This window comes from Ostrea edulis, chromosome 1, assembly GCF_947568905.1.
Source record: "Ostrea edulis chromosome 1, xbOstEdul1.1, whole genome shotgun sequence".
In the NCBI taxonomy this organism is placed as follows: Eukaryota; Metazoa; Mollusca; class Bivalvia; order Ostreida; family Ostreidae; genus Ostrea; species Ostrea edulis.
In genome coordinates, this window is record NC_079164.1 from 41544923 (window position 1) to 41689101 (window position 144179).

Genomic DNA, 144179 nt, shown 5'->3' on the forward strand with positions numbered 1-144179 from the left:
TTTAGTAAGTGGTAATTCTCTTAAAATTATATTTTTAAAATTAAAACCAATCCTTTTTGAAGTAGTCCTGTAAATATGCAAACTTAAAGCTCTCCAAAGATCCAATACCTCATTACAGCTCACAAACATATGTTGAATAGTTTCTGTTTCTTTTTTACACAAGTTACAAACATCTGATGTTTTGATTTGAATTTTTTTGAGATAGTAGCCGACAGGAAGAATTCTGTGAAGAAGTCAATACTGTAGCCACTGTACAGAGGAATCTGATGTAGTTTTAAAACAAACTTTGAAAACATCCTTTATGCATATATCATTGACACCATGGGGAGATAACTCTACATTCCACTTTGGTATTGAAGTAGGAGTTACCTCATTTGTGTTTATACAATTATAAATAATATTTGTACATCTGACATTTGGCAGAATATTTTCAAAATAAAATGGTAAATAAGGAAGACAAATTTTCCACATACAAGTCCTCTCAATTTTCAAAATCTTGAAGCATTTTGACAGAGCACAAATAACACTATTATATTGCATCATGCACATCTATCAGGGATATGAAACTTCTGTTCAAACATAGATTTTGATAAGAAAGTATAATCATCAGACAAAAAATCTCTAACAATTTTAACACCTTGTTGGTACCAATTCTTCATAAAAATACATTTACCACCAATGTTTATGTTTGAATTATACCATACTGGAATAGTGATGAATGTTTTATTTTTCATATTCTTATCTTGATCTATTTTCTTCATAACATAACATTTTCTGTATTGGGAGTGGGAAGAGAAATGAATATATGGTTAAACTTAGGTAAAATAAGAGTTTTTACAACAGTGACTCGACCAATTGGTTTGCATCAGTCACTCTGTAATGTCATTCAGTATCTCAAGAACTCTTTGCTCAATGACAAACATCCAACTTGGAACACTGGTCTACGCAAGGATTAGATTTTGATGTCACATGGTCAAAGATCAATGGTCAAGCTACTCTGGACACAGGTATAGATTGTCCTCTCAATATCTTGAGGACCTTTCCATGACGGACATCAAACTTGGTACACCAGTTTCCCCTTAGATGTAGATGCCCCTGTAGATTTTGGAAGTCACAAAGGGTCGAAGTGGACATAGTAAGATATTGTTTGCTCAATATCTTGAGACCCTATGCTTAATGGACATCAAACTTGGTAAACTGGTTTAACCTAAGAAGTACATATTCCCTTATTGATTTTGAGGTCAAAGGTCAAGGTTTAGACTGGACATAATAAGATGTTGTGTGCTCAATATCTTGAGAACTCTAATTGCTTGACAGTCATAAACTTGGTACACAGGTTAACCCTAAAAAGTAGATATCCCCTATTGATTTTAGGTCACATAGTCAATAGTGAAACTAGGCATAGTAAGATCTTGTCTGTTAAATATCTTGAGAAACCTTGACAATAAACACCAAACTTGAAACACTGCTTCTTCCTAGGATTTGAGATCAATGATCAAATTCTTTGCATAGTGTAACACAAATGCAACAGAGTACCAGACCGGGATTCGAACTACCAACTGAGCTTAAACTGGCCAAAGGTTATGATAATGAAATCCGGCTGACCGCTACACTCCTCCTTCCTTAAATGTCTTCACATATACAACCCAGGATTTTATCCCCTGGCAGACATTTTTACCTGTCAGTTCCAGGGGCTGTTCTATGGCACCATATGTAACAAGAAGGGAGAAAATGCAACAGACTAGACCAGGATTCAAATCCAGGCCCCCTGAATCTCGATCTAGTCAGGCCGTGCTATACTAACGGAGTTATCTGGCCACCTGTCCTGAGCCCTGCTGACCGCTACACATAGCAAGATAAATCTGCTAAACATTTTGAGTACCCCTTACTGGACAGATATCTTTGATACACCATATGGTCCCTCATAAGAAGTATTATACCTGTTGATTATTAGTTCATAAGGTCAGACTGGACATAGCAAGATATTGTGATATAGGACTATACGGACCATGGATATCGACCTGGGTTACATAGCTCAGTGGTTAGAGCACCTGACTAATAATGCAGGGGTCCCGGGTTCGATTCTCGGTCAAGCCACAAATTTTCTTCTCTCTCCTATATGTTACATTTGGTGCTGTTGATCACCCCTGGACATGCAGGTGAAAATCCTGCCAGGGACAAAAGAATCTGAGTCAGGTGTGTCTTCGAGGGTAAAGACAATTTAAGGATTGAGGGAGGAATGTAGTGGTCAGCAGATTTTGAGAGCCGGTGGCCAGATAGCTCAGTTGGTAGAGTACCTGACTTAAGAGATTCATGGTTGTCGGTTTGAATCTTGGTCTGGACCGTTAACCCTTCCTGTTACAATATCATAAGAACCCTTTGCTTGACAAACATAATGCAAGCTCTTCTATTGAGAATTCTTTGCTTGCCAGACATCAAATACGGTTTAGATTTGCACTAATGGGCTACCGTAGTACAAGAATAAATATGACGGGGAAAAAAAATCGAAACATTTTACGTACAACTTATATAGAATTAATGCGCATGTGCCACCACAGAAAATGTGTACACATCCGGCATGTGAATGTCCACTGCTGTAATTTTCACAAAAGTTAAGGATTCCTGTATATTTAAAAAAGGACAAGATTCACAGAGCACGGACAGCAATCCACATAGCAGCATGGAGACGGTACCAACTGATTTTATTGACGGTGATTTCAGCGAAGAGGACGATGCAGATGAAACACCATGGGCACGACTTATGCCGCTTGGAGAAGGATTTGTTACAGTTGGTATGCATGGTTTGTTGTCTTTGCATCATCAGATGTCTCGAGTGTTATCTACTGCGTAAAAAAACTAAAATATTTTAAATAATTTTAATCATAGGGACCAGTTTACGCCGTGGCTTAAGGACGCGCATGATTAATCCGAATTTTCTCTGCCGCGCACCCCCCCCCCCCTTTTATATATTATGATGTGTGCGGGGGAGAGTCAGAGAGGAAGCCGTGTTGAAAGGTGGGAATTCGTCGACACTATCTGGTGTCATTACTTTGCCTACTTTAAAGGATTTTTTTACTTTATTTCACGGATCTAGCCCTTGGAACGTAAGAATTCAGTATTAATTAATTGTGTGATTACTCTTCAGTTCATCTAATACTAGTGATGGGAATCGGTGAGAATTTCATAATCAATGATTGGTTTAATGTAACTAACTAATTATTGATTATAATTGGACATAGAGAAATTCTATAATGCTTGAACTAATTCAACTACTGAAAAAGGGGTGCATAGAATCACCGAAATTACTGCTAATCACAGAAATTACCAAAGAAATGACCGAAATTACCAATGAAGGGGCCGAAATTACTTCAATATATGTTCATCTATATACCATCTAGTCACACATCCAATTTCATGAAGATTGGTAACGATTTGAAGGAATTGTTTCCATAAAACCGATTATTGTGACGTGTGAATCTGAGTTACTTCCCTTTACCGATAGGTACTCAGTAAGCGAACTATGAATAGCCAGTAAGTTCCAAATGGCAATATAAAATTCAGGACAAATATTTTATCTATTTATCACACATTGTATAAATCAATACCATGAATACGATATATATAACATGGGAAATAACTCGTATAAATTTACGCTTCACATTAATCGGTTTAATGACCATAACTCCTTTAAATTGTTACCAATCTTCATGAAATTTGATGTGTGACTAGATAGTATATAGATAAACATACACTGACAGAGGTAATTTCGGCCCCTTTATTGGTAATTTCGGTCATTGCTTTGGTAATTTTGGTGATTAGTGGTAATTTCGGTGATTCTATGTACCGCTGAAAAAGTGTAAATAAATATTTTCTATGTTTATTTTTGCTGTTTTTGGAGCTGAGAGTGAATATTTTCTGTGTGTATTTGTTACTATTTTAATTACATATATATAAAAGTGGATATGGATATCGTTTGCTTCAGTTATATCCCTGTATTTCAAAGTTACATGTCATTAACTGATGATGATCCGGCTTAATTAAAATATAATTAATGTTCATCAAAGCAAAATAAAGAAAGAAATTCAGTTTATTAAAAACAAAAATAAAGCAGATCTATTGTCACCAATTGAAAACATGATACGCACGTGCAGAGTAACAGTGGTCCTTAAAAGCGGTTTTTAACTGCGTAATTCACACATGGCTTTGCTAGTATCAAGATTCTCTTTGATCAATGGTCTTTCGTTTATATGCCTTAATCAAAGTATGTCTATCTCAGTATCTGACCAAGCGAACATGCTTTATTCCCCGTGTATGGATACTTTCGCTTTCGTGTGTGCCGCCATTACGATAAACAAAACTTTTAGGTTACTAGATAGGTCACGGCAGGAATATTCTTCAAAAACTACAGTCGCTGAGAAAACAAAATCTAAAAACCGATTAATTGGAATAAAAATTTCATAATCGAGCGCTTAGAATTTGTCAACAATCGACTAATTTTTTATTATAATCGATGATTGGAACACCACTAACTAATACGATATATATCTCTGTTTAAACGTGATACTCAGACCCCAATTGGAATTTGTTATATTTGTATACTCACAATATGCGCAAAGAATAGGATGGCGAGGTGACCTAATTGTAAGTGATACTTCATTTGTCGGGGATAGGATCATTTAAACAATAATAGCATTGTAATAATCATGAGTAACTTGTAAAATAATCCTCTGATTACTGAATGATCCTGTCTTGGATGCTATATTCACAAAATAAAGTTGTGAAAGGTAGTCAAAGAAGAGACTCGAGCTGGTGTTGTTAAATTCCCTCTTTTCAATATGGTCTCCATGCGCTCTGACTCTCCCCTGCACACATCATGATATAAATGTGGGGGGTAAGAGTTGGAGGATTTCAGATTAATAATGATGTAACAGGAAGGAAGAAAGTGAAACAGATCAGACCACATTCAAATCTGGGCCATCTACTAATTGAGCTATCTGGCTACTGGCGATCAAACCTGCCTGACCTGATTTACTACATTCCTCCTACTATGACCCAGATTCTTTTTGCCCCTGGCAGGACCTTTACCTGCAAATCCAGGGGTGGTCTATAGCACCAAATGCAACAGGAAGGGAGAAAATGCAATAGACCAGACTAGGATTTGAACCCGGGCCCCCTGAATCTCGTGTCAGGTGCTCTACCTCTTGCAATCAAACCCATCTGACTGCTTCATTGATAAGAAGCAGAGCCTTGAGAAAAATTATGAATCAATGGTGCTCCAGGGATGCAAATAAATGCTCGTCCATTCACCAATGCAGCTAAAAAATCTCTGTAGACTCTTAAAAGTCTAATTCTGATCACTCACTTAACGACCATAAAATTCCGATAATGATTCAATTTGTAATTTTTTCCAATTTATTTCTAAGTTATTATTTCCGTTTTAGTTCTGAGTCTTATTTAGTCAAAGTAAATCAGATACTGCTGTTAACAAATCTGATTATTAGCAATTTTAGGAGTAGGCTAGTACACAATCACATGCACTAATTATGACCTTCACCTTTTGTATCCATTGTGACGCTAAGAAATCAGTTCTTATCATGAAAATGAATGTGTTAAAAGTGTCCGCGGTCCAGAATTTAGCTTGAATTGGTGGTATTCAGGGGATATGAATTACAGAGAAAATTAATTTACATATTTTTTCATTGATTAATGTAATGTACAAAATAAAGAAATGTCAATTTGTATGGGTGCTTATTATTTCCAATTTGGGCACCTAAAATTTTAGACTTGGGACCCACTTGGTCCCTATATATTTCGGGGAATTTTCATCCCTGCTGTTTAGGTCAAGGTCTGATACCAAGGTGAGTCTCTTTGGCCTTTATGGGTAAAATGTGTTATTTCTTCAAACATCTTCTTTACTCCTAGATCTCAAACAACCAAAACTGAACACATAGTATTGATGCTGGAAGAAGTCTCTATGTAAATTCATAGCCACATGGTTAGAGATTATGAGTGTTGTGCAGGGCTGTTATAATTTTTCATTTAGTGAAAATGGTTTTTTTCTTTTGAAATTCTCTTGTTAACTCTTGGACATTAAGCATGTCTCATAATGATAATGAGGAGATATGTCTCGACCTTTCATGTCCTAAGTTAGGGTCAGGGACTTTGATGTTAGGGCAAGGTTACGTGGTTCATACTGTGAATGTGTAATATCATTATGTCTTTAGAATTCTTCTTCAAGAGCTGTGGTTAAACTCTGTACATCTAGCACAAGACTGACTGCATAGTTATAATGGATTGAGGCATCTATAAAATCTGAATTTCTGGTCTTGGGGTCAAAAGTTCAGGCCCCAGCATAGAGCTGTAAGGTTTATTCAGTGGGGAGAGAGAAAAAAAAAACTAATTGATTTTTAAAGAATTTTATTCATTATTCCTCATCATTTAGCAAACATATAACTCCTGCAAACAAGCTTTAGTTATTGAAGTAATCTGACACTATGTGTCTCTACATGTTCATATTATGTTCATCCCTTCCACTTTGCATTTAAACTAAAACATTCTAAAAAGAGACATTTTGAAGCTCATACTTGGCACAAAGATGGCTTATCATTAACCAAATGATGTGTAATGACTGACCACGAAATATGGAGCCCATTCCGTTTTCCTGGTTTGAACCATTTCATAGCACCATCAACACACACCGCTTTTTATATAGTACATGCATGTGTGTGGTACTCAGGCGATCATTAAAGCCTATGGATCTCTTGTATTTCTTCTGAGGAAAAAGAAATTGCAAATAAAGAGTAGTACTAAAAATCCATGCTTTTATAAATCATCTGCTGTAGAATATTGTATGTAAAGCAATAAACATGCACAAGTTGTTGTGCAAACTTTAAGATCTTTAATAAGTGGAAACAAAAAAGCTTTCATTTTTAGACTATTTTTTGTATAGTAGATCATATTTTCTGTTTCATGAATGATAATGATTGACCACACGTAAATAAGAATAAGGTATCTGGTATTTGCCCAGTTTTACCATTATTAGATTATTATTACATTTACTACTATAGCATGCAACGTTTTATAGTTAATGATTCTGTCTAACAACAATGGACAGCTCAAGTATGAATATACACTTGATTTATGTTTATGTTGAATTTAGATTTAAAGAATGATGACTATTCCTTCGGTCGCGGAGAGAACTGTGATGTTTCATTCAGTATCCAGATGGCGAGAACCAAACAGTGCTTTCAGGCTTACAGCAAAGTTCATTTTAAATTGATCAAGGTATTTCATTTTGATAAGTACAAAACTGTTTACTACATGAAGGTTTGCCAATGATGTGTCATCTTATAAAGAGTTAGACTATGTGAAAAATTACGCTTGTATGATGTAGAAGATGCAAATATATGTATTGAATCAATTCATTGACATTTCATGATTACCAGTCTTTTTATATATATATATATATATATATTTTTATCTGTCTGTCCATTAGTCTGTAAAAACTTTGACGTTGGCCATAACTTTTGAATGGATGGTGATATGGCTATTTTTTTTTGTTATAAAATGTTTTAACCTCGTGATGTTGACCTTGGCATTTGACCTACTTCTGAAAAGGTTTAATCTTGGCCTTAACTTTTGAATGGTTTGTGATAGAGGTTTCATATATTACATGTGTTTGACAAGACCTTTCTTTGGGTATCAAAGTTTTTGATCTCATGACCTTGAACTGGGGTTAGATCTACTTTTGAAAAACTTTACCTTGGCTGTTCTTAACTTTGTTGTGATACGGGGTATCAGTGTTCCACAAATACATCTTGTTTCTTCTTATTAGAGATGTAGGATGTTCATGTTATTTTATTTTTCATAAAGCAACAGACAAGTTCTGGGGTGTTTGTGTTCTTAGAAGATACAAGCAGCAATGGAACCTTCATCAACGGGGAGAAAGTCGGTGAGTCAGTGGACAGAATCCGCTTACAATTACTTCCTGTCATGATTAAGTCACAAAAGGTAAAAAGTCCCAAGAGACTTGTGGGAACAATATCCATTAATCTACATGGACTATGATATGTAATGATATAGTGAAGTCAATCAAGCACAACTTTCTTCATTGTATAAAATTCTACTACAGTGGAGCCTCGATAATCCGGACACCATTAATCCGGATGCTTCACCTTCCTGACTATTTTTCTAGGGAACGGAATTTTTATACGTTATTTTACATCATTAATCCGGAAATTCATGTTTCGGATCCGGAGGGTCATTATTTACTACAAAACGTTAAGATGCATTGAAAATTGTACCGTTAATCCGGACGGTAATTTTTTGAGGGAAGGTCTGTGTTGGACAATTTTAGCAAGGCGTAAATTATAAAGAAAACAAGCCAAACTGTCTAATTGAAGTGATTACCTGTACCCTGTCAACATCTCCCTTTAATTAGGTGGTGTGTGATGATATGTAAGTTAGATAGCACGTGCCGATCGAGATGTTGTATTGCCAATTTTTGCACATAAGATCTGTATTGCGTGTAGTGTTGAATTTTGTAAATAAATCTGTAGCATATTATAAGTATCTTATAGTCTTGATCAATAGCCTAATAGTATTGATAAATTAAACATCATGCCGTAATGATATTTTTTTTTTGAACTGCTACACCTATCAGTTGTACTGATTCATAAATTAATATTGGCTTATTCAAATCTAAAGAGTGTAGATTATACTTCTAGATTCTGGATTTTATACTGTTGATTGGCGTGAAATATATATGTATGGTCATGCACATGTTTATATAGTAAGTTTTTAACGTTTAGAATGTCACACATGTAGAATGCACATGTACATGTGTATGATTGATTCTTGTTACGATGTTGTAGAGCTTTATTCCTTTCAAATTTTTAACTCTGGATGGAACTAAGAAAATTACCATTTTAAGGAAAATGACAATTAAATTTTGTATGTACCCGTAATGTTGGTTTCATCCGAGTTTTGTACCGTTATTATCGCATCATGAAAATAATAGGTGCGCGTGGCTAGATCAAAGCAGTAGTAGGTCTTAATATTACGAGCTTAAATGATTTTGTTTTCCCGATATTGGCTTGGATAATTATAGAATAAGAAATATAAACTCTGGCAGATGGAATTTTGGTTAAAGAATGTTGTCAACTGACATGATAAACATGAAATTCTTAAATCAACTTTTGACGATGAAGATTGGTTTAACAGACAGACAACCCGTTAATCGTGACAGATGGAAATGACCGTCCTCTTTAAGAAGTAAAAGTGTGATGAAATGTTTGAAGTGTAAATGATTTTGTTAGTTACTTATGATTTATTAGCTCTTCTGAGCCAAAGGCTCAAAGAGCTAATGCTATGGCCATTTGTGCGGTGTGCGTAAACTTTTTAGAAAAAGGGCTATAACTCAAGAACCCCTTGGCCAATTTCTTTCAAATTTGGTACAGGGTATCATTGGCCCAAGGGCTTTCATACATACTAAATAGAGGGATGTGACCCTTTAACAAGGGGAGATAATCAGGAAAATACAAACAAAAGTAGTGGTTGCTAAAAAATCTTCTTCTCAAGAACCACAGGGCAGATTATCACCAAACTTACACATAAGGATGAGGATATGTTGTAGATTAAAATTTGTTCAAGGCATTACCCTGGGGCAAAGGGCGTGGTCTCAAGGTCACTTCAAAGTTGACCTAAATTTAAATTTTTTTTAAATTCCTCAAATCTTAGATATTTTAGTCATTATAAGGACTAGGATCATGAAATTTTGACAGTTGATGCATCTTAGGACCTTGTGTCAAGTTGTCTCAAAAGTAGGTCACGGTGACCTACTTTTTGAATTTTGCAGGTATTTATTTTAAAATTAATTTTGATGCATATCTTGGACACTTTGAAGCCTATGATCATCAAAACTTGTCAGTTGGTGGATCATGGGACCTTGAAATGCGTCAACTGAAAAATAGGTCACCATGACCTACTTTCTGAATTTTATGGCTTATCATTTATAGATATATTTTAAGTTGTTATTTCAAATACCGAAAGGTTTAGAATCATCAAATCTTGTAAGTTGATGCATCTTGAGGCCTTGAAACATATTTATAAAAAAGTAGGTCACAGTGACCTACTTTTTGAATTTTGCAGATATTCAAATTTCACATTTTCAATTTTAGATGCATATTTTGGGCACTGTAAAACCTAGGATCATCAAACTGTCAGTTGATGCGTCTTTGTCTTCGGTTTGTGTCGACCAAAAAGTAGATCACCGTGACCTACTTTTGGTATTTGACAGCTAAATTACTATATTTCAGACACTATTTGACCTACAATCATCAAACTTTGACAGTTGATGCATCTTGAGTCAACGGAGTGTGTCGACCAAAAAGTAGGTCACCTTGACCTACTTTTGGAATTTGACGGCTATATTTATATATTCAGATACTATTTGACCTACAGTCATCAAACTTTGTCAGTTGATGGGTCTTACATGTTCGAAGGGTTTCGACCAAAAAGTAGGTCAACTTGACCTACTTTTGGAATTGGACACCTATATTTATATATTTCAGATACTATTTGACCTACAGTCATCAAACTTTGTCAGTTGATGCGTCTTGCATGTTCAAAGGGTGTTGACCAAAAAGTAGGTCACCTTGACCTACTTTTGGAATTGGACGGCTATATTTATATAATTCAGATACTATTTGACCTACAGTCATCAAAACTTTGTCAGTTGATGCGTCTTGCATGTTCAAAGGGTGTTGACCAAAAAGTAGGTCACCTTGACCTACTTTTGGAATTTGACGGCTATATTTATATATTTCAGATACTATTTGACCTACAGTCATCAAACTTCGTCAGTTGATGGGTCTTGCATGTTCGGAGTTCGCTGACCAAAAAGTAGGTCACCATGACCTACGATTAGAATTTGACAGCTATATTTCAATATTCAGATACTAATTGGCTTAAAATCATCAAACTTTGTCAGTTGATATTTCTTGGGTTCTCAAAATGTGTAAACCAAAAAGTAGGTCACATTGACCTACTTTTTTTGAATTCTTAGGATTTAACTAAAGATTTAGAATACTAAGAGGCTAAGAATAGAAATGGTGGGGTTGTACAATTTATCAGAAGAGCGATTCTAGGCCCTTTGGGCCTCTTGTTTATCTATAGTTACATATAGTGCTTCATTATTTGTTTTAGTGCATACGGTACACAGTTTTGTATATTTATTTGTAGTGCTAATATACATGTACAATGTAAGCATAGGCAAATACACTACTCATGTATATTTCAATTTTAGTGCTTTGAAATGCATGTAAATGTTAACATTATTATAATTCATTTACTAATGCAAATGGTTAATCCAGTGACAGAATGTGTTTAATTCACTACGCATCAATAAAGTAAGCATGTTGGTTACTTATGTAAAGATAAAAAATATGCGATTCAGTTGTCCAGACGCTTCATTTATCTGAACGATTTTGCTGGGAACCAAAGTGTCTGGATTAACGAAGCTCCACTGTAGTTTATAAACAATAAATTCATTGCATTATGCAATTTATTTATGCAAAGATAGGGTATACATAGAATGATTTTACTTAATGTTCCTATATTGTAGGCAAAGGAAACAAGCAAGCTTTAAAAAATAATGACGAAATAGCACTTGCTTTGAAGAAAAATAAAGGTAGGATTTTTAATTTAGATTTATAATGTTCTGTTCAGGTTATCGGTTAGTGAGCATACAAAAGTTTCAAATAAATCTTGCATGTTGTTTGAAACATTTCCCATAATTTTGATTATGCTGAATACAATAATTACACTGTAAACACTGAAAAGACTAAATACATCAAATGTGCAAAATATGCTGATTGCACTTAATATACTGTAAGCACTGCAAAGACTAAATGCAATAAATGTGCAAAATACACTGACTACACTAAATACACAAAATACACTCAATGCAATACGTACATTAGATTTACTGAATGCACCAAATATACAAATTGCCCTGAAAACACTGAATGCACCGAATAAATGAAATACACTGTCAACACAAAATACAGGAAATACACTGTAAACATCAAACCCAGGAAATACACTGTAAACACTGAACTCAGGAAATACACTGTCAACACTGAACACAGGAAATACACTGTCAACACTGAACACAGGAAATACACTGTAAATACTGAACACAGGATATACACTCTAAACACCAAATACAGGAAATACACTGTAAACACTAAACACAGGAAATACACTGTAAACACCAAACACATACTGTAAACACCAAACACATACTGTAAACACCAAACACAGGAAATACACTGTTAACACTAAACACAGGAAATACACTGTAAACACCAAACACATACTGTAAACACCAAACACATACTGTAAACACTAAACACATGAAATACACTGTAAACACTAAACACAGGAAATACACTGTAAGCACTGAACACAGGAAATACACTGTAAACATCAAACACAGGAAATACACTGTTAACACTAAACACAGGAAATACACTGTAAACACCAAACACATACTGTAAACACCAAACACAGGAAATACACTGTTAACACTAAACACAGGAAATACACTGTAAACACTAAACACATACTGTAAACACTAAACACATGAAATACACTGTAAACACTGAACTCAGGAAATATACTGTAAATACTGAACACAGGAAATACACTGTAAGCACTGAACACAGGATATACACTCTAAACACCAAACACAGAAAATACACTGTTAACACTAAACACAGGAAATACACTGTAAACATCAAACACAGGAAATACCCTGTAAACACCAAACACAGGAAATACACTGTTAACACTAAACACAGGAAATACACTGTAAACACTAAACACATACTGTAAACACTGAACTCAGGAAATACACTGTAAATACTGAACACAGGAAATACACTGTAAACACTAAACACAGGAAATACACTGTAAATACTGAACACAGGATATACACTCTAAACACCAAATACAGGAAATACACTGTAAACACTAAACACAGGAAATACACTGTAAACACTAAACACAGGAAATACACTGTAACGACCAAACACAGAAAACACAATGTAAACATGAAACTCAGGAAAGACACTGTAAACACTAAACACGGGAAATACACTGTAAACACTAAACACAGGAAATACACTGTAAACACCAAACACAGGAAATACACTGTATATTAAATCTGAGTGATTTATTGTGACATTCCTTGTTCGTTTTGTATTGCTTAATAAGAAAATAATGATCATTATACATGCACAGTATAAGATGATTTCATCTGACATATAGTATTTCATCTCTGTATACGCATATGAATAATGTAATTTCAGCTTACATGTACCTGTTTATTTTAATTATAGTTTACATATGTTACCCGTATTTTGTGATTTCAGCTTACATGTACCTGGACCTCAGTATGGATGAGGACGGTACCTTACCCCAGCTGATCCGAGATAAATACACCCTGGGCAGGACTCTTGGAAAGTAATATAGCATGACAAATACATATTTTTATATATTTTTGTACTGTCACAGAAATGGATGGTCTGATGTGCAGGCCATTTTATAAATAGTTTTTGTTAGCAAATCAACTCATCATATTGTCTTGTTAAGAAGTTCCAAGTATCACTGATACTCTGTGAAATATTTTAAGGAGAAGTCTAAGCGGAGAAAGATGGAGAGCTTAGTGTTCTGTGTCTGTAGTTGTTTTCATATCTCATGAGAGTGAACAACTGCACTTATTGTTTATTGCTTAAGGCAATAACATTTCTGCATTTGTCAGTGAAGCATTTGCATATTGGTTACAAAAACTGAAGAAAATGTACTTTCAATTTTCTAACTAAAGCATGTGTAAAGATTGTCATGGCTGCTCCTGCACTAGCTACATCTGACTATTATTTAACAGAGGTGCGTGTGGGGAGGTGAAAATAGCATTCTCCAAAGGTGCCTGTGAAAGATTTGCTGTCAAAATTATATCAAAGAAGAAGTTTACAGTGGGTGGCAATAACCAAGTGGTGAGTACACGTGGAAGAGGGGTTAGGTGATTTCTCAGCACTTGTCTTCTGTCGATAAATGTATCACTGATTCATTTCTACTGCATTTCAGAATCTAAGTCAACAAGTTATGAATGAAGTTAATTTATTGAAAGCATTAAAGCATGTAAGTATGAAGCATTGGAACATGTAAGCATTGTATCTTTCATTCTCTTTTATGTATACAGTATACATGGTATATGGATTAAACCTCTTGTGACAATGTTGCAAAAGGGATAAAGTATTCCACCACATGTTTGTAAAGTTGCATCTGACAGATTTTACTGATTGTTTGCACCATTTGAAAATGTCTATTTGACTTTTCGATTGAATGTTTACAACTGCTTTGAGTATACGAAATGGCCACAGAAATACAGTTATGTCATCTTTGGGGTCAAAGTTCAAGGTGTAATTAAGCTATATTTAGTAAAAAAAAATTGACTTGATATAAAGAGTGGCATTTGCCATTTAACCTGCACTTGGCATTTAAATATATAAAAAATGGTTAAATGAATGATGTAAGGGTCAAAGATCAGTTAGTGATGAGTGTGGAAATGGTGTCAACATTTTACAATGCATATGGTGTGTGACTGTTTGGACTATTTCATGCACATGGGTACTATGGAGTCTATGGTGATAGCAGCAGGCCTTGATCAATCCAACATGGTAGGGTGGTCTCCCTACAAATGACTAAGTAAACTGTAAATAATTCAAACATTTTGTTTGGTGAAACATTAGAGACAATTCTAACTCAGGAAATCATTTATATATAGAATGTGTATTAGCAATATTTTCACTGGAATATAGATTCCATTTGTCTATGGTGGTCAGATATTGTAAGCAGACATTTCAATTTTTGTACATGTACATGTATGTGCCGTCTGAGAGATTTCTGTGATGTTTTCCTTCAAACAAAACACTAGGGTTTGTTTGAAATTATTTCTTTATTATATTTAGCATCCACCAGTTTACAACTTTTCCGGTGGTTGTCAGAAAGCTTACATATAACATATTAAAGTGATAGGCCACCACATGGTGCTTGATCTGTTGATTTTAATGTGAGTAGATACAGTGGTGTTGTTTACCTGTGATGTATTCTGTTTAAGTTAATGTTTAAAACATGTATGCAAATTGTTAACATTTTCTTGAAATTAGTCAGGTCTAATGAAATATTCATTATAAAATTACATTAGGCATCAATTTTGGTAATTTTAAAAGCAATATTAAAAACTCATGTTAAAGTGCTGATTCTAGTAGCCATACAAAATACCTCCCAAAATTTATATAAATCCCATGTGTTTGCTGCAGAATTGAATCAACGTTATTACACCATAAAATGATTTGATGATTATATGAAAAAAACGTTCAGTTGGCATGATTCTATCCCAACATGTCACTCAACGCAAGATTTCCCTGCCATGTTGTACATATCTGAACACAGCTGCCGTTGTAGATTCTGTTGAGTGCTTAACATACTCTGAAAGTTTTGAGGTGGACAGGGAAATAATATCTAAGGATGGTCATGGCTTGCTTTTACCTGTATAGTGTACATGTATATGTGTGCTTAAGAACCATTTCCCTGTGGAATTTTAAACTATCAGATTTTCTGTTGTATTTACAGCCATGTATAATAAAGATAGAAGATGTGGTAGACACGCCCGATGTACTGTACATAATTCTAGAACTGTAAGTAATGATACAAAGGCAAGGTCTACTATAAACACTGTAAGTCAAGAACCAATATCAAAGTATAGTAAATGTGATAAAAAATATGTTTCAATATTCTTATTCTGGTGCATGTTTTAAAGTCTGTTAACAAAACAATTTAATGATGCTTCAGACTTTCATGTCAAATTTGTCAATATATGTTTTCAATTTAAGGGGAAATATGTACAAATATTAGATTTATGTTCGATTAAACTTTTCAGAGTAGATGGTGGAGAATTGTTTGACAAAGTTGTCAGTATTGGTCAATATGATGAACCTACAGCTAAACTCATCTTCTACCAGATGGTGTGCGCTGTAAAGGTAAAAGTTCAGTCTTTGATTTTTTGTTGTTGTATTTATAGAAGCCATGGTATTGTGGAGGCTATCGAGGTCCAGCACATTTTAATTTTCTATCTCTCTCTTTCAGTATCTCCATGATGAAGGAATCACTCACAGAGATTTAAAGGTACGAAACAGAATCTGGGGAGAAGAAAGCGTGTGTGAGAAATTTCATATACCTGGAATTTAGATTAACTCAACCTAGTTTTAATTCAGGGCGCTATTGATTGTTATAATGGTTTTCTTTTTATCAGCCAGAGAACATTTTATTGGCAACAGAGGAGAATGAATCATTGATCAAGGTTCGTATGACATTGATACATACAGCTGTTGTACCCCACAGCAACAAAGTTTTTCAGGGTCTACTGGTTTCACTTTCTCTTTCTCTCTATCCAGACAAGTGTGACTTCCTTGCTGAAGGTCAAGCAAAGGTCATACGTACTGTGATACTTGCATGTAAATTTCACTTTATGTAGAATGGTACTAAATTTGACATAAGTGATGATCAGTTTGAAAGAAACGTCATATGACTAATGGTCAAGGTCATATTGTAGTCACTGTGATGTTTGAAAAGATGGTTTTTGGATTGTAAAACATAGATTTTTATCATAATTTGTAATACTTCCCACATGTAATACATCGTTGGAAACCCACGGTTGGTCGCTCTATTTGTTTACCTACCGTGAGTCATAAGGCCGATATTTTCGCATAACTCATTAAAATGCGTGATCTTACATGACCTATCGAGGACCAATGGGAATCGCCGTAAATATTCCCGGTACTCAAAGTGTCAGCTGTAATGGCGGCGCCCATGAAAGTGTGTGTGTTTTGTTGTGCCACTATCAAAGATATAAAGATGAAAACTCCAGATTTGGCACCCAAAATGGCTGATTATTTTAACTAATACTTCTCTTTCACATGTGGCCCCCCCCCTTCGGAAATCCTGGATCCGCCTCTGGTATGTTTATTATCATCACTGCTTCGTGGCACGTGTTATTAAAAAACCACATTGCTCCCGTATAATGGAACTACGAACTCGTGCTAATCATGTAGACCTGTACATAGACTTGTACGATAGTAAACGCTTGTTAACACGTGCTTTTTCCTCCCCTGTCTTTATAGACACAAATACACCCTCCGCTTCAATAATGCAGATAAAGCATCTCGCTGAAAGTTTTGTAACATGTTCAACTTAAACGTCAAAATCTTGGCTTCGAAAGCATGTTTTTCTATGCTACTGAGGACTGGAAATAAGGGGCTTTTTCATTAGTTGAATATCGCAATAAGGAATGGTAAAGCGACCAATTGCATATAGAAGCCGAGACACCTTTCAGCGAAAATACTGGCCTTGTGACCCACGGTAGGTAAACGAATAGAGCGACCAACCGTGGGTTTCCGACGATGCATGTAATAATGATTGAAGATAGATTGATATTGGACTTGGGTCAGTAGATTAAAGGTTATTCATATAGGAATAATCGTAGATAAATAGAATCCAGCATGTGAAACTGTGTCTTTGGATTACTGAATAAGTTGTATTTTTAGCAAGACACAAATTTGATTTTTCCATAAATTATGGGTATATACAGTACATGTATATTTAGCGAGAGCTAATTTCAGTGACTTGATAATTCGAAGAAAGATAGCTATTACATGTATCTCCGATATGGAATAAATACATGTGATATTTTATTTTAGTGATCTCAATGCTAATAATGCCAAAATAAAATCCTCGCTAAAAATTCTGTTTATACGGTTCCTTGTTGGGAGTTATGCAAAATTTTGTAGTAGTAAAAAAGATAGGGTACAGGAATGGGAACTGAAAGGTAGAAGTGTAAGAGTACCAGGGTATACCTACATGTAGTTTTGATGTGCCTGTAGACGTATTTGTCTTGTTAGGATAGCTCTAGGAACCTGGCGGCCGTTTCACTAACCGATCGTAGATCGTAAACGTAGACTTAAATGTGAACGTATCACGTACGACCGTTTCACTAAAAGTTACGATTTGCGATTTACGATCAGTATTGATCGTAACCCTAAGAGTGGTCTAGGGTTATCGTAAGTGTTCCTACATGCATGTAAATGAGCAATATGACCGCCATGCTGGCCCCGCCTGAGATCATTTTGTGGTAATATTTACCTGACCGAGTTTGTTTATACTTTGTAGGAAGAAAACAACCACAATGACTTGCAGTCTGCTTTTACACAAAAAGTATTGTACAGTCCGAGCCCGAATCTTAAATCAATTAGAGTTGTCCTTCTTTGTTACGCACAACCACAGAAATGTCAGTCTCACAGGGGTCAAGTCCGTTTTGGGCATGGGCTCTGTGATACCACAAACAGAGTAAATTCATTGTATCACAAAGTTCGGGTCCAAAACGGGCCTAGCCCTTGTTACCAGTTTGCTGATTTAAATATAAAGACAATGCAAGAATTCATATTTGAAAAAGTGAGGAGGGGGGGGGGGTTAGTCAATATATCAAACTTTGCATGTAATAATAACGAGAACAGATATGGGGGGGGGGGGGGGGGGGGGTATAGGCCTTTCCGAAAACATGAGTTATCTCTCTTTGTATTCTTACATTTAGTGTGAATATGACAACTTCCGGGTAGTAACACACTCAGGCTGCGCATATATTACATAAGAGTTATATTAGTATGGGTGTTGTTCAAAATCGTAAACAGTTGAAATCATTTATACGAGAGAGTAAGAAAATGTTAATGGAAACAAAAACGAATTTCTTGATCGAGTCGGCTGTGATTTTTCGGGGGTGGGGGTTGGTTGGTTAAAAACTGAATTGGAAATCACGCAGACTTTCATTTGTTTACATATGTCTCCAATAACGACTGACATAATTATTTTGTATGAAATCAGAACAGAACTTCTGATTCTCAAGAGATGATGGTATCTCATCAACTCAAAGCTCGGGTTTTTATGAGGATCGACACGTGCAAAGATCTTGCATAACATGCCCCCCTCCCTCTCAAAAAAAAAAAAAAAAAAATCAATTACATTAGGAAATCAACGCTCTCATTGTTTTATCAGCGCAAAAATTATTCCACCACTACCAATCGATTCTTTCAAAAATAAACCAGATAGCAATGTTTGGGTAACTTTCTCCAAAGTACCTGGACGTGTTCATTCTGTGTGCAAATCATTTGTACACTGCAGCATGAGGCTGGAATTGTTTTAAAATATCAACTGATATGTTTAAAATGCAGAAAAATAGGTAATTAAATAAAAAAAATTAATTAATTTTATTCAATATTGCTCGATTGAAATAAATTATTTTTCATAGACCTGTGTGGTCCGCCGGGGGGGGGGGGGGGGGGGGGGGTATATTCTCAAATGTACTTTCTGGGGGAAGGTAAGTTTAACCCCCAATAGAATGGTTTTGACGTCTCTGTATCTTCCCTCTTTTATTCGTTTTAGCCCCCTTGAAATGTAAGTGATTATATATAGGCACGTATCGTGTCATAACAGAAATTGCAATGACAGATTTAGATCCCCCTTTTCGCCACAAATTTACAAAATAATTTGAGTAAAACTCCAAATATTTTACCCCAAATGGCTGTATTTACAGGTACACACTCTTGCCGACTATAAATTCAGGGCGTTCAATTATAAGTTATTTTATTTTCAAAACAATTGTATGTGTAAATGTCAGTTTAAAGATGGTTTGTGACGATGAATTTCTTTATGGTTATACTTGTATTTGAAACTGTATAAAATTTGTGAGTAGTCAGCTGGAAATCTGTCAGTGGACTCTCACTTACAAGTACAGGCTGGGATAAATTTTACTCGCCAATCAAAGAGATGGACATTTTCAAAATCCAGAGGTGTCAGTCCGACATACCAAGACGTTCATCGTGGCAGAACTGTTATCGCTGAATGTACTACTTTGATATTGAACAAGTAACTTCTGATATTTTATTATAAATCTGACTGTATTGAAACACGGGCTAAAGATCCTGATGAAATGTATGCAATATATAATATATACTAATTTCAGTCATAAAACACGTAAAATCCTGGAAAGTGGGAGGGGGAAGGGTAGTTAGAATAATCTAACTGCGTCTCATGACAGGCCCGCCGTAGGAAATTACATCACTTTAACGATAGAACATTCTATCGGGGAGGGGGGGGGTCCTCTACTTACAACATTAATTTTCTATTATTTTTACATGCAAAGTTGGTTATTTTCACGTGTATGAAGTAAACTTATGCATTGAGATTTTTTATTAACGTTAACATATTTGTTGGCATGATTACTGTTAAATTATACAGCAATATCTTTGCGGTCTTCTGCACTGTTGATAATGACGCTTCTCGAATATACTACCCGGAAGTCTTAAACTACTGTTACGCAAGGGCACTACGTTCCGGATCAAGGAAAGATAACTCATGTTTTCGGATTGGCCTATAGCTACATATGCCTGCATCACCGTTAGAGCACATGTATATTTAACATTAGAGAGGATCCAAGACATTATTATTCTCATGTTCAGAAATTAAATTTCTTTAGAAACAGTTGATTTCATGATCCGAGACGTTGCGATTCGACGTACTCAGCTTTTTCCCCCCGTCAGATCAATACCTTTGATGCAACTGACTAACTGAATAATACATGCACATTTTAAGGAAAATATGATAATAAAATGATTTGGTAATGGGAGAGGGGTTAAAATGCCAATTCTGCAAGTGGGTCGTTTCTGTAGTTTTATGAAGGTCGTTAGAAATTAAACATACAGACTAGGGAAGGGTCATTATCGGACCCTTGGGGTTCCGACCCCTTTTTATAAAGTGCACTCCCGTGGGGATCCGGGTTAGAATAGGTCCTCAGTACCTCTTGCTTATCGAAGGAGGCGACTAAATGGGGCGGTCCTTCGGATGAGACTGCAAACACTGAGGTCCCATGTCACAGCAGGTGTACCATGAAAAAGATCCCTCCCTGCCCAATGGCCGTAAGCGCCAAGTATAGGCCTAAATTTTATAGCCCTTCACCAGCAATGGTGACGTCTCCATATTAGTGAAAATTTACGAGAGGGACGTTAAACAATATAAAAATCAATCATCATAAAGTGTAATATCAATAATAATTTTTAATAAATGATCTAGATTACACATCATCACGTAAAGACGAAAGTTAGCATATGCTTACATGCCTAAACGGAAAAAAATATATATATAAAAGACAAACGCATGTGGAAAATAAATTTCAAGTCATTTTAGGGACACATTGAGCCCATGATTTGTTTGAAATTTATACAAATAAGTGAATAGATATGTCATTAGTGTTACAGCTTATTTTACAACTATGATTAAACGCCGGAGTACGTACATATCCATGGTTTGATGCAGGATAAAATTTCCTATTCTTGTGTGCAATTTTATTTTCATTTTATTATTTCCTTTTATCAATATAATTTCATTTTCTTATTCATTTTTTAAAATCCGTTGAACATAGTTTACTTATTGATGGAAATTTGGCTCACGTGAGCAGATCGATACATGGCATTTAAAATTCTAAAATGTAAATCTTTTATGTTATTTCTTATATCACCCCCCACCCCCATTTTAGTTACATGAAAGTCAATAAAAATTATTCTATCAATTGTTTAAACATTCTAGGAATTTTCTTTACGTTACACTAGAGATCGGGCTCAAAATTTCCATTATTTTTGTTGACAACTTACTGCAGACGATAAGGATATGTTTAAAACCATGAGGAAATAATGAATGAATATTTCTTTCCATGGTAGGATTAATTTTAAATCTACCTCCATAGAGAAAAGAGTTCTAAAAAGTCAGACGTAAATCGCAATCGTAAGTGTTACGACTACGTTAGGTTTCGTGAAACGCTCGTATACGTGCGAGTCAAATGATCTTAAACGTAATCGTACGTTTACGATCTACGATCGCTTAGTGAAATGGCCGCCTGTACATGAATTCAAACTCTTGTTCTAAAAATTCAACATTAAATACTGTAAATTCAGAAAATGCTTATACATGTTTTGAATTGATTGTTGTGCAGGTTACAGACTTTGGACTGTCCAAGTTTGTGGATGCTGGGAGCATGATGAAGACTTTCTGTGGGACTCCCTCTTACCTAGCCCCCGAGATTTTGCTGACAGTGGGGATGGGGGCATACACGAAGGCCATTGACTGCTGGAGCCTAGGGGTCATCCTTTATATATGGTAGTATATTCTACATGAAATGATGCTTGCATCATCTCAATATTTAGGGGGAAAATGGACAACTTTTTTAAGTCTTTATCGTCAACACATTATACAAGGATATACTTGGAGGTGTATGTAAGGTAGAACATGATTATATCTTCATGGAGAACTATACAAAACCAATTCTTATAGAATTAGTTTGAACATTAGACATTATTACCCCGACTGAAAACAATAGAATAGAAAATTCCATTGTATTGTATACTAAGCAGTATATTTTCTCGTGTTCATTTTTGGAAGGGTACAAGATGATATACCTTAAGTCTCTTTATGCTGCTTTATTGAATAAAGGTCGCTAAATATGCTGGTGTGAGGAGGCTTAAGGTATATCATATATGCTTTCACACACTGAAAGACATTTCTTATGTTTACATTTTAATCTCTTTTCTCTTTTTTGATAATGATTTAAAAAATGTTAAAAGTGTATTAATATACAGTGATTAGTGTAGCGCTTTATGAGATATTACCGGTATGCCCCAGTTTACATTACAGTAGTTAGAATTTTAAGGAAAAAACAGTGAATGTAAATATTTCTAGTAAAATGCCAAACCATATGGATTGTTATGCCATATCAAATTGAAATATGATATTGAATGAAGTAAATCAATTCATAATTTGAAATTGGATATATCTTTCTAAATCATTTCTCATTTCAAAAGGTTTGAGTGGTTGTATGGTTGGTGTAAATATCGTACAGTAAACAAAATTCATTACCTATAGAATCTGAATGTTAATATTGTGTATTATATAGAACAGAAGTAAAAAGAGAAAAGCTACGAGTATAGTTTTGTTTCAGTTTGGCAGGTTATCCCCCCTTCTCTGACGAGAGAGAGGATATGTCTTTGGACAAACAAATCAAGGAGGGGCACTATACATTCCCCACGGAATACTGGAAGGGCATATCAGAACCAGGTACTTTAATCTATAGAGGTTTAGAGCAAGTAACCTTACAAATAGGTCGACATAAAACAAGTTTTGTATTTCATACATGTATTTGGATTCATTTGATACCAAATGACTGATCATGAAAAAAATATTTACATTTGGCAGTGTTGTACCAAAGACTTTGTGACCTCAAACTTGTAATTAATCTTTCATTTTAACATTTGAAAAAGAAGGAAATTGCCCAATATTCTATAGTCTATAATACAAATTACTCCTTTCTTCCATTTTTTTTTCATACTCGCATAATACAAAGGCACTAGACATTTAAGTCTTAAAGTACATGAACAAAAGCAAGACATCCTGTAAAAGTGAAAATCATCAAATTGATACAGTAATTTTTACAGATTCCTGGAAAATACATAATTATGTTTACCTGTTCAAAATCAATGATAAAGAGTAAACAGTTTAAAACAAATTTTGATTCTTCAGCAATAGACCTCATTAAAAAGCTACTGACGGTAGACCCAAAGAAGAGAATAACTTTAGCTGAAGTCGTCAACCACCCCTGGTTCAAGGTATGTGATGAAAAGGGTAGAGAATTGTGTAAGATAGCATTGTCATTCACTGAACATGTTTTAACAACGTCTTGAGAACAGAATTTTTTTGGTCTCTTCCAGTTAAATGCACATGATACCTAGGGTAGTTGTTTAAGAAGAATATGTATATATTGGCCCTCAGGCTGAGATGGGGTCACTTGGGTTGATATGACATATGCTCTGGATTTTAGCATGTAATATTCTTTAGATATTTGCTGACTTCGCACTTGCTACATACACAGCTTTAATATTTTTTTAACATTTTATAATGATGTTTTTTTGTTTTGTCTGACTGATGTCGGACAAAACACATGGGACACATGGGGTATCTATCAATACTTAATTATATTAACTTATGTGTTACCCTATCATGAAAACGTGTTATATGATTCATCATATGTGACATTTTTTTTTAAATTTTAAGCACGGTATACTGTGTATAACCACACAGATTTATAATATCACAAAAATGTAAAGGTCAAATTGTTTTGAACTCCAACAGAAACTACACTGTGTGTAAATAAATATGTCCATAGTATGAATATACAAAAAAATATTGTGTAGGATATACTATGTCAAAATTAACATGTTTATAATATCATGAATTCAATGTGCAAAAATCATTTTTGAGATAAACCTTACAGAGAGTATACTGTGTTGAAAATAAAATGTTTATGATATCATGAATATGCAATGAATATTTTGTCTAAAAACCCTGCATAGAGTGTACTGTGTCTAAAGTAAAACATGCATGAAAATATTGCATTTAATTCATTTTACAAATATCGAATAAAAAAGATCAGATATAGATCTTTAATTTAAAAGAATTATTTACAAATAGAGTAAAAAAATATATGATTTTTAAAAAAATTCAAATAACTCCTTTTTAAAAAAAATGGTTTAAAGTAGGGCTTAATATTCGAGCTGGCTTATTTGCAGGTATTTTTTCACTGCAAGAAAAAAGGGGCTTATTTTCAAAACAGGATGATTATCAAAGGTGTTTAATTTTCAAGGTTTTAGGGTACACATTTATACAATGGTTACTGATATCCTTGCATTTAATATATACATTGTACATTTATACAGTGATCACAGATGCCCTCACAGTGATATATTTGTACATGTTCCCTGGAACACACCCGTTTTGATAAATTACATTTTCAGAATTTACCTACTCTGTGTTTTATGTATAATGTGTTTAGGAATGTTTCAGTACTATGAAATCTGTTTTACAGGACGATGCGATGAAGAAGAAGGCCAATAATTTAATGTTCCCGGAATCAGGTGGCATGGCACCACCGTTATCCAAGGTCAGCATTATTCTTTATAATTACTCAAAGCTGTGTTTAGTTTTATTTCATATAACCTATCTACTACAGCTATACACAGACTCTGGATTCCTTATCGTAATTCACACATTGTTATTTTATCACTGGAGTCACTCGGACAGGTGATCTTATGCAGTTGGTGGTTGTCCATCGCGGTCCGCTGTGTCTCAGCTATTGAATACATTTGTCTTTTTCTCTGATAGTACATGACAATTTCTCTATAAGTTTGGTATGGAACATCTATGGAGGAAATGAAACAAAAAATGTGAATTTCATGGTCACTGAACTTGAAGCTGAGGGTTGGGGTTAAAACCTATAAAATGATGCACTCTTTAAAACTCTTTATTCAGGGACATCTAGCAGACTGTATAATCATGGTGAGAAAAGATACCAATACTAAAATGCTAGGGTTCATATACAGGCAAAAATGTATCATTTCTTTCAAGATCTTTTCCTTAACCCCAGGACATCAATCAAACCAGTTACATAAAAAGCCTTCTTCTTGTCTCATAGTCATCAAACAACCAAACTGAGCACCCAGTATTGATCAGGAAAGCCATTTCCAAAATTGTGAAATATGATCTCTAGGTCAGTGGGATTGGGGTGGAGCTCTTTTGATCATATAATTACATGTAGTGAAAATGTGTAGTTTTTTTTATCTTTGTAACTACTGGACATCAATCTGAGTACATAGTCTTGATAAGGAGCAAAGTATCTACCCAAACTGAAATTCAGGGGTCATGGGCTGTTTATTACCAGGGTGAGGCTCTGTGACCCATATAGTGAAATTGTGTTATCTCTTTAAAAATCTTGACTCAAACTAAGTACATAAAATAATAGTGAGGAGAGAAGCCTTTATGTCAATTGTGCAATTCATGGCCCCATGGGTTAAGAATTCAGGTGGCAGGGACTCTTATAATGAAAATGTACCACTGTATACAGGGGAATTTTCATCCTGCGCTATTTGTGCTCATATACGGTTCATAGGAAAGTGAGTTTTTTCAGATTCAAATTTTCCTAAAGTTGCTTTTACTACTTCAATGAAAAAATTTATAATTACCCAGCTTTTAAATTTGCCCATTTCTGATAAAGAGGAAATGGGAGAAAGTAAAATGGGTGGAGGAAGGGAGAGAATTTGCCCTGTATAAGACCAATATAATACATGTACATTGTGTACTATAAAAAAGGAACAGCAAAATTATCTCTACAAGATTTGTGAACTCTTGCTTTTTCTCATGATAGCCTGGAAGAAAGCGGTCTTTAGAATCTACAGATGAATGCTCTGCTGCCAAACGACAAATTTCCGTAGAAAGTGCTGAAACCAACTCAACTTCTTCACTCCCAAGTACACCATAACAGTAAAAGAAACAGGTACATCACCCCTGTCAGGAGACTTATTGTGTTGCATACATCACCCCTGGGAGAAGACATACATGTTTTGTGTTTGTGTATCTGTGAGAGTAGATATACATGTACTGTGTTCATGTATATGTGTTTACAAAGGGACTACAAGTGTACCAGACCAGCTTAGTGAGGACCAATCAAATCTACTGTTACAGAATCTTTGATACATTTGTGACATTGAATGTTACACCATGCATTGTTGGAATTAACATAAGCAGTGTGCCCCGGTGGAAACAGATATTTACATTACACCTATACATTTTTGTGGATCTAAAATTAAATTTTTGTATAGTCAAACTTGCCATAGTGGTCACATATCCCATGTGGTAATTTATTTCCTCCCAATGATATTTCCTGTGGTAGCGTAACTATGTAACAGTCACCTGCTTAATGTGGTCAACAGTCCCCAAATTTCATACCAAACTGCCTTTAATAACTATTTTTGTCACCTGACTCACTTATGGGTTCATGTTACCATGGTCACTGCTCAGGTTGTATGGACATCATGAAAACTTTTTGTCCAATGCAGTTTTTAAAAGTACAGCCATTCAAACAAAATTAGAATGATTTCAAGCTTTATATCAATTATTGATGTGAATTTATTTATGGTAAAATTTTGATGTAATTCTGTCTTCTATGTAAATTAAAATTCTTAAACTTGATTGCAAAACACATAACCACCAAAAACTGGAATATATTTGCGTGGGAAAAGTGAACCTTTGTTAACAGTTCTATAAAGATAACTCGTTTTTGTTTCCACAGGTGACTGGTATATACAAGTTTGACTGTATTTGATGGGTTGATTATATTATTTTTTTTATCATGCAGTTTGTTTAGATGATTGCTATATTCATGTGTACAGTTAATGAATCAAATGAAAATGGAAATAATTGGTAAAATTTTAAATGTACCATATAAACCCAAAACACTGTTTTTCTGTGTTCAAGTGCATTAGATTTAGATGTTCCTTACTGTAGATCACTTCTATTTAGCAAGACCTTACTTTCACATGGATGCAATCATACTGTTGTATTTATTCATGAGAAATGTAACTTTCGCAAATGATTACTTATTGCTGAAATGTTCTGTGTAAGAGTTTATTCATGAGAACTAAATTATTTAGTATGGCTAATCTCGTGAAATTACTCATAAATAATATTCTTTTGAACAAAATGTGATTTACAGTACGTTTCTGGATCATTGCATCATCTGGATCATCTTAAATCCTAGGCATCAAAATTTATATCGTTGTGAGAAAAGTGATCTGAATCTAAATGTTGATATCTATCATTATAGTGTGAATGTTTCCACGTTTAATTTGTGTTTATACTTCTTGTTACCATGGTCACTGCTCAGGTTGTATGGACGTCATCAAAACCTTTTGTCCAATGCATTTTTTAAAAGCTCTATTATGAATGTATTTGGAGATTATGAATTTCCTTGTGTTTTGAAATTTTTAACCATTTATGCACATTGTTTTCTTTTTCATAGAGGCATTTAGTTTTAGATTTGTAAATATTGTACATTTAGATAAATAAAACGCAGTTACACTGCATACAACTTTGTTTGCTTTTTAACTTCTTGAAGCTGTTCATGTGTTTCACCAAAAATATGAAAACTTGTGATATACAAAACAGGAATGCATTGCATTATCACATTTTCAAAACTGTCATTACCGCCACATACCCATTACTGAGTTGAAAAGGATACGTTACCACACTATTTACATGTATATATATTTACAATGTTTTTTCTTTGATATCTGTACAAATTGTAAAGGTAGTCATTCATCTTGAATGTATTGCAGTGGTGAACAATGCATCTATGAATACAGATAAATATAGTATGTCTATTTTACATCTGTAAATTCTAACAGAAATGAAAGTAGGATATAAATAAATATATGAGGGTATGAACTGCAATGCTTCACTCCTGACGTACTTTTCAGGAAGTGCTAGTACACTTCATGAAGTGTGCAGGTGTAAAGTGTTGCAGTTCATAACCTCATGCATTTTCAGAAACGGAATTTTATTTCTTAGTACAGTGCTCCCTTAATATATTGCCAACTTTTGTTCAAGATGAATTTGAGCAATAAAGCGGGGGTGGCAATATATTGAATTCACCATTACTGACAATTCACCGAGTAGTGAAAAGAAATTCAATTCCATAAATTTATTTGGATTCCATTCGGTATAAACATTTAGATTATCGTGAGTTTAATTCAGCAATTATTAGTAATTAACCTGACCAGTCTGTCGCACTTCACTGTACTGCTCTCACAGTACAGCGGTGATTACGGATGGTGCATTATTATTGAGGGTAAACCCTATAAAATTTGACCATTTGATTGGGAAAATCCGTGGCATATGGCATTATGCAGGGTTGGCATTATAACAGGTGTTAACATGGGGAGAAATCTGTTGTTTTGGATTTTCAGGCAATAAGAGGGGGTGGCATTATAACGAGGGGCAATATATCGAGGGGGCACTGTATATGTTACTGTGACAAAGCCTCGTCTGTTAACCAGTGTCTTGTGTACAGTGTACATACATGTACATGTATAAAGTACAACATATACATGTATAAGACCCGTTTCCCCTGCTCACCGTGGCCGAGTGGTTACAGCATCGCACTCAAAATCACACAGCCTCTCACATTTGGTTGGCGCGGGTTCGAATCCCGCTCGTGCCGGTGAGAAAGTTTCCCAGTTTACTTTCAGAAGGTCAGTGGTCTCTTCCCAAGTACATTGTATCTGGGTTCATTCTTTCACCAATAAAAACTGGGCGCCACCATATAACTGAAAAATTGTTCAGTGTGGCGAAAAACAGCAAAACAATCAATCAATCCCCTGCTCAGCAGAGACAGCAAAACAATCAATCAATCCCCTGCTCAGCAGAAACAGCAAAACAATCAATCCCCTGCTCAGCAGAGACAGCAAAACGATCAATCTCAGCACAGTAGGTGGAAGTACAATGTAAACCTGATGGACTAATGTAATATCCTGTGACTTGAAAGTTATTTACACCAGTCTATTCATACTCGGCCTTTCTTGTACAGGCCTATCTGATTTTCTGTTTTCCAATATCTCTCCTGTCTGGCTCTGCATGGCTGTATTCTAATCTCCCATCTAATACCATTCATTTATCCAGGTCCATTTTGCAATGGCTTTTTTCTACACATTAATCCTTCTGGAGATTTGAAAGTCTTATTTTCATGAACTTTGTAACCATTTAATGACTACCCTGCAATTTGTAACCCCCTTCTCAAAGGAAGCCATGTCAGTCAACAGACTCTATATAATTGCCCTTTGACTAAAGGCTGAAAGAATTATATTGAATAGAACTTGTACATAATTGTACTTTGATTACACGGCAAGTGAATTGTAATACGCAACTTCCGAGATATCAGCTCTTCTGTGATGGAGGAACGTTAAGTGTTCTGTTGAACGCTTGGGTGGGTACAAGATTTATACATATATTATAGATTAGAGCAATGTAAATAAGGATAAAGTTATGAAAGCGTAAATTTTGTTTATATCAGTCGTTGGTATACATTAAACTGACCATATGATGAAGAATATGTTTAATTTAGGTCATTAAATCATTTTTTTATTTCCTCTTCTGCACGGGTGATACTTTAATCAAAGAGAGATGGTGATTATCGATTTTTGTTTGAGCTATTTTATTATCATTTACTCATAAACTTACTAAAATTGTGTGTCCCAGCAATTTGGGTGGTTGCATGTCTGATAATCATGCTTTAGGCAAAATATGAAAGCAGCGATTAGAATTTGTACCCACCGCATGTGAACGAATGTATGTTTTGCGTCTCGCTAAGCGTAAGAGTTCCACAAAGGGAAAGAACTTTTGGGCAACTCGGATATTGCGTATTAATATACTTGTGTTCTGTTCCATGTGTACTTACGATGTACCTCACAGGCAAGTGTTTCACAGTAATTAGTTGTACATGTAATTGCCAATATTTTAATTGATAAAATGTAGTAGTAATGCACATCTGAAATCGCTGTGAAAAGTAGCAGTAATGAGATGCAATTCTTGCTAGGTAGTGGTAATGTTTTCCTCCCCAAAACAAAGCAGCCTCCTAAATTTTTTAAACACATGTATGTATACATTGTGTGTTTTTATGCAAAATCCACACATTTCTCAAGGAGGGAGATAAAAAAGTAAGACTAGTGATTTCCAGAATTTACTTACTTGTACATTCATATATCACTGAACTCCAACATTAACTTATATGTACAACATGATGTGCTGATGAGCACAGCAACAATAAATATGTATCAAAATGAATATTGCCTGCTGTGAAATTATGCAACTTTCATCCCCATCAATCAATAGTCAGACTGCATACAATGTCACATACACTGAACCATTAATACCAAAAACGAGCGGGTGTTAACATAGCAACATCACTTTCTTCCCTTCTTCCTGAGAGACTGACCAGCACCAGAAAATGCTTCAAAAGATTTCTCCTCCTGAAAATCAAACAAGAAAAGAAATATAGTAAATTAATCCACAGCCTGCTTATACTGTCCATATAATACTGAATTCACTGTAGTGGTGGTCAGTGTTTATACATATAATATTGAATACATTATAATTGTGGTCAACCTATACCTTGACGAGAAAATCTGATTTATTATACATGTACTTACTTTAGATTATCTAAAATTTAGCCAGTCAGATGCTGTGTTTGATATAAGCTTTTATTTACAATAATGGATAAATAATGATATTCATATTTTAGCACAACTACAAATTATTGCTCTTGCTTTACTGTCAAAGCAGCTAAAATTTTAATCCCACTAAAATAAGTCTACATACAGTACCTCCAATCTTTTATTGTTGACCTGACTTACCTCCGATGTTTCATTATTGACCTGACTTACCTCGACTTACCTCCAATGTTTCATTGTTGACCTGACTTACCTCCAGTGTTTCATTGTTGACCTTTCTTACCTCCAATGTTTCATTATTGACCTACTTACCTCCAATGTTTCATTGTTGACCTGTCGCTGGGTTCTGATGAATTTGATTGTGCCCTTCGTATACCCATAGTCTGGTATTCCCCTGCAATTGTCCAGATATATCCAACTTTCATAAATCAGTTTCAATTTTCCAAAACATGAAAAATTTGAAAAGTACTACATTCCTCTTATTTCACTGATGAAAAGACAGAAATCATGATAGTTCCATGGGAAAGTAAAATAACCATTTCTTTGGTAATCTTACTCCTATTGCTGTCTTCCTGTGGATATCCGGGTTAGAATATGTCCTAAGTACCCCTTGCTTGTCGTAAGAGGCAACTAAATGGGGTGGTCCTTCCAATGAGACAAAAAAAAAACCCCGAGGTCCATGTCACAGCAGGTGTGGCACGATAAAGATCCCTCCCTGCTCAAAGGCCATAAGTGCCGAGCACAGGTCTAAATTTTACAGCCCTTCACCGGCAATGGTGAAGTTTTCATATGAGTGAAATATTCTCAAGAGGGACTTTAGATAATATACAACCAATCCATCAATCCTATTGCTGTCTGCTTTAAATATGCTATTGATTAATGATATGGGCACCTACTCTGAAAATTTGACAAATTTTTATGCTGATTTAGTTGTCTTTAAGGTATCACACCTTTAATTGTCCAATCAAAATGAGCTTATGTAATATGAAGTTCCATATATTCAAAAGAATAATTTTTTCTGTGTGAGATGTTTTTTATCTTTTTGATTTTTAGGCCTCTCATTAGGAAATTTTGTGTAATTTGTAGAAATAATCAATTGTTTACAAAGGAACTATATGCTGTTGATAGATGAAACTACTTCCTGAGGTGCACTGAGGCTGTTTTATATGTGGCAAACAAATGTGAGATAACTCTCTGTGATTGTAGTGTGTACAATATATGCCTCTGTATAAGAGTGATAAAGGGAGATGACTCTTTGTGACAGTCGTGTGTATAATAAATACAGGGATATAACTCTTTGTGACAGTCGTGTGTATAATAAATACAGTGAGATAACTCTTTGTGATTGTAGTCTGCAGGGCTCGAAATTAGTGAGAAATACTCGCAAAATGCAAGTACATTTGAAAAATAGCGAGTAAAAATAGTGGACACTTGAAAATCTTAGAGAGTGGTGATTTACAAACTATGATCGTATCGTATCCATTTTATACGATGATGCACTATTCGCTTTTCTTAAATTTGCACTCTGAATCATACAAACGCTTACATGAACGATCAATTTCAACAACTGTTTCTATCCGGATTTTTCTTTTATGATTTTTTAAAGAAACTCGGAGTGATTAAATTGAATCCAAGTATGAGGTTTTTGTTATTCATTTATCTAAAAAAAAAAATCGGAGTCTATGTTTTACCAAGTCTTCCGGTAGTCATTTTTATCAAAATCATGAGAATGGCCTATCTAAATTAATTTATTATCATATTGAGGTCGGGTTGTAGTGATGACACGAGTGCACTGCTCATCGCGTAAAAAAGTTCACGGGGCTCGTGATCGTGCTGCTTATAAAACCATGACTCCGGGATTCGCTTTGAAAAATCATTAGTGACAACCCTGATGTGGCATGAAATTGAAAGACTGGATCTAGACCTGCAGTAAACAGTTGTGGATTAGAGGTGCGATAATCAAGAGACCTAAACATTGCACCATATGACTTATGTAACTTAGTGTCCTGTCCAAACGATGCCTGTTGACCCACTAGGCTCAGTAATGATGAGGAAAATCGTTGATTTAAAAAAAACAAAAATAGGAAAATCTTATTTTTATTTTAGCTTGTAGGTTTTCATTTTAGCCTGTGGATTTTTTTACCCACAGGCTAAAATCACCCTGTGGTAGAAAAAGTTAATTTCAACCCCTGGTCTGTACAATAAATACAGGGAGATAACCCCGTGATTGTAGTGTGTACAATATATGTCTCTGTATAAGAGTGATAAAGGGAGATAACTCTTTGTGATACTCGTGTGTACAATAAATACAGGGAGATAACTCTTTGTGACTGTAGTGTGTAATGGATCTCTGCATAGGAGTGATAAAGGGATATAACTCTTTGTAACAGTCGTGTGTACAATAAATATAGGGAGATAACTCTGTGATTGTAGTGTGTACAATAAATACAGGGAGATAACTCTCTGTGATTGTAGTGTGTACAATAAATACAGGGAGATAACTCTATGTGATTGCAGTGTGTACAATAAATACAGGGAGATAACTCTTTGTGAATGTAGTGTGTACAATATATGTCTCTGTATTGGAGTGATAAAGGGATATAACTCTTTGTGACAGTCTTGTGTAAAATAAATACAGGGAGATAACTCTGACCTCCAAGTAGCTAGATTACAGGAGCACCACCACTCCCAGTCATGTGATTGTAGTGTGTACAATAAATACAGGGAGATAACTCTCTGTGATTGTAGTGTGTACAATATGTCTCTGTATTGGAGGGATAAAGGGAGATGACTCTTTGTGATTGAAATGTGTACAATAGATACAGGGAGATAACAGGGGGATAACTCTATGTGATTGTAGTGTGTACAATTTATATCTGTATAGGAGTGATAAAGGGATATAACTCTTTGTGACAGTCGTGTGTACAATAAATACAGGGAGATAACTCTTTGTGATTGTAGTGTGTACAATAAATACAGGGAGATAACTCTTTGTGACAGTCGTGTGTACAATAAATACAGGGAGATAACTCTTTGTGACAGTCGTGTGTACAGTAAATACAGGGAGATAGCTCTTTGTGACAGTCGTGTGTACAATAAATACAGGGAGATAACTCTTTGTGACAGTCGTGTGTACAATAAATACAGGGAGATAACTCTTTGTGACAGTCGTGTGTACAATAAATACAGGGATATAACTCTTTGTGAGAGTTGTGTGTTTAATAAATACAGGGAGATAACTCTTTGTGACAGTCGTGTGTACAATAAATACAGGGATATAACTCTTTGATAGACTTGTGTGTTTAATAAATACAGTGAGATAACTCTATGTGATTGTAGTGTGTACAATAAATACAGGGAGATAACTCTTTGTGATTGTAGTGTGTACAATAAATACAGGGAGATAACTCTATGTGATTGTAGTGTGTACAATAAATACAGGGAGATAACTCTTTGTGATTGTAGTATGTACAATAAATACAGGGAGATAACTCTTTGTGATTGTAGTGTGTACAGTATATGTCTCTGTATTGGAGTGATAAAGGGATATAACTCTTTGTGACAGTCTTGTGTAAAATAAATACAGGGAGATAACTCTGACCTCCAAGTAGCTAGATTACAGGAGCACCACCACTCCCAGTCATGTGATTGTAGTGTGTACAATAAATACAGGGAGATAACTCTCTGTGATTATAGTGTGTACAATATATGTCTCTGTATTGGAGGGATAAAGGGAGATGACTCTTTGTGATTGAAGTGTGTACAATAGATACAGGGAGATAACTCTATGTGATTGTAGTGTGTACAATAAATGTCTGTATAGGAGCGATAAAGGGATATAACTCTTTGTGATTAAAGTATGTACAATAAATACTGGGATATAACTCTTTGTGAGAGTTGTGTGTTTAGTTAATACAGTGAGATAACTCTTTGTGATTGTAGTGTGTACAATAAATACAGGGAGATAACTCTATGAATGTAGTGTGTACAATAAATACAGGGAGATAACTCTTTGTGATTGTAGTGTGTACAATAAATACAGGGAGATAACTCTGTGATTGTAGTGTGTACAATAAATACAGGGAGATAACTCTGTGATTGTAATGGGTACAATATATGTCTCTGTATATAAGTGGTACAGGGCGATCACTTTATGTGATTATCGAGTGCAAAATGTTTGTATAGGAGTGACAGGGAGATAACTCTTTGTGGTGATTGTAGTGTGTACAATATATGTCTCTGTATAGGAGTGATACAGGGAGATAACTCTATGTGACAGTTGTGTGTGTACAATAAATACAGGGAGATAACTCTTTGTGATTGTAGTCTGTACAATATATGTCTCTGTATAGGAGTGATAAAGGGAGATGACTCTTTGTGATTGAAGTGTGTGTAATGTATATTTGAGTTACTGAGTGGTTTAAGTAACGGTAGAGCTACAGGCAGACTGACATATTGAGTGGTTTAAGTAACAGTAGAGCTACAGGGAAAATGATCTATTAAGTGGTTATAGTAACAATAGAGCTACAGGCAGACTGACATAATGAGTGGTTTAAGTAACGGTAGAGCTACAGGCAGACTGACATATTGAGTGGTTTAAGTAACAGTAGAGCTACAGGGAAAATGATCCATTAAGTGGTTATAGTAACAATAGAGCTACAGGCAGACTGACATAATGAGTGGTTTAAGTAACGGTAGAGCTACAGGCAGACTGACATATTGAGTGGTTTAAGTAACGGTAGAGCTACAGACAGACTGACATAATGAGTGGTTATAGTAATGGTAGTGTACAGGTAGACTGACCTTTTCGGAGCTGACGTGTTAGCTTGTACTGGAGATGGCTCTGTGCCTTTTTTCTTTCCATCTAGTCTGTTTCCTGCTCCACCAAACACCTGTAAACACAACACAAATGTAAGTACAACAATTTCTATTAAAAATTGATTTGCTGGTGGTGAGAAAGGTGATTACCTTAAATGAGGAGTCTGTAACATCCATGTCATCCTATCAATAGAAATAAAAGGTGAATTCAAATTGTATATACTGGACACATTTTATTTCATTTTTGATAAAGATGGGTAGTCAAACCCTTTTTTAATTAGATTTCAATAAAACAACCACAAATACAGTGACTATACCACTTCAGCTGATGCCATTTCTTCCTCATTTTGTGCTCTTCTCTGTGCCTGGGGTTCTTTATATCCCACAGGAGGAGCAAAGTCCACCTACAACAATACAATCAGTATCAACATCCACTACAACACAATCAGTATCAACATCCACTACAACACAACACAATCAGTATCAACATCCACTACAACACAATCAGTATCAACATCCACTACAACACAATCAGTATCAACATCTACTACAACACAATCAGTATCAACATCCACTACAACACAATCAGTATCAACATTCACTACAACACTACACAATCAGTATCAACATCCACTACAACACAATCAGTATCAACATCCACTACAACACAACACAATCAGTATCAACATCCACTACAACACAACACAATCAGTATCAATATTCAATACAACACAATCAGTATCAACATCCACTACAACACAATCAGTATCAACATCCACTACAACACAACACAATCAATATCAACATCCACTACAACACAACACAATCAGTATCAACATCCACTACAACACAACACAATCAGTATCAACATCCACTACAACACAACACAATCAATATCAACATCCACTACAACACAATCAGTATCAACATCCACTACAACACAACACAATCAGTATCAACATTCACTACAACACAACACAATCAATATCAACATCCACTACAACACAATCAGTATCAACATCCACTACAACACAATCAGTATCAACATTCACTACAACACTACACAATCAGTATCAACATCCACTACAACACAATCAGTATCAACATTCACTACAACACAATCAGTATCAACATCCACTACAACACAATCGGTATCAACACCCACTACAACACAACACAATCAGTATCAACATCCACTACAACACAATCAGTATTAACATTCACTACAACACAACACAATCAGTATCAATATCCACTACAACACAATCAGTATCAACATCCACTACAACACAACACAATCAGTATCAACATCCACTACAACACAACACAATCAGTATCAATATTCAATACAACACAATAAGTATCAACATCCACTACAACACAATCAGTATCAACACCCACTACAACACAATCAGTATCAACATCCACTACAACACGATCAGTATCAACATCCACTACAACACAATCAGTATCAACATCCACTACAACACGATCAGTATCAACATCCACTACAACACAACACAATCAGTATCAACACCCACTACAACACAATCAGTATCAACACCCACTACAACACAATCAGTATCAACATCCACTACAACACAACACAATCAGTATCAACATTCACTACAACACAATCAGTATCAACATCCACTACAACACAATCAGTATCAACATCCACTACAACACAACACAATCAGTATCAACATTCACTACAAAACAATCAGTATCAACATCCACTACAAACAATCAGTATCAACATCCACTACAACATAATCAGTATCAACATCCACTACAACACAATCAGTATCAACATCCACTACAACACAATCAGTATCAACATCCACTACAACACAACACAATCAGTATCAACATTCACTACAACACAATCAGTATCAACATCCACTACAAACAATCAGTATCAACATCCAATGCAATGCAACACAATCAGAATCAATGTTCCTTTATGCAAATATTTCTTCGGTTTATTCATTTAACATAAGATTTCATCCATGGTTTTTGCTCGAATTCATATCAACATCTAGAATGCAGTAATGTACAAATAAATAAATTTTTAAAATCATTTCAACATTCAGTGTACCCTAAATAATATAATGATTAAAACTGAAGTATCTTACATTCATATCACACTCAATGATTGAAACAGCCCGGTCTGGTTTGGTCTCCAGCACCAACATATCGTAATTCTATAAAGAAAAGATTTTACTTACTTTGTTATCAAGATAAATGCCTCCTCCAAATGAGGGATATATGTTCGAAAATAGTAGAACTTCAAAAATGTACATCACATAAATACCTACTCTTTCATTGTATTTGATAGATATGACATCATCTGTCGTCAGGCATGCAAAACTCCGAAGCATATTCTCTAACCTGTAGCATGCTAAGGACTCTGTAATTACTTACTCTCTGTGATAATATTTTGTTGTTGAAAAAGAAATATGCATACTTAATAAAGACAACTGTCTAAAATATCTACACAAAACATCTCCAAATACAGCATCTGCTTTAGTGTTCAAGAAGCATGGCTTCAGAATATATGACAAATGTATTTGTATGGATATCTCATTTTAAGGTGTGTGATATGTTTATTTGTATGGATACCTCACTTTAAGGTGTGTGATATGTGTATTTGTATGGATACTTCTCTTTAAGGTGTGTGGTATGTGTATTTGTATGGATACTTCTCTTTAAGGTGTGTGGTATGTTTATTTGTATGGATACCTCAACTTAAGGTGTGTGATATGTGTATTTGTATGGATACTTCTCTTTAAGGTGTGTGATATGTGTATTTGTATGGATACTTCTCTTTAAGGTGTGTGGTATGTGTATTTGTATGGATACTTCTCTTTAAGGTGTGTGATATGTGTATTTGTATGGATATCTCACTTTAAGGTGTGTGAAATGTGTACTTGTTTCAAAGGATACACTGCTTTAGGGTTTGTAATATCAAGGAAATCCACAGACTGTGGTTGAAATCTGGCAAATGTGGCAACTTTCAATGAAACATTCTCCACCTGAATCAAGTCTCCCTCTGTTAACAACAGGTTAGTCATCATCTACAAGACATTTGCCATACAGGTTTAATCACATGACATTGCACCCCCATCAACGTTTGATATATATATATATATATACCGTATTACAGGTCTTCTTCTTATAAATTAAGTCCTGTTTATTTGTCATAGCAATGTAACACAAGAAAGTGTTGAGTTTTTATATAAATTTTACTCTGAAAAAAAAGAGACTTCTTTTTTATATACGTACATATATACATGTATATACAATGTATATACAGTAATTCAAAAATAAATCCTAGGTTAAAATCAACAAAAAGGTATGACATCTTGTCAAATTTTGATAAGCTAGCAGTGTTCGATGGTTTCATCCAAGTTCTTATAAAATTCAAAGAAGAATATTGTCCAATAACTGTTGCATTTACTGAAACAAGTTTGAGATAAAGTTTTAATATGATGAAATACTACGCATCCATCTGTGATCAAGTCAAATTTAGCAATGTCATCCTTGATCTTTAGTGGCATTATACTCTTTTATGTTTTCATTTACCAATTTTGAAGTTTCTGTCTTGAATATATATGTAGTTCAAAGTTACCACAAATTTTAAAGTTGCAGAAAAACCCAATACAAAATGCCCCCGATTTTGGATTACGTTGGGAGGGCTGGGGATAAAAAAACCCTGTCAGATCTATTTTATTCATTGTGTATATGTGTGTGTATGAAAGAGGGAGGAACTAGTATACACAAACCCAGGGTGGAGGAGGGGGGGGCTACAAACCCAGGGTGGAGTGGGGAAGGGGGGGGGGCTACAAACCCTGGGTGAGGATAACATTTAAAACAAATTCCATGGTGGTAGTGGTATATACAAACCCAGTAGGGTATGTAGATCCGTCCTTCATCTGCGACAAACTCTAGGACACCACAGTGAGTTTCCCGATTTTTTTTCTTGTTGGTCAACTTAAACAGCATTGGATATTGAATGTGTAGTCGTGCTGAAAACAAACAAACATATTTGTAACGAGAGTAGTGTTCATTATTTTCATTGTGTGTGTTCATTTCGTGTCTGTAAGTTGTGTGTTTGTCCATGTGTGTATGTTCATGGGGGTGTGATGTTGGATTGTTCTATTTCTATTTATAACCTGCTATAATTGAATAACTTCATGTCTTTCTAACTAAGGGCATGCACTATCGGTAATACCCTTGAAGGTAACGGACATTTATTTTTCTTTCTTTCAGAAATTGATTTCTGGGAGCGTGTTCTTCTTTGATGATTATGATAAAGTATTTGTCACTGTGGTAGAATTGTCAATGCAGTGTGTGTACATATTATATACTTAAAATGTATATGATATTCTAATTGATAATTTGCAGAGTCTGTGGTTCTATATTAACAAAGCAATCCATTGCTAGTTTGATCCCATATCAGTCATATTTTGCAACAGATTCTGATGTAGAGCTGAATTATATTGAAAATTTGTATGGCCCAGTCCTCCCCATGCACAGATCCATGACAAAAACGACTTTGAATTTAGTCTAAGACTTAAAATTAAAAAATATCTGAAGCTAAATTAAATCATACTTTCTGAACCTTTGTCAAAAGTGATCTAACCCGGGCAGAAATTTGATTTTGAATTTCACAAAGCTGCCGATCTGTAGCTTTCTGGTCTACAAATATTTCCCTGTAGAGCTACAGACCTACCACTACATTTCACAGGGCAATACTAAATCACAAATCCCGATGAATGGACACACTGGGATATGTGTATGTATTTAAAATTTGGTGAAATTTTATCTGATGCACTCTTGTTTCACTGCCAAAGGTGCTCAAATATGAATCCCACAAAAATAAGGGATTTTGTTTGCTGTAATTTTTAATTAGAATTACAGGATTTTTGTTTGCTGTAGTGTTTTAATTAGGATTACAGGATTTTGTTTGCTGTAGTGTTTTAATCAGGATTACAGGATTTTGTTTGTTATAGTGTTTTAACTAGAATTACAGGATTTTGTTTGTTATAGTGTTTTAATTAGAATTACAGGATTTTGTTTGCTGCACTGTTTTAATTAGAATTACAGGATTTTGTTTGTTATAGTGTTTTAATTAGAATTACAGGATTTTGTTTGCTGTACTGCTTTAATTAGGGTTAAAGGATTTTGTTTGCTGTTGTGTTTTAATTATGATTACTGGATTTTGTTAACACTGTACTGAAACTAGAAATTTTCTTTCCCACTTAATTCCAAAATTCTACAAACACTTGTTACACCCCAAATCGTCGCCCATCCCAAATTATCACCAGCGACGATTTGGGATGAGCGATGATTTGGGGTTTCTTATGTAACACCCCAAATTGTCGCCAATCCTAAATTGTTGCCGGTGTATTAGTGTGTATTCTATAGTGATAATATAATTATTGTGTATTCTAATAACAAATACTTACTGAGTTGGTCTAAAGCTGATGGAGGCATAATTACTATAATAAAAAAAACATGAATGGAATAATAAAATTAAGAAAACAACTAATACCTTAATCATTTCATTTCTGTAGTGGTAGCAAATATTGCTTTAATGATATACATATGTATCATTTTGCAGTAATTTAAGCAACATATATCTCTTCAAGTTATCATTCAGTCTGATACATAAAACATTTACATATTCATTGTGACATCCATTCTATCATATGTTTTTATTTATAGATACAAACTTTTCCCTCCTCGTTCTACGTCATCCCTCTCTCCTAGCATGGTTACAGAATAGCAGCGGTACGTCATGTTAAAACTCCTACCCATCTCAGGGAATATCTGCCCAAATCCAAACTACAACACAAACATTCATATAACATTCTTTCTATTACAATAACCAACATGGGGAAGGGTAGGGAGGGTGTATGTGTGTGTGTGGAGAGGGAGGGGGGGGGGGGGTATAATGGGGATGCTAGCCATCATTCATTTGGTAAAGCAGTCTAATCTAGTGAACATTCTTTCTTCATGTAACAGACATTATGAAATAAATCAAAATGTTAATTACTTTTATTTCATGAGACTTTATTTCCATGATCATGCCTAATGTTGGCTTGGAGCGAGACAAAATTTTGGGAACACACTTTACTTACCATGGCATTTATTCAATACTACAGATCTATATATGTATACCTTGATAACATACCAAAGCAACTTCATGAATTTACAACAAAAAGAACATGTAATATAAATCATATATACCAGTATAAATGTAAAAATATTTACATTTCAACTTAATTATTTGGGGGTGGGGGGTGAAAACCGAGAATATATTGCTGCAAACAAGATTATATAGTGTGACATCATGGTGCATCAACAGTGACATTTATGAGAGTGGTAAACCCCCTTCTCCCTTTCAATGAAAAAAAGGTCATTTATGGGTCTGTTTGGAGTGGGATAAGTACCATCTCGGGTCACAGATGTGATCTAAAACTGATACTATAATGCCAATTTAACCAATCATGTTTAATCTGCTGATTGACAAGTACATGTATACAAACCTTTCTAGGAAATTTGAAAGCATTTGGAGGATGTATGCTACACCAGAGGAATTTGATATGGATGAAAAGTGGAGGAGATGTACAACAATATTTTGAAATTGAAAACTTTCAAATTTACTTTATTTAGTCAAAAAATGCAGTTTTAATTGAAAGCAATCTGAGAAAAATTTAAAACCCCTGCTGGACTCGAACACGCGATCTACAGTTCAGCAGTCGATGTGCTAACCTACTGAGCTAGGCGAAATTATTTTAAATGAATAGACAAATATTGCTGATATTTATATACATGTTTTGAAAGGAAGTCAGCCATTATGACGATGTAGAGTACCTCCTTACAGAGCTGCCAACCCTCACGATTTTGGCGTAAGGCTTACGATTTTAGGGCCGAAAATACGCCTTACGATTTCACTATATATCTTCCGATTTTCGCTTAGTTGACATTTCAAAAGTTTTAGAGCTGTCCGTCATTGGTTTTTACTTTTATAATAAACAAGCCATAGTTGTTACTACATTTGTTTGCATATAGTCTATATATATACAAAACCTCGATCATTTTAATGCTTTGAAATAAACAATATGGCAGCTGCTACTAAACGTAAGGCATGCATTGATGGAAATAACAACAATAATCTCCCAAAGAAGAAAACCGAATGAAGCCAGAAATTCAAAGAACAATATGCAAGTAAACATCTATTCGTTTCAAAGTCAGAAAGTGGGAGTTTGTATGCTAAGTGTACAATCTGTTTGACAAACTTTAACATTTTTCACGGCATAAAAGTTCTCCTGACCCCCGCCTTACTATTTTCCATTTCATAATGTTGGCAGCTCTGTCCTTAACACAATAGATGTGAATGAAATTGAATACAATAATTAATTTTACAGCATTACTCTGAGGCACCTGTTAAAGTTTACTGAAAAAGTTCTTTTAAAAGATGAACAATTTAGTTGTTGAATACTTCCTTAGGATCAAGTCCATTTGTCTGATATGTACTGACATTAATTGTTTACTTGCTCCCGTAGGAGCGTACAAAAATTGCACTAGCGGCCATGTTTCAGGCCACTGTGCGGGGTATTGGGTATAGTTTTCAACTAGCAATAACCACGCCTCGGATGAACCTCATCGGCTATGGTACCGCCACTGCGCAAAGCTGAGTTGAAACAGGTTACCCACCTGTCATATTAGATACCACTAGTTAAGTTATTGCAGTGTTTAGTGATTACAAATGGAGACTCCCTTACATTTAACACATAAAGTAACGTTTAGCACACATTAAAAGCTATACTTTAACTTTTAATCGTATAATTACTTTAATGGTTCCACATTTTTTTTGATTTGATATACGTATTTCAAATTAAATTCTTTTATCTGATTAATTGCTGACATTTCACAACGTATATGACACGTACACAAAGGGAAGTAATCGGATGTAGCCTACCCCGCAGTTCGACTGCACTTTCGTTATTTTGAATATAGGGATATATGACCCCACTTTAACGTCGCCATCGATATTATTTACTTTTAATTTGTTGTACTGTGCACTCACATGCACTTGTCACATTTATTTATGACAAGTCCCATTGATGTACTCCTGTTAACGTTTATCAGTTTATGGTGATAATGGTTGGATCGCCGTGATACATGTGTTCCTTCTAGGCACCTGATCCCACTTCTAGTGTGTTCAGGGATTCGTGTTTGTCGTACTTTGTATTCTTTAGAGGATTTCATTTATGGGATTATCACTGTTATCTTTACTCTTTCATGTATCATGTATGCTGATTTTCACTGCTGGAATTCGCAAGTTTAAAAATAAATAACTGCTCAAAATTGTTATTCTTCTGCTTACCATTCTGTACAATATTTTCTAATCCTCCGACTTAATTAATACAAATCCACAGATATTTCAAAATGATTATTGATAAAGTTTGACGGTTTTGGGGATGACAAACAAAAACAAACTGAAAGTCCCTCCAAAGTACATGCGCACTTATTACTTTCCTTTTGGAATTACTGCATTACGAGCCCGATTCTAAAACGGAAGACTATTTTTTTTAAAAATTGAAATAAATTTAAATATATCATATTTTTAAAAACAGAAAGGATAGTAGACTGGCTATCTCTATCTGATATCACACCACGATGGTCTATCATAACAGCTGATACATATCAGTTTATATATATTAGTTTATATATGTCTCTGATGATAGTCAAGACCCAACAATCATATCACGTACAAAGTTTTAAGAAATTCACTGTGTATTTCCCCCCTCTCCATTTCCTTAAGAGTTTCCGTTTACTATTTATTCTTGTTAATAAATAAATGTACGAGTTATCTAATGTGTAACCTGTTTTTAGTAAAGTAAAACGTGTTTTCATTGGCCAATAGGTTAGATATTGGCCAATAAGAACATTCATTCGGAACTCCCTGTCTAGTATTACGCGCTAAAAATGAAAGACTTGACGATGTAAACAATAAAGCAAGATGTTCCTGAAAGATATCAAGACTGGATTTTATGACTCTGTTAGAAACCATGTAGGTGAACATTTCTTCATTTAAATATTTTCCTCTAAAATGCCTGCATCAGGTGCTCATTTATATGCAATTTTTTTGTTTAATCTAGGTCATAATGTACCGGATAATTGTGAAATCTAGGCCTGTATTTACTACATTAATCAGTGTTATTTATTATTTCAGCGAGTATTGGTACTAGTGTCCTTTGATGTAGACGCTCTTTGTGCATGTAAAATTTTACAGGTACATTTTTAATCTATTGTTTATTAGGAATTAGTCCACCTTTTCAGAATTACCCTTTTTGCAATGTGGCAGTCATCCAGGTTTGACTGTCAGTAGCCAAATAGGGTCATTCTAATCAGAACTCTAAAAAAAAAACCCCAAAAAAAACACCTAGGGATTTTTAATTATTACAAGTTTGTAGTCTGTTTTACTACATTGTTTATTGTTAATAGCACACATAAATCAAACTAATGAATTTTTATTCATTTATTACCTGTTTTTGTTGTTGTATTTTTTGAGAACAATGCTGTCGTATATTAATTTCTGTTACCTCCAAATTTTTGATTCCGATCGAATCGATATAGAGAATGCAAAGATCTGTAATAATTCATATTTACCAACCATTTTTCTGTTATAGACATGAAAATTTGGCTTCTTGACAAATTGTGATGTTTGACAGATCACGATGATATATAATGAATAATTAAGATTACAGAAAGCACAGTGAAGAAAGAGTATATATCTTAAATAAATTTAATAAAACAGGATAAAAATAGATGGGAATTTGTTAGTTCGGTTATTACCTTCTTAAGTCAAAGAGTCTACACAGTACACACTTGTAATTTATTAAAAATTTTGAGGGTTCTTTAGGGAGTTCTCTGTTTAGTAGGACTGGCCAAATAGCTCAGTTGGTAAAGCACCTGATTGAAGTTTTAAGAAACTAGTGTTTGAATCCTGGTTTTGTCTGTTGCATCTCCCCCCCCCCCCCCCCCCCATTCGTGTTACATTTGATATTTGATGCTATAGATAGACCATCCCCTGAAACTGACAGGTGTAGATACCTACTAAGAGATAAACTGGTTGTGTGTCTTTAAGGGTGGGAGGAATGTAGCTGTCACAGCCAGGGTCTTATAGCTTGTTACCAGATGGCTCAGTAGAGAAACTGAAGTGAATTCAAGGAGTCTGGGTTAAACCGTTTGAATCCTGGTCTGGTCTGTTGCATAGTCTCCTTTCCTGTCTCAGTAAGGATTAGGGAATTAACCGATGCCAGATGTGTAGATAGGGGCCTACTTAAAAACTTGAAAGCCCTCAAGCTTAGATAAAGACTTTATAAGCATCATTGATATAGATTGCTAACAAAACTTAAGGGATAATTTCACAATTTATGCCAAAAATCTTTTTCTTAAGCATGTTAAGAAGTCTTAACCACTGGGCTAAAAAAGAAATAGAAGAAATTTACATGAAAGCTTCCTTACACAGTGTAGATTCAAGTTTGTTCAAATCATGGTCCCCAGGGCTAGGTTGGAGCCACGATATGAAATCAAAGTTTTACCATGTTTACATAGGAATATATTGGGAAAAGTCATCTTGAGAACAACAGGGTCATCAGTTAATGCAAGCATACCCAGGTAGTATAGATTCAAGTTTGTTCAACTGTGGACCCCGGGAGCAGTGTTACAACTGTGGACCCCGGGAGCAGTGTTACAACTGTGGACCCCGGGAGCAGTGTTACAACTGTGGACCCCAGGAGCAGTGTTACACATGGCAATCTTTAAAGACACTCATCTTTATTGAACAGAAATTAGAATACACTGGAAATTAATTAAAACAAATTCTTCTCAATAGTATCAGGGCAACATTAAATCATATCAACATGCAAATTTTCCTAAGTTGTGTGGATTCAAGATTTTTTCCTTCAAATTATTTAACCTGGGGTTAACAGTGGTTAAGGTGGATCAAATTTAACACAATGATACACATATACAGGAAAGAAAATCTTTGAAAAAGTCTTTGCCAAAACATCAAGGTCATGTTAGTCAAATTGGTATAATAGGGCATTTTTTTGTGTGAATTTAAATTTGGATATGATAGGGTCACAATATGAGGTCAAAATTTTTTCCAGGGAATAAAGGTTGGGGGAAAAAACTTTAAAGTCACAAAAGCTGAGCAACAGCAGGGCCAAATTAATTCAGGTGAGTGATGTGGCCCATGGACCTCTTCTCGTTTTATATTGCTGCAACACATGTAGTGAATATATAAAAAAAGAGGAGCTAATTTTAATCAGATTGTGTATATTTTTTAGAATTATTTAGTTTCTTTATACTGTTTTTGTTATATTAAGATTGGGTGCAATAGCAAAAATTAGTACCAGTATAAAATCGAAATGATACTTTACAAGTAATTTTTCTGATTCCTATATACCAGCTCATTATCACTCTCGGAGATAATTTGTGAAAACAAAGCAGAAAACAATCCAAGACTGTCACAAGTCATAGTTTTGTAAATTGTGCTCTGACCCGTGTATGACAACACAGACATGCTTGGGTTACATATAAAAATATGATGTCTGGGTCAATTTTAAAAAGTACCAGATGTTAAATGGATCATGTTGATGACATAATATATTTGAAAGAATGTATTAACCATGCTGTTTGGTAGCGCCCCGCCCCCCCCCCCCCCCCCCCCCCCCCCCCTGCACATACATGTATAAAGCATGAAAGTGTGGATTATGTATGGTTAGCTAGCCCCACTCCCTTTAGGCTCCAACTCTTTGACATTTTTCTGCTAGGGTCCAGTATCATCCCCAGCAAAGCCGCACTATATCCACCTCTATATGTGCATATCAATCAAAATTCAAATTCTGCGTGTGATATTATAAGATGGGCCTTGTGAAAGATACTGAATTTTAATAGTCTTTTCCCCCAGATTAATCGCTGTGTATACATGTACTAGTATCTTGAAATATTATTCTGTTTCATGTTTATTACGTGACATCCAGTAATTTTGACACATTTGTTTTAGTGTTTATTCCAATCTGACCAGATTTTGTACACCATTGTTCCAGTGACTGGAAAAGAAAATCTACAACAAGCTTACATTGAAAACTCTGAAGGGGTTTGTACAATTTACAAGATTTAACAGCAGAAACTTAATCAGAAAATGGCCATGTGGGATTTAAGTGAATTGTATGTATTTAAGGAAGAAGTGTTCCTTAGTATTGGTTAAAGAGATAAGGCCATGAGATCTTTCCTTTAACCTGACAAACCCAAATGTTTATCAAGCAATGGACTTTTACATTTCTCTCCTTTACATTTTAGAACTTTGTATTTTCTAATATTGAATAATTCATTTATATTTTCAAAAAATTAAGATTGCAATCATAATATGAATGGGGGGCAACAATTTGACTTGGGTTGATGCAAAACTCGTTCATTTGATCCCTGTTTACTACGACAGTGGGTCCACTGTATACTGTGTAGGGAGTTTTGTCCTGTTTACTATGACAGTGGGCACATTGTATACAGTGTAGGGAGTTTTGTCCTGTTTACTATGGCTGGGCACATTGTATACAGTGTAGGGAGTTTTGTCCCCTGACTCCTCTTTACTACGACAGTGGGTCCACTGTATACTGTGTAGGGAGTTTTGTCCCCTGTCTCTTGTTTACTATGACAGTGGGCACATTGTATACAGTGTAGGGAGTTTTGTCCCCTAACTCCTGTTTTCTATGACAGTGGGCACATTGTATACAGTGTAGGGAGTTTTGCCCTGTTTACTATGACATTGGGCACATTGTATACAGTGTAGGGAGTTTTGTCCTGTTTACTATGACAGTGGGCACATTGTATACAGTGTAGGGAGTTTTGTCCTGTTTACTATGACAGTGGGCACATTGTATACAGTGTAGGGAGTTTTGTCCTGTTTACTATGACAGTGGGCACATTGTATACTGTGTAGGGAGTTTTGTCCCCTGACTCCTGTTTTCTATGACAGTGGGCACAGTGTATACAGTGTAGGGAGTTTTGTCCTATTTACTATGACAGTGGGCACATTGTATACAGTGTAGGGAGTTTTGTCCCCTGACTCCTGTTTACTATGACAGTCTTCACGAAAAACTTTGTGAAGCACAGGGCCTTCGGGCTTCCCAGTATAATAATTTTGCAAGCCCGAACAATATTTTAATGGCCCAAAATATTTTGTTCTAATTTGACCACTTGTCATTTGCAAGGTGTGGCATGCTGATTCTACACTATAGATACATGTATGTTCTACTGCAGGAAAATACACAACTGACATTAAAAAGATTACATATCTTATTTTATTTTACAACATATTAATCTCGCAGAGGACATCAGCAGCTCATATTCAGAATCTACTTTGTTTTGTACCATGTACAAAACATTTAGTTTTCTCCAGAATTAAATCTTAGCAAAGGCCCACCCTCAGTCCAATGGGGCATGGATTTTCGTTCTCTTTTCTCCTTGTATGACCGGTTTTTTTATTTGGATCTGATGGTTGTGATTGCGAAATACGCTTGTGAGGTTTTGAATTTCACGGACGAGCCCCGGGGCCTCCCTACACGGGCACTGGAAGTTAATGTAAATATATAGTATGTGCATGTATTTTTTATACATGCACATACTATATATTTACATTAACTTCCAGTGCCTGTGCCTCATTATACTTCAGAAAAGGCAGCATGGTTGATCGTTTTTCAATGCGAAAGTCTGAGTCAATCTCACTCTTTATTTGTAATATATACAACACATACAATAAAACATTTACAGGCCCACCAGACTCCTGGGTAAAACAGTTTTAGAAGCCCGATCCCGATTTTACTGGTCTTGGGCATCGGGCCACCGGTTAACATCGAAGACTGCTATGACAGTGGGCACATTGTATACAGTGTAGGGAGTTTTGTCCCCTGACTCCTGTTTTCTATGACAGTGGGCACATTGTATACAGTGTAGGGAGTTTTGTCCTGTTTACTATGGCTGGGCACATTGTATACAGTGTAGGGAGTTTTGTCCTGTTTACTATGACAGTGGGCACATTGTATACAGTGTAGGGAGTTTTGTCCTGTTTACTATGACAGTGGGCACATTGTATACAGTGTAGGGAGTTTTGCCCTGTTTACTATGACATTGGGCACATTGTATACAGTGTAGGGAGTTTTGTCCTGTTTACTATGACAGTGGGCACATTGTATACAGTGTAGGGAGTTTTGTCCTGTTTACTATGACAGTGGGCACATTGTATACAGTGTAGGGAGTTTTGTCCTGTTTACTATGACAGTGGGCACATTGTATACAGTGTAGGGAGTTTTGTCCTGTTTACTATGACAGTGGGCACATTGTATACAGTGTAGGGAGTTTTGTCCTGTTTACTATGACAGTGGGCACATTGTATACAGTGTAGGGAGTTTTGTCCCCTGACTCCTGTTTACTATGATAAATGGCACACTGTACATTGTAGGGAGTTTTGTCTCCTTACTATCGTGAATTGCACAAGCTTGTTTTCTTTCAGGTCCGGCATGTTTTGATGATAAATTGTGGGGCCTCCATTGATGTAGTAGATATCCTGCAGCCAGAGGCCTGTGTTTGTTTCTACATTTGTGATAGGTAAAAACAATTTTTAAAACAAATTTACTTTTACATGCATTTAAAAATTTGTCATTCACATGTTGAGCATCACAGTTCATACCATGATGTATTTTGAAAAATGAAATTTATTTCTTAGATATTACATTCTACTTCCATTTCTGTCGGAATTCCCAATCATTAAAATACATGTAGATGTACTGTATTTATCAAGGTTTAGGCCAAAAAAAATTAATCAATAGTTTCTCAGGCACGCCGCATCAGGTTAAACACTGCCGCATTGATCAATTTTATTGCCATATTGAAAAGGGAAATAACTCAATTTTCTATTTTTCCGAGTGGAAAAAGAAAATTGAGTTATTCCCCTTTTCATATATGCTAATAAAAAGATGTTTTTATTTAATATACAATATATATTTTGTTCAACAGTATTCTATGGATTAACTATTTATAAAATGATTGGAATAATACTATTTTAAGTTGAGTAAGTATTATAATTGATATTAGACTACAAAAAAGTAAGAATCGGTTGATATCATTATTTTGTTGACTGACAAGGTAAAAAGATAACTTTGGCTTCAAAAAAAAAAGAACCTGTCTGCCGCATTGAATTTTGAAATTTTTGGCCTGAGAAACTATTGATTAATTATTTTTGGCCTTATACATCCAGTGTTATCAAGTGCATTCATGAGAAATTGGCTATCATTACCATTTGTAAAGATATCAAAGACAAAATTGTTATTATTGTTTTATCGGGTGATGAAGGTAGCTAGTATTGCAGAAAAAAAATCATAATTTGCGTTATGTATATTTAAATGTATTATGTTGAAAAAGTTGGTAGTATTTATTTGAGCAAAGCAAATTTTCTTACTGTCTCTTATAAAGAGAAACTTAACATTGACAGTGTCCATCATGATCATAATCCGTAGCTGTGCAAAGATTTCTGAATGAATCGCAAACTACACTTCATTGTTTAATATGACACCTTCTATACTTGCCAGTCACAGACCGGTGGACATACACAACGTCTTCAATGCGGTGCAGGTCAAGCTCCTGATGAAGGAGGAGGATTTTGATGACCATCCTGTTCCAGAATACGACACTGTCTTCCGAGAAGAGGAGGAGGTATGGCGAAAAGCATTTTTTGTGAACATTGGTGAAGTCTTAGTTGATATCAAATAATATATAAACTTCTCAAGATCACCTATAAACTTCTCAAGATCACGTAACACTATGTTGTATGTGTAAATGTTATATTCAGAGGGATATGGTGAAAAAGACAGCAGTTGGTTTAAACTTTAAACAAATTCTTTTTTATGTTGTTGGATAACTTTTATTGGTGTTTATTTTATAATTGCTGTTGGCAAAGGCTGTTGTGACTTGATTCATTGATACCATGTGAGCGAGCCAACATTATGAACATGACATAAAACAAGATGAGAGGTTTACGATGACTATATTTTGTGAATGTAGTACACATGCCGATGTGAATGTAGTACACATGTCGATGTGAATGTAGTACACATGTCGATGTGAATGTAGTACACATGTCGATGTGAATGTAGCACACATGTCGATGTGAATGTAGCACACATGTCGATGTGAATGTAGCACACATGTCGATGTGAATGTAGCACACATGTCGATGTGAATGTAGTACACATGTCGATGTGAATGTAGCACACATGTCGATGTGAATGTAGCACACATGTCGATGTGAATGTAGTACACATGTCGATGTGAATGTAGTACACATGTCGATGTGAATGTAGTACACATGTCGATGTGAATGTAGTACACATGTCGATGTGAATGTAGTACACATGTCGATGTGAATGTAGTACACATGCCGATGTGAATGTAGTACACATGCCGATGTGAATGTAGTACACATGTCGATGTGAATGTAGTACACATGCCGATGTGAATGTAGTACACATGCCGATGTGAATGTAGTACACATGTCGATGTGAATGTAGTACACATGTCGATGTGAATGTAGTACACATGCCGATGTGAATGTAGTACACATGCCGATGTGAATGTAGTACACATGCCGATGTGAATGTAGTACACATGCCGATGTGAATGTAGTACACATGCCGATGTGAATGTAGTACACATGCCGATGAAAGGTATACAGTTTCACTGTTTGCATGGCATCTGAGGATCGACATTGAGAGTTTTTTATTTTTAAAGGAGGATTGTATTTGAAAAGATTTTTTTCTGAGATTGCATGTGTACATCATTTTGTAATTTCATCATGTTCATCATTCTCCAAAGATCCATATCTAAAAATATTTGAGCACTGTATGCATGGTTGAAATTGAGATGAAATTTTGATATAAACAGTCAATGTCTTACTCTTCAGACTCCGAGAATGGCTGTGTATGTGAATTTGGTTGCATATAGTTTTTAAACAGTTGTTTTCACCTTCCTCTCTTTCTTGTCAATGGAATAATTAAAAGATGAAAGTAGTTCAACATTTTGTTGATGCTTTCATATTGTCATTTCTGTGTGTAAGTGTAAAATTTATGTAAATGTAGATCTAAATAAAATTTTGGAATTCTGAATCAATGCATCATTTGGAACTATTTGGATACATATATACGTGGTGCTTAGTGCTTTACTGAACATTTCCAGCTGGTTGTCTAGAAATTAAAAATCTTCATATCTACTGAATACAGTACTCATCTAAATGAATCTCTATATTGGTATGCGCTTTCTTCACAAGAGGAAATGTGCCCTCCATCTACATATTGTATATAGTATAAATGGTGGTTCTTGCCATAGTTGCGTTCCCAGAAGACATAAATTGTTAATTAGGCAGTGTCAACATTTTGTCTTTGTTGCTGGCTTGTGTTTTTCTCCTGATAGTTGTTCTGTAATGTAACTTCATTACAATGTATTTACTGATCAATCACTTGGGATCAGCTTCTGTTGTATTTTCTGTCGATTGAGTCGAGCTCTCTTTTCGTCTATTGGGTATTGATTTAAGAATACAAGAGCAATAACTACAGCAGTAATGGGGCCAGGAATCATGAGGTACCTCAGGGCCTGCCCCACGCCAGGTGGCTGTTCACAGTCTCCCACTCTGTAGCCACCATACCTGTTTAAATTAGAAGGGTGTGACACCGTGATTTCCATACATAACTGTACATGTTGTTTTCTTTGGCTATCAAAAGTTAAAAGTCTGGTTCTCGGGCCAAATTTTTACAGGAATAGATGCAATAGAGAGAGAGCATTTGTTTTCCATTTTTACTTGGTTACCTTTTTCAAAACAAATTACATTTTATAATCTAAGCTTATCATATTCAGCTATGGTAATAAATAATTATTCAATGAAGTATACATTAGAATACTACATTGTTTGGAATCTAGAACCAACAAAATTTGAGAAACTTTTAAATTATGATCACGTTATTCACATGGCACCTTTATTTACATGTATACTGGTCTGAGAACCAGACTTTGATTTTTATTAGGCCTTATTGCTAAAGAAAATAGATGTTACATGTATATTGGTTGCACTCAATCAGTGTACCTGACAGAGCATCAGTAGGGGTGAATCTATTGGTGATTCTGACCGTCCATGATTACATAGACTGTTCAGTGTATTTAAGAAAGGGAACTTTTATTGAACAGATGTATATCAGAGCTGAATGATATACTGGAAATTGTTATGAGGGTGGAGTGTAGCAAACTTACTTCAGAGCCAACTGAGAGGTGGCCACTGCCACCCCTGTGGCTAACTTGTTAAAGAAGACATAAAAGGAGTAAAATATGGCATCTTTGTGTTCTCCATGTGTAACGTAGAAATCGTCAATGACATCAGGCAACATAGACCTAGTAAAGATAAACAGAATGAATCTAGACACTGCAAATAGAAGCGTTCCAGCGCACTCTACCGGTTGTAGTATATGTAGCCTAGTGGTTAGGGCTTTTGCTTCAAAATCGGGAGGTCTGTGTTCGAATGTCAATCCCAGTGCCTCGTAAACTAGCTGTAACTGTAGTGACTGTTCCTTCACCAAGTGCCCAGCATTAAAAGTGAAACTCAGAAAGTCACAGGTCTTTCAGATGTGACATTAAAAATGAGGGTCCCGTGTGACACATGTGGCAGTAGGTGTTGGCATGATCAAAAACCCTCACTGCCATGGCCATAAGTACCATGCATACATGTAGGTCAAATTTTGTGGCACTTCACCTAAAGCTGTTGATTTCTCTACAAGAGTGAAAAATTCCTGAATGAGACCTAAAAAACCCAAACAAGCATAAAAACCAAATGTACTATGACCTTGACCTGTGACATTCTGACTCACCATCAGTGACCTGAGCCCTTCCCACCTGCCAGCCATAGATCTGAAATGGTATTCTAAACATAGTATTCTTAACACTGACGGACATGCACAAACAAATTCAAGTTACTATGTAGCTAACATCTATGCCATAAGTTAAACTGAATAGATGATAATGTGTAGCATTGTAGAAGTAGGAGATATTTATGTACACCATGGTAGGAGATGTGTATACCATGGTTGGTTGGTTGTTTGTTTTATGTCCCATTAAGATTTTTTCACTCGGCTTGAGATGTCACCAGTTGTAGGTGAAGTACCATAACATGGGACCTCCACTTTTAAGGTCATATCCGAAAGATCGGTGATTTTCACCTCTATTGCTGATCGAGTGTTTTGTGAAGGAGCAATCACTACTTATGTTTACGTCATATCTGAGCAGGGCTCGAACTCACGACCTCCGTGTTACAAAGCAAATGCTTTACCACTTAGCTACTGTGACCAGTTCCATGGTTGGAATAGGAGATATTTATGTATACCATGGTAGAAGTAGAGAAACTGCAATGCTCAGTCCAGCAAACACAAGGACGATTGTATAGGCAAAGAAACTGTCGTGGAGAAACAACTGAGACAGCAGGACTGGGATAAACAACTGAAAAAGACAACTTAATAAACAACTGAAAAAAGCAATTAGCCTTACGATATGACAAGAAAGTACATATCCAGTTAAGTTTTATTTGTGGTTGTTCATTCAAATCTATAACAAATTTTCAAATTTGACATGACTACTAAATTTCTAGTTTCAAGCCTGTTGTTTGTGTATACTTACCAACATACCGGCAGCAAATGTTCTCCTCTTTCCTATCCTCACTTGTATGAAATGCCAGACTGGCAGACTGCAGATAGTGGAAGCCTTTTGAATAATGATGTACACAGAAATTGATTGGATACTGCAGATTGTACGATTACCATGATAATTATGGACACATTCAGTACTTACCATGATGATGGTGATGAAGGTGGAGAAATATTGACCCATGCCCAGAGTATGGGTACAAAACAGAGCCAGGCTTCCTTGAGTTATCTGGGAAGTAAAGCAAATGGTCTTAAAAACTATTGCATGGGAATATTTATTTCAGTTATTACTCCATTTTCTTCTTTTGTAAAGAATTATGCTTGAAATCTGAAGTCTCCAAGTTTGTGATGTTAGTAGAGAGGTCTTGTCACACAATTTGTAGTTGGTTGTGATAGGTGGCAAAACTTGGAGCCTTATGATCTGATTTGAGAGTCAAGAGTTATGCAGATTGCAAGTAGATTTAAACTGTTATTGATGATTACTTTGAAGCTTTTACTTTTGAGAGAAAGGAAAAAACACCACTTAATAAATAATCCCACATGATTTCAGATTTAGGTGAAATCATCGGGTTATTTATGAGGTTTATATGAGTTCTGACAATTAACAGTCTCACTGTCTAATGAATCTATACACACTGAGATGGCAACAGACAAAAACAGGACGGCCATTGAGAGCTTCAAGTATGGTCGGAAAAACAACACTTTTCGTAATCCCACAAAAAATCCCTCTCCTGGTGACACTTGTTTGACTGAAAGACAGAAAAAATGACAGTATGTGCAGACGACTAAACAGGGTAGTGTTTCACCTGATATGTCATGCATGATGTAGTGTTTCACCTGATATGTCATGCATGATGTAGTGTTTCACCTGAGATGTCATGCATGATGTAGTGTTTCACCTGATATGTCATGCATGATGTAGTGTTTCACCTGATATGTCATGCATGATGTAGTGTTTCACCTGAGATGTCATGCATGATGTAGTGTTTCACCTGATATGTCATGCATGATGTAGTGTTTCACCTGAGATGTCATGCATGATGTAGTGTTTCACCTGATATGTCATGTAGGATAGGATACTCACCTCTTTGTTCCTTTGTTCCACAGAAACAGACAAGAATGCAGATTACATAAATACTGACTATAGTCACTGATGCATCATGGTATGAACTGATCTGTAAAAAAAATTATAATGTTGAGTATAAATTCCTGAATTATTATTCAGGTGACACTGGGGTGTTTAAGATTGTTTAATGAAAAGCAGAGGTGCCCATGGATTTGGTACCTGGTGTATTAAGTTGTCCTTGGTTGTCATGGTGATATTTAATGACTTTGAAGCTTTGTTGCATACTCCAGCTGTTCTGTGCTTTTTGATGAAATGACCTTGAATGATGACCCCCATCATAACCCCAATAGCCTCGGCAACCATTCCTGTGTGAATACAAGTTTTTAGCTTTACTGATTTACTCATTTAATACCAGAGGTGAATTCTAAACGGTTTTACTGTACAATTATGGGAGAGTGCTGTTGGTTAAATCTTGCTGTGCAATTGTATGAGAGTGCTGTCAGATACAGTGAACTTCGCTCATAACGAATTTCAGGAGATCAGTAAAATCCATTATATGAACAAGTGAAGATTACATACACTAATCAATCTCATAAATCCTAAAAAGAATGCAAAAGTAAGGCAAAAAAAAATCAGTAGTTTCTCAGGCCCCACCGCATCCGTTGAAAAGGTACCACATGGAATTTTTTTTCCAATTTTTATTTGATTGTATATGTAAATGGGGTAACTCTTCTGATCAAATAATTATTGAATGCATACTCATTTATGTGCAAGTGTTTAAAAATAATAGTGTAAATTTAATAGTATTAAAGTAATGTAAAGCTATTTTTAATAGAAATAAAAATTCCATCGATTATTCTATATAAACATGTACATGAGAAAGAAAAGATAACTCATTGTACAGTCAACATAAAAAAGAAAGATAACTCATACTACAGTCAAGTAAAAAAAAAAAAAAAAAACCTGCCCACCTCAGCAAAATTTTAATTTTTGGCCTGAGAAACTTTTTTTTTTTGGCCTAAGAGAAGGGCAAACATGGACCCCTGGACATATCAGGGATGGTATCAGGTGCCAAGGAGGATTAAGCATCCCTTATTGACTGGTCAAATCTGCTGTGAGCCCTATATCTTGATCAGGTAAATGGAGTAATCCATAGTCAAAATCACTATGTAAAGAACAGCCTAATGATCAGTATGAAACATGTCAGACAGCATTCAACCCAGTGATAGCTTGTATCATTATTACGACCATATAATTTGCGTAATGTTGATTTTAAACGAGACTGTTGAAACCCCTGTAACATTAACTTATTTGTCAGTAGTCTGCCTTGATTTAATATGTTTTAAATGATGTACGTAATGACCTAAAAGCAGAATAGTTTTTTTCACAGTTAGTGAATTGATACATGTAACTTGGATCTTACTGTAGGTGAATTGATAAGTTGTATCTTACTGTAGGTGAACTGTTAACTTGGATCTTACTGTAGGCAGTAATGGAGTCTCTTTCCTTTTGGCTGTCGCTGATACTCATTGTCATAGATGTGTAGGGCACATGTACCCCCTGCAAAGAGCAAAATTTGAGATGTACGTAGATTTTTTTTTTAAAGACACTGTGGTAGAGATGTGCACTGAATGACACGTGTATGGCTGAATCACTTTCTGTGGTACATCATTCGTTAATGAATTTCATGGGGTTTCAATTTTCATGGAGTTCAATGGGATCCTCTCCCACAATTTAAAAACTTTGATGAAGTATGTGATTTGTATATTGTTCAATGTAAAGAAATCGCATCCTCCAGACACTTTAAAACCTTGGATGATAACGAATTTATATGAGGTGTTTATTTTGTGATGATAGAGTTGTGGTTCTTGATGGTAGTTCACGAAACTGTAGAAGATCAGAATACTGTGTATATCCACTCCACAAAAAACTGATTCCAAAGTAAATGTTGACGTTAAAGATTAACATTTTCTAATTGCAACAAAAACAATGTGTGTGATTTTTATTCTCATGTCGAGTAAAACACACTTATATAATGAAGTGCTGGGGACAAACAATTTGATTGGTTTTAAATGTAATTCAGATCTTTATATGAAAGAGATCATGATGAGATCATGAAGACATGTTTTAAGTCTACAGGGAATGAAAATTTCTTCACTGTGTGTGAATTCATTATAAGCTTGTTCATTGTAACTGTGTTTTACTGTACATACAAGTAAAGTAGTGAGACAGTGTTCAGTAAAGACTAGACACTCACAGAGAGGAATCCCTGAAACAGACAGTAGAATGTCAGGTACCAGACCAGTTTGCCCTCTTCACTGTAATCTGGTACCAACCAGAAACAGAGGTAGGTGATGCAGGCAAATGGGGTTGTCAGCAAAATCCTGTCATTAAACATAATATGGGGAAATTGTTTAAATATATCACCGGTAAATAAATAGATGAATAAAATTTATATAGCGTCCTATATAATACATATAACTCTAAGGCGCTTTACAAGGGTACCGGTGAGGAATGCAACAATAAAAAAACCATAAACTTAAATGAAATTAAATGACAGTATGACATAAAATCTTACGTCTATAAAATTATCAAAATAAATAACCAGTAGATCTTCAGTATTGAAGAAAGAGAGATTAAAATATGTTATAGATTTATGCAATTTTGTGAACATCTTCAGAGAGACTGTAACCTTGTCAGAATAAAATAAAAATGGATGAAAAAGACATTGAAGAATTACCATGGTCTGTACTTGCCCAGGGAGGTATGTGTTGTCTGGTTGACAAGGTAACCACAAATTGGATCAGTCATAGCGTACCACAGCTTGCCTCCAAAAACAATGACTGACACATAGGCAGGTTGAACCTGTAGAAGAATTTAGGTAATGGACTCTGTAGTTATTATACAACATTTGTGAAGATCTCCAAGTCACAGGATTAGTAAGATGGGATCCCTGAAGGTGGTAACAAGTAAAATAAATCAAAAGGTGAAGAAGAAACTGAGATAAGACATTACTTAACTTGTATCTGGTCATTTTGGCATCAGGAATTTAAATGAATTGAAATTTGGTGACTTTTTGGCAATTTTTTTTTATCCGATCAAAAATAAAAGATTTCCAACACACCAGAACTCACCGATATGTAGTATTACTTGCTAAAATGAAACAATCGGTTTCTATCTCTTTCAACATGTTATTTACCTGTGCTACCTCCAAGAGAAAGATACTCATGAAGAACCCTAGAACAGTGCTTGTGATTTGATAGGGGGCACCACCGATGGCAAAACAGATTTTCCTCCAAATAGGAAGTCCATGTGACTTTTCCCACAATCCCTCTGTCAGGCCTGACTCCATGTCCTCGTGCATCTTAAGAGGGAAATAGAAAAGATGATTTCTTGTTCTGCTGATGCATATATGGTAGATTTGATATCGCACTGCATGTGTTTTATGGTCTGCAAGACCAGTGATTATAAAGTATCTGGCTGTTATACCAATTGTGTTGGATTTACCAAATTGTATGCAGTTGAAAAAGACCTGCTGAATAGACATCCTCTATATGATTCTGACCTTATTGTGTTGTCTGTACATTGTCCAAGGAGCAGTACTGCATGGCTTCAAAGATCTCTCCACAATGACTCTTCTGTAACACACAACTTACATATAGTGATGGCTGAATCATACTTATAGTGACAACTGTGTACATGAACAGGGCATGTGTGTTAGTCCCGATAACACTGACCCTTTATCAATATCACCATGTGCAGTTATCATGCATGTATATTAAAGTGACACAAATTTAAATGTCCAGTCATGCTTTATAAGTTTCTCGAGGCAATACTATACATTATATCACTGTCGAGTTAAACACTGAATTGTGTAGAATTTACCTCAGAAATTTAAAAGCTTTATTTGACTAAATATGAAAGTAAGATAAGTAAACATAGAGAGACGTTCATGGCTTAGGTTTGCTGTATTTTAGATCAATAAGATTAGTAGTGAGGTATAGGCTACATGTATACATTGAAAGCTGTGTTGTTTCTGGGGTTTACTGGATGAAGGATTATGATGACCATATGAATGAAAATGACTTTCATAACCACAGTTGTTGGGTCGTACAAGTAGTACATGGATTGTATGTCTACAACTAAAGCTTAAATTGTCCTTGTTAATATTTAAGAAATGAATTTCATTTGAAATATATCAGTGTATGAACTGCTACGCTTCACGATGGCATAATTTTGTGAAGCATGTTGGCGCTTCATGAAAAGCATGCCAGTATGTAGTGTTGCAGTTCATACCCACTGTATTTTCCAAAATTGAATTATTTTTTCTTTCTTCATAATTTACATTCTACTTTCATTTTTGTCGGAATTCTCAGGTGTTGATATAGACGTACTATATTTATCAAGATTCATACACACACTGTTCACAACTGCAGAGCATCCATGAGGAAATGGCTATCATTATAATTTGTAAAGATATCAAAGGCAAACATTGGAAATATGTATTCTTCACATCAGACCACATATCTGATAACTGAGTATGTCCTGACTCTTACACCATAAAACTTGGCTCACTTTCTTAAATTTCAATCACTTTCACTTTTCCTTTTTATAAAAGTGAGACTTACCAAACAGTGGACATGTGATTATTAGAGTGGTTAATTCGCCAGGAATTTAAATCAGGGCTAGCAGAATGTTTAAGAGTGGTTAATTCACCAGGAACTCGGGGCTAGCAGAATGTTTAAGAGTGGTTAATTCGCCAGGAACTTGGAGCTAGCAGAATGTTTAAGAGTGGTTAATTCGCCAGGAATTTAAATCAGGGCTAGCAGAATGTTTAAGAGTGGTTATAATTCGCCAGGTACTCAGGGCTAGCAGAATGTTTAAGAGTGGTTAATTCGCCAGGAATTTAAATCAGGGCTAGCAGAATGTTTAAGCTTTAGTGATCACAGTTTGAGTCCTGGCTCTCCAACCCTTGAAAATCTTAACTCAAAGCCTTAAAGTTGGGGTTATTCAAATATTTTGCTGAGTGGTATGCCACCAACCTTTATATTCAACCACACGAGTTGAAATGGAGAAAAGATCTGAGATTAATTTCTCAAAGGGCTTGGTAATTGGGGTCCTTTGCATTTACTTTAATTCGTAAAAAAACTCCACTTCACTGTTGATAGCTTAAGCTAGAATTACTGTGAATTCCTAAATATATGCGAGGAATTTATTATCGTGTAATTTTGCGAGAAGCATCACTTGCAAGTTAAAGTTACTCGCTCTTTTTTTATACATTGCTAAATGACATGTAAATACTTTTGATCAACAGAGCACTTGCAAATTTATGTGCTCACGATTTGACATAGATGAGTCAGTTCACGATATTAAGTACTAACGTAAAATAAGAAATCCACAGTAAATCATTTAAACATAGTTACCTTACTAAATTATCAATGTGATAATAATAATAATGATTGGTTTTATATAGCGCTTTTTCCAGCGTATACTGCCCAAAGCGCTTTACAATGCATTATTACCCTGGCAGACCTTATATCAATCTAGAACTTTCTCAGCCTCCTAGGAAGCATACAGTGCAAGCTGCCATTACAAGCGCTAGAGCACTAACATTCTAACAATATCTTTCACTGTCTCTAGCCAGGTACCCGTTTTACACTTGGGTGGAGTGAGGAAATTCATGTAAAGTGATAAGCATAAGACAACTGCAATATCAAAATCTGTATTCAAAATATGTCAGCTGCTACTGAAATTCAAACTGGATGTTGACATCAGTATGTTAAGAGGCTGGGACCTAAAATGGTGCTCTGATAATTTGCTTTGTCCTTGAGTTTATACTCGAGTTGAACAGATATTTAGAATAACATTCCTTTCTTTTGAAATTTTTTCTTCATTGATGTATCAATTACTGAAAATCTAATGCAAGAAGCTTTGAAACCATACCATTTAAACCCTGAATATTTTAAGATATGTACGTTGATGTATCATTGACATTTGTTATGTATATCTAGTGCACCTTTAATTATGTTCCCCAAACAAAGTTTGGGAACATATTGTTTTTACTCTGTTTCTTATTATTATTATTATTATTATTATTATTATTCTTTTTCTCCGGTACTTTTTTGTCCGGTAGTGTTCTCAGAAACTACAAAAGGGATCGATATGAAACTTTCCAGGATGATAGTATAGCGTTTGTAGATGTGCATAGTGATAGTCCTTTTGTCTGCATGTGCATGCACGCGCGCGCACGTGCATTGCAATTTTGGTACAAAAAATGGAAAATCAGAATATTGAAGGAAGCGATATAAAACCTAACTAGGATGATAGTATATCATTTGTACATATGAAAAATAATAGTTATTTTGTCAGCACGCGCACGCATGCGCGAGCACACGCATTACAAAATTTGTACACTAACTTTGGAATCAGTCTAACTTTTTTGTTGTTCATTGAAATGGCTTGAAATTCATATCATAGATAGATATTGAGACCCTTAACTGATTTGCATGGTCGAAATTACCAATTTGCACGCGCATGCACGTGCGCTTCATTTTGATTGGATAATACTAAAACCTTTGTAACTATCTTTTTTATGAAGCGAATGAGATGATATTCACAGCATACATAGACAATATGTGTATCTATATATTGGTGTAACAAAAATATGCCCACGCGCATGCGCGTGCAACGTTTTTTAAATGTTCAATATTTAAAGGACGATAACGTTTTTGTTTTTCTTCAAATTCTATTGATATTAATGGTTTAGATGTGTCTTGGTACTCCTTACAAATTGCTGTGGTTAGAATTACTGCTCAGCACGTGCATGCACGTGTGCTGAATTCTGATTGGACGATTTTTAAATCGCTATAACTTCCTTATATTTGGTGAAAATGTTATGAAATTCACACTGTGGGTATATGATACACATGCCTGTTGAATGACATCAACAAAAATTCGGAATCATACACGCGTGCGCGTGTATGCGCGTGCAACGCTTTCTTTCATTTTTTGGTACTGAAATGACCATATTGAACGTACTACATGTAATTAAAGGCTAAAATAAAATGATTTTTTGCTATAGATTCACAAGGACATCACTTTTTAATTGGGGGAGGTTTGGGGAACATCTGTAACGGTCCCCGTTACAATTAGAACTAGTTTTTCCCATGAATTACCCCTATCTACCACAAATTTTAACATATATGATGTAAGATGGCTATTTACCACTCTCAAGATTTTCTGAGAAATCTCAAATATTTCCCACAGCTGATACATTTTAGTGACACACTATATTTATCAAATCTGAGAAAACTCTTAAGACACATGAGTTAGAAAAAAATCTTGAGTTGGTGGCTTTGATGGGTGAATAAAACTAAAAAAAGAGAGAGAAATCTCAAATTTGAGGAAAACTCGAGGTTGGTGGACCTGCATGAAGCTGGGTTCCATGACAATAAAGTGAATTAATCTATGTAAATATATATATGAATTGATTTTGTCTCTATAAAATTGACATTTGAATGATAAAATGCTTCGCTGGTTGTGCAAATTTTTTCTTCAATGTTTGCGACCTTCATCTCCCATTTAACAAACCAAAGAAAGACATTTTATTCTTTAATATATTTATTTGTGTGTGTGTGTGTGTGTGCTTTTTTTTATATAAATACGTTAAGGTACATAAAATATAGATATTAATAACCTGTAAGTTTAAACATCACAGATGAAAATCACCTGACATTGACTTGTCTCAGGTAATGATTTCTAAATTTGAACAATGGTAAAAGGAAAATAGTCCAAGAAAGACAAACTCTAAATGCGTAAATAAACCATCATAACAAGAATGAATATCTTCATCAAATTGCAAGTTGATCTACGTGTTACTGCACACTGCTTTAAAACATCCGTTTGTTTATTTGTTTGTAGTTATTTGTAGAGTGTATATTCTTACACGAACAGGCAGCACTTAAAACCCAGAACCAACTAGATTAAAACAAAATGTCTTCATTTTTACAAATGATAAGCAACATTTCAGTTGCAATTAATTAAGCAGAAAACATGCAGTGAATGTAGATATAAGTCAATGAAATTCACATTGAGATTAGATTCAAAATGTCGAAGTATTTCTGATGGACATACAAAATCTTATTTTTGACTTATTCTCAGTTTGTGGAGCGTGGTTGAGACTTCATGATTGACCACTGATCATATCTCGGTACTCTGTTTTCAGTCAGATGATGATTCTGGTAATGACAGTGATGACTCTGAGAGATCAGGAAAACGACGGCGGTTTGATGACGCTTCCATTGAGAAGCGGAGAGAAAAACGATTATGGGAAGAAAACAGGTATATCCGTAATTCCATATGCGTGTATCGGAGTTGAAACTACAGAAATGTTCATCTCAAAATGTTACGTGAAATTTCTCAATGATTTATCCAGAATAGCTTGTAATTAATCTGTATTGTCAAGAAAAAATTGCAGTTGACTAGGGATGAAAAAAAATACTTCCAGCTCTAGCATACATTGTTCTCATTTCTACGGTACATCAGTATATGCAACTACAGATAAAATTTAAATTTCAGAACAAAGGTTTTATTTGATTACACACAGTTTTCAACTTTTGGTACATCGGTAAGTATGAATCATACCTTCACTGTGTAAAAGTATCTTTAGCAACAAATGCTATTAAAATGTATAATAAAGGTTTAAACTTACATTTACAAATCTAGCTATTAAGCTCAATATATTTCTATGTTTGTTCCAGGCAGCTTTCATCATGTTTGAGCTGGCGTGGAAAATGTCCAAAGACACCAATGATTTACTATGGTAAGTGATGAAGCTAGCTTAAGATCTTTATCCTGGGATTGTTTTTCTGTGTGTGAAAATGTTATAGACTGTCTGAGTGTGACATGTTGTAGACTTTCTATTCTGAGTGTGACATGTTGTAGACTGTCTATTCTGAGTGTGACATGTTGTAGACTGTCTTGAGTGTGACATGTTGTAGACTGTCTGAGTGTGACATGTTGTAGACTGTCTATTCTGAGTGTGACATGTTGTAGACTGTCTATTCTGAGTGTGACATGTTGTAGACTGTCTATTCTGAGTGTGACATGTTGTAGGCTGTCTATTCTGAGTGTGACATGTTGTAGACTGTCTGAGTGTGACATGTTGTAGACTGTCTATTCTGAGTGTGACATGTTGTAGGCTGTCTATTCTGAGTGTGACATGTTGTAGGCTGTCTATTCTGAGTGTGACATGTTGTAGACTGTCTATTCTGAGTGTGACATGTTGTAGGCTGTCTATTCTGAGTGTGACATGTTGTAGGCTGTCTATTCTGAGTGTGACATGTTGTAGACTGTCTATTCTGAGTGTGACATGTTGTAGACTGTCTATTCTGAGTGTGACATGTTGTAGACTGTCTGAGTATGACATGTTGTAGACTGTCTGAGTGTGACATGTTGTAGACTTTCTATTCTGAGTGTGACATGTTGTAGGCTGTCTATTCTGAGTGTGACATGTTGTAGACTGTCTGAGTATGACATGTTGTAGACTGTCTGAGTGTGACATGTTGTAGACTGTCTATTCTGAGTGTGACATGTTGTAGGTTGTCTATTTTGAGTGTGACATGTTGTAGACTGTCTTGAGTGTGACATGTTGTAGACTGTCTGAGTGTGACATGTTGTAGACTGTCTATTCTGAGTGTGACATGTTGTAGACTGTCTATTCTGAGTGTGACATGTTGCAGACTGTGTATTCTGAGTGTGACATGTAGGTTGTCTGTATTTTTGAATTTGTATTTTAGTTTGTCTATATTTTTGAATTTGTGTTGTAGGTTGTCTATTTTAGGTTGTCTGTATTTTTGAATTTGTATTTTAGGTTGTCTATAGTTTTGAATTTGTATTTTAGGTTGTCTATAGTTTTGAATTTGTATTTTAGGTTGTCTTTATTTTTTAATTTGTGATGTAGGTTGTCTGTATTTTTGAATTTGTATTTTAGGTTGTCTGTATTTTTGAATTTGTATTTTAGGTTGTCTATACTTGGTGTGACTGACCAGTTCCTTCACTACAGAACCACCAGAGATAAGTACATCAATGACATCATCACATTACAGGCCCATGTGTCCAGACACAATCACAGGTAGTTACAGTTCTTCTTCACTACCAAATAATGAGAAGGGTCCGAAGAAAAAGTCTGATGAAAGCTAGTGTTAATAAACATAATAATACAAATCATCTGGACATTTCACAGCTTTGATATTTCACACTGTCAGTCTAGAAATGTATGGACTGCAAGGATAAGTAATGCTCCACTTCTTATTGTCTAAGGTAAAACTAGACACATATGCAGACATCATTTTCTCTGCTTTAAAGCAGAATTCTGCTTCCTGGACTGGAAAAATCCATTCTCTATGTAACAATTCTGCTTCTAGGTTTTTCAATAAATTTTACCATTCACAAATCTTATTTTGCGGAAAATCCGGTTTTGAATTTTGATTTTACTTAGCGGTCAGTATTGGTTAAATTATTATGGTATCACCCAATCAGCAGACTGTACACTGATTGTAAATGCGCGGGCCTTACCAAAATATCCACAAATGTAGTACAAAGAGATGACAGTAATGTTTACAGCCATTGACAAGGTCCAGGTTTTGAAGAACCTTTTAGTCAAGTGTTGTTAGATTGCATAGGACCTTTGCCTAAGACTAGGTTGGGGAACCAATACTTACTATTATACTATTTTGGCATTTTCATAAAACTTAGAACCTAAAAATTGGTTCACAGAATTCATTTTCTGAAAATTTTAGGCTTCTTAAATATCTTTTGGCGGGGGTATTTATATCCCCCTTCCACATTTTTCTACCTTTCTTCAGAATCATGTCTGCATATGGTGATTACAGTGGTTTTCACCAAAGAAAGCTACATTATATTTAAGATTTGATTATTTGAAATGCTCTGGGGAAAAAATGAATTTCACAATCACAATTCAGAATTACTGTAAACCAAACTTTTTTATGTATGTGACAAATGTTTGCTAAATTCCTTAGCAACTTCGAGCCTCAAATAATATCATCGCGGATCTCATAATGGTTCATTTTTCTGCAGCAACAAAGTATATAATAAATTCAGGTGATTAGTTTAAAATAAACATAGATTTCAAGATAAATGCATGAATTATTTTCGAGATTGTAGTTTAACTTTATTAAGACATACTAGCATGCTGCATCACAACAGTAAAGCAAGTTACCTGTCCCTGCTTCAAGAATATTGATCCCAATTCTTTCTTCATTTAAGACAGATATTTTATGCTTTCGAAAAACTACACTATGACTTGCTTTTAATGATATTTCAAGAATACCCAATATCTAGGAGATCTGCCAGTGACAAAGAAATTTGAAATAAAGTAGAACAAGCATTAGAACTACCTCACAATGGCGTTATATGTAATTTCGGAGCAGATATTTAAAATGATTATAAAACACAATTGGAGAATAAAGAAAATATGACTACTCCATCATATAAATTGCATATTTCATGAAGTGCATTAGTTCATACCCTCTTGTATTTTCAAAAATGAAGTTTAATGTTTCTTATATGTTACATTCTACTTTCATTTCTGTCAGAATTCCCAGCTGTTGAAATAGAAATTTAATTGTATTCATATGGGTATTGTTTACAACTGCAACGCATTCATAGGAAATGGCTATCATTATAATTTGTAGAGATATCATAGGCAAAAACATTGGAAATGTAAATATTAAATGAGGAACCTATATGTCTATGCAGTCTTATAAAAAGCATGCCAGTTCAACATAATCACAATATACGTAACTCTAAGTTACACCGCACAACATAATTACAATGTACGTAACTCTAAGTTACACCGCACAACATAATTACAATGTACGTAACTCTAAGTTACACCGCACAACATAATTACAATGTACGTAACTCTAAGTTATACCGCACAACATAATTACAATGTATGTAACTCTAAGTTACACCGCACAACATGATTACAATGTACGTAACTCTAAGTTACACCGCACAACATGATTACAATGTACGTAACTCTTAAGGTACACCACACAACATAATTACAATGTACGTATCTCTAAAGTTACACCACACAACATAATTACAATGTAGGTAACTCTTAAGTTACACCGCACAACATAATTACAATGTACGTAACTCTAAGTTACACCGCACAATATAATTACAATGTACGTAACTCTAAGTTACACCGCACAACATAATTACAATGTAGGTAATATTAGCATTACACCGCGCTGGATACATTTAGTGCTTCATGAGAAGTATTCCGCTGTTCAGTTCACCTCCCTATTTTATATCTAATATTTACATTCTACTTTAATTTCTCTTGGGAATTTCAAGCTGTTAGAATAAGCATACTATATTTATCAGGAAATTCTGTATACATACATGTATTATTTACAACTGCAGCACATTCATGAGGAAATGTCTTTATTATTTGTAAAGATATCAAGATATCAAAGGTTAGAACACTAGAAATGTCTTAATTATTATTTGTAAAGATATCAAGATATCAAAGGTTAGAACACTAGAAATGTCTTCGTACACTCATCACTGGAAGTAGAGGAATTGTTTTCCTTGTTGTGCTTACATTTGTTCAAATTGGCTACGTGCTCCGTTACACAGCTAAATCTTTGGTGGAAGAAATGAGCTTAAATGATAAAAATTGAACGCGGTCAATACATTGCAAGTAAAAACACAGTTTCTCTCATCACGTGTGTGTGATGTCATACATGTTTCACAACACAGCCAATCCTACGTGATTGAAATCATGCAAGGGACAAGAGAAATATTTATCAAAATAATTTTAGCTTTTATGTGGAAAATCCTGCTCTTTGTTCATTTACCCATAAAGTGTGCAAACTATATTCAGGGATTATCTTTCTTGTTGCAGTAGTTATCAATCAACAAAATACAATGAGAATAGAAATTCCCCATACATGAATATTGAACAAATGCTGTTTGAAAACAATGCTTTAGTAAGATGTAGACGGTATAATGTACTCCTTACACATGTGTTACTGTAATTTTAATTATAAATATGAATATTCTTGGTCAGTAAATTCCATTTTGGACTTGAGCTTTTCTCTCGCCCGATATAGAATTGATTGACTACGTATATTCCAAATTAGTCAGGGCTAGAAACTCCCTAAATCGACAACGAGCTATTGATTGTGAGTAGCGTAAAACAGCATTCACAATTTCCTAAGACTACTTACAATTTCTAAAATCAAAGACTTCCATTTAAAAAACGTATGCATCTGTGTTAAAGCTGTTGCTCAAAGTCTAATAACTAGAAACTGTTTATTAGAAAATAAGTAAAAAAAACATTGTGTTCATTGATGATATCAAATTCCTTCTCCTACATATATGTATTTAGTCATTGTTTTCAAGGACAATGGGTAGAATATGATATTCTTAGAAGAAACATAATCATCATCTCTGTCACTGTCTTACCATATAAGCGGAATTTTTAGTGAGGATTTGACATTATTAACGACAGTGTTAAGAGCTAAAATTCAATATTGCTAACAGGCCTGGGGTCAATTTCACAACAATGTAATGCATTATGATTACCATTACTTAGAAAATTTGACATTACCAGAATTATCATTACTATTACCCCTATTTTGAAATGCATTTCATTCACATTACATAATATACTGATATTAAAGAATTGGCAGAATAATTATTTCTTTATAATGATTTATGAATTTTAAATATACAGTAACATAACCACACAAAATATTCATCAATGTTAGGAAACACATCAAAGTTATTCATTGCATTTGATTGTCATCAATGTTTCATAAGTTTCATCTTTCAGAAAACATATTTTTCATTTTTGATGTTAAACAATAAAAATATGACTCATTTAATGTCGACAGCCAAAATTTTGACCTTCTGAATGCAAGAATGAAAGCAATATTTTAGTCTTAAATCTGTGTTATGTAAACAAAGACTGAGTCTTTTTATGTAAACAAACAAGTGAAATATTGATTTTGTAATATAATGCATCTTAATTTTGCATAGTCACAAATTTTAACTTTTAGATGATACATTTTATAAACCCCAAAAATGCTTGGAATGTGAAAGATATAAAAAAACTTATATGGATATCCATTTCTTTTGAAAACTTCATAAACAATAACATACCGCAATCTTTGTTTACAAAACAAATAATAAACTCTCTAAAATTAGCTTCTGGGATAATGTATAACCTTAATTTTCATGTGAAATATTTCAAACACAATTAGACAGTAGATTTTGATCATTAAAATTAAAAAACAAAATCTTAAGTAAAATCGTGAATCAGTCCCTTTAAATACTATTTACTTTTAAAAGACAATATACATGAAGTTGATCTTTTTGTTCATAAGATTTTAAAGGCAATCACTAATATAATGAATTAATCTTAACCTCCAAAATATCAAATATTTGAAGTAATGTAATGTAATGTGCATTACAGTATATTTTCTGCACGTAATGCATAACATTACCATTACTTGTACTGTATATACTCGCCTATAAGTCGGTTTTTTGGGAGTCAATTTTTTGTCCAAAACTCTATGTCCGACTTATAGGCACATCCTAAGAAGATTGGTATTTTTCTGGGCGGCGTAATGTAGTGTTTTTTAAACAACTCCGACGATTATCATGGACTACCACACAAATGATTATTGTTCACAAATATCTAGACGTATTGTTTATATATTTTAAAATCATGTATAAAGTACAAGTATTTACATATTTTTATCTAGTTTAGAATTATTTACATACCCGTAACTAATACTTTCAATTCGTTTATCGGTAAAATTGAATTACGAACCCGATTTAATATTGAAATATTCATATGTATACCGGCTGAAATATATTTCTTAAAAGATTGAATATTTTTAACAGATAATTTAGATCATCATTCTTGACTCTTAAAAACTCTATTGTTGATAAAATGAATTATACCGGAATCCCACAATAACAATTTTTGCGAGGCGCGTGCCACTAAGTAAACACGGTGTCAGGTACTGGTCATTAGGAGACCATAATTGCTTAGGTAATCAAGGGATCATGGTCCATAATAGATCAAGGGATGCATTTAAACTCCAAACGGATATGGCTTGGATATTGAGCACCTCATAATTATTGATTTCTCAAAATATTTTTTGAAACATAGGTAAAAACACTAGAGCATTGACTTGAAATTGGCAACCTATTCTGACAAAAATTTGTACCGACTTATAAGCGGGTCAATGACAAATTCCTACAAAATAACCTTAAAAAATACAACCGACTTATAGGCGGACCGACTTATAGGCGAGTATATACGGTAATGCCAAAAATGGACCATTGAACATTACACCCCCATTACACTGAATTGGCTATCATTACATTACCATTACGTATTACCATTACCCCAGGCCTGATTGCTAACAATTTATTCTGTATCGGAGGTAACAGTTATCTTTCTTGGAACTTTAAAGTCACTAAAATTAGCTCCTGCTAAATGTACATACTCCATTTTTATGGGGAAAATCATTAAATTTGTATTTTGCAAAAAATTCCACTTATACAATATTTCCACCATCTGATCATTTAAAAAGCCTTTGCAACTTTGACATTTACCCGGCTGACATTGATTTTAAAATGGTGACCAGAAATTTAGTGAACAAAGCTAGAAATTAAAACTGGGATATGGGATGATTTTTTTAGTTAAGTTATGATAATGGAAGAAAATCAACTGAAGTTTTTGCGAGTTATCAAATATTGAACTCGCAGTTTAGATATTCTGACTTGCATTTTGCGAGTTTTACATTGGGGATTTTGAACCCTGTTAGTTCAATACACACTGAGGAAAACAAATCACTTTGACTAAATTCACTTTTTAGAATTTGGAACACTAAAAGACTTATCATGAATTTAGTGAACTGAAGTCTGCTTTCTAAGTCTCTCTCAAATTATACTTATGCAATATGATTGCTGTATCATATTGATTTAATGTGGGCTGGTTATATCAGACATATTGTGAACATTTTTATCCGGTGTATTGTAAACATATTTTTATCTGATGTATTGTAAACATATTTTTCTTTACCAACTAAAAGATATGAAATAATTCATAAATATACAGTTTTGAATAATTATTTGTAGCTTGATCTAAAGAGAGGATATTCATAGTTATAACTTTCCTGTTGTTCAATACTATTTATTACATTGTATTGTGTGAAGAATGAATAGAATATTTTAAATATTTATTGAATTAAATAAGACTGAATCATGCACCAATCGAAGGTTGCACTATAAATCAAAGGTTTCTATAATGAGTTGATCACTATAGTTTTGGTTTATCCCAATTTTTCGCGGGTGAGAGAACACACTGATATGGGTGATTTTGAGGAAGTCTGGATTTGAATTATGCTACATTACAGAGGAGAGGAGGACGACAGCCTGGTGTCCGTGAACTGCCTGAAGATCTCTTACGAGGACGAACTCCTCTTGACCCTCTACAGACATTGGTCAATTTTTGACAGTATATGTCATTCTGTAGGCACTGCCTGTAAATTCAAAGTCTGGACTCTCAAGGGACAGAAAAGATTGCACGAGTTTCTGGCGGAAATGGGGTAAAGGAATTTTGTTCTTATTTATTGGAGGGGGGGTCATCAATAAATTTTTAAAAATTAAAAAAAAGGGGTCTTTGAGTTTAAAACTCTAAAATTAGGAATTTGGGTTTTTTTTTTAAAAGGCACATGAAAGATTTTTTTGTAACAGCAGTTTACTGTGAACTACATGTAGATACCAACCTTCCAAATAAATATTGTAGATTACCACTGACACAGTGTAAACAAAAATTTACTGCCATGGATTCAACACTGAAGAAGAGCATCAAGTCCATGATACTAGAAAACATGGAGAAATATGGGTAATAGTGTAATGTCAAACAATACCTTACACAATAGTGTAATGTCAAACAATACCTTATATAATAGTGTAATGTCAAACATATACCTTATACAATAACATGGAGAAATATGGGTAATAGTGTAATGTCAAACAATACCTTATATAATAACATGGAGAAATATGGGTAATAGTGTGATGTCAAACAATACCTTATACAATCTTATGATATTTCTAGAAAGTTTAATGGGATTGTGATTATTGTGGATGACACATTTTTTAAAAAAAATCATAATTTTTAGGTTAGAAATGATAAGTTGAAGTGGTCAATAACTACTGACGTCAAAGAAGTATTGCTTTATACATACAATGTAGCTTATCTTTTGGACAGCTTTCCTCATTGATTGAAATTCAGGAAGCAGCTCTGTAATGTTTTGGAATGTCTACTTTTAGACTGGTGTCGGATGATGTTGTCATCCCCTCATACAATGCCCAGTATGGATACAAAAATAAACTCTGTGCAGCTGATGTCTCTCTTGCATGTTCTGCTACTCTGGAATCCATAGTAAGTAAGCCGGTCGATATTTTACATAAACTTACTGAATGTACTGTGAAAGCCGTTTGACACTCAAAATGTAAATATATAAGCAAACGTTTCACATTAAACTTTCAAATCAGGGCAGTAATTTGACACATGTATTACAGGTACACAAATACATGTATAGTCTATTGATAAGGTCAATCTATAGATTTATTGACCTCAGTGAGAAACGCATGGTTGATATGTTTTTCTGTGAGGTCAAACTTTTCCCCCTCTTATCCACACTGTTCATTTAGCATCTACTGTCTCCATGTTTTGGCCTCCTATCTACACTGTTCATTTAGCATCTACTGTCTCCATGTTTTGGCCACCTATTTACACTGTTCATTTAGCATCTACTGTCTCCATGTTTTGGCCACCTATTTACACTGTTCATTTAGCATCTACTGTCTCCATGTTTTGGCCTCCTATCCACACTGTTCATTTAGCATCTACTGTCTCCATGTTTTGGCCACCTATTTACACTGTTCATTTAGCATCTATTGTCTCCATGTTTTGGTCAACAAACATTTTCTAAACCAAGAAAGAGGAAACAATTTTGATAGGTATGAATACTGATATTGACAAATCATTGTCAAGATATAAAAAAAATTAGATTTAAATTTTTTTTATGATTTAATTGACTCAATCCTGTGAGATTAATTTCATTGACAGTACCTTTATTGGTCATGTTTCATTTCTATTGACAGACCTAAAGAGGTATTAGTTGAAACTTGAGTGCAAAAACATCAAATACTTGTGATATTGTACTTGTGATATTGTACTTTGTGATATTGTGATATTGTACTTGTGATATTGTACTTTGTGATATTGTGATATTGTACTTTGTGATATTGTACTTGTGATATTGTACTTTGTGATATTGTACTTTGTGATATTGTACTTGTGATATTGTACTTTGACGTACATGTAGATTAATATGCACATAAGAATATTCTTTGCAATCTTTGAATAAGACGTGATCCTAGTGAAAATATGTTATTCATGACAGCTATTTTATGGAATTATTGTTATTGTACATGTATATATTTTTTGGCTTTTTTTTTGCAGGATAAATGCAACAACCCAACAGACAATTTCCTGAAAGCACTGGATGTTTTAAATAGGTATGAACCAAATGTTAATATCCGCAATCACAAACTTGCGACTTTCACTTTGTATATACTATTAAAGAGACCTCCTAACTGCTACAGTGTGGGTTTTGAAAGTTAGAAAATAGACAGTGAAACCCGAAAAGATAGACAACAAGACATTGAAAGTTATTTGAAATCCCAGAGATTGTCGCGAGTGATACCATGACCTCCTTAATTATACACTGTAGTTTACCTGTCAGAGGAATTTGTGTTGGTCTTGATTTTCTGAGGATATAACTTTATTGATAGTCTTAGATATACATCTACATTTATATGTTTATTAGGAATCTATAATTAGATAGATGCTAGAAATAGCTGTGTTCATTAGAAGTCTGGAGATGCATTACATCCTAGATGTTCTGTGTTCACTAGGAGTAGGTAGATATATATCATAGATGTATCTGTGTTCACTAGGAGTAGGTAGGTATTTATCCTAGATGTATCTGCGTTCATTAGGACTCTGTAAATATACATACTTGTTTATCAGAAGTTTATTTATTAACATATCCTTGATATTGTTCACTAGTAGTTATCTGTAGATAATATATCCTTTTATTTCTAAGAAATGTACATAGTAGAGATTGGCTGGATGTGTCAGTTCAGCAAGGACACATTTATCCTATCTGAATCTGATATTTATGTCTATCCATGTTTTGTCAGTAATCAAACCTGTTTTTATTGTATTTTATTAATAAAAGCCCTGACAATTCAACTTCATTAAAAAAAAACCTATTATTTCTATAAGAAAAAACAAGTTAAATTACAAAACATGCATATAAGAAAGAAATGTATAGGTTGATTGTGTTATTGGGATATAAAAACAAAAGTAAGCATAGGGTAGGTTTTGCATACTTGGTGAAAACATTTATTCTGTTGACTTTGTCTAGGTCTAATGTGGATTCTTTGGAAAAGGCAATAGATCTGGCGAGAAAACAACTGCAAGCAGTGGTCACTCAGGTCCAGACCTTCCTAGACATCCATCAGGTCATCTCGGCCGGTCCATTTCTCTATACCTTTATTCAGGAGGTAGGCACTCTTATATACCAGTAGTTAGAATGGACAAATTGAATATTTCTTTTCTGCAGCATGTATTGATCAGTAAAACTTCTAGTTAACATTTCCAGTAAAGAGGAAACTGTTAAATTATATAAAAACATGCATGTAGTATTTTTTTTATGATAGACTTTCAAAAAACAAATTGCATAAACTACACATGTACTTCTGAAAAAATATAATTTTCTTGATGATACAGATAAGGTTCATGTAATAGGAAACTTCATCTGCACTTTTAATTTTTGCAAATAAAGGGAACTCAGGATGTAAAATTCTTCTCCAAACCAAACTGTCTGGTGAGACTGGCCAGGTTTACTCTGGAGGCATACTGTGCAGTGGTAAGTAAGGAATTCTAGTCGTCAAACCATCGCATAATCTAGTCATCAAATCATCGCATAATCTAGTCATCAAATAATCTAGTCATCAAATCATCAAATAATCTAGTCATCAAAACATCAAATAATCTAGTCATCAAATAATCTAGTCATCAAAACATCAAATAATCTAGTCGTCAAACCATCGCATAATCTAGTCGTCAAACCATCGCATAATCTAGTCATCAAATCATCGCATAATCTAGTCATCAAATCATTGCATAATCTAGTCATCAAATCATCAAATAATCTAGTCATCAAATCATCAAATAATCTAGTCTTTAAACCATCGCATAATCTAGTCATCAAATCATCAAATAATCTAGTCATCAAATAATCTAGTCATCAAAACATCAAATAATCTAGTCATCAAACCATCGCATAATCTAGTCATCAAATCATCAAATAATCTAGTCATCAAACCATCGCATAATCTAGTCATCAAATCATCAAATAATCTAGTCATCAAAACATCAAATAATCCAGTCATCAAAACATCAAATAATCTAGTCATCAAAACATCAAATAATCTAGTCTTTAAACCATCGCATAATCTAGTCATCAAATCATCAAATAATCTAGTCATCAAAACATCAAATAATCTAGTCATCAAACCATCGCATAATCTAGTCATCAAATCATCAAATAATCTAGTCATCAAACCATCGCATAATCTAGTCATCATCAAATAATCTAGTCATCAAAACATCAAATAATCTAGTCATCAAAACATCAAATAATCTAGTCATCAAAACATCAAATAATCTAGTCTTTAAACCATTGCATAATCTAGTCATCAAAACATCATATAATCTAGTCATCAAAACATCATATAATCTAGTCATCAAAACATCACATAATCTAGTCATCAAACCATCATATAATCTAGTCATCAAATCATCGCATAATCTAGTCATCAAACCATCGCAGAATCTAGTCATCAAACCATCGCATAATCTTGTCATCAAACCTTCACATAATCTAGTCATCAAACCATCACATAAACTAGTCATCAAACCATCACATAATCTAGTCATCAAACCATCACATAATCTATTCATCAAACCATTACATAATCTCATCATCAAACCATCGCATAATCTAGTCATCAAACCATCACATAATCTATTCATCAAACCATCGCAAAATCTCATGATCAAACCATCGCATAATCTAGTCATCGAATCATCGCATAATCTAGTCATCAAACCATCACATAATCTAGTCATCAAATCATCGCATAATCTATTCATCAAACCTTCACATAATCTCATCATCAAACCATTACATAATCTCATCATCAAACCATCGCATAATCTAGTCATCAAACCATCGCATAATCTAGTCATCAAACCATCACATAATCTAGTCATCAAACCATTGCATAATCTAGTCATCAAACCTTCACATAATCTAGTCATCAAATCATCGCATAATCTATTCATCAAACCATCACAGAATCTAGTCATCAAACCTTCACATAATCTAGTCATCAAACCATCACATAATCTAGTCATCAAACCATCACATAATCTAGTCATCAAACCATCGCATAATCTATTCATCAAACCATCGCATAATCTAGTCATCAAACCTTCACATAATCTAGTCATCAAACCATCACATAATCTAGTCATCAAACCTTCACATAATCTAGTCATCAAACCATCACATAATCTTGTCATCAAACTATTACATAATCTTGTCATCAAACCTTCACATATTAATATAGTCATCAAACCCTTGAATCTTCTACCTGAATCTAAAAATTCCTACATTCAACATTTTATGTCAAACTCCAAAGTTAGTGAAATGTCATGATAGACCACAACTACCAGCATAAGTTAAAAAACAAAAAACAAGATACAGTGTTTGTCAAATTCTATTCTATTTCCATTATTTATATGCTGGAAATGTACATATTGTAATATATGTAGTTATCAGTCTGGCTCTATTTGTAGTTGTGCGTTGAAAGATGTTGGTTATCCTAGAATAAGACATGAAAATATTACGTTAATTTCCTTTTAAAAAGAAAATTTACGAAAATTGCACGTTTTTGTTCTGTTTTCTTATGTGCAAATATAGAGCAACTTCACAAATATGATTCATTTGACTGTGCCTTTCTTATGAAATACATGCAAGTCTGTAGTAAAAAGTAAATCTTGTTCTCCAGTGTGCTCAATAGTTTTAAAATTTAACACAGACACAGTACTTTCAGGTTTTGAAAAAATTTGGGGGATGGGGGCATGCATGCAATAATTCGCTTCATTCTATATGATTAGTTAGTCACAAAAGAATCAGAGTTTAAGGTCAGGCTGTCCAGCGGCCCTAAAATTCTTAATTTTTTTCAGTTTTGCTAAAATTCCTAAAAAAATGTAAAATTCAAGGGGAAATCCTAAAAAAGCCCTTATTTTTCATGTCAATTCCTACTTTTTTATCAGTCTTGAAAAATCAAAATGCATTCATACAAAATGTGTGTTATTAACGTAGATTGCAGTTCTTATTCAGATATATAGAATATCACACTCTAATGTTGATCTCGGACCTGGGATTGGCCCCGAGATCACTCGAGGGGCAATCCCAGGTCCGAGATCAACATTAGAGTGTGATATTGTTTATATCATATACCTAAAACACAACAAGTTGATAAACATTTTTTTAAAATTGGGGGGGGGGGGGGGGGGGGGGGGGGTATTGACCCAAACATAAATACATGGTATACTGTACAACGATATTTGACTATTTTATTCCTTCAGTGAGTTTACTTTAATGGTTATGTTTACAGTACTATTGGCATTGTGAAACATGCTAAAGTCTGGGTTTTGTAGCTTTATTCCACTGCTGGTCACAATAATTGGATGATTAATCATGGACATCCCCTCATGTGGTCTAGAATCTGGACGTTTCAATTAACTGAACTGCTTGGCTGAGAAACTCGTCGTATCTATCGCTGTGCTGTTCATGTACATGTATATACTATTAAGCAGCTCCTAGGGGCTTGTTAATGAATACTAAAATTGGAAATAAGTGAATTATTTTTATTTCTTTTTTCGGATTTACCAAACTCGCCTGTTTTCATTATTTCATATAATTTGTAAGAGTTGTAGAACTTTGTTTACGTGGCGTCATCGTATGAACGGGAATGTTTACAGATCTGATGCTGCTATTTATTTGCTTAGGGAATGTTACCTTATACTGAAGTAAGTTCTTTTTTTTTTTTACCGTTTCGCATCTGTTTAGCATCTATAAGTCGTTGAAAAACGTCGGAAGATATTGGTTCTGCTTTTCTCGTTTTATTGCCAAGTCCTCGGGATTTTAGATTTCAGAAATCGTTTTAATTTTCTACATCAAAATTACCGTAAATTAACATTTTGATTTCCATTAGGACCGGGAATTTCTAATAATGCTTTAGTATCACCCTCCATAATCCTCCTACTGTTTTCTGTCGCCTAGAACGTTGATTGTTTTTAAATGAAGTTAAACGTGTTATTGTTCTAAATAAACAATTGTTACTTGGGTTACCCCCTTTGCTTAGATACTCACTACAATTTAGCGCTGTTTTTGAAAACTTTTTTATTTAATTTTTCTGCTTAAATTAAATTTTGTCGTGGAAGAAAGTATTATATTTGAAAAAAAATGTGTCTAACATCATTTTTTCATGTAGTTATGTTAGATTTCAATAGATTAACGAAGAAATAGCCATTTGAAATTTGAGGGCGAGACAGCCCCTTGACAACGGGCCGAGACAGAGATATCTCGGCCCTTAGGGCGAGACAGCCCTACTTACTTGCAGCTGCCTCACCCTAGCCAAGATAGGTGTATCAGGGCTGATACACTACTAGGTATATGATATAATGCTGATGCAGTGAAAGGCAGTTGACCTGTGGATCCATGTGTCAAGCTTGTTTATTGGTTGTGACTTTGTGATAAAGAGTTGAGATTTATGTAACATCTTATTTGTGTGTCATGTGAGTTTCTTTATTGTCAAATTTGACAAGGTAAGTCCTTTTAAATAATTAAAACTTCCGCAATTTGGTTAAAAATTCCTAATTTTAGCCCTAATTTAGCCCTAATTTTTAAAAATTTTACCCCTAAAATTTGCCCTTATTTTTTGTCCAAGGGTGCTGGACAGCCTGCCATTTGTATATTTAGCTCTGTAATTTTCATGAATCTAAAATAAAATGATTGATCATTGTTGAATACTGATTTCATGCAAGTTCACCTTTTTTTCAGACTCGCAACAAAAGAGCCCGTGCCCTGCCGTTAGTGCTGGGAGCGCCTTTGGATTTGGAACAAGGGACAACATTAGTCATCGGTATTCCACCTCTGCAGCTTGACGAGGACAGGAAAAAGTAAACACGCACACACACAAACAAGCAAACATACAAAAAATAACAATGCAAGTGGACATAGAAACTAATTTTTAAAAAGGTCGCTATGGTTATAAGAATAATGTACTAAGATAGTTTCTGTTTTCAGTTTCTTTGGGAAGGCTTTTGAACAGGCAGCAGCTAGTACTAACTCCAGGACCCTCCACGACCAATTCGATTCTTTCAGTACGTCAATTACATAACGATTTCTTTTCAAATAGAATATATGTCAAAAAATGATATTTTGTAGGAAATATATTAGAAATTCCAGTTGATACTCCTCACTCACTTCTGATTCAGTAGTAGTTTTACTGGTGATTTTTTAGTGTTCAGAAGTTATACATACACACATTCAAGTGTATATTGACTGCGGTGTTAACTTGGCTCACAAAAAGATATTGGACTCATGGCTTTCTTATTTCTTCTTATTTTTCTCCGATTAATTTACATCAAGATATAAATAAATTTGCATGCTTCTTTATATTCTTGGTGAACATCTTGTTTGAAATATGAGATTATTTCAAAAGATCGACTTATTCAAAGGTTGCATGTGTTTTCCAGATACATAATTTTATCAACAATGTCTTAAATGCAGCAATATAAGTTCTTAAAACACAAATGTACCCAAAAGCGCCCATACTGATGAAAGACTTTACAAAATATAATATATGTTTTATTAAAACTACATTTATAAAACTATTTTGGACCCACCCTCGAGTCAGAACCCTGGGGTTAAATTTCAAATCTATTTTTTTCCACCTTTTTGGATTCTGCACTACACCCATCAAAACTATAAAGGTGTAGGCAATGTAAGTAAACCAGACATGCAACCAAAGACTACAATGTTCAATCTGCTAATTTTACGTCAATATTACAGTAATGAAAAGACTACAATATTCACTCTGCTAACTTTACGTCAATATTACAGTAATGAAAAGACTACAATATTCACTCTGCTAATTTTATATCAATGATATTACAGTAATGGAAATGAAAGTGGAGGACAAGAGCAAGTTCTTCGATGCTCTGATCAGTCTGATGCAGTGAAAGTCTCCGTAACCAGTCAGCCACTTTTTCTTTGTGGAGGTTGCCTTTCACAAAATTTGGATCAATTACTATTTACAACGGCGAAGGACATGCTTTCCTTTTCATTTGCAATGCAAACTGCCATTCTGATTTTCAGTGAAAGGAGAGGAAATGAGGAATAGAAACTTGATGGAGATACTTATGTTTTTATATTGGAATGTTAAATATTCCAAAATTCATTGTGAGAGTGCTGAATTATGAAGTTTAGGCTTTTCATGTAATGTATATGATTCTATTGTAATTTATATTTGTTGACTTGTGATATTTGAATCTAATACATCAGGAAAATAAAGATAATTCAACTGGAAATTACTTCTTTTTTTTTCCATTGTTTTCATCATTTTCAACAAATACATATACACCTTTTACTCGCACTCTCATACAGAGGAAATTACTTTTTAACAGTGTTTTAATTTCATAAGATCGGAATACATGAGGCTTATTTGTTTCGTTTGGAGGTGTTGAATGCTTTATCTAAAAAAAATTCTGTGATTGGTTGATGTTTTCCGCCACCCTCCACAATTTTTTCTCTACTCATAGACAAAGCAAAGGGGTCAAGGCGGGGGAAAACTAACCAATGGGCTTTTTTGAATATTTAATTAATCAAGGGTTAAGAGTTTAAGGTTAAAGTTTATATTTGCTAGGCTAGACTTATATCTGAATTTGTTTAATATGTTTATCTGACTGCTAAATTATAATTTTAAGCGGAATTAATTGTTTTTAGCTCACCTGAGCCGAAGGCCAAGGTGACTCAGGTGAGCGATGTGGCCCATGGGCCTCTTGTTTAAAATAGTTACATGTTATTGAAAGTTATTTCAAAACTTTCAATGACATCTGAAAGAAATTAAAATCAAATAAAATCAACATCGAATAACACTATCACACATAAGTAATTCCCTTGTTAGATATGAATCAGATTTTCAAAAACAGTTCCCTTCAGTTTTTGTCGGTTCTTCGTGAATTTCGACTGCAAGGCAGGGGTGCTCGGACTCCCCAAAATACTATTGTAAATTGTTTCTAAGATTGTAAGCTATCAAAATATCAACAAAAATTCATAGGGGCAAGTCTTGACGGACTTCGAAGCCAAAATTCATGTCCAAATCTTTGCTTACATGAGGAAAATGCTGTTTAGGCCAACTTTGAAGTTTAATTTCAACATTGTAGATAATAAATTAAGGTTCGAAATAAAAAGTATGAAAAATTCAAATATACGTACGACAAAAATTAACGAAAGAAACTTGATATAAGAAATTGACCATTTCCGGAAAATTGTTCTCCACCTATACATGTAGGTCTTTCCTTTTGTTACCCTGAATTGATCCTTTCACTGAGGGCATGAATTGCGCCGCTTTACGTCAGCATACTTCATGAAGCGAGTATGTTCGCGTGAAGCGTTGCTGTCTATACCTTCATGTACAGTAATTTTTTTTTTCAAATTCACATTTCATTTTCATTTCTTTCGAAATATTTGCAGCCGTTAAAGAAGTTCTGTATTTACATATGTATCAAGATTCATACGCACATTGTTCACATTCATGAAGAAATGACTATGATTTTAATTTGTAAAAACACTGGACATGTAAATATATATGCTACTCAAAATTTGATAAGGATCATAGATATTTTTCTGTTTAAAAAATTAATAACTGGCAATATTAATTGTGTCCAAGCGAAATCAAAAACGTCTTCAACAAACTTGCACGTGCATTTCATGCCATGGGAAATGCGTTTCTCATCACAGTTTATGCTTTTGCTACCATTGCACGATTTTCACTCAGGCATCGGTGTCAGATTCTTTCTAAAATTTCAAACTCACTTGAGTGTTTACACTACGTTTATCAACACAATGCCCCCTCAACGTGTAAGGCGTCGCCTGACGACAGAACAACTGGGCAGATGTATTGGAATGCTTGACGCTGGCTATTCACAACGTGACGTTGCAAATGCACTAAACGTCAGCCAGAGCGTTGTAAACAGGCCTGGAACCGACAGCAAACTTTTGGTACAGCAGCACACCGACATGGGGGTGATCGTCAGAGGTCGACAACCCAACGCCAAGACCATTTTGTGGCTCTTCAGGCACGACGCCATCCCTTCTGGACAGCAACCAGCCTACGTAACGACCTCCTGAACGCCTCGGGGGTAAATGTGTCCACTCAGACGATACGGAATCGGCTTCACAATGCAGGTCTCAACTCGAGAAGGGCATGTGTTCGAGTCCCTCTGACTGTTCGACACCGGCGGGAGCGATTGGACTGGGCTGAAGATCATGTCACTTGGACACAGAACGATTGGATTCAAGTTCTGTTCACCGATGAGTCCAGGTATTGTTTGGACTTTACAGACAGGAGGCACCGAGTGTGGCGACGACAACGTGAACGTTTCCATGATGCTAACATCAGTAAACATGACCGTTATGGTGGTGGTTCCATCATGGTCTGGGGTGGAATAAGCAGGGATGGAAGAACATATCTTCATGTCCTGAGAGAGGAGCAATGACGGGGGTGTGGTACCGGGATGAGATCCTCGATGTTTACGTCAGACCCTACGCTGGTGCTGTTGGCCCTGAGTTCATCCTGATGGAGGATAACGCCCGTCCTCATCGCGCCAGGGTGGTGGAGCAGTACCTTCAGCAGGAGACAATTGTCCGTATGGACTGGCCAGCGCGCTCGCCGGACTTTAACCCGATTGAGCATGTATGGAACATGCTGCAGGTTGCCCTTTCACGCCGTAGAGCACAACCCACGACTTTGGTAGAGCTCGGAAACGCCTTCATGGAAGAGTGGAACAAACTTCCCATTGGAAACATCCGGGTGCTTATTGACAGCATGGCTCGACGTTGTCAAGCCGTCATTGATGCAAGGGGAGGCCATACCCGGTATTGACACTTCATCGACTATGTGTAATGATGGACTATCCCCCAAAACTGTAATTTTTTCTCTGGTTTGCTGTTAACGTTTTGTAATGAAATGCCTTTTGGTGTTGTTATCAGATTTCATGCATTCCGTATTGATAAAAGTTCATGCCGTTCATGAATTTTCATTCATAACCTGAGTAAACACGTTTCTGAGTCAAATTTATGTCTTTTGTTATGTTATTGGTAAATTACACACATATAACCTAGTGATCCTTATCAAATTTTGAGTAGTATATTTTATAAAAGTTTACAAATTTTGATGATGGCGATATTATTTACGACTAGCTATACTGTGCATGTCAGCAACTCGTGATTTGCAAGTCATGGATTATATATATTGTACGTATAAATATGTGCAGCTGGAGCATATTCAAACCAGAATAGCTTTTGTTTTATTAATTCATATTTGAAAACCTATAATCAGTTGCTTCTACGAGGGTTGTTCGATATTTAATGTGTATTGAACGATATCTCAAAAGCATTCAACTCAAATAGTGAAATGAACATTACATCCCTTCAAAGTATTCTCCGCTTTTTGAAATACATAATTTCAATCTGAAATGCGTCACGGTACGCTGATTTAGGTAGACCTCTGAGGCACTGACTGATGGCTGAACCAAGGGCCAACGACGACCAGATAAGAACTTTTAAAGTTTTGGAAAAAGTCGCATGGGGCTAGTTCTGGAGAGTATGGTGGGTGTGGCAAGACGGTAACCTTCTCCGACTTCAAAAATTGCTTCACAAGCTCAGATGTATGCGATGGAGCATCATCATGAAGTAGACGAACATGCCTAAATCCTGACATAGGGCGTCGTTTATGATAACATTTCTTGAGCTGTTTTAGTATAACATCTCGGTAATACCGATCCGTAACACTTTTGCATTTCGGCACCGGAATTTGTATGGCTATAACATCACATGAGAAGAATATGCAATAAAAAACCTCTGTGTTTATGGTTCTTTTGGCAACTACAGGCCTTCTACCATGTTTAGTTAGCCATATTTTGTTTCCAATTTCTCTTATTCGTTTCGTCATCAGTAACAATGTTTCCAAATTGTCTTTGATTGAATTTGGGAATCATTTTGAGCAATTTCTTAGCGGTTTGTACTCGTACCCGGTTTTTGGTCATCTGTCAATATGTGCGGTATCCATCTGGCAGAAATCTTTCGTACCTTCAAAATACGCTTCAAAATGAAATGCACTCGCGATAGCGATATGCCAACAGCGTTGGCAATATCATGAATCATGTATCTGCCATCACTTTCAATTATTTCCATGACTTAATTTTGAGACATTTGCCTTGCCTGTTACAGTCACAGGTCGGCCAGATTTGGTTGCATCTTTGATGGTCTTTGTGCCAGTCAGATATTTCTTTCTCCACCTACGAACTGTCTCATAAGATACCTTATCAGACCCATAAACTTCCCCCAATTCAGTAAAAATCTACATTACCGAATGACCGAGTTTTGTGCGAACTTTTATGGAAGCTCTAATTTCTTCAATATTCTCAACCCGTTTCCCAATCATTTTTACAACAGTGGTCAACGACTGGCTCTATTGAAATGACTATAAATTCAAAACTATGTGGAGCTGAAGGCTTGTGTTTATACCGTTGGAAAGGTATTGAATAGAGCTATTCAAGAGTATCATCATCCACGAAATCGTGCAAAGCGTTATCGCGCTGTGGTACAATACACATCACATATCGAACAGCCCTCGTATTTTTACACGCTGTCATTCCGGGGAGTACTTGTTGTAAAACTTCATTCATATACAACCGTTAATTCATTAAACATGTATTTGTTTATATATATGCCTGGGGAAATGAGAAATAATTTTTTACTACATTACCCATGCGCCAGTAAAAAAGATTTCTCATTTCTCCATGCGTACTTTTGAACACAACCACAAATAGATTGACCGCTCCTAGAGGAGACGAGTATATTTTACTATGTCATGAATGAATAAATAAAACGTAAAAAAACCACCCAGCTACTCAGATAAAAAGACAGCAGAAAGAACATGGAACTAGGTACACTGGACTCAATATCTGCATGATTTGCATTTGCACTTGAGACCAGGCCACGTGGCACAAAAGCAGTGATATGTCAACTGTTTTCGTGTCCATCAGAGCAATAAACTATAGGGAATGACTTGATTAAATAGTAGATGGCGATAAGAGCAATAAACAACAGGGTGCGACTTGATGAAAACATACACCTCCGTGAGAGCAATGAACTCCAAACGGCCACAGCTCTATCATTCACTAACCGTTCAGGCGCCTTTCAGTTTGCTGAATTTCATTAGTTTCATCTTGTGCTAGACATTCTTAATCACTGTCTGTGTGTGTGTGTGTGATATTTTGTTTGTTTGGTTTTCGACATCGTCATCAGATCTCAAAAGCAGAGTTACTGTAGCTGAAACTTTTTATTCATTATATAGTGTGTCCCGCAGGAGGTATTAGTCCCAAAAGGACAGTTCTAGTTTTAGTTGGATTGAATTTTAAAAGGTGAAATCACAGGCAATTGTATCGCTTGGGTTCGAATTTACTATTATAGCGCACATACACGGAGTACAGCCTGTATCAATGGTAGTACTATGGACCTGACTTTAGAAAAGCATCAAGTATTTAAACACCTAGTTTTATTCCTACTTAGAATAACTGGTGTTGTCGATTAAAATTATGGTATTTGTTGTATACAATGCTGATTTTCCCCAAAAGTCTTCTGTTTATGGTTAAGGTAGTACTCTACATCGTCATAATGGCTGACTTCCTTTAAAAACATGGATGACAAAATCGATATCAGCAATATTTGACTTTTCCTTTTCCATTTAAATACCTAGCCGAGTAGCTCAGTAGTTTAGAATACCGAATGCTGAACTGTAGGTTGCAGGTTCGAGTCCAGCAGGGGTTTCAAATTTTTTTCAGATTACCTTCTACTAAAACTGTATTTTTTGACAAAATAAAGTAAATTTGAAAATTTTCAAATTCAAAATATTGTTGTACATATCCTACACTTTTCATCTACATCAAATTTCTCTGGTGTAGCATACATCCTTAACACCTACGGAGTTGATATTTGGAACCCGGGGTACATGTTGTGTATCTGAGTATACTGGGTCATCGAGAGGGCAATCTGGATTGTATATATCGGAGTTGACTCTACTATTACTTTGTATGTTATTCCGGAAAAGACCGGGTTTTGTGAGTTAGTTATTAACGTGACAATAAAGATGTGTGATTTGTGTTTATTAAATATAATTCTTGTGTCACAGAGGACAGTGATACAACATGGTGGAGAACCTGAATTTATTCGCAGCAATGCTCTTTTCAACGGTATAAGTGACTTTCACAATTCGGATACTGGCATGCCAGTGCTTACCCCCGTTGGATAGAAACATGAGAATCCGCGGGAAAACCACGAGTGGCACGACACAGGCAAGTGCATAGGGTATGATAGCCCGCCTTGGACGATACATAGACCGTTGAGAGCATCGACTCCGGTCACAAATACTAGAGTTATTACTACACCTATAGACAAACTTTCTCTCAGAAAAGTAAGTGGTTACTCGCACGAAGATGCGACAAATTTCCTAGATGAATTTATTCCGTATTGTGTATTCCACGACCTAAATGCCAGTGAACCGCGGAAAATTACCGCATTTCATCTTCATGGCCCTGCTCTTGTGTGGTTTGGTCAACTTCCGGACTTTCTTAAGAAATCCTGGCTTGCTATTGCAAATGAGTTCCAAAAGACGTACAGTAGTAAATCACCTCTGGATCCCACACTTATCATGCACTCGGCCATGTTTGACTCACTTCGCCTAGCTCGCTCACAACCTCTTGAAGACTTTTATAGTGTAAATATTAGAGAAGGGGCACAAACTTGCAAAACCTGGAAAAGATCTGATGAACAAGTTTGTCGAGGGCTTGCCACAACAACTGGCCTTTTATGTCCGTGCCGGTAGATGTTCCACCTTTGCAGACACTGTAACAGCTGCCAAGACTGGAGAGGCATTTGGGTATCGCCAGGTTCCACCTTCCACAGCAGCCATGCGCACACAGCCTTCACCTTCGGATATCGACATGAGCGTTGTTATGAAAGAGTTATCTCGACTGTCTACAGCAGTCCAACAGTTGTCAGCCCCGAAACCAAATGGAAGACAGTTGTCACAACGTTCTGACTCTTCACCCCAACAACCAATGCAATCCAAGTCTTGCTTCCGATGTGGTGGAATTGGTCATGTGCAGCGTGCTTGTGCTTTGAAGGCTGAGGGTATATCCAAACCCACCTCACAGTGTCCATACTGTTCCCAGTTTGGGCATAATGCCATTTCATGCATGTTTGCGAAACCGGAAAACTGCAGAGCCCGGAGGAGAGATCAACAGGGCGCTCCCTGGGGAAGACGCTAAAATCACAACATCGTAGTCCTTCACCGACACCAGAGAGAGAGAGAGAGAGAGAGAGAGAGAGAGAGAGAGAGAGAGAGAGAGAGACTCTATCAGTAGAGGTGTGAGACACAAAATAAACCATCGTATTTAAGTGGTGATACTCCGTTGTGTGACTCTTGCGTAACCGCAACCGCGCCTGTATGTAGTGACAGTGTTCATTTGTGTGACTATTCAAGTATAGCGACAGATGTGCCTACTTCCAGTGAACCTATGAGCTCGTCTGATGATTTTCCAGACATACATGACTCAAACCATTCTCTCACCAGAGGGCGCGCTACGCAAGCTCCACCGTTGTGGAGCGTAGCGTAACGCCCTCTGGTGAGAGATTGGACTCAAACACCACTAAATATTATTACGCAACAGAGTTTCAGCAGAAGCTGACACCAAACGAGGGTATTCAGCTACTAAGCCAGGAAAACACTCGCAGTTCTATCTACACCTAGGCGCACAAAAAAGAAAAACAACAACAAACAAACGAATAACAAAAACAAGCAAACGAACTATGGCACCCAAACTGGCACATTTTTACTAAATTTGATCAAGAAATAAAAAAATCAATTCAGGGTAACCGATGGAAAAACCTAATCACATAGAAATACCGGTGTTCGTGCGTCCGTCCGTCCACTTCACTTTGTAGCCGCAACTCCTCAGAAACCGCTCAACGGATTTTATTCATATTTCGTAGGATTGTTAGTCACCATGTGTAGTTGATCATATTACGCCGCCATTTTGATTCGACAATGTTTACAGGAGTTATGGGACTTTTGTGAATTTGTACATGCTACACTATAGGGACGCTTTGTGGACACAACTCCCCAGAAACCGCTCAACGGATTAGTCACCATGTGTAGGTGTTAATCATAAAATACGCCGTCATTTGACAAATTTTACAGGAGTTATGGGACTTTGTTGAATTTGTACATGCTACACTATAGGAACACTTTGTGGTCGCAACTCCTCAGAAACCGCTCAACGGATTTTGTTCATATTTTGTAGGATTGGTAGTCACCATATGTAGTTGATCATATTCTACCACAATTTAGATTTTACAAATTTTACAGGAGTTAAGGGACTTTTGTGCTTCAATTTTTTTTGCGGCGGCGGGGGACGTACATGTACGGCTACCCGTAGCAATCTTGTTTATATACGGTTTATGTAATAGTGTGATAATATATGTCATGGTATGTGCATATGAATTATTTATATGAATTATTACTTGTGAATGCATTGATATAGATTATGAAAGGTGAAGATAACGAACATTGGTCAATCTCATAACTCCTATAAGGAATACAAGGAGTTGGGCAAAAACGGATCCCTGGACACACTAGAGATGAGATCAGGTAGGGAATCACATGAGGGAAAGCGAAGGGATCCCTTCATAGCTTCATTGTTTTGCAATTAACCAGAGGAGAGAGATAGATAGATAAAGAGAGAGAGAAATTAAAAAAAAATTAGGTTTTGTAGATCATTATTCTTTACCAAATGATGCACTTGTATATAATGTAATACTTCGATATATTGCACATTTTATGTTGTGACTGTTTTTATGCCCCGGAGATCGAAGATCAGGATGGATGATAATTTGTCAGTTTGGGGCGTCTGTCTATAATTGTCTGTCCACCACTAAAAAGTGGGTCACATTATACTTGGTGGATTGAAACATGACGAAAGAAGGGATTGTCACGTGCCCAGATGCCACATTTAGTAGACACTCGGAGTTTAGTATTTCTTTGATTAAGGACATAGAATACCTAAAGATATTTGTTGTATAGAATTTCGTTAAACTAGTTGTAAATGTTTTAATGTTGCTAAAAAACCATATTTACCACATATATTTCCCTATGAAACCACCTTCATTTTTGCATTATTCACAAATCTTTACTTGAAAATTTAATGAAAAAACACAAAAATTGAAATCCTTGAAAAATATATTTTGATCGGTGTATTTCATGTATTAATGACCCATTTATATTGTTGTTAGATAAGAGAAAATCCCATGCAAACACAGTAAAATCCTACTTCAATGAATGCGACCAAAATCTTGGGTGTCCTATGACCTTAAAACCGTGTCACTTCTATCTCATCTTTAAGAGATAGCAAAACAAGCTTTCGTCTTCATAAAAAAAGGGACGGGAACATGAAGCCGCCTGTGGTATGTACTTAATGTGTAGAAACTACTACATGCTCTATCTTAGACATAGAGAAACACCGAGAAGCTGTCTCCGCGCATCCATCAACTGCCCGAGTTACGTATGCATGTGCATACTCGATCGGGTTGCTGTTCAACATGTCCGACAAAACCGCCAAGGAATCCCTGCCCAGCTGTTTGCGAGTAAATGCACTCCTCATCTTTGTTCTGCTGGGGATAGGGGTGGGACTCGCGCTTGGATTTGGTCTACGAAAAATTCAACCCTCGGAGGAGGCCATTATGTGGATAGGTATGTACATATACATTCTAACTTGCATGCAAAATCCCCGCTGTGAACATAAAATAGGAAGGGGAGATTTTCTATGTACATGTGTGTATGACAGACTGTGAGAGTGTATAGCTGTACCGTATCAAATATAAAACAGGACTAGTGTGTCATACAAACAAAAAAGAAACGTGTATCGGAATGAAAAGCAGGCCTTTAAAATTTCATGAACACACCTTCAAACTATATACTCGGCAAAACTGTTAGGATAATTTAATTTTGAAATAATGTATTGAAGATATAGAAACAAGAATGTAATTCGTTATGGTGGTGATTTTTTGACCACAGAAATTTGAAATCAAAATTTTAAAAAGTTACAGTCGTACTATTAATTTGATACTTTATGGGCGCAACCGGGTACTTTATTCTCTAACTGCCAAATTTCTCACGTTCAGTCGGATGATGCGGAAAAAATGTTGAGAGAATTGGGAACTGTAGATGGTATCTTATTTGAATTGCATCTTTTCATGAATTCACTTTTGAAATGCAAATAATCGTCGTTTCAGGTTATCGTAAGGTAGGAATGCAATTACATATGTAATTGTGTTGGAGTAAATTGGCCAAGTCGCCTTTATTCACAACGCATTCTAAATACTGCCCATAAGTATGCAATTTAAATTAATAAATGACCCATTGCTTTTTCTGAAAAGTCGCACTGAATAAGTGTAAGGTGCACCGATACACTACAGATGGCAAATAATTTCTATCAATATTATGTCAGCCGCTGTAAATACGTTTTTATTAGAAAATTAAGTAATTATATATTTGAAAATAACTTGATGTAAACGCGATATCTGTATATTGCCGCTGTATTTCATTATTAACACCATAATTCGGCGTCATTTTTCAAGGTCTGCCGGGTGAGGTATATATGAGGCTACTGAAGATGACCATCCTGCCTTTAATCGTATCAACCATCATTACAGGTAATTAACGTCACAACATATAAATGCAAACGAAATTAGATACGCAACACTGGATATGAATTCTTCGAATTTGACTACATTAGATATTTATGTTCTGCACAATTTCACGACATATGTGTAGAAGTACATATGAATTTACATCACAGACAATTATATCAATTGGAATCGAATTTACTATGAAAGAAGAAATTTGTCTCCATGCGATATAATTACCTGTGATTTTTAAACTCGGCACCACATGTTAAAAAAACGAGAATGTTTTAGGTACGGCCTCCATTGATCCCGGGTCGAACGGCCGCATCACCAGCATCAGCTTCCTCTTCATCCTCATCGCGAACAGTTTTGGCGCCATTCTAGGAATCGTCATGTACTTCATTTTTAAACCAGGTAAATGTTTCACGGTATGAAATATTGTCAGGTAAATGTTTCACGGTATGAAATATTGTCAGGTAAATGTTTCACGGTATGAAATATTTTCAGGTAAATGTTTGTCAGGTAAATGTTTCACGGTTTGAAATATTGTCAGGTAAATGTTTCACAGTATGAAATATTGTCAGGGAAATGTTTCACGGTATGAAATATTGTCAGGTAAATGTTTCACGGTATGAAATATTGTTCAATGAATTGTAAACCAGGTAAATGTTTCACGGTATGAAATATTGTCAGGTAAATGTTTCACGGTATGAAATATTGTCAGGTAAATGTTTCACGGTATGAAATATTGTTCAATGAATTGTAAACCAGGTAAATGTTTCACGGTATGAAATATTGTCAGGTAAATGTTTCACGGTATGAAATATTGTCCAATGAATTGTATACGTTTGAAAGAGAGTCGGCACAGTCTATTGGAATTTACCGGTATAGATTTTTTTTTAAAAAGTAGTGTCTCTGAATATACATTTACCAAAGTGAGATATTAGGACAGATTTAGATAAAGTTGCCTTTAATGTTAATGAATTATGAAGAAAAATATCAAATTATGGGAACATGTAAGTGAAATTATAATTTCCAGTATAACTGAAAAGAATATTAAGACTTTTTATTTCCAAAATCATTTATACAAAAGTCATAGCGGTATGTTGAGTTTTATGTAGACAATTTTATTTATTTCAGATATTAAGATATCATTACTACCATTTGTTTCGTGATTGCATACATGTATTATATTGTCAACAAAGATTGAATTTTAAATCTTAAACTTGTATGAATACCTTTAACAGGAGTGGGTGTGGTAAGTGATGTATCTCCGGAGGAAACTATATCAGTAACCACGACAAAAGTGGAAACAAGTGACATGTTTGCTGACATGATAAGGTTTGATTTGAATAATATAATCCAAAAGTGTTTTTTATATTTATAAAGTCACACATCTAAATGGTTAATTAAAGATATTTACAATGATTAATAAAACAATTAAATATAAGGTTTATTAGATAATCAAATACCATACAAGACGAAATACACGCACAGTGAATCTTGTCTTATCAAGATGTTGTGCAACCTGATATGTTGTTTAAACGGTACACCTATTTTTGGAATCGACATGTAATTACATATAATCTGTATGTTGGATATTGTCTAATTCATTTTCCCATGCACAATCTTGTTTGGATGACACGAGTTTCACGGTACTGTAATTAATTATCAGGTGTAGAACTCCAGACTGAAGTAACAGTGTTTTGTAGATGGTCTGTTATAGGTAATCAGCGGTTTTTACCGTACAGTAAAACTGATATCTTCTGTGGTTGTCCACTTTTTGTGGACAAGAAAAATCCGCAAAATTTACAATTTATATATATATATATATATATATATATATATATATATATATATATATATATATATAGGTATATATAAATATAATGCAATCGCAGAAATTTCAAACGCAGACTTTGATTTGCAACCATTTAGGGATAAAATCAGATCGGTAAAGTTGGCTACTAGTAACCAGCTACTAGTAACTGGCTACTTAAAAAGAGAAAAGTTGGCTACTAGTAGCCAGCTACTTGAACCAGGAAAAGTTACCTACTAGTAGCCAGTTACTAGTAGCCAGCTACTAAAAGTAAGAAAAGTTAGCAACTCGTAGCCAGCTACTACAAAATATAAAAGTTATAATTACTGATAGCTCGCTACCAGATAAAGGTTAATGAGTTTGAAAATTATTATCTATCAGATTTTTTTCTAAAGAGGACGAGGAGTCGTATGAAATTTCATGCTCAATTATCCCCAATTACATAACGTTGCAATGCAAAATACGAATAAACTTTTTCAACTGAGTGTTTACTTTAAAAGTGATACGGATTGAATTCAGACCTTCAATCATTTGATATACCATCCATTTTGAGATATCTGCTACTTTTACAATTTGATTCGAGTTACCCTGAAATTTCAACATAAGTGTGAATACCGTAAGAAACTTTATGTTTGACTTTATATTTGTATTAGATATCTGACGAATTTACGACTATACATATGGCAAGAAGTGATAGATGGTGTTTTGGTACGCCACGAATTTTCAGATATCGCTCTTTAGGAAATCAGTTACTTATACATTTTGATTACCGGTACAATGAAATTTCAAGATCCGTGTGAATACCATAAGGAATTCCGTGTTTATATCATATATTTAACTAACTTACAACGATACGTATGGCGAGTAGTGATATTGGGTATCGTGATATGTCATCAATTTTCAGATATCATGCTTAAGGAAGTCAGCTACAAATACCTTTTGATGGCAGGTAAACTGAAATTTCAAGTTTTTCGCAAATATCTTAAGGAACTCTGAGTTCGTATTAGATATCTGACTAATTTACAACTATCAAAGTGACCAGGAGTGATATTAGATATCTTGACATGCCATAAATTTCCAGATATCAAGCTTAAAGAAGTCAGCTACTTATACCTTTTGATTCCTGGTATCCTGAAATTTCAAGTTTTTTCAAAATATCTTAAAGAACTCTGTATTTGTATTAGATATCTGACTAATTTACAACTATCTACGTGAAGAAGTATGATATTAGGTATCTTGATATGCCAACAATTTTCGGATATCATACTTAACGAAGTAAGCTACTTATACCTTTTGATTCCAGGTAACCTGAAATTTCAAGTTTTTCATAAATATCTTAAAGAACTCCTTGTTTGTATTAGATATCTGACTAATTTACAATTATCGAAGTGAAGAAGAGTGATATTAGGTATCTTGACATGCCATAAGTTTCCAGATATCACCCTTAAGGAAGTCAGCTACTTATACCTTTTGATTCCAGGTAACCTGAAATTTCAAGTTTTTCATAAATATCTTAAAGAACTCTGTGTTTGTATTAGATATCTGACTAGTTAACAACCATCCATGTGAAGTGGAGTGGTACTAGGTATTTTGACATGCCATAAATTTCCAGATATCACGCTTAAAGAAGTCAGCTACTTATACCTTTTGATTCCTGGTATCCTGAAATTTCAAGTTTTTTCAAAATATCTTAAAGAACTCTGTATTTGTATTAGATATCTGACTAATTTACAACTATCTACGTGAAGAAGTATGATATTAGGTATCTTGATATGCCAACAATTTTCGGATATCATACTTAACGAAGTAAGCTACTTATACCTTTTGATTGCAAGTCACATGAAATTTGAAGTTTTCTACCAATATTTTAAAGAACTCTGTGTTTGTATTAGATATCTGACTAGTTAACAACTATCCATGTGAAGTGGAGTGGTACTAGGTATATTGATATGCCATCAATTTTCAGATATCATGCTTAAGGAGGTCAGCTACTTATACCATTTGATTCCTGGTAACCTGAAATTTCAAGTTTTTCATAAATATCTTAAAGAACTTTGAGTTTGTATTAGATATCTGACTAATTTACAACTATCCATGTGACGTGGAATAGTATTAGGTATCTTGATATGCCATCATTTTTCAGATATCACCCTTAAGGAAGTCAGCTACTTATACCTTTTGATTGCAGGTAACCTGAAATTTCAAGTTTTTCATAAATATCTTAAAGAACTCCTTGTTTGCATTAGATATCTGACTAATTTACAACTATTCATGTGAAGTAGAGTGGTATTAGGTATCTTGATATGCCATCAATTTTCAGATATCACCCTTAAGGAAGTCAGCTACTTATACCTTTTGATTGCAAGTCACATGAAATTTGAAGTTTTCTACCAATATTTTAAGGAACTCCTTGTTTGTATTAGATATCTGACTAATTTACAATTATCAAAGTGAAGAAGAGTGATATTAGGTATCTTGATATGCCATAAGTTTCCAGATATCACCCTTAAGGAAGTCAGCTACTTATACCTTTTGATTCCTGGTAACCTGAAATTTCAAGTTTTTCATAAATATCTTAAAGAACTCTGTGTTTGTATTAGATATCTGACTAGTTAAAAACTATCCATGTGAAGTGGAGTGGTAGTAGGTATCTTGATATGCCATCCGTTTTCAGATATCACCCTTAAGGAAGTCAGCTACTTATACCTTTTGATTGCAGGTAACCTGAAAATTAAAGTTTTTAGAAAATATTTTAAGGAACTCGGTCTTTGTTTTAAATATCTGGTTAATTTACCAATGCACATATGACAAAATCTGATATTAGGTATCTTGATATGTCATCAATTTTCAGATATCACCCTTAAGGAAGTCAGCTACTTATACCTTTTGATTGCAAGTCACATGAAATTTGAAGTTTTCTACCAATATTTTAAAGAACTCTGTGTTTGTATTAGATATCTGACTAGTTAACAACTATCCATGTGAAGTGGAGTGGTACTACGTATATTGACATGCCATCAATTTTTAGATATCATGCTTAAGGAGGTCAGCTACTTATACCATTTGATTCCTGGTAACCTGAAATTTCAAGTTTTTCATAAATATCTTAAAGAACTTTGAGTTTGTATTAGATATCTGACTAATTTACAACTATCCATGTGACGTGGAATAGTATTAGGTATCTTGATATGCCATCATTTTTCAGATATCACCCTTAAGGAAGTCAGCTACTTATACCTTTTGATTGCTGGTAACCTGAAAATTAAAGTTTTTAGAAAATATTTTAAGGAATTCCGTCTTTGTTTTAAATATCTGGTTATTTTACCAATGCACATATGACAAAATCTGATATTAGGTATCTTGATATGCCATCAATTTTCGGATATCATACTTAACGAAGACAGCTACTTATACCTTTTGATTCCAGGTAACCTGAAATTTCAAGTTTTTCATAAATATCTTAAAGAACTCCTTGTTTGCATTAGATATCTGACTAATTTACAACTATCCATGTGAAGTGGAGTGGTATTAGGTATCTTGATATGCCATCAATTTTCAGATATCACCCTTAAGGAAGTCAGCTACTTATACCTTTTGATTGCAAGTCACATGAAATTTCAAGTTTTCTACCAATATTTTAAGGAACTCCTTGTTTGTATTAGATGTCTGACTAATTTACAATTATCAAAGTGAAGAAGAGTGATATTACGTATCTTGACATGCCATAAGTTTCCAGATATCACCCTTAAGGAAGTCAGCTACTTATACATTTTGATTCCAGGTAGCCTGAAATTTCAAGTTTTTAATAAATATCTTAAAGAACTCTGTGTTTGTATTAGATATCTGATTAGTTAACAACTATCCATGTGAAGTGGAGTGGTACTAGGTATATTGACATGCCATCAATTTTTAGATATCATGCTTAAGGAGGTCAGCTACTTATACCTTTTGATTCCAGGTAACCTGAAATTTCAAATTTTTCATAAATATCTTAAAGAACTCCTTCTTTGTATTAGATATCTGACTAATTTACAATTATCAAAGTGAAGAAGAGTGATATTAGGTATCTTGATATGCCATAGCTTTCCAGATATCACGCTTAAGGAAGTCAGCTACTTATACCTTTTGATTCCAGGTAACCTGAAATTTCAAAGTTTTTATAAATATCTTAAAGAACTCCTTGTTTGTATTAGATATCTGACTAGTCTACAACTATGAATGTGAAGTGGAGTGGTATTAGGTATCTTGATATACAATTAATTTTCAAATATCACCCTTAAGGAAGTCAACTACTTATACTTTTTGATTCTAAGTAACCTGAAGTTTTCCGTAAATATCTTGAGGAACTCTGCATTTGTATTAGATATCTGACTAACTTACAACCATCCACGTGAAGAGGAGTGATATTAGGTATCTTGATACCTATTATCATACCTCTTCACGTGGATAGTAGTTTACTAGTCAGATATCTAACAGAAACATAGAGTTCCTTAAGCTATATACAAAACACTTAAAATTTCAGGATGTCTGGAATAAAAATGTGTAAGTAGCTGACTTCGTGGAACGTGATATCTGAAAATTGATTGCATATCGAGACACTTCATATAAAGCCCTGTAATTTCGGGAAATATAAATTAGTCAGATATCTATTATATTTATCTGAAAATTGATGGTATATCAAGATACCTAATATCACTCCACTTCATATGGATAGTTGTAAATTAGTCAGATATCTAATACAAACAAGGAGTTCTTTAAGGTATTTATGAAAAACTTGAATTTCAGGTTACCTGGAATCAAAAGGCATAAGTAGCTGACTTCCTTAAGGGTGATATCTGAAAATTGATGGCATATCAAGATACCTAATAGCACTTCACTTCACATGGATAGTTGTAAACTAGTTAGATATCTAATACAAACAAGGAGTTCTTTAAGATATTTATGAAAAACTTGAAATTTCAGGATACCTGGAATCAAAAGGTATAAGTAGCTGACTTCCTGAAGGGTGATATTCGAAAATTGTTGGCATATCAAGATACCTAATATCATACTTCTTCAAGTAGATAGTTGTAAATTAGTCAGATATTTAGTACAAACACAGAGTTCCTTGAGATATTTATGAAAAACATGAAATTTCAGCTTACCAAGAATCAAAGGGTATAAGTAGCTGATTTCCTTAAGCGTGATATCTGGAAACTTATGGCATATCAAGATACCTAATATCACCCTTCTTCACTTTGATAATAGTAAATTAGTCAGATATCTAATACAAACAAGGAGTTCCTCAAAATATTGGTAGAAAACATGAAATTTCATGTTACCTGGAATCAAAAGGTATAAGTAGCTGACTTCCTTAAGCGTGATATTTGAAAATTGATGACAAATCAAGATACCTAATACCACTCCACTTCACATGGATAGTTGTAAATTAGTAAGATATCTAATACAAACACAGAGTTCTTTAAGATATTTATGAAAAACTTGAAATTTCAGGTTACCTGGAATCAAAAGGTATAAGTATCTGACTTCTTTAAGGGTGATATCTGGAAACTTATGGCATATCAAGATACCTAATATCACCCTTCTTCACTTTGGTAATAGTAAATTAGTCAGATATCTAATACAAACAAGGAGTTCCTTAGAATATTGGTAGAAAACTTGAAATTTCATGTTATTTGCAATCAAAAGGTATAAGTAGCTGACTTCCGTAAGGGTGATATCTGAAAATTGATGGCATATCAAGATACGTAATACCACTCCACTTCACATGGATAGGTGTAAATTAGTCAGATATTTAATGCAAACAAAGAGTTCTTTAAGATATTTATGAAAAACTTGAAATTTCAGGTTACCTGGAATCAAAAGGTATAAGTAGCTGTCTTCGTTAGGTATGATATCCCAAAATTGATGTCATATCAAGATACCTAATATCAGATTTTGTCATATGTGCATTGGTAAATAAACCAGACATTTAAAACAAAGACGGAGTTCCTTAAAATATTTTCTAAAAACTTTAATTTTCAGGTTACCAGCAATCAAAAGGTATAAGTAGCTGACTTCCTTAAGGGTGATATCTGAAAAATGATGGCATATCAAGATACCTAATACTATTCCACGTCACATGGATAGTTGTAAATTAGTCAGATATATAATACAAACTCAAAGTTCTTTAAGATATTTATGAAAAACTTGAAATTTCAGGTTACCTGGAATCAAAAGGTATAAGTAGCTTACTTCGTTAAGTATGATATCCGAAAATTGTTGGCATATCAAGATACCTAATATCATACTTCTTCACGTAGATAGTTGTAAATTAGTCAGATATCTAATACAAATACAGAGTTCTTTAAGATATTTATGAAAAAACTTGAAATTTCAGGTTACCTGGAATCAAAAGGTATAAGTAGCTGACTTCCATAAGCGTGATATCTGAAAATTGATGGCATATCAAGATACCTAATATCACTCCACTTCACATGGATAGTTGTAAATTAGTCAGATATCTATTACAAACAAGGAGTTCTTTAAGATATTTATGAAAAACTTGAAATTTCAGGTTAGCTGGAATCAAAAGGTATAAGTAGCTTACTTCGTTAAGTATGATATCCGAAAATTGTTGGCATATCAAGATACCTAATATCATACTTCTTCACGTAGATAGTTGTAAATTAGTCAGATATCTAATACAAATACAGAGTTCTTTAAGATATTTTGAAACACTTGAAATTTCAGGATACCAGGAATCAAAAGGTATAAGTAGCTGACTTCTTTAAGCGTGATATCTGGAAATTTATGGCATGTCAAAATACCTAGTACCACTCCACTTCACATGGATGGTTGTTAACTAGTCAGATATCTAATACAAACACAGAGTTCTTTAAGATATTTATGAAAAACTTGAAATTTCAGGTTACCTGGAATCAAAAGGTATAAGTAGCTGACTTCCTTAAGGGTGATATCTGGAAACTTATGGCATGTCAAGATACCTAATATCACTCTTCTTCACTTCGATAATTGTAAATTAGTCAGATATCTAATACAAACAAGGAGTTCTTTAAGATATTTATGAAAAACTTGAAATTTCAGGTTGGCTGGAATCAAAAGGTACAAGTAGCTTACTTCGTTAAGTATGATATCCGAAAATTGTTGGCATATCAAGATACCTAATATCATACTTCTTCACGTAGATAGTTGTAAATTAGTCAGATATCTAATACAAATACAGAGTTCTTTAAGATATTTTGAAAAAACTTGAAATTTCAGGATACCAGGAATCAAAAGGTATAAGTAGCTGACTTCTTTAAGCGTGATATCTGGAAATTTATGGCATGTCAAGATATCTAATATCACTCCTGGTCACTTTGATAGTTGTAAATTAGTCAGATATCTAATACGAACTCAGAGTTCCTTAAGATATTTGCGAAAAACTTGAAATTTCAGTTTACCTGCCATCAAAAGGTATTTGTAGCTGACTTCCTTAAGCATGATATCTGAAAATTGATGACATATCACGATACCCAATATCACTACTCGCCATACGTATCGTTGTAAGTTAGTTAAATATATGATATAAACACGGAATTCCTTATGGTATTCACACGGATCTTGAAATTTCATTGTACCGGTAATCAAAATGTATAAGTAACTGATTTCCTAAAGAGCGATATCTGAAAATTCGTGGCGTACCAAAACACCATCTATCACTTCTTGCCATATGTATAGTCGTAAATTCGTCAGATATCTAATACAAATATAAAGTCAAACATAAAGTTTCTTACGGTATTCACACTTATGTTGAAATTTCAGGGTAACTCGAATCAAATTGTAAAAGTAGCAGATATCTCAAAATGGATGGTATATCAAATGATTGAAGGTCTGAATTCAATCCGTATCACTTTTAAAGTAAACACTCAGTTGAAAAAGTTTATTCGTATTTTGCATTGCAACGTTATGTAATTGGGGATAATTGAGCATGAAATTTCATACGACTCCTCGTCCTCTTTAGAAAAAAATCTGATAGATAATAATTTTCAAACTCATTAACCTTTATCTGGTAGCGAGCTATCAGTAATTATAACTTTTATATTTTGTAGTAGCTGGCTACGAGTTGCTAACTTTTCTTACTTTTAGTAGCTGGCTACTAGTAACTGGCTACTAGTAGGTAACTTTTCCTGGTTCAAGTAGCTGGCTACTAGTAGCCAACTTTTCTCTTTTTAAGTAGCCAGTTACTAGTAGCTGGTTACTAGTAGCCAACTTTACCGATCTGATAAAATCGCAAAATAAAATTCCAACTGCAAAAAACCTATTGTACGGTATTTGGAACTTTGAACTTTGAACCTAAATCCACCCAGATTTGAATACTTGAGATATGAATTCTGTTAGTAAGACATTTGCACACTGGATTTTTTAATTGAAGGTGTTTTGTTGTGTATATTACTTTACTTTCAGGAACCTCTTCCCAGACAATATGATAACGGCATGCTTTCAGAAGGTAACACTAGAAATGAGTTGCAATTCTGTTTAGATATTTTGAAGCTTATACATTTCTTTGACGGAAATATTGACTGTCTATTTTAGCCGTGGGCACTCTGGAGCGCCACAGGACCATTCGGACTATAGGCACTGTCCACATTTGTCTTTCACTCTAGTTATTGCGTTTTTCTGGAATCTCTTTTGTCCTATTGAAAAACCTCTTCGTCAGATGTGCAGGTCGCCGTAGACTAAGGGTTGGGGCGCTCGCTTCGCAACTGGGAGGTCTCGGATTACCGATCCAGGTGGGGCCCCGTTCAAAACTATAAAAGTTAATTTAGTTAGTAACTAGTCTCAGGACATTACTAACGAAGGTCCTGTGTCGCAGTAGGCGTTGGCACAACAGAGAACCCTCGTTCACTGCTACAGGCCTTAACGTCTTGAATAGGTCAACATTTGTGACCTTTCACCTACAGTTGGTGACGTCTCTATAGAAGTAATTATCATAACATTCTCGAATGGGACGTAAGACAAGAAACGAACCTTCAGATTTTTACAGACCCGAATAGGATTTGAAGCAATCACTTTAAATAGGGGCTACACACGCATGCGCACAAACACTTCCCTGATAAACGTTTATACCTTGCGATAGTTACAAACCACGTGTTTCTCCACAGACACAGACAATGACCCGTACAACGACAACAAAATCAGAGCTCAACATCACCACTGTAACCAAAAGCAAGGAGACTACATCAGCCAGCGGAGTTAATATATTAGGTGATGTAGCAGTTTCTGCATGGCATTTATATAAAAGTAAAGGAGTTATTCGTAAGACAAGTTTTTAGCTCTTTTGAGCTTTTCAGATCACATTTTGTCTGGCGTCCGTCTGTCTGTGTAAACATTTAACATTTTTGACTTCTTCTCTTGAACCAATGGACCATTTTCAACTAACATTCTCACAAAGCATCCTTGGTTGAAGGGGATTCATTATGTTTAAATGAAAAGCCACGCCCTCTTTTAAGGGAAGATAATTAAAAAATTGTGAATTTTGGTGGGGGTCATCATAAAATCTTCTCTAGAACCACAAAGCCAAAATAGACGAAACTGATTTGAAAGCATGCAAATTTAGATTTTACAAGTGAATTTATAGAGTAAATATTTAAAAGACCCCAACAAGGTCACGATTAGTCATATCAATATGCATGCAAGCATCCTTAGGTCGTACAGATTCAAGTTTGTTCAAATACTATAGGAAGACATCTTTCAAAATATTTCTAAAATAGCAGGGCTATGATAAATCATTTCTCACGTAGTGCAGTTGAAGTCATGCCCCCAGGTTGGTTGTTTGTATATTGTTTAACGATACTCTCGAGAATTTTTCACTCATATGGAGACGTCACCACTGCCGGTGAAGTGCTGCAAAATTTAGGCTTATGCTCGGCACTTACGGCCTTTGAGCAGGGAGGGGTCTTCATCGTACCACACTTGGTGTGACACCGGACTTCGGTTTTTGCGATCTCATCTGAAGGACCACCCCATTTAGTCGCCTCTTACGACAAGCAAGGGGTACTGAGGACCTATTCTAACCCGGATCCTCACGGGAGTTATACCCCCAGGAGGTAAAAGTGGGGCCACAATAGGAGATCAAAGTTATACGGGGAAAATCTTTTGAAAGCCTTCTTCACAAGAACAACAAGGCCATGTTTAGTTCTTAGCTCACCCGAGCCGAAAGCTCAAGTGATATTTCCTGATCAAAATTTGGCCGACGTATGTTGTCGTCAGCGTTAACTTTTCACATTTTCTTCTCCACAACCACTTGGTCAATGTCATTGAAACTTGGCACAAATCATTCTTGGGTAAAAACGAAGATTTAAGTTTGATCAACTGAAGGGTCACGCCCCGTTCAAATGGGAGATAGTCAAGAAAAGACAAAATCAGGTAGAGTCATCTAAAAATCTTCTCAAGAACCACTGGTCAGAAAATTTGAAATTTACATGAAAGCTTCCCTAAATAGTGTAGATGCAAGCTTGTTCAAATTATGGTCCCCATTGGTAGGGTGGGGGAAACAATAGGGGGATCAAAGATTTACATGGTAATATACATGTATAGGGAAAATCTTTAGAAATCTTCTCAAGAACCACTGGACCAGAAAAGTTCAATTCTACTTGAAATCTTCCTAACATAGACTAGATTGAAATATGTTAAAATCATAGTCCCCGGGTATAGTTCGAGACCACAATAGGGAATTAAATTTTTACGTGCTGGTATATAGGAAAAGTCACAAGAAGCACTGGGCCAAGAAAGTTGAAATATACATGAAAGCTTCCTGGCATAGAGTGGATCAAGTTTGTTCAAATCATGCATGGTCCCCAGGGGTAGGATGGGACCACAATAAGGGATCAAAGTTTTATATGCGAATGTATGTAAATAATCTTTAAAACTCTTCCTTTCAAGAAGCACTGAGCCAGAAAAGTGTACATTTACCTGAAAGCTTCCTGACATAGAGTAGATGCACGTTTGTTCATATGATGGTCCCCGGGGGTAGGGTGTGGCTACAATGGGGTATCAAATTTTTTCTTGGGAATATACAGGAAATTAAATAAAACAAATTCTTTTCAAACGTAGCAGGGCCACACACTTAATCAAGTCCAAATGTAAATGTTCCCAAGTTGTGTGGATTTATTTTTTATGCCCCTGCGACTATAGTTGGAGATATATTATATTGCCCGGTCTGTCTGAAACTTTAACCCTGCTCATATCTTTTGAGTGGTAAGTGATATGGCTTTCATATTTCACATGCGTATTCAGTGTGACATGATCATTTCTTTGGTGCTAAAGTATTTAAACTTGTGACCTTGACCTTGGAGTTTGACCTACTTTAAAGAAACTTAACCTGTTCGATATCTCCTGAACTATTTAAGTGCTTTCATGATTTTGATAACGATTCTTTATGGTATGGCTTTACACTTCATACATGACTACCTAGTGATTTTGACCTTGGAGTTTGACCAAAATTTCAAAATTTTAACCCTACTCATAACATTTAATTAGAGCATGATAGGGTTCTCAAATGTTATATATTCATTCCTTGTGACAAAACCAACACTAACCTTGAAGTTTGACCAACTTAAAGAAAACGTAATGTATTCAATATTTCCTGAACTATTGGGACTGTCATATATTGTGTATAAGTTCTTTATGTTAATAATTTCATGTGATGGAAAGGTGTTTGACATTGTGACCTTGACCATGGAGTTTAACTTATTTGAAAAAAAACCCCAACAACCTGACATATTCTATATCTCCTGAACCATTTAAGGTAGAACTTTCATATTTTGTATATAGATTTCTTATTGCAAGTCCGTTCATTTGGTACCATGATGTTTGACCTTATGATCTTGGAATATTACCTATCTATAAGACAACATAACCTATTTAATATCTCCTGAAGGGCTTTCGCATATTGTGAATTGATTCTTTATGGCAAGACTTTGCGATACCATAGTGTTTGACCTTGTGATTAAAATATGACCTACTTTAAAACAAATCTTACCTATTCAATAACTCCTGAACAATTTAAAGTAGAAATTTTATATTTTGTATATATATTTCTTATGGCAATATCTTTCATATCATACATGATCTGTGTGACCATGACCTTTTCCCAGAACAGCAAGGTCATGTTAGACATATTGGTGTTGAGGTACCCCATGTTGTGTGAATTCATGTTCAATTATATCAAGACCCTTTGAATTTTTCTCATGGGAATAAAGATTGAAAAAAAAAAATCTTTTAAAAATCCCAACAGCTGAACAAGAGCAACACTACGGCGACTGAGGTGAGCGATGTGGTCCATGGGCCTCTTGTATATGATATGCAAGCATGTACCGTCAGTTAGTACAGATTGAAATTTGTTAAAATCATGCCCCCCGGGAGTAGGGGTAGGCCACTATTGGGGAACAGCACGGCAATAATTGATCATATTAGTATGTAAGCACCCTAAGGTAGTAGAAACTCAAGTTATTAGCTTATTAGAGCTGAAAGCTCAAGTGAGCTTATTAGATGAAAGCTTTCTGATATAGTGTCAAAAATATTTAAAATCATGGCTCCCAGGGTGGAGTGGGAACACAATATGGGACCAAAGTTTTACATGGACATATATAGGGAAAAATCTTTTAAAATCTTCTTAAAAAGCAACAACAGGACAATGGCTAGTAGAATTAATATGCAAGCATCCACAGACAATGCAGATTCAAAGTTTGATTCAGTGCCAGGAACTTTGGGTAGAGATCGACACAGTAGGGAATCAAACTTTTAAATGGGAATACATAGGAGAAATGTTCTTCAGAACCACAATAGAATTATTATTTTGCAAAAATGACCAATGTGTGTGGATATAATTCATTCTTTCAAAGTATAGACCCAGGGGTTAGGGTTGGGCTAAAATCGGGGATCAAATATTTATAATGCATGAACATTTATAAAGAAAACAAAATTTCCTTCTCCGTCAGAACAATGTCCAATGTTCGTAATATTGATACTGAAACATCCCAATGTTGTGTTGATTCAGATACCTCGCAGAGTTAGGGTGGGACCAAAATATGAGATCACAATATTCCATGGGAATAAAGAAGGGAAAACATTTTAAAAATCTTCTGAAGAATTATGACTATTAAACGTCACTAAGGTGAGCGTTGTGGTCCATGGACCTATTGTTTATATACATACACGTGCTATATATTTTCGATATTTACTGTTTGATTTTAAATGTTTCTGTAGATTATTTACATAAATAATCATGAAATCAGTAGAATTGGGTTACCTTATTAAACACAGGCCTCATTGTTGTGTCGACTTTGTTTGGTATTGCCGCCAGCAAGCTAGGAAGTCTTGTCAAACCATTCTTGGATTTCTTTTCTGCCGTCTCTCATCTCGTGATAATGGCCTTGAACTGGATTATTGTGTAAGTGTATAGCATTTTCTTTTACTTTGCGAGTACATATTTCTATAGTTATTCTACAGCTAGTTTTGGAAATACCAACTCTTCCAACTAAGTCTTTGTATTCTATTCAGTACGACACCAGTTGGAGTAGCAAGCCTTATAGCCTCGGCCATCTTGAAAGTGACGAATCTGGAAGCCGTGTTTAACAGTTTAGGGATGTTCGTTCTCGCCCTTTCCGTTGGAATAGGTTTTTATCTCCTTGTGTTGGTGCCTTTGTTGTATTTCATCGTCACGAGGAACAGCCCGCTCTATTACATCGCAGTGTCACTGAGGGCTTGGATGACCGTGTTCTCTGTAGCGAGCTCGTTAGTTATTTTTCTGTGTTAATCAGAGTAAAAGATTTTTTAAAACGATATGAGCAAAATACTAGACATGTACAAATACTAGTTAGATAATGTCATTGGTAAGAAAAGTATTACTGATTTAAGAATCATGATTACTGCTGATGCAGGTAAATTCAAATTTCTATTTTTTTATATTACCGATTTGTTTCAATTCTAAAATGTTTGCTTCTATTCATATGTATTTTTTAGATTTATGATATTCTTTTGATAGAGCGATTGGAATGCCAGAACTCTTGAAGGTGGTGGAAAATAAGTTACACGTGGATAAGAGAATATCTCGGTACACCGTGCCCCTAGGAGTAGCTCTGACACGCGCTGGCAGCGCCCAGTTTATAACATTATCCTCTCTGTTCCTGATCAATTTAGAGGGCATCGTCCCTAACGCTGCTACAATTGTACTTGTCTGGTAGGTCAGATGTTAATTTTAATGCATATTCATAATGACTGACATGGATGAAAATATAAATATTAGCAATACTTGTAAATTCTTTTTAAATCCAATTGCATAGCTGGATACCTCAGCATGTTAACTTGTCGATAGCTGATCTGTAGATCGTGGGTTTGAATCTAGCAGAATTTTTATTTCTTCATATTACTTTCTATTAAAACTGCATTTTGAACTAAATACATTTTAATCCCCTCCAGAATGACTGAAAATTCAAGACACCATACTTGTCAAAAATTATAGTCCAGCAGAAGTGTTGCCATTTTTGGACAGGTCCAATTTCGATATGACAGGAATATTCGGAAGTATTTTTACTTTTTCAAGCAATACGAATTTCAATATGATTGTCATGATATTTGATAAGACAAACTTTAGTTTTTCTCTAAATGACCATGTCCCCATGTAAAGTACACATGTTCTTCCAGTGATTCCGCAGGAATGTTAAGCTACTTTTAAGGGTGATTTGAAGTTACCCGAGACAAAAGCAACTTAATCAAGAACAGAGCTCTCTATTTCCCAATTACCATCAATGTTCCTGTTGTTACTATTTGGAGTGATCTGATTTTTATATGGCCTCAATAGCTTTTGCTTGGCTGAAATTATTAAAATCAAGTGAGCGGTTCGGAATCGTCGAAGGTTTTTTTGTTTACAATTTGTATACGATACATGAATATGATACACTCAATAAAAGAGAACAGGTTTAGAAGTAAACAAAGAAGGAAATTATTCGCTATATTGTGTGCAAAGAAGTTTAAATGTTTGGAGGGAAACATCAAAATGTCCTTTCTCGTCAATTTGGTGATTTCTTGATTATCAATGAAAGGTGAAGGTAACGAACAGTGATCAACCTCATAACTCTTTCAAGCAATACAAAATAGAGAGATGGGCAAACACAGATCCCTGGATTTACCAGAGGTGGGATCAGGCGCCTACGAGGAGTAAACATCCCCTGTCGACCGTTCACACCCACCGCGAGTCCTATATCTTGATCAGGTAAATGGAGTTATCCGTAGTCAAAATTATTGTGCCAAGAACGTCCTAACAATCGGCATGAAACAAGTCAGACAGCATTTGATCCAATGATAGGTTGAACTGGCAAACTAGATTGTTATAGCAACCATAAAATTTGCGAAATGCTGACTTTAAACGAGACTGTTGAAACCCATGTAACATCAACTTGTTTGTCAGTAACCTGCCTCGATTTAAAAACTGACCATACGCAGAACAAGCTCTTGCATATCGAATCAGTAGATAGATAAAACACCATATACAGGCGATAATGGAATATTGCTACATAAATATGGGAAGTTGACGATGGAGAAGCTGAAATCATCACGTTTATCATAAAGTTGAGTTATTAAGTGTGCCGTTAATATAGATCTATTTCCAATAAACTATCTAAGTATGAAACAGAAGTGGATGACTCTGTGGTGTCTTTTATTTCGAGGTCATGAGGATATATCGAATCGACATATGAATGAAAATTAGCATTGAAGGCAAGAATTTTTTTCTTTTCACGTAGATGTTTTTGAATAAATTTTGCTTGATATGAATATGAAAACAGGTCAGCTAACAAAGGAGCACAATTCGTGTTCTGGAAATTCCAACAGACTCTTGGAAGACCTGATCACCAAAGACTACGAAGATATTGATAATGAGGAACTCCAGCATATTTGTAATTTTAACTTCAGAGTACTTGTGCGTTGAATCAGAGTGGTGTTTAACAAAGTACTATTTGGATGATTAATCATTAGATATGAATATTTGTGATTTCCATTTTTAATGAAGATACAACTGTCTATGATGTCAAAAAGTCTAGTCTTTAATTTATCGTGAGGAATTGTCGTGTAAAGTGTTGAAAAGTCATGATGTTATTGATTAGTGAAAGGCTTTGCGATTTTAAGTTTACTAAAAATTCTTTGGAATTTTTTGGTATCCACATTTGATTTACACCACTTCTGGCTTATGAAGTAGCCCAGTACGTTTGATGTTTCTCCTTCACAGCTTTTAGTATTTTCGTAAGGAGCAAAGATAGAGACTTGGTAGAACACTTACTGGATCCAGCAATGTATCTTTGTAAGGGTTTTTATGAAGTTTAGGAATCCATATAGGTACGGTAACTCATAATCAAACGACCCATTGACTGGGATATTAAATGTGTCTAAAACTGAAGCATGATGTTGAAGAATTTCATCTTTTGAAAGGACAGTTGGGTATGAGGTCGATTACCAAAAGTGGAAGTAATGCCAAGTTCGTTTAAAATACAGTTATAGCGATCGAAGCTCGCGTCGCTTCGTGACGCGACGAACTCGCTCCAATGATTACACATGTGAATCACGTGATTTTCTCTTCTTCAGCTGAAAAAAGATGAGCTTTACCCATAATGCTTCTGGAAAAATGTCGCCGTCACTGCGGTATACTTCACTGACAAACCTGTAATTAAAATAATTAGATTGTTTAGAAAGTACCATAAACGTTTTTAAATTCCAGACACAAGCTTTCCCACAGTTTCAAATGTTTTATTTTTGCTTGGTTTGAGAGAAGAAAAAACATTGCAGCTAATATGACGTCACAATTTGTAACTGTTTTCATCAAGCGTGTTATATTTCCCACGTTAAATGAAGAGGCGGATAAAAGTCGTGTTGAAAGATGTTAATGGACTTCGCTCGTCTCAACGGTCACACCGTACAACATATTAATAATGAGCCTTACAAACAAAGATAATGTTGTTACAAGCTTTGTCAGCTGGAACCAAAACACATTCATCATGTAACCTATCTAATTCTTTTATCACTTGATAAACACAGAAAGAAAGATGGTACGTACTTTTGTGTTGATGTGTCTAATGCGGGGTTCGTTGTGTTTACTGTTTTAATCAAATCAGTTGTCTATATTGTATTAGGATGTTGTTTGCCTTCGATTCTGTTTTCTTGTTACAGACTATTGATTAGAATTAGTTCACGATGTTCCTTGAAAGAGGATGCTTATAACTCTAGTTGTCTCCTATCTTTAAATGGCTTCTAATCGCCATTAGTTTTGTCTGTTACTGACTTTTAGTCATTGCTAGTTCTGTGTTTTGTCTGTCACAGGGCTTTATCACCATCAGTTCTGTGTTCATTTAATCACTATCAAATATGCGTTTGGCTGTTGTAGGCTTTTAATCACCATTAGATCTGTGTTTATCTTTTACAGGCTTTTAATCACCATTATATCTGTGTCTGTTACATGTTTTTAATCACCGTCAGATTTGCGTTTCAATGTTATAGGCTTTCACTGTCAGATCGGTGTTTGTCTGTTACATGTCTTTAATCACCGTCAGATCGGTGTTTGTCTGTTACATGCCTTTAATCACCGTCAGATCGGTGTTTGTCTGTTACATGCCTTTAATCACCGCCAGATCGGTGTTTGTCTGTTACATGCCTTTAATCACCGTCAGATCGGTGTTTGTCTGCTGCATGCCTTTAATACAGACCATTTTGTTTGTTACATACTTTTAATCATCGTCCTTTCTATGATTGTGCGTTGTAGGCTTTTGACCACCGTTAGTTCTCTGGCCATACCGTCCATTCCTTCAGCAGGCATCGTTACTGTGCTGATTATCTTATCCTCACTCAACATAAACATAACAAACATCGGCTTGTTGATGGCGCTTGAGTGGTATGAGTGAGTATCAATTTCACTTCATTAACTTGTTTGTTAAGGTCTGAGATCGAGCACGCAGGTATTGTAATGCATTTCAGACTTTCAGTCTTTTTTATGTAAAATGCATTAAAATATGTATATACGTTGTAGCAGTGTTAAATTGTAGCACATTATTCTAATATTCATACTAAAACTTCAACAGTGAAATCCTTAGTTTCAGTAATGGTGTTCATATTATGATAACCACAGAGTTTGAAAATGGCAAGGTAACGTCAATAGTTTAGCCGGTAAAGAATATAATTTTCGTATTTGATATATTTTAGCTGGAAAGTCAGGGAAGTATTGAAACATGTATGTTTTAACAGATAAATTGAACGTTCGCGAAAATTTTCGTATTGCTGATAAATCCAGTCAGGCAAGAAAAACATAACCTACGAAATATAAGTAATTTACAGTATTTTAATCTGTTTAGTATAGAGAGGCTCTTTTATGTTTGGGCTGCCAAGACTTATGGATCTTTATAAGTTTGAGTCCGAGATAAATGAGAGATAACCTTATTGTGTCGCTGATTTTAAAATAATACTCCGTAAATGTATGGCAAGATTATTACCATAGGGAGTTTTCTGCCTTCGGTAACCTGTTTCAACGAATTTCAGTGTATTAATTCCCTGATCTGTTCGCGATCTTAACAGTTAAGTTATATAGATTAAAAATTAGCAAAACGTAAATAATTAAAAGAAATTATATCTCTTATTAGCAAAACGTAAATAATTAAAAGAAATTATATCTCTTAATGTGCAATGCTTGTTTTCTATAACGTTTGCGCAGAATTGCAGTTTGTTCTCCACCGTGGGGAAATCAAGTGACGTAAGCGTCCGTCTGTCTCTACGTCTGTTTTTTCTGTCCGTAATATTGTTTTCCAAATGATATCTCAAAAGTCATCTGAGCATTAGCACTAACACGTCACATGAAGAGTATCACCAACGGTTGTTTGTTTCACGTCCCGTCGAGAATTTTTCACTCATATCGAGATATCTACCATTAACGAGTAACCCCAATTGCCACACTAGGTTGTATGCTATAAGAAATGCTTTTTGGATGAATTCTCAAATATCTATGAACTTTCACATAAAGAGTTGTTATCATTGAAGGACGACTTTTAATGATTTGATGTCAAATGGTCAGAACTCGAGAATACCAATTTACATTTTGTATGATCTGTTCAAATATCAACAATGATACTTGAGCTTTTGCACTGACACTCCACAAAAAGTCTAAGGTGATTTTGGATGAACTCCTCAGTCTTTATTCCTAAAGGTCAAGGTCTGCTCACCTGTTTACTGTCATCATCCGTCTGTCTTTCTGTCTGTACGTTTTTACACATCTTCGACTTCTTTTCCAGAACCAATTCACCGATTTCATCGAAACTTGTCTAAAATAAAGCATCATTGCATAAAGGGAATTTTGAATCATTTAGATAATGGGTTACACTCTTTTCAAAGGAGAGATAATTAAGAAATAGTAAAAATATGGTGGCAATTTTAAAAATCTTCCCCCAAAAACCACTTGCCCAGAAAAGACAAAACTTACATTGTATGTGGAAGCTTATATAATGAATGTAGATTCAAAATGTTCACATCATGGCCCCCGGGGATAGGGTGGATCAACAACTGATTCATATTTCACTAGGTTAGCTGGAATAGAAAATCAAAGTTTATATAGGAAATTTTAAAATAAATATTTTCAGGACTAGGGTGAGCAGGGCCACACTAAATCATATAAATATGCAAACTTTCTGAATTCAGGATGTTATGGACACGGGTTAGTGTGGGGCTAAAATCAAAGATGAAATTTTACATATCCTAAAAAAAAATCTTCTCCAGAACAGCAAGGTCATGTCATTCATATAACTAATGAGGATCCTCTTGTTTTATGGGTTCGAGATCAGTCACAACTTCATGGACCTAGATAGAGATCATAATATGGGGTCAACATATGTCATAGCACGAAAGTGTTGTGGTCCATGGACCTCTTGTTGGATTATTTCTTTGATAACTTTTGCGATTCAGCAATGGAACAACCGCGTAAGCAAAGTTTTTCAAATGTGTTTTCATTTTTTAAAAGTAAAAATGAACTTGAGGCGGGAATATAAATAAGCATAAGATCCAAATGGAGAGGAAATACAGCGTACATTTCGTGCAAATCAAACACATCGGTAACTAACACCTGGAGTATACTTTGTATTCCCGATATTGTCTATTTTGAAAATATTTTATGGTATCAAACATATTGTAATTAGACAAATTTCACCGAATATGTTCCACCAATATTTTAGAAATTAACAGGTTTCATGTTGCTTGGATATGTAATTATAAACTTAATTGCTATCTTTGTAGTGACAGAATAAGATCTACCAATAATGCCAATTCTATTGTTATGGGGGCAGTCATTGCAGACAAGTTCTGTAAGTCCCACCTACCTCCAATGGACTCGATGGCGGATGGCGAAATCAGAGAGGTGGACGTCATTCCGGAGGAAGATTTTCAAAAAAGTGGGTCAACAGAAAATGTCTGATTAACTTAATGTAACACATGTATCTTCAGGTTTCTGAAACCCGTCTGATATCATTATCCCTGACCCCTTGTGGATTTTCGATATTCGTAGTATGTGAAATATCATACAAGCATGTAAGGAATGTTTTAAAACCACGAGTACACAAACAATGCATTGTTACATAATTGATTCACTTGTAATGATAATTTTAGTTAAGATTAATTGCAGTTGCACAGATGCCATTGGATTTATCTCACAAAGTACTATTACATCTTGGTAGCTTTCTCAGAAAATCGTCCAGATTTATGAGATATGTGGAAATTAAATAAATTCTATTGAAGCCTTGTACAGTGCCCTATATAATATGACAATTTTAGTATTAAAATACTAATGAAAATTGAAATAAATAATTTCAGAATTTATTACCTATATCGTTGAATCCATTTATTAAAAATTTTGATGATCCTTCTCAAGGATATGACCCCATTTGGTTTTAATTTTTTTTGTTCCTTTGAGAGTTTTAAACTTATATTGCTCACCAGCTGTGGGTGGTATACCACAAATGTTGACATATGCATGACACTCGGGGATGCAGCGATAAAGGTTCTGCATCGTACCTGCCGTGACACGTCACTTCGGTTGTTTTCGTCAGACCAGCGACTCTTCCTTCTAAGTGAGGGTGAAGCGTAGCGGAATCATCCGAGGATTGCAGATTGCTTTTAAGTACCTGGCGTTTACCGAAGGAAGAGTCACTACCTCTTTAAAAAATATGGAAACTCACCTACAGCTGATTGCCTCTCCAATTGCGGAGAAAATTCCCGAAAGGGCTTTAAACTAACGTACATGTAACATGGGAGCATGGGATCGGCAGACGATTGATACAGACCAATTTATTTCATGCTTCTGTCCATGAAATCTATCAGCATAATCCAACCAACCTACACATTTACTTCTGAAAATTTCCATATTTAGTACATCTGTCGTTATGTCTAACATCCATGTACTTTCACAATATTAAAACAATTTCTTAGAATTTATGTACTTGTATTTCGGATAATAAGGAACGTAATATATATAAATCGCAAAACTTTTCCCCAATCAACAACATCAAAACGTATGACTCTTCAACACTTTACACGACCATGCCTCATGATGAATTAAAGACACGATTTTTTTGACATCATAGAAAGTTGCTTCTTCAACAAAAATGGAAATCGCAAATATTCCTATCTAGTGACCAGTCATCCAAATAATTACTTTTTTAAACGCCACTTTGATTCCACGCAGTTGAAGTTGAAATAAAAAATATGCTAGAGTTCCTCATTGACAATATCTTTGTGGTCTTTGGTGATCCCATGTGCACGAATTGTGCTCCTTCTGGTTCTATATTTATATGAAGCAGAATTTATTCAAAAACTTCTACGTGAGAAAAAATCTCTCGCTGTGGCCTTCAATTCGACATTTCGATATATCGATGGCGTTTTGTCTATTAACAATAATAATTTTCATTCATATATTGATTCGATATATCCCAGTCAACTCGAGTTAAAAGACATCACAGAGTCGTCCACTTCTGCTTCATACTTAGATATTTTATTGAAAGTAGATATTAACGGCAAACTAACATCTCACCTTAATGACAAACGGGGTGATTTCAGCTTCTCCATCGTCAGCTTCCCATATTTATGTAGCAATATTTCATTATCACCTGTATATGGTGTTTATATCTCTCAACTGACTCGATACGCAAGAGCTTGTCTTGATTATGGTCAGTTTTTAAATCGAAGCAGGCAGCTCGAAATAAAGGACACCACAGAGTCGTCCACTTCTGCTTCATACTTAGATATTTTATTGACAGTAGACATTAACGGCAAACTGACAACTAAACTGTATGACAAACGGGATGATTTCAGCTTCTCCATCGTCAACTTCCCATATTTATGTAGCAATATTCCATTATCACCTGCATATGGTGTTTATATATCTCAACTGATTCGATATGCAAGAGCTTGTTCTGCATATAGTCAGTTTTTAAATCGAGGTAAGCTACTGACAAACAAGTTGATGGTACAGGGGTTTCAACAGTCTCGATTGAAGTCAGCATGTCGCAAATTCTATGGTCGTTATGACGATCTAGTTCGTCAATACAACCTATCATTGGGTCAAATGCTGTTTGACGTGTTTCATACCGATTGTTAAGCCGTTCTTGGCACACTGATTTTGACTGCAGATAACTCCATTTACCTGAACAGGATATATGACTCACGGCAGGTGTGACCGGTCGACAGGGGATGCTTACTCCTCCTAGGCACCTGATCCCACCTCTAATGTGTCCAGGGGTCCGTGTTTGCCCAACTATCTATTTTGTATTGCTTGTAGGAGTTATAAGATTGATCACTGTTTGTTATCTTCACCTTTCATTTGTATGGTATGCTCATGTTTGAAAGCCTATTGGTATTATTAAAAATCACTTTCCACTACCTCGGAATTACGAGAAAGGATATTTTAATCAGGAGAAAACATTAATGTAATTGCATATGTATGTGTATATACATGAAGTTAAAAAAACCCAACCAAACTTATCTTAGCGATATGTGGATGAGTACATGATGCTACATGTACTTTGGTAATGGTGAAGGTTTGTATGTTTTCTGTATCTCTGTTGTTGATGTGCAGGTATCACAAGTATGCAGAAATATGGAATACACCAAAGAGTGCAACAGTTTGATCTATGAGATGGGGACTATGGTCTTATCGTCCTAGATGGTCTTGAGTTTACTGAGCGCTGCTGTAGTCTAAGCGACCCTTAAGCGTATTTCCGGCATGGATCCTTCATCGGTGACTATGGCTTCCACATATTTTAAATTTTGAACGGTTTCCAGCTTCTCTTCACTGACCCTGATGTTACTGCTGATGCAGTTGGTGTTGTCGGTCATCAATTTGATCTTCCCTGCTCTGCTAGGCATACCGTAGGCTGCAGAGTTTGTCAAGGCGTTCCACCAAGTTAGCTAACTCTGGTTCCATGCCTGCTAGGCCGTATGTCATCGGCAAAACGTTGGGTTGTGATTGTCCCTTCGTGATTCAGAGATATTTTGAAAGGAGTGGGTGAGAGCAGACAGTGTTGTCTTATTCCGACTGTAGTTCTAAACCATTCTCCTGTTCTTCCGTTGAAGCAAACTGCACTGGTAGCCTTGTCATTTAAATTCTTAATCACATTGATCAGGTTGACAATGATGTTGTACAACCTCATAGTGGGCCAGAGTGCTGCATGCCACACCATGTGGAATGCCTTCATGAAGTCAATGAAGACGTGATAGAGGTCTTGTTGGTGTTGGAGATATCTCTCGCAAGTATCCTGAGGTTGAAGATCTGTTCTGTAGTGTTGCATCCTGGGCGGAAGCCTGCTTCTTTCTCAGCAGTGATCTTTTCTACTTCTGCCTTCAGACGATTTAGAATGATCCTTAGCATGATTTTGCTTGGGTGGCTAATGAGGCTGATGGTGCAGTAATTCTGGCATATCCGTAAACTGCCTTTTGATGACTAGAGACTGAATTCATGGTGTAGGTCATTCCCCTTTCTACCAGATTTAGTGGGGCGTCGACCATGGCTTCTCCCCCTGCTGGGATATAATCCCCTTTTACTGATTTTTTCCCTTTTCAAAATTGTATATTTCGGGATTCCTGCACCGATGAGACTTTAGGGGAGGGGCAAAAACAAATTTAACACTTATAGATAACATTCAGGACATGTACCACGTGTAAATGGATTGTATAAATATAACGTATGTCATTTCATTCAATAAATTAGGCTAGTAATAATGCAAGTGCTCTTATATAAAACAACAAATAGAAGTACTACATATACAACAATCAATTTGCTTAAAATTCTAATATTCCGCACTTATGCGTAAAAGAAATCTAGTAGCATAACCCCGTTCACAACGTATAACATACACCCCATGCATAGCATCAAGCTTTCGTCGATATCTTTGGATACTATTGGTTTTATTTATTGAAACCATATGCATAATCTTGTATTTATTCCTTTAAGAGATATTTTTGATGATTCCTTTTCAGATCTCATGTGCTCGATCTCAAAATCTTCCGTAAAAGATGTAAAACTTGTGATGTGCTGATCACTAGAAATTCATTTAGTAGTAATCTCACCGGACGTAGTTTCTGTACCAAAACCTTAGATAATTTGACTTGTAAATCTTCTAACGTTGTCTACGCTATTGAGTGTATCCTATGTGGCTTAATTTATGTGGGCGAAACTAAGGGCTCACTTACAAAAGAATATCGGGGCACAGATTTCAAATCAATAATGGTGGTAGCCAAGTCTTTTTTTACAAGCATTTTAATTCACCGGACCACTCCACCTTGTCCATAAAGGTAAGGATTTTGGTAAAAAAAAATACCATCACACAAATAGTCCAACATTAAGTACCCCTTTTCGTAGATAATGAAAAGATCACTGGATCAGGACTCTAGGTACTGCATTTCCAGATGGATGCAATGATAATGTATATGATGTGGGTTGACTAGTTCACAAGGAAATAACGTGAATGTGATGGGACTCTTTCCCAATATTCAGACGGAAACACAGTCATGGACATCGTTCATATAAAAGAACCAGTAAAAATGATTTCACGTTTGATTCATTTTTACCTTACGTCAACAGACAATTAAGTCCAAATCATAATCGCACAAAACTTCACCCTGTTTCATTGAGAGTTTTACATACGTTATTTCAAGAAGATACAGCTAGTCTATACTTGGATTTTTCAACACCTGAATATAGATTGAACTCTATGAATATGGATGTTGCCTATCACAGGCTCTTTAAACCACCACGGGTCATGGATGAGATTTCTTCCAAATCATGCCGCCAGTTCCTTAAGCTCAAATTTACAAACAAAGGAATAGATGCCGTCAACGCGAGCAACATTCTTCGCCATAAAAGAGTTCAGTCGTGCATTCCAACTTATTTTAAATTCAAGTCTACATACAGTATTTAATACAAATATGCTTCTACTATTGCCTCCAAACTTTTTAATTATAAAGAAACTTTGCAGTGCCGAGATATAGACCATCTTATATTTAATCCACTTACATGTACGTGTTCTTCATCTTCTTTCAACTACAGTCCAGCTGGACATGTCATTGCTGGTGATGTTGATATTGTTGAAAATGAGGACCTCAAATCACTTATTCTAAAAGGTCCTAAATACAGAGAACCTAGGTCTTTCAATTGGCGACGGAACTTCATCTCTATTATGAATTCTGTCGAGGACTATACCAGACGATGGGCTAAATATGAAATAGAAGAACTTGATACATTGTCAGAATGGATTAAAAGTATAAGAATATTAAAATCCCGCATAAGACACATTAAAACAAAAGTACGTCCCATCTATCCTTCTGTGTTTAGTAAACCAGAAGTGATAAAAGAATTAGATAGGTTACATGAGGAATGTGTTTTGGTTCCAGCTGACAAAGCTTGTAACAACATTGTCTTTGTAAGGCTCATTATTACAATTGTATTTTAAACGAAGTTGACATTTATTCCAGTTTTGGTAATCGTACTCATGCATAGCTCTTATCCTTAGACGAATTTTACTCCACTTTCTGGCACTCTGTTTTTCCCTAAAATAGCTCTAGCAAGTTTATTGTTATTTCAGATTTCAAACATTTCGGTTGAGCATCATTGAAGAGACATTATTTGTCGAAATGCGCATCTGGTGCATCAAAATTGGTACCGTATAAGTTTTACATTATGACCCCTGGGTCAAGGCCTCGAGGGTCTCTACAGCCCAGTAGCTAAGTACTTCGTTACTAGCTTGAAAATACGGATGTATATTTAATTGATGTGATAAAATTTAGAAATTTCAAAATTAAGGATGATATCTCCCTCATGCATAGCTCTTATCCTTATACGAATTTGACTCCACATTTTTGGCACTCTGTTTTCCCCTAAAATAGCTCTAGCAAGTTTATTGTTATTTCGGATTTCAAACATTTTGGTTGAGCATCACTGAAGAGACATTATTTGTCGAAATGCGCATCTGGTGCATCAAAATTGGTACCGTATAAGTTTTATATTATACTCCAACTGCCCTTTCAAAAGACGAAATTCTTCAAAACCATGCTTCAATTTTAGACACATTTAATATCCCAGTCAATGGGTAGGATGAATATGAGTTACCGTACCTATACTGGATTCCTAAACTTCATAAAAGCCCTTACAAAGATACATTGCTGGATCCAGTAAATGTTCTACCAAGCCTCTATTTTTGCTCCTCACGAAAATATTAATAGCTATAAAGGAGAAACTTAAAACGTATTGTGCGACTACATATGCCAGAAATGGTGTAAATCAAAAGTGGATTCTAAAAAATTCTAAAGAACTTTTAGTACACTTAAAATCACAAATGTTTTCTCAAATCAACAACATCAGAACCTATGACTTTTCAACACTTTCCACAGCCATTACTCACGATAAATCAAAGACTAGACTGAGACATCATAGACAGGTGCCTCTTCGACAAAAATGGAAACCTGGAAATATTCCTATCTAGTGATCAGTCATCCCAAATATTACTTTGTTAAACGAAACTCTGATTCCGCGCACGAGTACTCTGAAATTGAAATAAAAAATATGCTGGAATTCCTCTTTGACAATATCTTCGTGGTCGTTGCTGATCAGGTCTTCCAACAATCTGTTGGAATCCCCATGGGGCACGAATTGGGCTCCATTCTTAGCTGACCGGTTTTTATATTCCTATGAAGCATAATTTATTCAAAAACTTCTACGTGAAGAAAATATATCTTGCTGTGGCCTTCAATTCGACATTTAGATGTATCGATGGCGTATTATCAATTAACAATAATAATTTTCATTCATATATCGATTCGTTATATCCCAAAGACACTACAAAGTCGTCCACTTCTGCTTCATTCTTAAATATTTTATTGAAAGTAGATATTAACGGCAAACTAACAACTCAACTTAATGACAAACGGGGTGATTTCAGCTTTTCCATCGTCAACTTCCCATATTTATGTAGCAATATTTCATTATCACCTGTATATGGTGTTTATATCTCTCAACTGACTCGATACGCAAGAGCTTGTCTTGATTATGGTCAGTTTTTAAATCGAAGCAGGCTACTGACAAACAAGTTGATGGTGCAGGGGTTCCAACATTATCGTTTAAAGTAAGCATTTCGCAAATCATATAGTCGTTATAACGATCTAGTTTGTTAATACAACCTAGATATCATTAGGTAAAATTTTTGTTTCATACCGATTGTTAGGCCGTTCTTGGCACACTGATTTTGACTACGGATGACTCCGTTTACCTGACCAAGATATATGGCTCACGGCGGGTGTGACTGATCGACAGGGGATGCTTACTCCACCTAAGCACCCGATCCCACCTCTGGTGTGTCCAGGGGTCTTTGTGTGCCCAACTCTCTATTTTGTATTGCTTGTAGGAGTTATGAGATTGATCACTGTTCGTTATCTTCACCTTTCACAGATAACACATAATCATTGGTCATATAAAGGTGACGATAAAATAAAGCGTTGTCCTGATATTTAAACATAGACATGCGGTTGTGCCAAACTTGCCTCGATCGTCGAAATTGTGTTGAGGGGTGTAACAAAACTAGAAAGTGTACAGTGGATATATTTGTTTCCATATATTCCTTAATTAATGCCTTCTTCCGTAACCATATGCTTTCCTGCGAACTATATCAATAAATTGAGATATATAAAAACGAACTCCAACCATCTATATTGCCGCTTCGGTAGCCTACACCCAATATATTCTACACGCCGCATATTGGAGTATACTCGGTGAAAATGTCAAAGGATAAAAAATGCTGCCGCAAATACCTGGTAACTACATGTATCAAACTATGCAATGTGAAAAATTGAAGAAAACGAACAGTGATCAATCTCATAAATACCACAAAGAATACAAAATTGAAAGTAAGGCGAACATGGGCCGCTGGAAGTATTAGAGCCCGAGAGTAAGTACCCCCCGTGAAATATCAAAACTATGTAAAGTCAACATTTAGACACATTCCTGTTTTTATAACGAAACTTATTTTTACCTGCATTAGTCCTTCAATATACTTATAGTTTATTCTGGCAGACTAAGGACATTGTTCACATTTCATATAATTTACCACTGCATTAAATTTTTGATTGTTTTTGTGAGTAAATGTTGTCTATAGAAAATTGAAAGCTTTGGATCGACACTTCTCCCAGGGCCCCTATATGATTGATGGCTTGACTGCATTGTAAGCTTCAAGCGTACAGATCTAATGACTGGAAAATCCAATGACTTCATTTTTTTCAATTCATTTATTCTCATAAGTCAATCAACAAGACATCCTGCAAGTATTCGAGATCCTCTTTATTAATCATTAATTATACTACATTTGTATGTGACAACCTCTCAACAAGCAAAAAAAAAAAAAAATTTACGGATCCCCAAGCATATATCTTTTGAAGCGAATTTACACGGTCATTAATAGAGTATAGAATATTCCCAGTATGGTATGATCCTCCAGAAAGACGTGACGAAAGAAGAGGTTTCGATAAGACTGATTTTTAGCTACTGTTTTAAAAACTAGTGTGGTTGGGAATATTCGGTAATCTCTCTCTCTCTCTCTCTCTCTCTCTCTCTCTCTCACACACGCACGCACACACACTACTAGTACATGTAGTAGTCACGTGATTAAAGGGTTTCTGAAAGCCTACCTAAAACCACTTCAGAGGATGATGGCGATTAACTGCATAAGTTATTAATTATTCTAGAAATGTTGCCAAATTTGAATTTACGGTAAAATGTGAAAGGGCTTAGAATAAAAGTAGGGCAAGTACAGCCAGGACAATGTCCCTCCTGCTGCCTCTCGGCTGCGCCTCGGGAAATAGTTGCTGTCTTGGAGGACAATAAACTTGTTATTGTCCTCATAGCCAGTAAATAGGTGTATAATATTTACTCACTTATGTTTTCCACCAAACCTCCTAATCTAAATTGATATATTTAGTTATTGATAAACATTAAAAAACAATATTCAACGCATAAATGTAATTACATGTATTTAAATTGTTGTTGCCTTAAATTCAAAGTCTTTGAAATATCAGGAAAATAAAATCAGTAACGATTTCGTCGAGGATGAATCAGAGTGTCAATTCTCGTAAATGTTTGAATTTTGAAGGTTCTAGGTCTAATACTAATGACCTAAAAACAACCCTGATCGGCGTTTTACATCACCGTCAATCTTTCATCACGTGTTCTCAGTAATCGTGATAACTTTTCAGTTTGATGTATTTTTGCCCCATGGACTCAAAATTATACCAGATGAACAAGCGAAGATAACGAAGAGTGATCAATTTCATAAATCCTATAAATACTGCAAAATTAAGAGAAGGTCATATTGCATTACACGGTCGTTGAAGGGTTTAGAAATGCCATCACTTTTTCTTACAGCTTTCCTGAACCTATTTCTGTTCAGTGAAATACAGGTACTGTATCAAAATGAAGGAGTGAATATCTAAATTGTTAGTATTACAGGGGTAACCATGGAAACGTGCAGTAGTCCGTGTAATCACGCTTCCGTTGTTTAGATATTCCCCATTATACACACAAATTAGATGTTCATTCCTTATATCTATACTTGCATTTTATTTTCTTCCTTTTATGTTAATTTGAAAAGTCATTTGCGCGTCGTGCAGTTCTTATATATCGAGAAATACAAGAAAACAGCGAAAGTTTATCACGAACAAATCATGGGACATTGTACATATACATGTACAGTGTATATCAATGAGATCAAGTCCCGTGGATATCCGGGTTAGAATAGGTCCTCAGTACCCCTTGCTTGCCGTAAGAGGCGACTAAATGGGACGGTCCTTCGGATGAGACCGAAAAGGGACCGTGTCACGGTAAATATCCCTCTCTGCTCAAAGGCCGTAAGCGCCGAGCATAGGCCTAAATTTTGTAGCCCTTCACCGGCAATGGTGACGTCTCCATATGAGTTAAAAGGACGTTAAACAACATTCAATCAATGAGACCAAACAAGATACGATGTAAGTTAGCCACTTTTCTAATTTTTTGTTTGTATAGAGTTTGCTTTATCTTTAATGGACGCTGAAATGTATCATATCTGAAATTATCTATGGCGTGTAGAACGTTGCAATATTATACAAATGTTGATTTATTTGCGAAAATCTTTATTCATATTCAATAATCTTGTTCTTCATATACAAAAAATCTTGATTTATATTCATAATCTTGATATTTATCAGCGAAAATCTTGATTTATATTCGAAACTCTTGATATTTATATGCGAAATGTTTATGTATATTCGATGATCTTGATATTTATACGTGAAAAGTTTGATGTATATTCAATAATCTAGATATTTATATGCGAATTGTTTTTATTTATATGCGATAAATCTTGATTTATATTCGAAAATCACGTTATCTATATTCGTTTAATTTTGATTCATATTCGATAATCTTCATCAATTTATCGAATATAAATAACAAGATTGTCGAATATAAATCAATATTATCATAATATGTCCTTGTAACTGATACCCATTGGGAAACTATAAAATCAGAAGTCTTTGTCGGGGATGTAGCTTTACAGGTTTGTAGTTGGTTTATGAGTCTACTTCTAATGCCTGTCGTTTGGCTAAGAAACAGTTACATACTATTGTAAAAGTCTTAAGATTGATACACCGACAAGGGGTCGAACTCGGGATCCCTCGGTCGCGAAGCGAGCTGCTCCCTTATTTTAAAGAGGGCTAAACTGAAAGTAGATAATGATTGGTTACTTGGTAATATGTTATACTGGATTGAAATTTTATCTTCATAGGGAGTTGAGTATGGTGTTAACTATGTGACGTCAGTTAGTAAGCATTACAACGCCACCACTGGATTTGTCTATGTATCTGTGGAGATGGAAATCCCTGATCCCGGCCCTTCCATCACTGTGTACTGGCAAGTCAATGAAGGAATCATAGGCGGTAAGTACTGAAGTAATTTATTCTCTAATGGTAATCAATTATATAATTATCAAATAATTTAGAATGTAACTAATCATATGTTCAATGGTATGTTTTCTAACTGCGTTAACAAAAAAAAAAATAAATCAAAAATCATTGATTACAAGGGCGGATCTAAAGGGGGGGGGGAGGGGGGGGGGTCCGGACCCCCTTTTTCCGAACCAAAAAGTTTAAGATTTATTAAATTTTAACGGGTCTTTGAGTCAAAATGATAAGAATGAGGTGGATACTTAGTGTAATTGCATCATTCAAATATCAACACCAGAGTAGCATCTAATTATAGAATAAATAAGATGACACACTGATATATATTCACGATATTTCATCAGATACAATTATCTCTTAAGAATTCTTAAAAAGTACATGTAGTATACAAGATTTCGTTTAAGATTTAGACAATTTGAAATTGAAAAAGAAGTGCCAGAAAACGCTCAGAATGCAGGATTTTGCACCATTTGCCCCAGAGTTTCTGGGGGCCCAGATTCCCGGCCTCTTGGGAGTAAACTTTGAACCAACGTCTTTTAAAAAAAAAATTCAATTCGATATCAGATCTGAGTATGACGATTAGAATGAATAGAACTTTGAAAACTAGTGGTAAATAAACTAAGCACTTTCATGTATAGAAAAACTATCTCAAGATTCCCCCTGTGATGTATGTACACAAGCAAAAGGTGTATATGGGTAGGAGTGGAGGTTGTGAAAAGTACCTAAAAGATCAAGTGCTTGACTCCCCCCTTTCAGAAATTCCTGGATCCGCCTATGAATTACTATATCAAAAACTCGGTAACCTTGATTTACTTCAATAAAAACGTTGATACTTTGATTCACTAGAGTAAGAACTTAAATTTTTTGATTAAACATTATTCCGTGCAATGGATATTCACCTGGTATTGTAAATTTTGTACTAATTTTTCGTGGTATAGTAAGACTTTCAACGAAAAATATTTAAAAAAATTTGATTTATCAACAAAGAAAAGACTTCAATGCTTTGATTCCTGCGGGGATCCGGGTTAGAATAGGTTTTCAGTACCCCTTGCTTGTCGTACATGTAAGAGACGATTAAATGGGGCGGTCATTCGGACGAGACCGTAAAAACCGAGGCCCCGTGTCACAGCAGGTGTGACACGATAATGATCCCTCCATCCTCAAAGGCCGTAAGCGTCGAGCATAGGCTTAAATGTTGCAGCCCTTCACAGGCAATGGTGATGTCTCCATATGAGTGACGAATTCCCGAGAAGAACGTTAAACAATATGAATTCAATCAATTCATACTTTAATTCACTACTGTAAAACCTTTGATACTTTCTATTGGTATAAACTATAATGCTTTGATTTCCTTTATTTAAATCGTAGTTTAGCATAATATTTTGACGAAAAATGCTGAAAGAACATCTTTTGGAAATTAATAAGTCTGATATTTACTGTCAAAATACAGTGTTTTAGCAATACCCGACTCAAAACTTTACCTTCAAAAGACAGTGTTATAGTTTGTTTGCTTGTTGTTATACATCATATTTGAATTTTTTTTTTATCAGCTTTAGATGAAATGCCAAAAAAGTCGTGAGGTTCTCAATCGTGTCAATGCCTTCCGTGACACATGACTTGCGTTTATAAGGTCACGTGCGAGAGACCCGTGAAGATCACCTCTAATTCCGGTCGTTTCGCAACGGTTAAGTCAGTACCAGTTCTTATCATTATTTCTCTCTGCGTCAGAAGGTACACTCATTTAGTGTTTCGTCGGTGTGATGCAAGGATACTATTTCTATTAAGGAAATTAAGGATCCCCCTTGCTGCGAATCCGCCTCATCAGGCGTTTATTTGCATTGTGCATGTTAATATATAAGTATCGAGGAGGTGAGCATATCACCCTAATTTTTATTGCGTTTGTGGGACACAATAGGTAGATCATACACAAATTCTTTACAGTCTCCATCCTTTGTAAGGATATCCCAATATTTAGTCAGTTTTCTTCTTTTGAATGTTTCGGGAGTCCCCTGTTTCTTAGTGTTGTTTCTCTTTTGCAAGATATTGTCTCCTTTATACAAAAAATACAGCTGCACTTTGCATGTTTGTTTTGGTTTCATTTTCATTACATTCTCTTTTCATGGGATTCATATCAAATCCACGAAGAATTTTTGCAAAGCGTTTCCATTGCTTGTATTTATCGTATGACGTATTGTTTCTTCTTTGATAAAAGCTAAAGAATTGATTGATTGTATCTTGCTTAATTAACGTCCCTCTCGAGAATTTTTCAATTATATAGAGACGTCTCTAGGACCTTTGAAGGGCTTCAAATTTATGTATATGCTCGGCCCATAGGTCATTGAGCAGCGAGGGTTCTTTAGCGTGCCACACCTTCTGTAAGACGGATCATCCGTTTTTAAGGCCATCTCCGAGGACCCGTGACACTCACACCTGATGCCGAGCGTTTGGCGATATAACTGTTACTACCTGTTTTAACGACTTAGGTCTGTCGCTCCAAATATTGAAAAGTATATTTGGGTTTGATCAAGGATTCATTTCTTTTATCTTTTTTTTAAATTAAACACCCGCAGTGTCCAAGCAGTTAATTTCTTGTTTTGAAAATTGGCATGTGAATTTTGAGTGGAGGATGGTGTGTTAACCTCGTACCACACCACCGAAACATTACATTAGTGTAGAGTCAAGTGATTGGAAGTACGTGGTTGATGAGAGCTACCATTCTGATTTTTTTTCTTCAAATGGAATGCGTCCTATGGGGTTTCATCTATTTTGGTGATCATTCATGTTTTGCATCTATAGAGCAACACTGGTCTTACCAAAATTTCAAATAGACTTATCTTCGTTTTCCTTCTTATTCCCATGGTGTTCCATATTCTCCATGTTTTATGAAATATCGCTCTTGTTTTCTGTAGCCTGTCCTGGATATCTTTGTCTCCATCACCTAGTTTCTATATATGTATGTATAATTAATTGTTGGGATAAAATTTAGAAATTCATTTCAAAATTAAGGATGATATCTCCCTCATGCATAGCTTTGATCCTTGGACGAGTTTGGCTCCAGTTTCTTGGCACTCTAGTTTTTCTTTTAGCTCTTACAAGTTTTTTGTCATTTCGAATTTCCAAAATTTCGGCTTGAGCATCACTGAAGAGACATTATTTGTCGAAATGCGCATCTGGTGCAGCAAAATTGGTACCATATAAGTTTTACATTATGACCCCTGGGTCGAGGCCTCTGCTGGTGGACTGTTAGTTCCCGAGGGTCTCTACAGCCCAGTAGCTAAGTGCTTTGTTACTAGCTTGAAAATACGGATGTATATTTAATTGTTGTGATAAAATTTAGAAATTCATTTCAAAATTAAGGATGATATCTTCCTCATGCATAGCTCTGATCCTTGGACGAATTTGGCTCCAGTTTGTTGGCACTCTAGTTATCCTTTTAGCTCTTGCAGGTTTTTTGTCATTTCGAATTCCAAAATTTCGGCTTGAGCATCACTGAAGAGACATTATTTGTCGAAATGCGCATCTGGTGCATCAAAATTGGTACCGTATAAGTTTTACATGTACCCATGCCAAACATCTTGAGTTTGACTCGGCGCTGGGATTGAGACTCCTGGTTGTGAAACAAGCACCTTAACTAGGATAAGGCAACTGGTAGCATTTCGGTCATTTGGAAATGACTATAATACTAACCACCACGATACGGTGGTTTTGCAATGAATAATTTTAATATTGAAAAGGTGAATATAAAAGGTGAATACTCCTATAAGGAATACAAAATCAAGAGTTGGGCAAACACGGGCTTCTGGACATATACCAAAGGTGGGATCAGATGCCTAGGAGGAATATTCATCCCCTATCGACCGGTCACACACACCATACACCTATATTTCTATCAGGCAAACGGAGTAATCCGCATTCAAAATCAGTATGTAAAGAACGGCCTAACAATCGATATCAAACACGTCAGACAAAATTTGACTCAATGATAGGTTGTATTGGTAAACTACATGTAGATCGTTATAACGACCATAGAATTTGCGAAATGCTGACTTTAAACGAAACTGTTGAAACTTCTGCAGCATGTACTTCTTTGTCGGTATCCTGTCTCGATTTAAAAACTGACCATATGCAGAACAAGCTTTTTAGTATCGAATTATTCAAGAGACATAAACACTAAAGGCAGGTGATAATGGAATACTGCTACATAAATATGGGAATTTGACGATGGAGAAGTTATCCCGTTAACTATGATATTATTATGGATATTAATGACAAACGGGATGATTTCAACTTCTCCATCGTTAACTTCCGATATTCATGTAGCAATATTCCATTATCACCTGCATATGGTGTTTATATCTCTTCACTGATTCGATATGCAAGAGATTGATATCACTCTGTATGATCACATTTTGAATCGAGGCCGGTGTAGAGGCAAATTTTGACTCCCATAGAATAAAGACCGGGGGTAATTTTTCGACGTCGAAAAATGACCCCAAAAATGTATGTCAATTCATCACTTTTAATAAGATTTCACGCCTCTCTGTGACACAAGAAGTATTGTATTTAAACACAGCTCTTTTTGTGTGTGTGTGTTTGATTACACAAGATCTATACATGTAAATAAATAGCATAAATATATTGGTAGATTCAGAGGGAGGTGTGGAGGTTTTATAGGTTGTACCTCTGCCTATCGTTACAAAATGTTGCTTAATGAGGTAAAAATAACACATTTTGAGAATGGAACTCCCCTTTTGAAAACTAAAATTTATGGTAGAACCCCTTTTTGAACATTCCCTGGATCTGTCCCTGAAATATGCGGTTTTTTCTCAGTTGTAATTGGTCATGGAACCTACAGTGGGTTTTTCTCAAATTTAATGAACTAGTTCTTTCTTTTATTTTATTAACCGTGAAAAAAAATTACACATGGAATAAATTTGATAAGAGGAGAAGCAGGAACGATAACTCTGGGTAAATAATGACCTGGAAACCCGTATCAACTCCTTTGAAATAAATCAATCTGCTAAGAAAGGGAGGGAGTCATTTTTCTACGGGGGTCATTATTTGTCAGGTATGACACGCAAAATAATGACCCCTGGGTGTTCTTTCTACAAAATTATCCAATTTTTCTACGGCTAGGGGGTCATTTTTCGACGTCGAAAAATGACCCCCAGTCATTATTCTATGGGAGTCAAAATTTGCCTCTACAGCGGCTACTGACAAACAGGTAGATGTTACATAGGTTTCAACAGTTTCGTTTAAAGTCAGTATTTCGCAAAGTTTATGGTCGTTATAATGATCTAGTTTGCAAATACAACCTATTCACTGGGTGAAATGCTGTTTGACGTGTTTCATACCGATTGTTAGGCCGTTCTCGACAGATTTTGACTACGGATTACTTCGTTTACCTGATCAAGACATACGGCTCAGGGCAGGTGTGACCGGATGACAGGGGATGCGTACTCCTCCTAGACACCTGATCCCACCTCTGGTATGTGCAGGGGTCTTTCATTGACTATAAAAGATACGGTGTTTTGACGATGAATAAATCTAATGTTTACTATTAAGATATGGTGTTTTGGTAATGAATAATTCTAATATTAATTATAAAAATACGTTGTTTTGATGATGAATTAGTATAAAATTGACTATTAAAATATGATGCTTTATTCTAATATTGACTATCAGTGTTTTGTGTTTTGACGATGAATATCTTTGATATTGACAAATGAAATATGGCGTTTTGACAATGAACAATAGTTATATCGATGATCACTCTATCATGGTTTAAAAATTACATTTAAAGTATACACGTGTTGCGATGAGTATTTTTTTTTTTGATAAATGATCCCATTAGAAATTACCCTATAGCGTTATGAAACGCTTAGTCCTGCGAATTATTTAGGAGAATACTAACGTCGAAAGTTAGAAGTGATTGATATATTTGACATGTTTTTAAAATTTCTTAAAAAGCCAAATATGGTCCACAGTTTTCCTATTGAGCGTACTGTATAAGGTAACAGAATCATCAAACCCACTGTCCTGTTGAATATATCAGAACTGTTCGGGGAATGCCTAAAGCTCACTTGGAGATAAAAGAAGCAGATCATTTATAAAGACAAAATATGTTATACGCAGGGGCAAGCAAACTAGTATCCACAACACAAAAAGACAGACTTGTAGCTTAGTAGATTTATTTGCGCTAATTATCACGCTGCTCATAACTAGTGCAAGTACAAGAGAAAATCCATAACCCGAAGTGAACCCTGAGACCAGATGTTCACCCAGGAAAATATCAGATAATGTTCATTTATACTTGGAATATCAATTAAATGAATGAAAACTCCAGGTGAGCTCGACTGGCAAGCTGAATATCCGCCCACTAGGAAATGGCAGCCTAGACGGAGGAATGGCTCTCCATAATTGAATCTTGACTGTAAAAATACAAAAACAAAGCCCCAAACCACCGACAACAAATTAAAATATGTACATGTACAATTTCAGTTAATGGGGAGGGTTGGGTGTGTCAACTGCTGGGGAATCCTGCACGGTGCTCGAGACGTATTTTTTGACCTCACTAATACCCGAAAAGAGAATAGCTGACAGCGGTAAATTATCCCGATGATACAGATTAGTAACATATATTGATATTTAGCTTTAATAAACCGATTTAACTTCGACGAGTTAAATCCTAATGATTTAGTTTTCACACAATCCACGTATTATTCTGTTGTCTTTTAATAGAGAAGATGAAAATCACAGTCAGAATTAGTTTCTGTTTGTAAAAATCGTATTAGTCCTCATGAAGTTTTAGATATCTATTCATGTCAATAAACAGAGCGATATCTTATAGGAATTCACAACCTATAATTTTGTAGATATTAGTACTATCTATTAAAAATTACGGATGGAAAATGCATGTGTGGTACGGTATAAATTGATTTTTGTAAAAGGGAAGGATGATGATGTGAAAGAAAGAGATACAAATGTAGGATGTAAAAGACAGAAAATGGAAGTAAAATCAAATTAGAATTGAATGTATAGTTACAAAGGTAGTTTAAATCTATGTAGCAGTTACAGTGAACAAACATTGTGTCAGTGATCTAAATAATCAGATTATATTCTGGACAACCCATGATCGACCGAGACCCCTTCACAATGAGCCTACGTCTGTAGCTGTCAGATACTAGATGTCGGAATGTTTCTATATCCGAAAACATCTGTTGTTTTCCACGTGAATTCAGCAAAATGTGTAACATGTGGGCATATATTGCTAAATACCAAATCGGTTTGCATTATCTATCAAAATCAATATATAGGCACTAAAAGGGATATCTTTAAAAAATTAAGATATTTCTTTCACTCAAAAGCGTTGTGAATTGAAATTCAAAACAATATTATCATCAGATAATTCAATTTATGCCGCTATGAGAAATTTGTAAAATTTCAACACCGTCGGATAGTTTTGGGTTATTAAGCCAATCAAATTTTTTGTTTATGTTGCGCCATTTTTCCAAGTCTGTTTTTGTGCTGTGAAAATAAAAACAAAATTTCTCGGACTGATTTTTCTCATAGGAGGCATAAAGATATTTAAGTTTCTCGAAAGAAACAACAGATAGATTTGTAACTTAGACAATGATAGATGCTCTCGGCGGGTGTGACCGGTTGATAGGGATTGCTTACTCTTCCTAGCTACCTGATCCCTCCTCTGGTGTGTTCATGGGCTCGTGTTTGTTCTACTCTTAAATCTGTAGTCTTTTTAGGAATCATGATATTTATCATAGTTCGTCATCTTCAATCTTTCATGATAAAGTTGGATAAAGGCATTTTTCTAAAAATGATTAAATTGTTTGGGTTTTGTTACAACAAATTTATACATTTGTAATACCAAAAATTATAGTAGGTTGAAATAAAGAAATTTTGTGGATAATTGATGTTTTTTTTTTCTCAAAAGAAAGTGTTATGTACTGTGTCACCACACTGCACCACCATAGTAAATATATAATAGAGAATCTAAAAAAGCAACACCAGTTGGTATTTTGTTTGATTTAGGTCCTTTCGAAAATCGTTAACCTGAAGTAGTCACAAGCTGTAGGTGAAATTAAGACCTATACATGACACTTGGGGCCTTAAACATATGGCGAAGGAGTCACTATCAATTTTTATGTTTAGGTATGATGCAGCCTAAGTACGATTGGGGCTTGATTTCTCGATCTCTGAGCTACGAATTCAACGCTCTAATCGCGGCCGAAAGACAGGAATAGAATCCATTATTTTTATTTCATCTTTTATTTTGTTTAGTTCATGAGCCAACATTTGGGTCTTCAATGAAGAACATTGGGAAGCGGAAAGTTTTCTCCCTTGAGGCAGATTCTTCGTATGTTAGGACATTGTACTTCACTACTAGAAATGCCGATCTGGCCAGCAGTCTCCGTTTTCAATCTTTCTCTTGGGGAGACGATTATCCTAGTAAATCATCCTTTCCGGTACAGCTAAGACGATGTTCGTCTCAATGTTCAGAGGATTCATTAACAAATTCAGATGTCCATAAAATCAACGTTAACTTCACATGCGACCCACCATTTGTTACTAACTATTATCACTATCCGCGGGTTTATTGGCGCATGAAGTTTGGGGTTTATTTGTTAAATGACACCGATGACACGATTTATTATCAGGCACTTGAAAACAGTGCAAAATCATCAGATCCAAAATCAAGTTTCCGACCACAACTGGTATTATCAAGAATTCCTCGAAGAGCAACCAGGTTTCCTACTTCATTTGACAGATTTACAAAATCATCAAAAAGCTCACGATCACGGGATAATTCTTTGAATAGCGATACACTAGCTATTGAACATGAGTTAGCTAACATAACAATCGGAGCCACAACATGGGCGAAAATAAACTTTCCTAAGTCATTTCTGAACGAGAGAGTGGTATTCCTCCGGGTCATTCTAGATGCTCCCCTGTTCATTGGACTGGACATGGTTTTCTCGTTTGTTGAAAAGGTGTCCGTATCTAAAAACCTTCCACCAGGAGTATTTCTATCAGAAAGCAGAGGGAAAACCTGGCCACAACCTTCTGTAGTCACTTGTCAAGCATTTGGAAGAAATATTTCAGAAATACACTTTGAAAAAGATGATAGAAAAATAGCGCAGTCTGATACTATTTCGGTTCAGGAAATCAAAAGTCCTCTGTTTGTAACCTCCCATGTCACTTTCGTAAAGAGAGGAGTAAGAAACAGAGAAGTAGATGGCAAGTACACCTGTTTTGCCGAAAGTCCACGAGGTAGAAAAAAACTGACCGACTTCATGGTCTACACTGGTCCGGCTTTCATAGAGGATCTAACGAAGATGACGGAGAAAAATTCAAGAGAGGTAGGTGAATATTCATAGTCGTCCACTTCTGTTTCATACTTAGATATTTTATTGAAAGTAGACATTAACGGCAAACTAACAACTCAACTGTATGACAAACGGGATGATTTCAGCTTCTCCATCGTCAACTTCCCACATTTATGTAGCAATATTCCATTATCACCTGCATATGGTGTTTATATATCTCAACTGATTCGATATGCAAGAGCTTGTTCTGGGTATAGTCAGTTTTTAAATCGAGGTAAGCTACTGACAAACAAGTTGATGGTACAGGGATTTCAACAGTCTCGATTAAAGTCAGCATTTCGCAAATTCTATGGTCGTTATAACGATCTAGTTCGTCAATACAACCTCGCATTGGGTCAAATGCTGTTTGACGTGTTTCATACCGATTGTTAAACCGTTCTTGGCACACTGATTTTGACTGCGGATAACTCCATTTACCTGAACAGGATATGGGGCTCACGGCGGGTGTGACCAGTAAACAGGGGATGCTTACTCCTCCTAGGCACCTGATCCCACCTCTGGTGTGTCCAGGGGTCCGTGTTTGCCCAACTATCTATTTTGTATTGCTTGTAGGAGTTATGAGATTGATCACTGTTCGTTATCTTCACCTTGCATTCATATCGATTTAGTTGATATTTGAAAGTTTATTCCAAACAATACACATGCGTTCGTTTCTTTTATCTTTCTAGCATTTTGCTTGACCTTGGTTATTAGTGGTTTATTGAGCTCTACCTTTCAGTTTTAAGCACATATCAGAATGCGAATTATAAATTCAACTACTACAGTATTATGTTAAAGCAAGGACATATACACAACACAATTGTAGTTATATATACCAATATTTCTCAAAGATATATGTACTGTAATTCCTTTCAGTTGGATCTTCGCCTCGTTGTCGAAGGACATGGTCAGATGAGAGTATCTTGCCATGTTCCAGTACCAGACCACATGATTCTCATCAACAAAGCAGAGAAAACCGAGCCCGTGACAGCCACATTAAAACGAATGGAAGTGATCCTGACTTATAAATACCCTGTAGAGGCAGTGTCTCCCTTTGATTATTTTTGCAATGTATACGATGAATATGGGAATCACAAAACTCGACACACTCACAGGTTAAGTAGATAGATGACCCATCCTTTCTTCCCCTTCATTTTTTCTTTATGTCTTCCTCCTTCTCATTTCCTACTCCTTCACATTTCCCTTCTCTTTCACATTTCCCTTCTCTTTCACATTTTCCCTTCTCTTTCACATTTTCCCGTCTCCTTTCCTACTCTTTCACATTTTCCCGTCTCCTTTCCTACTCTTTCACATTTTCCCTTCTCTTTCACATTTTCCCTTCTCCTTTCCTACTCCTTCACATTTCCCCTTCTCTTTCACATTTTCCCTTCTCCTTCTCTTCCATTACGGTACACCTCCTCCCGTACATTCCCCTTCTCCTTTTCTTCCTCTTTACATTTCCGTTTGATCATTCTCTCCTTCCTCCTACTCCATTATGAATGAATTTAAAGGATATATTATTCGGGTTATCCATGAATATTACTGACAAATGTACACAATGTTAAAATAATTTTAGAACCCCAATTCTCCAATTCAAAACTTAAAAAACAACAACATTATTTTAATCGTATTATTTGGAGTTTTCAACGTTACGTAGGTTTCTAGATCTGAGTTCTTTAAAGTTTGTTTATCGTTAGATATTAGTCATAATGGTAAAATGTATTTGTATCATATAATGATCTGGTTTCGGAGTGGAGTTTTACATTAATGTTGATATACAGACCAAAGGGAAGTTTAAGCCCAATTAACCTGATTTAAGTAGAGTTATGACTCTTGGTCTAAATTGTGCTAAAATCTGTAGTTTGATCATGACATTTTTCTTGTTACTACTAGATAATTGTGTCGAAATTACGAGAAAAGATCCCCTAATTAAAAGAAAAAATATGTAAATAAAGCCGAGTTGCACAACCTATGAATAGTCTTGGAAGTATTTAATTTGGTAAACAGAAAATTCACAGAAAAGTGAATAATTTTATCGAACGTTCATTTGAAATAGTGTTTTCATCCTCAATTGTTTAAGAAGAAAAAAATTAATCAGCAAGATACGATTTCAATCTATGTTGCTTGGTCAACAATTTGAAATTATCTTATGAGTGGGCACTCAACACTGGTCGCGGTAGATCAGTGATAAAGTGGTGGTCCAATCTAATTAAAATCAGATCCTAAGATACGCTCACAATTGCTTACGCAGAGTATACGGCGCGGATCTAAGAAGTCTGATATTAATTAGTTTTGGTCCCGCTCGTGTCATGATTGTGGCAAACCTAAGACGTACACATAGGTAGTGATTGATTCTTCACCAAACACTAGGCAGTTAGAACTGAGAATCACAGGTCTTTCGAATATTATTAGTTACACAGTTAGTTAGTGACCTGATACGGAAAAATACATGGTGTGAAAAGAAAACTCGTTTCGGGTTCGGCGATACGGAAAAATACATGGTGTGAAAAGAAAACCTGTATCGGGCGAGGCGAAGCGATACGTTTTTTTTAAGTCACCTGAGTTTACTCAGGCGACCTATTGCAATTGGTTGTTGTCCGTCGTCCGTTAACAATTGAACATTTTAAACTTCTTCTTGATAACTACCAGTCTAATTAAAATCAGATCCTAGGATACGCTCGCAATCGCTATAATAGGATATGACATAACCCCATTGGGGGTCATGTCGACATGACCTTTTGCTTGGAATATTCATGAGAACTATCAACCAGTAAGATTGCGCTATACAGACAATGATGGCTATTCAGGCGGTTCCCGGCAATTCGTAAATAAGTTGCAGTAATCGCTTTCCTACAAAGTTTATTGCACACTATAAAATTGTTGTTCTCACATAAGGAATTCTAAATTTTCGAAATAATGCCGTATCTATTCCGTTCATAAAAACAAGACGTACGATATAAAATACACCGAAATAAAATTGTGAATTGCGATTTATGTATGAATAGGGATGGGTACGATTTGAATAAGTTTTCAAAATAGTTTACTTAATTAACGCGAGGAATACAACGTCAGTCGACGTAAACGGTGCATTGTGACGTCACATCTAACTGTGATGTGTTTTCTTTCAAACCAAACAATCGCAGCCGTTTTCCTTGAATTTAAACACCGACGGTTTCAAAGCCAACGCGCTGATTGGCTGATATAAAGTTCATCTGAACATCAGAGTATACGGCGCGGATCTAAGAAGTCTGATTTAATTAGATTGAAATTTGGTATGCATTATCTTTCATACAAGGGGGACATACATTGTAAATGTCAGGTCTCCAACACTCCTGGGGCCTAAGGGGCGGGACAGAAACTGCCCAAAATTGACCAATTTTCAAAAATCTTCTTCTCAAGAACCGCACAAGTGTAAGAAAAACTAAATGCATGGTGATGGAGAGCAGGAAGGCCTCTACCAAAATTGTAAATTTCATGATCCCCGGGGTAGGGGTTCTGACCCCTGGGCGGGGCCAAACTTGTTATATAATGTTTATGTGTAAAACACTTAAATAACATCTTCTTTAGTGCTGTTGATACTAAATTGAGACTAAATAGATATAGCAGGTACATGTAGTCTTTTACCAATATTGTAAAGTTGATGATCCCCAGAGTAAGGGATCTGACCCCAGGGTGCGGCCAAACTTAGTTTGCTGATACTGTATAAAATCTAAATGCATTCTTAGGAATAGCAGAAAAGGATGTACAAAAAAAAAAAATGGTGAATTTCAATCAAAAACCAGGATTATGACATAAGGATGAGTCCAAATTAGTCATATCTTTTGATGTTTTAATGTTAATATACCTATTATGTAAAACCTTTCATCAGTGTATGCACTTTTGAAGGCAGTGAAGTTTTAAGAACACATCTTGTTTTACACTGTTGCTGAACATTAGAATTAAGCTTAGATATTCAGAACAGGATTTTTTTTCTAGATTTCATAGCCCATGGAAGTAGTGATACTTTTTCAGTAGTATTCAGGTGACCGATAGGGCTGACGTCTCAATATAAGTGAACAATTCTAAAAGGTAAGCAAAACTAACAATGCAACCAACCAACCGGAATTACAAGTCTTGAACTTTCATACGCAGTCACGTTATGATAGTTTAACTTTATGATAAGTTTATATTACAGTGAAATTTGTTTAAATTGATAATTAATCTATGGAACAAAATCTTACAATATTTTATCTCGTTGTTTAGAGATGATTATCTCGCAATTACGAGATAATCTTCTTGGAATTACGAGATGCATATCTCGTACATGTGATAGCGAGATATTGGAACATGAATTTATATATATATATATATATATATATATATATATATATGTTACAGAACACTAGATAGTGTCAATTTAATTGCTGGGTGAAGTAAATATTTGGCTAGCATACATGGTAGACACCAGGGCTTCTAATTCATGCAGGTGTTGAACCCGTGTCCTGCAAGTTTGTTCACAATCACCTACTTCTCAAAAGTAATTACAAAAACAATATCGAGAAAGACGCCGAACCTCTCCTCAATATTGCGGTTCTCAAGAGTGATAATAAATGTCGTTTAGTTTAAATGTTGCTGCTATTAACTCCTTTAATCAATCTTTAATTATGTTGAAGTAAACAATAAAATAAATTAACAAATGTTGAAATACATTGCACACCTGCAAATTTCTACATATAATCATATGTTTCATATTGTCCCATCCGTTTCTGACATAGGGACCAAGCAATTCGTATTCTTAAGAGTGTCCTTGAAGTCAATGAAATGATGCAGCCAGTCAGAGGAAAAGATGCCCAGGAACATAAGGATATGTTTTCGTAGAGTTACTGCCTGTTAACTTCATGATCGAGCTAAACATTCATTAGGGGGCAATACACCTAAACCATAAGAAGGATAATTCGCTGCTAATTACTACTGGGCTTTTGTGAGAAAGGCTGACTTCTACAATCAACAGTTGACTTGGACATTTAAACCTGCGTATGGTATGGAAGCACGATATCGTTAAATATATCGACTTGTTTGCATTTATACAGGGAACTTCTACTGCCTCGCTCTTGAGCAAGCTATTTTGGTGATTTCTCTTGATCACACAAAAGCAAAGGCGATGGTGTTCAAACCGCAGCACGTTACAAAATCGTGGCAGGGTAGTGACTGATGTTTGGTTGGAGGCCTCCTTTAGATAGAGTATCTCTGGGACTTTGTGTCCACGTACGTACGAGGTTTCGTCCGGGTACGACGGCGGTTGTCGTCGTGAACGGCGGATGCCTTTGCCGAAGAGGTGCCAAACAATCAGAGATCCATGCTAAGCTTCGGAACGAAGGTTTCCTGAGTGTAGGAAGTGTAGCGAACAGTATGTAGGGAATTTCTACTGCTTCGCTAGAGAGCGACAGGTAGCATTTCTAATGGTATGGAAGTATTTCCCTAAGTAACGGTGAGCGTGTTCAGATCACTGTACGTTGCAATATTATTATAGTACGACTGTTAGGTTTTAAACCACATGAACTTCTTTCATTTATCTGACAATTATCAAAAAATAAAAACAATTCATTTCATTTTTGCATACATAGATACATTGTAGGTGTAAAATCTCAACTCGCACATATACTTGATTCATGTTCAAACTTTACAAAAAGTCATCGCAACATGATAAATCGAATATACATGTAAGTTTATTATGCAGGAGCTTTGCGTTTTCTTTTTTCATAAAAATGTATGAAGTTGTTATACAGGTTTATTCAATCAAACACACAGATACAACACAGTGCGTACTAAACGTACCGACAATTTGGAATTACATGTGCATCTGTACTAATGCAGATCTGTAGCTCTCTTGGAAAATATTTGGTCACACCACAGAGCTACAGATCCACCTCTTATAAGAATCTTCGATTTACGGCGCAGGTCGCTGTATTCTTGCATCATAATTCATTTCAAAATTAAGGATTATCTCCCTTACGCATAGCTCTTATCCTTAGACGAATTTGACTCCACTTTTTTGGCACTCTGTTTTTCCCTAAATAGCTCTAAAACTTCATTGTTATTTCGGATTTCAAACATTTCGGTTGAGCATCACTGAAGAGACATTATTTGTCGAAATGCGCATCTGGTGCATCAAAATTGGTACCATATTGGTACCATATAAGTTTTACACAATGACCCCTGGGTCGAGGCCTCTGCTGGTGGACTGTTAATCCCCGAGGGTTTCCACAGCCCAGTAGCTAAGTACTTCGTTACTAGCTTGAAAATACGGATGTATATTTAATTGCCGTTATAAAATTTAGAAATTCATTTCAAAATTAAGGATTATCTCTCTCACGCATACTCTGTTTTCCCCTAAATAGCTCTAAAACTTCATTGTTATTTCGGATTTCAAACATTTCGGTTGAGCATCACTGAAGAGACATTATTTGTCGAAATACGCATCTGGTGCATCAAAAAGTTTTAAATCAAAAAATTCCTTGCATGTTTCCCCAGTATATTTTTGTCTAAACATTTAACAAATCCCTATGTGAACCAAAAACTCGCAACTTCAAATGATTTTGTTTTTAAAGATAGCCATGTTACGTAGCAGTCAAATCGAACCCCGTTGATTTTTTTCTATCTATTCATTCTATCCAATATGAAGTACGTATTCGGTCTTCATTTATAATAAACACGAATATTGGACGTAAATATTGAAAAGTAATCCTAGTGCGTTATGAAAACCATCAGTCTGGCCCCCGTCCCCGATGATTTTTTTCAATACTGACATATAAAAACAGAACTTAGCAGAGATGGAATTGGAATTATTTCATCTAAAATATTTATTACTAACACGAGGCCCACGGCATAGCATTAAAGAAGATCTATGCTATCAATAACTTTTTAAAAGACATTCAAAAATGGTTTATACATAAACATTATATATACCAAGTTTGGCCCCGTCCTGGACTCAGTACGTCTACCCTCGAGATCATGAAATTTACACTTTCGGTAGAAGCCTAGATCTATGCATTTAGTTTTTTCTTACAGATGTAAGGTTGTAGGGAAGATGCGTTAACATTGATCAATTTTTGCTCCATCCTTAAGGCTTCGGGGGTGCACGATTGATTGATTATTGTTTAACGTCCCTCTCGAGAATATTTCACTCATATGGAGACGACACCACTGCTGGTAAAGGGCTGCAAAATTTAGGCCTATGCTCGGCGCTTAGGGCCATTGAGCAGGAAGGGATCTTTATCATGCCACACATGCTGTGACACGGGACCTCAGTTTTTGCGGTCTCATCCGAAGGACCGCCCCATTTAGTCGCCTCTTACGACAAGCAAGGGGTACTGGGGACCTATTCTAACCCGGATCTCCTCGGGATTCACCAAAGGACCGCCCTATTTAATCGCCTTCTACGACAAGCAAGGAGTACTGAGGACCTATTCTAACCTGGATCCCCACGGGAGCGGGGATGCAGGAGTAATGTATGGGGATATTAGGTCACATATAGTTTACTGTTCCAGAAACAGTACGAATATGTAAATGAACCGGAACCACTCAATACTCATTTCTGTACATTGCCTCGGTTCATCGCTTATTCATGTGTGTACAGATATGTCACGAAAAGGTTTCCGTGTATTAAGCTTGTGTCAAAGTCAGCCGTTAACTGTAAAAGTCAGCCCTTCTCGCAAGAGTCCATTATGCACTCAGCAATGTTGGTGTGTATGAATGGAGAAAAAGAATTGTACATAATGAGTTTACACTAGATCTGCAATATACTTCTAACTTACCACCAAAATCCCTGAATTTGGAATAATAAAGCTTCTTTAATCAATATGGAGTTGGTTTAGTTGATTGATTAACATATTTGTCCTGTCGCAGTAATCCCGTAGGGATCCGGGTTAGGATAGGTCCTCAGTACCCCTTGCATGTCGTAAGAGGCGACTAAATGGGGCGGTGCTACGGATGAGACCGCAAAAACCGAGGTCCCATGTCACAGCAGGTGTGGCACGATAACCCCGCCCCCTCTGCTCAATGGCCATAAGCACCGAGTATAGGCCTAAATTTTGCAACCCTTCACCGCCAGTGGTGACGTCTCCATATGAGTGAAATAGGGACGTTACACAATATTCAATCAATCAATCCTGTCGCAGTAGCTCAGTGG

General features: G+C 35.4%; 5 protein-coding genes and 1 non-coding gene across 6 annotated transcripts; 4 read left to right on the forward strand and 2 right to left on the reverse strand.

Annotated features, from left to right (window-relative positions):
- The first annotated feature begins 2529 nt into the window (after positions 1-2529).
- Positions 2530-28140, forward strand: LOC125655887 (serine/threonine-protein kinase Chk2-like). The gene is made up of 16 exons (XM_048886416.2): positions 2530-2792; positions 7160-7284; positions 7873-7951; positions 11624-11689; positions 13437-13527; positions 13949-14057; positions 14149-14202; positions 15697-15761; positions 16004-16103; positions 16210-16248; positions 16376-16423; positions 22157-22320; positions 23159-23274; positions 23737-23822; positions 25079-25153; positions 26414-28140. The coding sequence occupies exons 1-16, from the start codon at positions 2585-2587 to the stop codon at positions 26525-26527; spliced, it is 1539 nt and encodes a 512-aa protein (XP_048742373.1). The 5' UTR covers positions 2530-2584; the 3' UTR covers positions 26528-28140.
- A 2625-nt stretch (positions 28141-30765) lies between these two features.
- LOC125655868 (sodium-dependent lysophosphatidylcholine symporter 1-like) lies at positions 30766-60658 on the reverse strand. The gene is made up of 24 exons (XM_048886404.2): positions 60535-60658; positions 60169-60333; positions 59710-59834; positions 59227-59353; positions 58451-58529; positions 57189-57334; positions 56988-57078; positions 56540-56652; positions 56049-56132; positions 55878-55961; positions 55588-55700; positions 54465-54602; positions 53760-53865; positions 41831-41942; positions 41564-41596; positions 39999-40120; positions 39039-39169; positions 38411-38483; positions 38228-38296; positions 36407-36493; positions 36240-36272; positions 36075-36163; positions 31584-31665; positions 30766-31070 (listed from the first exon to the last, which is right to left on the reverse strand). Exons 1-24 carry the CDS (start codon positions 60553-60555, stop codon positions 31005-31007), a joined length of 2289 nt encoding a protein of 762 aa, XP_048742361.2. The 5' UTR covers positions 60556-60658; the 3' UTR covers positions 30766-31004.
- LOC125664965 (U4 spliceosomal RNA) lies at positions 43658-43796 on the reverse strand. The gene has a single exon (XR_007366126.1). It is a non-coding gene; the product is annotated as a U4 spliceosomal RNA (small nuclear RNA).
- LOC125655861 (cell division control protein 45 homolog) lies at positions 44880-82839 on the forward strand. The gene is made up of 18 exons (XM_048886392.2): positions 44880-45177; positions 45340-45399; positions 48181-48273; positions 50683-50777; positions 51758-51881; positions 65194-65309; positions 65547-65595; positions 65729-65790; positions 66991-67101; positions 73445-73636; positions 73837-73935; positions 74367-74478; positions 75565-75620; positions 76535-76673; positions 76955-77038; positions 81308-81426; positions 81554-81630; positions 82427-82839. The coding sequence occupies exons 1-18, from the start codon at positions 45127-45129 to the stop codon at positions 82489-82491; spliced, it is 1704 nt and encodes a 567-aa protein (XP_048742349.2). The 5' UTR covers positions 44880-45126; the 3' UTR covers positions 82492-82839.
- Positions 82840-92130: 9291 nt separating this feature from the next.
- Positions 92131-115977, forward strand: LOC125655850 (excitatory amino acid transporter 2-like). The gene is made up of 11 exons (XM_048886384.2): positions 92131-92342; positions 93230-93304; positions 93569-93691; positions 94525-94618; positions 103545-103587; positions 104243-104345; positions 108405-108531; positions 108642-108875; positions 109126-109320; positions 112888-113022; positions 115398-115977. The coding sequence occupies exons 1-11, from the start codon at positions 92192-92194 to the stop codon at positions 115573-115575; spliced, it is 1458 nt and encodes a 485-aa protein (XP_048742341.2). The 5' UTR covers positions 92131-92191; the 3' UTR covers positions 115576-115977.
- A 9031-nt stretch (positions 115978-125008) lies between these two features.
- On the forward strand, positions 125009-137972 carry LOC125665178 (uncharacterized). Its single transcript, XM_048898112.2, has 4 exons — positions 125009-125093; positions 126455-126605; positions 134928-136006; positions 136889-137972. The coding sequence occupies exons 1-4, from the start codon at positions 125037-125039 to the stop codon at positions 137138-137140; spliced, it is 1539 nt and encodes a 512-aa protein (XP_048754069.1). The 5' UTR covers positions 125009-125036; the 3' UTR covers positions 137141-137972.
- The last annotated feature ends 6207 nt before the right edge of the window (positions 137973-144179 follow it).

Coding starts and splice junctions, on each gene's coding strand:
- LOC125655887 (XM_048886416.2), top strand. CDS start 2,585: ATGTCCACTGCTGTAATTTTCACAAAAGTTAAGGATTCCTGTATATTT. Junction 7,952..11,623: donor CATCAACGGGGAGAAAGTCG/GTGAGTCAGTGG, acceptor CCTATATTGTAG/GCAAAGGAAACAAGCAAGCT. Junction 14,203..15,696: donor TATTGAAAGCATTAAAGCAT/GTAAGTATGAAG, acceptor TTGTATTTACAG/CCATGTATAATAAAGATAGA.
- LOC125655861 (XM_048886392.2), top strand. CDS start 45,127: ATGTTCCTGAAAGATATCAAGACTGGATTTTATGACTCTGTTAGAAAC. Junction 65,596..65,728: donor TTTCAACTTTTGGTACATCG/GTAAGTATGAAT, acceptor TGTTTGTTCCAG/GCAGCTTTCATCATGTTTGA. Junction 67,102..73,444: donor GTGTCCAGACACAATCACAG/GTAGTTACAGTT, acceptor GCTACATTACAG/AGGAGAGGAGGACGACAGCC.
- LOC125655850 (XM_048886384.2), top strand. CDS start 92,192: ATGTCCGACAAAACCGCCAAGGAATCCCTGCCCAGCTGTTTGCGAGTA. Junction 93,692..94,524: donor GTACTTCATTTTTAAACCAG/GTAAATGTTTCA, acceptor TACCTTTAACAG/GAGTGGGTGTGGTAAGTGAT. Junction 104,346..108,404: donor CAGCGGAGTTAATATATTAG/GTGATGTAGCAG, acceptor TATTAAACACAG/GCCTCATTGTTGTGTCGACT.
- LOC125665178 (XM_048898112.2), top strand. CDS start 125,037: ATGCCATCACTTTTTCTTACAGCTTTCCTGAACCTATTTCTGTTCAGT. Junction 125,094..126,454: donor TTCTGTTCAGTGAAATACAG/GTACTGTATCAA, acceptor TTATCTTCATAG/GGAGTTGAGTATGGTGTTAA. Junction 126,606..134,927: donor CAATGAAGGAATCATAGGCG/GTAAGTACTGAA, acceptor TATTTTGTTTAG/TTCATGAGCCAACATTTGGG.
- LOC125655868 (XM_048886404.2), bottom strand. CDS start 60,555: ATGTACAGACAACACAATAAG. Junction 58,530..59,226: donor TGTTTCAGGGATTCCTCTCT/GTGAGTGTCTAG, acceptor TGCTCTTTGCAG/GGGGTACATGTGCCCTACAC. Junction 40,121..41,563: donor ATCAGCTTTAGACCAACTCA/GTAAGTATTTGT, acceptor GTTTGTTTTCAG/CACGACTACACATTCAATAT.